This window comes from Hyperolius riggenbachi, chromosome 12, assembly GCF_040937935.1.
Source record: "Hyperolius riggenbachi isolate aHypRig1 chromosome 12, aHypRig1.pri, whole genome shotgun sequence".
NCBI lineage: Eukaryota > Metazoa > Chordata > Amphibia > Anura > Hyperoliidae > Hyperolius > Hyperolius riggenbachi.
Genome location: NC_090657.1, coordinates 35,612,084 through 35,756,262, shown reverse-complemented (window position 1 = coordinate 35,756,262; position 144,179 = coordinate 35,612,084). Strand labels below are relative to the sequence as shown.

The window sequence follows — 144,179 nt, the reverse complement described above, 5'->3', positions numbered from 1 at the left end:
CCCCCTCCCCACACCCACCCCTTCCCCACCGACTGTCTTTACAGTTGAGCAACCCTCCGCATCCCTCCTCCTCTCCCCCCCCCCCTCCCCCCCCTCCTTCCCTAACCCACTCAACCTACGGATTTATATGATACCTCTGCCGAACTTTTCTGAGGTGTGTTATTGACAGGCAACTATATAAGGCACTTAATTTTCAATTTATCACCTGTCATGATCCAATGTTTTTTGTCAGTTGTTATACGCTACTAAGCTAATGTTTGCAGCTAATTAACAATGTTAACATTAATGCCTGCAGCGAGTTTTCCTGTACCCCCTTCCCTTGTTTTCCTCACCCTCCCCCCCCCCCCTCCCAGTTCCCTGGGTGTCCACCTGATTGCTTCAGAGGATCACCCCCCCGTCACCTTTCTCCCAAGCCCCCCTACCTACCTCCCCCCCCCTATTCCATCCTACCCCTCCACCCCCCCCCCCCCCTTGCCTTCCCTACTACTTAAGAACTGTTGCTCATGGGATTTGATTTGTAGTTTACCTGTGATTGTCTTGTATCAAACCAGGTCTGACCATTACCAAACGACCCCCTCCATAGACACTAATCGTCATATTTATTCTTTAGCCCCTAACACACTGCGTATTAAACGACCCTCCCCACCATGAGAAACTATGGAATGCCCAGGTTCTGCCTCCCCAGCCCTGGCAAATACCCCCCACCAGAGAGCGTTATCCCCTTACGCAACATCTACCATCTTTGCCCACTAGACCCAGCCGAATGTACCTGGTACCTTGCACACCAAATTAGACCTGCTCCTAACAATAACAATAACTCCTGACGCACCGCATTGTGGGTACAACCCCCGCTTACTATCTCAACCTGACGCAATAGATCATCCCCCCTCCTTCACCCTACCACCCTCCCCCCCCCTTGCACAGAGCCTAACATTACTTGGTGTCAATGGTCAGATGACGGCTATCATTCTGATTTCTTCCCCATAAAAGTTACACTATGTCCCACACTCCTATTTCTAACGTAATATGAGCCTACGCTTTATCTTTAATAATACCCCCCCCCCCCTTCTCATGACAAATTTGCTTCTTCATTGCTGGGGCCTTATCCTAAGATGGTCCAATACCCTTAAGCCAGCAGAGCAGTCGGCCAACACATACCCCCTAATGACCCGGCCGGAGTCACTACCTAGGTGGGACTCCTCCTTTCCCGAGGTCCTCTTGCTCTTGACCCCTGCGCGGTCAAGCTTTTCTTTCAGCCCAGTTCCCGGATTACCACGGAACTGTGTGCGTGTTTCTCTTCTACTCTCTTTCACCCTCACTCCTTCTTCTTCTTTCTCTTTGCTGCTCCTCCTCTCTCTCCAGGGTCTCCACCTTGCAGCTCTTTACACCGCATCAAGCTTTGAAATCAACCCTCCATGACTTCTCCCTTTTTTAAAATCTTTTCTCATAACGTCCAGGGATTCGGTTCCCCACATAAACGTTCTAAAGCGTTTACCTATTATAAAGCTTGCCAAGCAGATATTGTTTGTTTACAAGAGACTAGACTAGACCAACCCACCTGCCCTAAATACCTGAATCGTCACTATCCCACAGCCTTTTTCGCCTGTGCCCGCACGAAAGTACGTGGAGTCTTAATCGCCTTTAAGAAGAACTTCCCATTCAATTACACAAAACATATAGCTGACCCCACTGGCAGATACCTTATCTTACTCGGTACAATATATGACAGAGAGGTCACTTTTGCTACATATTACGCTCCCAATGCACATCAATCCAACTTCTACTCCCACTTTCTACAAGTCCTTTCTCAGCACGGCTTAGGTCAAATCATAATCACAGGCGATACCAACGCCACACTTAACCCTAAGATAGACAGGCAAAGACCTCATAGTTCTAACTCCACTGCAGAACTTAAAGATCCACACGGAGCCAAAATTAAAGAACTCCTAGACCACTATGGCTATGTAGACATCTGGCGGGAACTCAACCCCTCTACCAAAGACTTCACCTTTTACTCCAATGCCCACGACAGCTTCAGCAGGATCGACCACATCTTCGTGCAGCAGACTTGCCTCCACCTAGTGCCAGCAGCCAAAATACATACAACTCCTTGGTCAGATCACTCCCCGGTTTCCATTTGTTGTTCCGCTACGTTTCCGATCAATCGATCATTTAAATGGCGTTTAAATGACTCTCTGCTCTCCAGAGCAGATATTACCGACCAATTGAAGGAGAAGGTCGAGGAATACTTTGCCGATAATGCGGGCTCTGTATCCTCACCTTTCACCCTATGGGAGGCTCACAAAGCTACTATACGTGGAATATTAATAGGAATCGCTAGCGGCCTTAAAAAACGCCGCAACCAAAAAATAGAGGAACTTACTGCAAAGCTGGGCCGAGCGGAACAGGAATGGAAACAAACACCCACACGTATCAATAAGATCATCAAAGACCGCATTGGCACAGAATTAGACTTACTACTAACGGATAAGGTGGAACAACAACTTAGATGGCGAAGACAATTTTATTATTACAACGCCAATAAGCCATTGTCTCTCCTAGCCAAATGTCTTAAAAATAGGCCCCCTCATCTCACTATGCTTAAAATCCGCAACTCCTCAGGACAGATCACTGCTAACCCTCGTAAGATTGTTGACTGCTTTGAGAAATTCTTGTCGGACCTATACGCTAACACCCCCAATGTTTCTGATACAGCCATCCGGGACTTTTTAGACCAAATTACACTCCCAAAACTAAGCCAAGACTCCATTACCAGTTTGAGTGCCCCTATATCGGCAGCTGAAGTTCAATCAGCTATCAAAACGTTGAAGCCCAATAAGACTCCTAGCCCGGACGGGTTCTCAGCTCTTTATTATAAAAAACTATCAGACTCACTGGCCCCAGAACTAGCGAAGTGCTACAACGAAATCCGGGAAGGCGGATCCCCCCCTAGATCCATGCTAATGGCTTACATTTCCATGGTTCCTAAGATAGAACAGGAACACCATGCAGTCCATCAATTTCGCCCTATCTCCCTTATTAACATAGATTTCAAAATATTAGGCAAAATCCTAGCGCTAAGACTGAATAAAATCCTCCCATCCCTAATCCACAGAGACCAGATTGGCTTCGTCCCAGGCAGGCAGGCCGAAGACGGCACTAGAAGGGCTATCCTCCTAACCCACTACCTTCAAACAAATAAAATCCCTGGGGTGGCCTTATCCTTAGACATATTTAAGGCCTTTGACACTCTCTCGTGGTCCTATTTGAAACTCGCCCTCCAGAAATGGGGCTTAGATGCTACATTTTTGAACTGGATCCAAGGAATGTACGCTGGCCCTACAGCCTCGGTAAGATTTTTTGGCCACTCCTCTCAAACTTTTGATATCAATCGGGGGACCAGACAAGGCTGCCCGTTGTCCCCCTTGCTTTTTATCCTTGCCCTGGAGCCTTTTGCTTGCTATCTACGCGACAAAACGGCTATCCAAGGAATAGAATACGCAGGCCTATCCCATAAACTTCTCATGTTCGCAGATGATACTCTGCTTATGTTAACACAACCCCACACATCCATCCCAGAAGCCCTCCAAGCCTTTACTTACTTTGCCCAGGTCTCAGGCCTGCAAATAAACATAGAGAAATCTAAAGCCATGGGAATATCCCTATCCCCCACAGACCTTGACCAGCTGAGGAGCTCTTGCCCCCTTCAATGGGTTCAGTCCCTGCCCTACCTGGGTGTCACCCTTACCGCCCACTATGCCTCACTTTTCTCTGCCAACTACCCCCCGCTATTAAAAACACTTTCTGCCCTGACCGATAGGTGGTCTCATTCCCCCCTATCATGGCTAGGTAGGATCAATGCGATCAAAATGTCCTACCTGCCAAAGCTTCTCTATTTCTTCCGCACTCTCCCGGTCCAAGTGCCAAGCCACTATTTAGGTATCTTTCAAAAGAAAATCATGGACTTTGTGTGGGGTCGCAAAGGTCCCAGAGTCTGCAGGGCGACTCTGTTTGCCCATAAATTAGATGGGGGCTTGGGGGTTCCTAAGCTTTCCTCTTACTACCAGGCAGCAACCATAGCCCAACTCACCCGCCTATTCCAGACACAAGATACTCCTCTCTGGGTATTCATAGAGATACCCTGGTGTGCCCCCCCACTACCCAGCACTTTACTATGGCTCCCTCCAAAAATGAGACCACCCTCATTAAGCCCCCCTCTGGCTCACGGCCTTAGAGTGTGGGACTCAGTCCGTTATTCGGCTAACCTTCAGTCTCCTTTCCTCCCTTTGCTGCCACTGATCAACAACCCTTTATTCCCTCCGGGCCAAAACGACCCAAAGGCATTTTCCTGGTGGAGCACGAACGGTCTCACCAATGTCACACACCTCCTCACGCCTAGAGGTTTTCTTTCCTGGCCTGGTTTACAGGAAAGATTTTGTGCTCCCCCCGGGGAATTCTTTCGATATTTACAATTGAGACATTGGATCACACCTCTCATTCGAGATAAAGACCCCCCTTACACTGCTACACCTTACGAAAACATTTGTATGCACAGTCCTAATACTAAAGGCCTGATCTCCAGATTATATGGCTTTTTGACACGCCCGTCCTCCCCGACAACACACCCCTACGCCTCTAGATGGGAAACAGATCTCGCTAGCCCTAAAGATAGAGAAGACTGGCTGGACATCTGGAGCAGAGTCTCCAGCTGCTCCAGCAATCTACATATAGTCGAGTCTGCCTATAAGGTAATGACACGATGGTATCTCGTCCCGACCCGTATAGCCAAAGTATTCCCCTCCGCCAATCCCTTTTGCTTTCGGGGCTGCAGGCTGCCCGGCGACATGCTTCACATTTGGTGGACTTGTCCACGGCTCAACCGCTTCTGGTGCCAAATATATAAACTACTTTCTTCTCTCTTTCATCAGCCAATCCATAGAGATCCTTGGCAAGCTTTATTACACGCAAAGATTAGCTCCTTAACCTCCACACAGAATAAATTAGCCTCTGTCGTACTCTCAGCAGCTACTATGACAATAGCCCGGAACTGGAGGAAACCTTCAGTCACCATTAACGAAGTGAAATCGAGAATAAACTCAATAATGGTAAATGAGCGCCTCATTAGCATCCTTAGGGACACCCAAACGAAATTTGAAAAAATCTGGGACCCCTGGATCCGTTTAGAGCATCCAAGTCTGGAGACAACTTCCATTACAAGACTGTAAGGTGGACCCCTGTCTCTGTCCCCTCCTCTTTTTCTCTTTCCTCCTCCTTAGCTTCTCTCTTTGCTACTTCTCTCTCCCTTTTCTTTCGGTTTCCTTTTTCTCCATCTCTTACCCACGGACGCTTATGACCACAATCCTTCCTGTCCTGCCTGTCCATTGCTGAATGGGGGGCGGCCGGGAAGGTATCCATACAATTTTGCCCTGATGGGGCTCCCTCCTCCCCTAAACCCCTGATTCCTCATCAGCAAGCCCCAGATAGCTGGACTTAGTCCTCTGTGGGCTCACAACAATTTTCAACCTGACAGTAGTATATACACTTCAAACTACTCTAATGTTTGCTATATCAACCTGCTGGTTATCCTGCCTGTCCCTTCCTATTAGATCCAGCTATAAGATAAAGATATTTGTACAAGCTCTCCCTACTTCCTTGCCTTGTTATATATATCTTGATGTACAATTTGAGTTGTTAAAAATTTAAAAATTTCAATAAAAACTTTGAAAACAAAAAAGATACGCTTATCGCTATTTATCGTTAGTACTGCATAATAATGGCGCACAGGGAAAAAAAAGAAGAAAAACGGCACACAGTAACGTTATTTATGAATAGTGGCACACACTAACGTTATTTATCAATAGCGCCCTACATAAGCCAAACTGCAGAAGTTATTTAACTGCAAAACGATGAATGGAGTTAATGTAACACTGTCAAGGTTAGGGTTAGGCACCACCAGGGGGGTGGTTAGGGTTAGGCACCACCAGGGGGGTGGTTAGGGTTAGGCACCACCAGGGGGGTGGTTAGGGTTAGGCACCACTGGAGGTGGGTCTTAGGGTTAGGCACCACCAGGGGGGTGGTTAGGGTTAGGCACCACCGGGGGGTTTAGGGGTTAGGGATAGGTACAGAGAGGGTTCTGTGTGTTAACGCTAAATAACAATAAGGCTTCAACGCTAAATAACAATAAGGCTTTAACGTTAAATAGCGATAAGCGGCAAACGGATTAGTGGCAACACTGTGCGCCATTATTCACAGGCGCCATTTTCAGATGGAAGCTCATTTGAGCAGGCAGGGAAAGACTGTGTGACTCATCTGTCTGAGTCATCAGTGGAGAGCCAGAGAGCTGTCTGTGTGATTCATTTCTGCAGGTCAAAGAGAGAATCGAGACACTGCTCTACTCTACCGCTCAATGGGCTGCGGTAATTTACCGACCTCCAAGGGCAGCTGGGGAAATCTTTATGAATTAGCACACAGACCGGGAAAATACCGAGTGCGGTATTTTCCCGACAAGATTTTTTTATCGCACTGCTGTTTATGAATCGAGGCCAAAAAGTGTAAATTCCAAAGTTAAAAAGTACCAGGATTACACTTACTATGGCCTGGTGCACGCCAGAGGAGTTTTTCTGAGCGTTTTGAGTTTTTAAATCTGCTGCTAATGTTATCCTATGTGTCTGTGCACACTGGAGCAATGAGGTTTTGTAAAAAAAAAACCTATAGCATTACATTGGGAAGAGCTTTTGAAACCTCTAAAAGCTCTTCCCAATGTAACACATTTTTTAGTAGAGAAATATATATATTTACATAGAAAGAGGGACAAAGTCCTGAAAGAGGGACAAATGAGGAGGAAAGAGGGACAGGAGGACAGGGCTCCCAAACAGGGACTGTCCCTCCAAAAGAGGGACAGTTGGGAGCTATGATTAGTGTGTGTAGTGTGTATGTACTGTATACTGTGTGTGTGTGTGTGTGTGTGTGTGTGTGTGTGTGTGTGTGTGTGTGTGTGTGTGTGTGTATGAGTGCGTGCATGCGTGCGTGTGTGTATATATAGTGTGTGCGCACGCATATGCTTGTTTGTTTGGATTGATGGGCCGAAAGTGCAGAGTTCATTCAGGCCTTTGTTGGGTGGAGTTCATGGTGTTTTGTGATTTGCATATAAATATGCCCTCTTCCCCCCTCTTATTGTCATTGTCCTCAATCTGTTCTCCCCCTTGGACTGTTCCCAGGATATTCAGCATAACAACATAAAGACCCTGCACCACCCCCTTCCTTCCTATAGCATTGGCAGATACATATGTAAATATCCAGATACTTGTTACTCCAGAGGCACTTAACCACTTGATGACCACAGTGCTAAAGACCAGGCCATTTTTACTGAAATGGGCCACTGCAGCTTTAAGGCCAAGCTGCAGGGCCGCCACAACACAGCACACAAATGATCCCCCCCCCCTTTTTTTTGATTGCCCCCCAGATGTTTAATTTTTTTTTGCCAGATATGTGTTCTTTTTAACCACATGAGGACCACAGTCTTTTCACCCCTTAAGGACCAGAGCCTTTTTCTCCATTCAGACCACTGCAGCTTTCACGGTTTATTGCTCAGTCATACAACCTACCACCTAAATGAATTTTACCTCCTTTTCTTGTCACTAATACAGCTTTCTTTTGGTGCTATTTGATTGCTGCTGCGAGTTTTAGTTTTTATTATATTCATCAAAAAAGACATGAATTTTGTCAAAAAAATGATTTATTTTTTTTTTACTTTCTGTGCTGACATTTTTCAAATATAGTAAAATTTCTGTATACATTTTTGTCCAAATTTATTGTGCTACATGTTGTTGATAAAAAAAATCCATTCAGTGTATATTTATTGGTTTGGGTAAAAGTTATAGCGTTTACAAACTATGGTGCCAAAAGTGAATTTTCCCATTTTGAAGCATCTCTGACCACCTGACATGTTTCATGAGGTGCTAAAATTCCAGGATAGTATAAATCCCCCCCAAATGACCCCATTTTGGAAAGAAGACATCCCAAAAGTATTCACTGAGAGGCATGGTGAGTTCAAAGAAGATTTTATTTTTTGTCACAAGTTAGCGGAAAATGACACTTTGTGACACAAAAAAAAAAAGTTTCCATTTCTTCTAACTTGCGACAAAAAAAAATGAAATCGGCCATGGACTCACTATGCTCCTCTCTGAATACCTTGAAGTGTCTACTTTACAAAATGGGGTCATTTGTGGGGTGTGTTTACTGTCCTGGCATTTTGGGGGGTGCCTAATTGTAAGCCTAAAGGTGCTCATTGGACTTTGGGCCCCTTAGCGCAGTTAGGGTGCAAAAAAGTGCCACACATGTGGTATTGCCGTACTCAGGAGAAGTAGTATAATGTGTTTTGGGGTGTATTTTTACACATACCCATGCTGGGTGGGAGAAATATCTCTGTAAATGGACAATTGTGTGTAAAAAAAAATCAAAAAATTGTCATTTACAGAGATATTTCTCCCACCCAGCATGGGTATGTGTAAAAATACACCCTAAAACACATTATACTACTTCTCTTGAGTATGGCAATACCACATGTGTGGCACTTTTTTGCAGCCTAACTGCGCTAAGGGGCCCAAGTCCAATGAGCACCTTTAGGCTTACAATTAGGCAAAGTCCAATGAGTAGCTTTCAGATTTCACAGGTCATTTTGCAACATTTGGTTTCAAGACTACTTCTCACGGTTTAGGGCCCCTAAAATGCCAGGGCAGTATAGGAACCCCACAATAGACCCCATTTTAGAAAGAAGACACCCCAAGGTATTCTGTTAGGAGTATGGTGAGTTCATAGAAGATTTTATTTTTTGTCACAAGTTAGCGGAAATTGATTTTAATTGTTTTTATTCACAAAGTGTCATTTTTCGCTAACTTGTGACAAAAAATAAAATCTTCTATGAACTCACCATACTCCTAACAGAATACCTTGGGGTGTCTTCTTTCTAAAATGGGGTCATTTGTGGGGTTCCTATACTGCCCTGGCAAAGGGGCCCTAAACCGTGAGGATTAGTCTTGAAACCAAATGTCGCAAAATGACCTGTGAAATCCGGAGTACGGAGATACCACATGTGTGACACTTTTTTGCAGCCTAGGTGCGCTAAGGGGCCCAACGTCCTATTCACAGGTCATTTTGAGGCATTTGTTTTCTAGACTACTCACGGTTTAGGGCCCCTTAAATGCCAGGGCAGTATAGGAACCCCACAAGTGACCCCATTTTAGAAAGAAGACACCCCAAGGTATTCCGTTAGGTGTATGGTGAGTTCATAGAAGATTTTATTTTTTGTCACAAGTTAGTTAAAAATGACACTTTGTGAAAAAAACAATAAAAATCCATTTCCGCTAACTTTTGACAAAAAAATAAAATCTTCTATGAACTCGTCATACACCTAACAGAATACCTTGGGGTGTCTTTTTTTCTAAAATGGGGTCACTTGTGGGGTTCCTATACTGCCCTGGCATTTTTACACGCCCAAAACCGTGAGTAGTCTGGAAACCAAATGTCTCAAAATGACTGTTCAGGGGTATAAGCATCTGCAAATTTTGATAACAGCTGGTCTATGAGGGGGCGTATTTTGTGGAACCGGTCATAAGCAGGGTGGCCTCTTAGATGACAGGTTGTATTGGGCCTGATCTGATGGATAGGAGTGCTAGGGGGGGATGACAGGAGGTGATTGATGGGTGTCTCAGAGGGTGGTTAGAGGGGAAAATAGATGCAATCAATGCACTGAGGAGGTGATCGGAAGGGGGTCTGAGGGGGATCTGAGGGTTTGGCCGAGTGATCAGGAGCCCACACGCGGCAAATTAGGGCCTGATCTGATGGCTAGGGGGTGACAGGAGGTGATTGATGGGTGTCTCAAGGTGTGATTAGAGGGGGGAATAGATGCAAGCAATGCACTGGCGAGGTGATCAGGGCTGGGGTCTGAGGGTGTGGGCGGGTGATTGGGGGCCCTAGGGGCAGATAGGGGTCTAATCTGATGGGTAGCAGTGACAGCGGGTGATTGATGGGTGATCAGTGGGTAATTAGATGGCAGAACAGATGTAAACAATGCACTTTGGAGGTGATCTGATGGTGTGGGAGGGTGATCAGATGCCTGTAAGAGGCAGGTTAGGGTCTGATCTGATAAGTGGCAGTGACAGGTGGTGATTGACGGGTGATTGACGGCTGAATGACGGGTGAATGACAGGTGATTACAGGGGAGAATAGATGTATACAGTACACGGGGGGGGGGGTCTGAGGTCGTTCTGAGGATGTAGGTGGGTGATTGGGTGCCCTAGGGGCAGATAGGGGTCTAATCTGATGGGTAGCAGTGACAGGTGGTGACAGGGGGTGATTGATGGGTAATTAGTGGGTGTTTAGAGGAGAGAAGAGATGTATACACTGCACTTGGGAGGTGATCTGACGGCGGGTCTGCAGGCGATCTGATGGTGTAGGTGAGTGATCAGATTGCCCGCAAGGGGCGGGTCAGGGGCTGATTGATGGGTGGCAGTGACAGGGGGTAATTGATGGGTGGCAGTGACGGGGAGTGATTGACAGGTGATCAGTGGGTTATTACAGGGAAGAACAGATGTAAATAATGCACTGGCGAATTGATAAGGGGGGGTCTGAGGGCAATCTGAGCGTGTGAGCATGTGGGCGGGTGATTGGGTGCCCGCAAGGGGCAGATTAGGGTCTAATCTGATGGGTAACAGTGACAGGTGGTGATAGGGTGTGATTGATGGGTAATTAGTGGGTGTTTAGAGGAGAGAACAGATGTAAACAATGCACTTGGGAGGTGATCTGACGTCGGATCTGCAGGCGATCTGATGGTGTGGGTGGGTGATCAGATTGCCCGCAAGGGGCAGGTTAGGGGCTGATTGATGGGTGGCAGTGACAGGGGGTGATTGATGGGTGATTGACAGGTGATCAGTGGGTTATTACAGGGGGGATAGAGGCATACAGTACACAGGGGGGATGGTCTGGGGGGGGGGGTCTGGGGAGAATCTGAGGGGGGGGGGGTGATCAGGAGGGAGCAGGGGGCAGTTTAGGGCATAGAAAAAAAGTAGTGTTGACAGATAGTGACAGGGAGTGATTGATGGGTGATTAGGGGGGGTGATTGGGTGCAAACAGTGGTCTGGGGAGTGGGCAGGGGGGGGGGGGGGTCTGAGGGGTGCTGTGGGCGATCAGAGGGAGGGGGGGGGGAGATCAGTGTGCTTGTATGCAGACTAGGGTGGGTGCAAACTGCCCTGGTGGTCCCTCGGACACTGGGACCACCAGGGCAGCAGGCAGCCTGTATAATAGGCTTTGTATACATTACAAAGCCTATTATACGATTAGTTTCCGGCGATCGAGCAGCTAGTAACCCGCCGGCGCTTCCGAATGGCCGGCGGGTTACAGCACGAGGGGGGCGGAGCCTGTCGCCGGCGGCTGATCGCGTCACGAAAGACGCGATCGCCGCATAACCACGCCCGCCGCCACCGCCGATGGGCGTATTGCGGTCGTTTGGGCCCAGCCCTTGCCGCCGCCCATTGGCTGTGGGCGGTTGCCAAGTGGTTAAAAAAATAAATAAATGTATTTTTCCTTTAATTATAACAACCCACCTCCCGCCCTCCCCCGGCCAGCCTATCATGGCGATCAGCTGTCATAGGCTTCACCCACACGGCTGTCCCCCATACAGCGCTGCTGCAGATCGCAGCGCTGTACTAAGTGAAAAGACAGCGGTTTTGCCGACTAACAGTCTCCCAAGTGGAGCTCCGACTACCAAGCCGGAGATGCAGGAGATTTCCTGCAGCAGCCGTCCCTAGGACTTGACGCCAATTGGCGTTAGGCGGTCCTGGGCCTGCCGCCTCGGTAACACCCATTGGCGTGACACGGTCTTGAGGTTGATATGAAGGTTCAAAGCAATAATAAACTCTTGATTGTACAATATTACCACTATGTAGTAGGAGGGTAAACTGAGTAAATAGACTTTCAATGGATACTGTAGTGAGTTTTAGTTATCTTTTGGCCAAATCGATCCGCCTGGACGGATTTCTGGCTGAGCTGAGCAGTCGAGCGGCTTCGGTGGCTGCCGTACATGCGCAAGATTTTCGGCAGAGATTGATATAGCTTTAAGGTAGCCATACATCTAGCGATGGGCAGATTCGACCAAAAGACTAATCTCTCTCTAATCAAATCTGATTAGAGAGAGCTGTGTTGGCTGCCCATACGCCGCAGGCCGATAGTCGATCGATTTCATGCTTAAATCGATTCAGAATCAGCCTTACGATGCGCATCCACCATCTCACCGGGATGCCGCTGCCCCCCCCCCCCCCCCCAATGTCCAATGTATACAGTATGCAGTATACTTTATATGTCCGTCCTCCGTCCATACACGTGCCCCTTGTGGTTGCCAGCGTGCACTTGGGCACGTGTTTGACGTCACACAAATGCCCACATTTCTCTGACAACCATGTGGGGCGCATATATGGACAGAGCCCGAGCCAGCGGCGGACATGGACAGATAAGTATACTGCACCAGGCATTAGGGGGACAGCGTCGGGGCTTTCATTGCTCATTCCCATATCACTAGCCATTACCTCTGCGCACCTGATTGACCACGACGTCTTGCAGTATGCCCAATCGACATGCTCGACCTGAAATTGGTCGCATCATCGATCGGGCATGGACTTAGTGGCACCGATTTTCATCCGGTTCGATAATAATTATCGAATCAGATGGCTGATCGGCCGCCAAGTGGATAGATGTATGATAGATGTATGGTCAAATTTAGAATTTCGACGCTCCAAACAATTGTTTATAATCATTGTGGGCAACAGAGTGATCTCTGTCCAGAAATCTCCAATCCTTTCTGCTTTATGTCCCATGTCACTTTGCTGTCACTTATCCAGTGTGACATCACTCCTAAATAGCCATATAATGGCCACAATCTGCAGCAAAGAAGGTGAATTTCGGCGCCCGGAGGCAGAGCAGGGACAAGGTCCTCCAGCACCCAAGGCTGAGACACCAAAGTGTGCCCCTCCATCCGTGCCACCCCAGCCATCACACACTGATTGCTATTAGACTAAGAGGGCCACAGGGCCCACAACCTCCCCAACACCTTAATATCTAGTTATCTGGCTTGCAGTCACTGCCATGTATCCCCTTTTCTTATTTCTTTCTGCTTCATACACAATGAGGAATGACAGCTGAATGAATTGTGCGCCCCCTCCTACACTGCGCCCTGAGGCTGGAGCCTCTCCAGCCTAAGCCTCGGCCCGGCCCTGCCCGGAGGTGCCCGATAGAATCGCGGGTCGCCAAGGCATGCGGATATGCAAATTGCGGCACTGCATAGCAGACCCTCCGCATAGTGGGCACTCGGCATAGCCGCATGCCTCGGCGCCCACGATTCTATCAGGGGAAACTCACTGTCTATGCCTGAGGTGCCAAACGAGAATACCAATGAATCATGCCTCCCCATCATGATAATAATAATAATAATAATCATCATCATCACCCAATCCCTCCCCCCCCCCCCCCCACACACACACGGTCCCCCCTTGTCTTGGTTACCTCCAAAGCAAGGCTGCCTTCTGTCAGGGGTCATTTAAAGTGGATCCAAATTAAAAATATAAGATTTCAGAAATAAAATCTATTTTCTAAATTATAATAATAAAATGCAGCCTTTTTTCAGCTGCATGATGACAAATCTAAAATATTTTACATTTATTGGGGGAACCCCTCCCTTCCTTTCATATTGCCGGGACAGAATCCGGCAGACTGGTGGAGGAGAAAAAAAACACAGGCTGCTACTGATGATGTCACAGGGGAGGTGATCTCAGCTTGTGTGAGATTTCACATAGATGACGCCCCTGTGAGGGAGGGTAGCTGATGACAAACATGCCCATGATCTAAAACCTCCTACTAAGCTCAGAAGTAATGGCTCCCACCTGTATAACACTAGTTATGAAAAGAGAAGGGTGAAAAGCATGCACTGAAATGCTCATAGGCTTGTAGGAGTGTTTATTTATCTTTGTATGTGTCAGAGTAGTGCATTTAAATATTTTTAAATAAAAAAAATGTTTGGTTTGGGAGTGGTGAAACTAAATATTTTGAATTAAAAAAAATTTAAGTTTGGGTCCGCTTTAACACGTGTGGCCATCATGATCCTCCCATCCATAACAAGTGTGGCAATAACACGTGACCTGATCTTGGATCAGGGATACTGTATTGGAGGGAGGGAGGGGTGGGTAAGGAGCACAGCTCTTGGCCCATCTGATGGCATATGCAAAGCTTGGAGGAAGTACCTTAGCTGCATACTATAGCATTAGGCAATAAATCAGACAGCCATATCATAGGCAAATATCTGCAATAATAAATGGATTAGGTCGGGTGCGATGCCAGCACAAGATCTGCAGAAGTGAATTAAAGCGCACCTGAACTCAGGTGCTAAACTCTCTAAGTACACACAGGGTGTATTTCTCTATGTTCTCCTTCTGTCCTGTGCAAGAGCTGAGGTCCACTTTAAAGGATACTCAAAGTGACGTGTGACATGATGAGATAGACATGTGTATGTACAGTGCCTTGCACACAAATAACTATGCTGTGTTCCTTTTTTTCTTTCTCTGTCTGAAGGAGTTAAATATCAGGTATGTAAGTGGCTGACTCAGTCCTGACTCAGACAGGAAGTGACTACAGTGTGACCCTCACTGATGAGAAATTCCAACTATAAAACACTTTCCTAGCGTAAAATGGCTTCTGAGAGCAGGAAAGAGATAAGAAGGGGAATTTCTCATCAGCAAGGGTCACACTGTAGTCACTTCCTGTCTGAGGCAGGACTGAGTCAGCCACTTACATACCTGATATTTAACTCTTTCAGGCAGAGAAAGAAAAAAAAGGAACACAGCATAGTTATTTGTGTGCTAGGCACTGTACATACTCATGTCTATCTCATCATGTCACATGTCACTTCCGGTATCCTTTAAAGTGGACCTCAGCTCTTGCACAGGACAGAAGGAGAACATAGAGAAATACACCCTGTGTGTACTCAGAGAGTTTAGCCACCTAATGCCCCCTCATCTGTGACTAAGCGCAAATTGTAATTTGATCCCTCAGCTGTGTCAGCTGACTGCCACGGCACAGAGCTATTAGGCAAACACAGGATGTTACCCTTATGTCTGCTTCCATGAAAGCAGGAAGTAGACCCACTGCAGATGTATTGCAGGTTTTATATCCGCTGTAACAAAGAAATGTTTTTCTTTAAAGGTTAGTATGTTGTTGCTTATCTTTTGGAGCAGAGAGGAAGTTCTGAGTTCAGGCGCGCTTTAATTCATTTCTGCAGATCTTGTGCTGGCATCTCACCCGACCTAACCCATTTATTATTGCAGATATTTGCCTATGATATGGCTGTCTGATTTATTGCCTAATGCTATAGTATGCAGCTAAGGTACTTCCTCCGAAAATGTGATGGAACTGCAAATTCCAACAGGCTAGGCAGGTGATAACTTGACCAGAGATGCATCAGGCGGTAGATAGACAGAGGTAAGCCTCGCTGATCTATGCTGTACAGTGATGACATCCTAACATCGCTGCCAGGAAACGCCGGGTGACTTTGGGCCCAGTTCTTGCATATTCATCATTTATGCTTTTTAACCACTTCACCCCAATGCGGTTTTTACTCTAACGGACAAGAGCGATTTTCACCTTTCAGTGCTCATCCCTTTCATTTGCCAATAGCTTATTCACTACTAATCACAATGAAATGATCTATATCTTGTTTTTTTCACCACCAGTTGGGCTTTTTGGGGTTGATATTTGTTTTCAGTAATTACTTTATTTTCAAAGCATTTTAAACTTTTAATTTTTGCACTATTTCTCCAATTTCATCCCCTATAGTTTTAATATAAACACTGCTATTGTGCATAAAACCCTCACATTTGATCTGCATATTCGTCCTGGTTATCATAAGATTTTAATTATGTCCCTAATACAAAGTATGGTGACAATATAGTATTTGGAAATACAGGTGTATTTTTTCTATGGTGCCCCCCCCCTATTTTCACCTGCACAGCGGCAGCAGCACTGTCTGACTTCTAAAAACGTCCTGGAGCCATTAAAGTGAACCTCCAGACTAAAAATCTACACAGCAGCACTGAAAAGGCTTGGTGTTTCTTTAATAGGTTCACAGCATCAGAACTTTGTTTTTCTTACCAAAGCCTCATTTTTAGCTGCTTAGAAGCTAAGCTCCGCCCCATCAAAGAAAACTGCCGGGGCATTTTTCCCCTGATGCTGTGCATGTGCAAAGCATGATGGGATTTCTGATGTTGTTGTTCTTGTTGCCTAGCAGCTGGGAGGGGTGATCAGGACACAGGACAGTTGGAACTGTGTCTCATGCTCCCTGTCACCTCCTTTCAACCAAAAAGATGGCTGCCCCCATGCAATCACAAACCTTAGTCTGTTCTTTTAAAACAGGGTGGGTAAGAGATTATATTACCTATCTATTTTAATTAATATAACTAATGTAACTTAATGACAGTATGTTTGTTTGGCTCTAGCAGGACGTTTTTATAAGTCATCTTGTCATTAAAGGGACTCCGAGCAGTGCGGAAACTATGGAAAGATGCATATCATTTTAAAGCTCTCTTTCTCCTCTTTCCAATGATATAGAAACCGCCGCCCTACGCCTTTTAGTTTTCACGATTTTCGCAATTGAAATTGCCGCGGCCGCGATTTCAATCGCGAAAATAGAGAAAACTAAAAGGCGTAGGGCGACGATTTAGGGGTCGTCAGAAAGAGGAGAAAGAGAGCTTTAAAATGATATCCATCTTTCCATAGTTACATTGTATTACACAGGGCGACTTTTTCTGCTGAATGGAGCTGCTGACTTTGAGAAAAAGTTGCCCTGTGTAATACAATATAACTATGGAAAGATGGATATCATTTGAAAGCTCTCTTTCTCCTCTTTGTGACGACCCCTAAATCGTCGCCCTACGCCTTTTAGTTTTCTCTATTTTTGTGATTGAAATCGCGGCCGCCGCAATTTCAATTGCGAAAATCGTGAAAACTAAAAGGCGTAGGGCGGCGGTTTCTATATCATTGGAAAGAGGAGAAAGAGCTTTAAAATGATATGCATCTTTCCATAGTTTCCGCACTGCTCAGAGTCCCTTTAAGTGGTTAAATTCCAACTGAAAATTGCAAACATGCTTATTCCATAATCTTAGTCATTACAGTAGTACATTTTTGAACATGTACAGTATATGATTGTGACACTGTTATTACTTTACATAGTCAGGGGTATAACTATAGGGGAGCAGGCCCCGCAACCAAAGGGGGGGCCACTACTACCCTTTCCTTCTGTGCAGCTAATAATGAGGCTTGGGTAAGAAAAACAAAGTTCTGATTAGTGATGCTCGGATACCCCTTTTTATTATTCGAGTTTGGTCGAATTCGAATAGTAAATTATTCGAATTCAGTCGAATATTCGAGTCGAATATCTTTTACTATTCGATTCGACCTCGGACTTCGAGCTCACTATTCGAGTCGGTATTCGAGCTCATTATTCGAGCTGACTATTCGAATTGGCCTTAAATAGCTTCCAACACTTGTTTTGAGGGTGAATGATGCAAGAAACATCTTTTTTTCCAAGTAACAACAGCAAGTGATTATGTGGGGATGTTCCTTTAAAAAAAAAAAGGTGGAAAGAGAAGTTGTGTCCAGAATTTTGTTCAGTACTGTATATACTTCTTCTTCTTCTTCTTCTTCTTCTTCTTTTTTATCTTCTATATCTTCTTCTTCTTCTTCTTCTATATCTTCTTCTTCTATATCTTCCTCTTCTATATCTTCTTCTTCTATATCTTCTTCTATATCTTCTTCTTCTTCTTCTTCTATATTGTCTTCTTCTTCTTCATCTTCTTCATCATCATCTTCTTCTTCATCTTCTTCATCTTCTTCATCTTCTTCTTTTTCATCTTCTTCATCTTCTTCTTCTTCTTCTTCTTCTTCTTCTTCTTCTTCTTCTTCTTCTTCTTCTTCTTCTTCTTCTTCTTCTTCTTCTTCTTCTTCTTCTTCTTCTTCTTCTTCTTCTTCTTCTTTATCTTCTTCTTCTTCTTTATCTTCTTCTTCTTCATCATCTTCTTCTTCTTCTTCTTCATCTTCTTCTTCTACATCTTCTTCATCTTCTTCTTCTACATCTTCTTCATCTTCTTCTTCTTCATCTTCTTCATTTTCTTCTTCTTCTTCTTCTTCATCTTCTTCTTCTTCTTCATCTTCTTCTTCTTCTTCTCCTTCATCTTCTTCTTCTTCTTCTCCTTCTTCTCCTTCTTCTTCTTCTTCTTCTTCTTCTTCTCCTTCTTCTTCTTCTTCTTCTCCTTTTTTTTCTATATGCAGCTATTTTTGAGCGTAATAAATAGCTGGTGGCGCACGCATGTTGGAAGCGCCATTGTATTTGCTACCTGGCAGTGGAAACACACAGACAGCAGGAGGTAAATTCAGCAGCAGCAGCAGGAGGAGGCGGATGATTGTGTGGCAGCAGGCAGTCAATGAGGCAGGCAGCGAGACATAATAGGCTGTGTGGTACCTAGCGGTGGTACCAGGCCGTAAATACACAGCATGAGGTTCCAGACAGCGGTTGTGAAGCCCACATCATGTCCAATACACAACTGGGACAACACAGTTTTCAACCCGGACACCTCTAAAAATAATATCACACAGTATTAATAAAAAGTATATATAATTTTTTTGTTTTTTTAAAGAAATGCAGCTAATTTTGAGCGTAACAAATAGCTGGTGGCGCACGCATGTTGGAAGCGCCATTGTATGTGCTCCCTGGCAGTGGAAACACACAGACAGCAGGAGGTAAATTCAGCAGCAGGAGGAGGAGGATGAGTGTGTGGCAGCAGGCAGTCAATGAGGCAGGCAGCGTGACATAATAGCCCTGGTACCTAGCGGTGATACCAGGACGTAAATAAACACAACAGGAGGTCCCAGACAGCGGTCGTGCAGCCCACATTGTGTCCAATACACAACTGGGACAACACAGTTTTCAACCCGGGCACCTCTGAAAAATTAAACCTTTTTTTTTTTTTTTTTTGGTTTTGTTTGTAAAACAAATTACACAGATATATAGCTATTGTTTGACGTAATAGCTGGTGGCATAGTGGCAGCAGAAGGTAAATCTGTGTACCCTGGCGTTGGGAAACACAGACAGACAGCAGCAGCAGCAGCAGGAGGAATGGAGGAGTAATTATGTGAGCAGCTATTGTTTGACGTAATAGCTGGTGGCAGAGTGGCAGCAGAAGGTAATTCTGTGTACCCTGGCAGTGGGAAACACAGACAGACAGCAGCAGCAGCAGGAGGAATGGAGGAGTATTGTGAGTGTGGCAGCAGGCAGGCAGCGTGACATAATAGCCCTGGTACCTAGCGGTGATACCAGGACGTAAATAAACACAACAGGAGGTCCCAGACAGCGGTCGTGCAGCCCACATTGTGTCCAATACACAAGTGGGACAACACAGTTTTCAACCCGGGCACCTCAGAAAAATTAAACCTTTTTTTTTTTTATGGTTTTTTGGTTTTGTTTGTAAAACAAATTACACAGATATATAGCTATTGTTTGACGTGATAGCTGGTGGCATAGTGGCAGCAGAAGGTAAATCTGTGTACCCTAGCGTTGGGAAACACAGACAGACAGCAGCAGCAGGAGGAATGGAAGAGTAATTATGTGAGCAGCTATTGTTTGACGTAATAGCTGGTGGCAGAGTGGCAGCAGAAGGTAAATCTGTGTACCCTGACAGTGGGAAACACAGACAGACAGCAGAAGGGCAGTACACAGCAGCCCACTGTAGGTGTAAAATGTGTGGCTGCAGGCGACGTAATAGTCAAAGTGAACCAGGCTGGCTTAGTGAGCAGGAGCCAGGAGGTGGTAAAGGGTGGTAAGGCACATTAACGATGGTTCTTCAGTTCATGTCCCCCTCTCGCCGACAACAGGGGCCAGGAACTCGCCTTCCACCCACGCCTGGTTCATCTTGAGAAACGTCAGTCTGTCCACAGACTTGTGAGACAGACGTGAGCGTTTCTCGGTGACCACGCCACCAGCTGCACTGAAGCAGCGCTCGGACAGCACGCTGGAAGGGGGACAGGACAGCACTTCCAGGGCGTACTGCGCCAGCTCGCTCCAGATCTCCAGGCGCTTGACCCAATACTCCATGGGATCAACAGGGGCATCGCTGTCAAGCCCGCTGTAGAACCCCATGTAGTCAGCCACCATTCGGGTCAGGCGCTGGCTGTGACCGGAGGAGGATGCTGCTGCATGCACCTCCTCTCTAGTCACTGCTGCCGGAGCCTCTACAGTCCTGTAGAGCTCGTTGCTGAGAGACAGCAGGTCTGTGGGGCGCTTGCTGCTGGATGCAGGCACCTGCTGCTGCCTCTGTGCTGGCTGGACAGTGGGGGTGGAAGGCTGGGGGAAGGCTTCCTCCAAGCGCTCAATAAGGGCCTGCTACAAGCTCCTTATTTGTTGCGCTGGGTCTCCTCCTGCAGGCGGCAGGAACTGGCTCAACTTCCCCTTGAGGCGTGGGTCCAACATCATGCTGATCCAGATGTCCTCCCTCTGCTTCATCTGGATCACCCTGGGGTCCTTGCGCAGGCACGTCAGCATGTGCGCTGCCATTGGGAAGAGGCGGGCCACGCGTGCTGGCACATCGGCGGCAGTGCTGTCCTCATCCTCCTCCTCTCCCTCCTCAGCCTCATCCTCTCTTCACCCCCGCACCAACTCAGCTGCACTGTGCTGATCCCCCTCATCAGCAGCAAGGTCAGGGACCTCCACCAAGTCCTCCTCCTCCTCCCCCTCAGAGGTGGACTGTGCAGCTGCTTGCCGCTCCTGCTGGTCCAAGGCTGCCGCTCCCTGTTCCAGCAAAGCATCGAGGGCCCTGTTCAGCAGACAAACCAGGGGCACCCACTCACAGACCATAGCATGGTCCCTGCTCACCATGTTAGTGGCCTGCAGAAAGGGAGCCAGCACTAAGCACACCTGCTGCATGTGCCTCCAGTCATCATCGGGGACGATGGACGGGATGTTGCTGGTCTTGTCCCTTCTCTGAGCGGCGGAAACAGTGGCCAGGGCAAGGTACTGGTTGACAGCGTGCTTCTGTTCAACCAGACGCTCCAACATCGCCAGGGTGGAGTTCCAGCGAGTCGTAACGTCAAGGATCAGCCGATGGCGTGGCAGCTCCAGCTCCTTTTGCACGTCTTCCAGGCTCGCACAGGCTGCAGCCGAGCGCCGGAAGTGACGCACAACGTTCCTTGCCGTTTCCAGCAGTTCGCCCATCCCCTGGTAGGTGCGCAAGAATTTCTGCACCACCAGGTTCAGCACGTGGGCAAGACAGGGGATGTGGGTCAGGTTTCCCCTGTCTATTGCGGCCACCAGATTGGCCCCATTGTCGGCAACCACCTCTCCGACTCTGAGGCCTCTGGGGGTCAGCCAAATCCTCTCCTGCTCCTGGAGTTTGGCCAACACATGGGTTGCCGTCAGCTTGGTCTTCCCAAGGCTGACCAAGTGCAGCAGCGCTTGGCAGTGGCGGGCCTTCACGCTGCTGCTGAGGTGGGGGGTTTGGCCAGGTGTGCCGGAGGATGGCAGAGGATCGGAGGAACCTGCTGCAGTTCCCCTGACCCTGCGGGGTGGCACCACCCACTGTGTTGCTGCTGCTGCTGTGCCCGCTGCTGCTCTCCCATCCTCACCCCCTTCCACCAAGCTGACCCAGTGGACAGTGAAGGACAGGTAGCGGCCTGTCCCGAAGCGGCTGCTCCAGGAGTCCATGGTGACGTGGACCCTTTCACCAACCGCGTGCTCCAGCCCTCGCTCCACATTGGCCATCACAAAGCGGTGCAGTGCAGGAATGGCCTTGCGGGCGAAGAAGTGTCTGCTGGGGAGCTGCCAGTCTGGGGCTGCACAAGCAAGCAGCGCACGCATGTCACTCCCCTCCTGCACGAGCGTGTATGGCAGGAGTTGGGAGCACATGGCCCGTGCCAGCAAGCCGTTCAGCTGTCGCACGCGACGGCTGCTGGGAGGCAGAGCCCTAACCACCCCCTGGAAGGACTCGCTCAAAAGGCTCTGGCGTGGCCTTTTGCTGGCACGGGAATCAGCAGACACAGCAGAGGAGGCCACTGAGGACTGGCTGCCAGAACAGGCCTCAGTGTCGGCGGCAGGAGTTGCAGAGGGGGGAGGAGCAGTGCGTTTCCGCACTCCTGCTGGTGCTGCTGGAGGAGCAGGAGGGCGGGTGGCTGCTGTTGCTGCTGCTGCTGCTGCTGAAGGCTGTGCAGTGATGGGTGTGGTGCCACTGCCAGCACCAGATGCCTTCAGCCTCTGGAACTCCTCATGCTGGTGGAAATGTTTCGCAGCAAGGTGGTTGATGAGCGAGCTGGTGCTGAACTTTAAGGGGTCTGCACCTCTGCTCAACTTCCGCTGACAGTGGTTGCAAGTGGCGTACTTGCTGTCCACAGTGGGCATGGTGAAAAAGCGCCAGATTGGTGACAAAAACAACCCCCTACGGCATGGAACCGCTGCTGCCCGTCTCCCTGTGGTGGTTGGGGGGGGGGGGCTTGGGTGCGGCTGGTGGTGGTACTGGCAGATGCTGCTGCTGCTGCTGCTGAGCCTGAGACACCAGCAGGCTGTGGGACCTGCCTACTGCTGCCAATGCTTGCAATGATGCGCCTCCTTGCAAGGCCCACAAGCACATCCTCCTCCTCCTCCTCCTCAGAGCTGCTGATGACGACATCCCCTGGAGCTGGTGGCACCCAGTCTCTGTCTGTCACTGTGTCATCATCATCCTCCCCCTCCTGAAACATGTCCTGCTGGGATGATGACCCCCCAAACTCCTCTCCTGATGCATGGATGGGCTGCTTGACTGTCGCCACAGTCTTGCTGTCCAATCCCTCATCCCCCAAAGTGCCCATCAGCATCTCCTTCTCAAGATCGCCAACAACAGCAGACAATTTACTCATGATGCCTGGGGTCAAAAGACTGCTGAATGACAGGTCGGCGAGTGACGGTGAACTGGCCTCCTCCCCAGGCCCTGCTGGGCGGCTGCTGCGAACAGGAGTGGTGGTGGTGGTGAGGGTGGAGGCCTCGGATGCAGAGCTGATGGCGGGCTGCTCATCCTCCGTCATCAGTTGCACCACAGTGTCTGCATCCTTTTCCTCAATGGGACATTTCCGACCCGGCTGGAGGAAAATCGGAGCAGGTGCTACACGCTGCTGCTGCTGTGTCTCTGCAGCGTGAGTTGCAGATGCTCCTGCTGGGCGGCGCCCAAGGCGTCCACGGCCAGTGGCTATAGGAGGAATGTTAGCCACTGATGCTGCTGCTGCTGCTGCGGAACTGTGCATGGTGGCGTGGCCGCGGCTTGCCACAATGCTGCTCCCTCTCCTCCTGATTCCCTTGCTGCCCTTCCCCTTGCCCAAACCGTGCTGGCTGCCACTTCCAGACATCTTAGATGTTTTGGGCGTAAACACAAAAGTTTTTTAAAAGGGCGGGTGAAAAGTGGGGTACTTTAATGGAGTGGGTTGGTGGGTGAGGTGACACTAATCACTAAGTGATTAGATCGCTAACTGATTAGTACAGTACAAATACAAAATACAATAATCGGTAATCAGTAAGTGTGAACAGTGAACAGTGAGTGTGTCCCCTAGTACACTAACTAGAAATTACAATAATCAGTAGTAATCACAAGGAAATAGAGTGTGTGTACACTACAGACAGTGAGTGCACGCACGCGCACACACGTGCAGGAGCTAGCCTATGAACAGTGACTGAGTGAGTGTCCCTAGTACAGTAAGTAAGTAGTAACAGTCAGGAAGTACAACTAGAAATTACAACTTAATCAGATTCAGTAATCAGTAGTAATCACAAGGAAATAGAGTGTGTGTACACTACAGACAGTGCACGCGCACACACACGCAGGAGCTAGCCTATGAACAGTGACTGAGTGAGTGTCCCTAGTACAGTAAGTAAGTAGTAACAGTCAGGAAGTACAACTAGAAATTACAATAATCAATAGTAATCACAAGGAAATAGAGTGTGTGTACACTACAGACAGTGAGTGCACGCACGCGCACACACGCGCAGGAGCTAGCCTATGAACAGTGACTGAGTGAGTGTCCCTAGTACAGTAAGTAAGTAGTAACAGTCAGGAAGTACAACTAGAAATTACAACTTAATCAGATTCAGTAATCAGTAGTAATCACAAGGAAATAGAGTGTGTGTACACTACAGACAGTGCACGCGCACACACACGCAGGAGCTAGCCTATGAACAGTGACTGAGTGAGTGTCCCTAGTACAGTAAGTAAGTAGTAACAGTCAGGAAGTACAACTAGAAATTACAATAATCAATAGTAATCACAAGGAAATAGAGTGTGTGTACACTACAGACAGTGAGTGCACGCACGCGCACACACGCGCAGGAGCTAGCCTATGAACAGTGACTGAGTGAGTGTCCCTAGTACAGTAAGTAAGTAGTAACAGTCAGGAAGTACAACTAGAAATTACAACTTAATCAGATTCAGTAATCAGTAGTAATCACAAGGAAATAGAGTGTGTGTACACTACAGACAGTGCACGCGCACACACACGCAGGAGCTAGCCTATGAACAGTGACTGAGTGAGTGTCCCTAGTACAGTAAGTAAGTAGTAACAGTCAGGAAGTACAACTAGAAATTACAATAATCAATAGTAATCACAAGGAAATAGAGTGTGTGTACACTACAGACAGTGAGTGCACGCACGCGCACACACGCGCAGGAGCTAGCCTATGAACAGTGACTGAGTGAGTGTCCCTAGTACAGTAAGTAAGTAGTAACAGTCAGGAAGTACAACTAGAAATTACAACTTAATCAGATTCAGTAATCAGTAGTAATCACAAGGAAATAGAGTGTGTGTACACTACAGACAGTGCACGCGCACACACACGCAGGAGCTAGCCTATGAACAGTGACTGAGTGAGTGTCCCTAGTACAGTAAGTAAGTAGTAACAGTCAGGAAGTACAACTAGAAATTACAATAATCAATAGTAATCACAAGGAAATAGAATGTGTGTACACTACAGACAGTGAGTGCACGCACGCGCGCGCACACACGCGCAGGAGCTAGCCTATGAACAGTGACTGAGTGAGTGTCCCTAGTACAGTAAGTAAGTAGTAACAGTCAGGAAGTACAACTAGAAATTACAATAATTAATCAGTAATCAGAAGGAAATAGAGTGTGTGTACACTACAGACAGTGCACGCACACACACACGGTCACACGCAGGAGCTATGAACAAACAGTGACAGTGAGTGTCCTAGTTAGTCCTAGTACAGTTATATAACTACAGTACAAAATACAATCACTCAGTAGTACTAGTAAAGGACAGCAGAAATACTGGTATAGATGAGAAGAAATAAACTAACAGAGGACAGGAGAGAACAGCTGAGCTGCCCACACAGGCAGGCCCTGAGGCCTAAAGTTGTGTAAGCTTGCCTGCAGCAGCTGGCTCTCTAGTAACACACAAGCTACTAACTAAAATACAATGTCTATCTAACTAACAACAATATAGGTGTATATAGGAGGTGTATGTGAGCAAAAACGCTAGGTGAATGACCACAATAAAGCTCTTGCTAAGCCAAAGCACAAAGGAGCAGATCTCTCTCTGTACAAAGTCAGGCAAGGGCGGAAAAACCGAACATGGCGGCCGCTATTTATAGGGTAGGGGCTGGCCAGGGTCCCCCTCAGTGATTGGCTGCCGTCAGAGGGCCTGAGAGCCCTCTGATTGGCTCTAAGGACATCAATCTGGGCTATGACGCTATTCGAGCTTGGTATTCGAGCTCGAATAGCGCTGTTAGCTCGAATAGCGCGAATAGTGAATGTGCTATTCGAGTTCACTCGAATAGCCCATTCGAATATCTCCAGCTATTCGGAGCTCGAATACCGAGCTCGAATAGCTGAAAAAGAGCTCGAATATTCGAGCTCTGTTGAGCACCACTGGTTCTGATGCTGAGAAACTGAACACTTTAATGAAAATGAAGTTTCCAGGTCCTAACTTTTAAAGTTTTTCTAAAAGCCAAGGCAAAATATTTATTTAAGTGGCTATATTTGCTTTTAAAATATTTTATAGTTCTAGAGACAGAATGGGCATTAAAGTGTTTAATACTATCGCTAAATAAATCATCCTGTAACTTCAGTAGTACTGGGAACAGTGACTCATCAGGAAATGAAGTTCCGGGGAACGAGGTCCTTATTTTGGAGAGGTCAATAGCAGGACATCGATAAGGACCTCCCCTATTGGTAAATGTCCAATAAGGCAGCTTTATCATCCTAAACTGCCCAACGTAACAGGCATGCAGCGTTCGCTTTGTAGATACTGCCCATCAGATAATGCTGCCTGGGGCTGTGTTCCCACTAGACCGGAGAACAGACGTATTATGTCAATTTTCCGCTTCTTATTAGGCCTTGTTCCCACTATACGCGCTGCAGTGTGCATTTCGGCAGCGCGTTTAGTATGCGACGTGCAAGAACGGTAGAAGTACATAGACAGCTCTTCTACCGTTCCCAACATATGCGCTGCGCAGCAGTGTGATGCGCTATCTCGCTGCTACATGCATTTTTTTCAAGAATCACAGCGCTGACCCATTCACTGTAATAAATGGGATCTGCAGCGCAGCGCATAGCTTCGCAGATGGCGTGCGATTGTAAGCATTGCGCTCCGATCGCACAGCCATCTGCGCTAATTGATGTGAATCCTGCTGATCCTGCGTCTCTAATACTTTTAGCCACAGCCCCTGAACAAGCATGCAGATCAGGTGCTCTGACTGAAGTCAGACTGAATTAGCTGCATGCTTGTTTCAGGTGCGTGATTCAATTACTAAGGTAGCCAAAGAGATCAGCAGGACTGCCAGGCAACTGGTATTGTTCAAAAGGAAACATCCATATCCCTCCCAGTTAAAGAGAAACTCTGACCAAGAATTGAACTTTATCCCAATCAGTAGCTAAGACCCCCTTTTACATGAAAAATCTATTCCTTTTCTCAAACAGACCATCAGAGGGCGCTGTATGGCTGATATTGTGGTGAAACCCCTCCCACAAAGAAATTCTGAGTAGGTACTCTTGGCAGTTTCCTGTCTGTGAACCCTGTTGCATTGTGGGAAATAGCTGTTTACAGCTGTTTCCAACTGCCAAAAAAAAAAACATGCAGCGGCTACATCACCTGCCAACAGTAAAAATGTCACCATGTAATAAATGTCAGAATGTAAATCAGGGATTTGAAATATTTTACAATGGGCAAACACTGACCAAATCATTTATACATAATTATTGTAAAAATGAAGCACTTTTTAATTACATTATTTTCTTTGAAGTTCCTCTATAAGGTTCCCTTTAAAGAGGAGCTGTTAGGTATAAGGTCTCAGAGAAAAAAAACCACATATATCAGTAGCTAAATTTTGGCTGTACTTACATTACATATGCATTTCACTGTCCACGTTTGGATTTCACAGAATTTTTATATAGTATTTGCAGAGAATGATGCTCCTGACAGCTCATGGCAGGTTCCATGTTTGTCTGTCTTGTATGAAGCCAATTGTGATGTAATATCCTCCCTTTCCTTGCTTCCTGATGATTCAACTCACAAAAAAGATCGGGATCAAAGATCCTAATGGTTCATGATCCGGACAACACTACTGTGCAGTGAATATTAATTAGCCATGTGGCTAGGAACAATAGCGGACTCCTGCACTATACTCTAAGGAACATGTGCCCTGTGAACAGCACATTGATTTTTGAGTGCTGTGAGTTTAGGCTGCTGTTACAAGCTGCTGTAACATGAGCCTGTAACATCCCACTGTGAAAGCAGCCTTAGGGCGGGATAGGAAAATGAAGGGGAGGACCAAGGGAGTGCACTGGGGAGAAGAAGCAGCCCCAGAATGCTTTGCAGTATCTGTTATGCGTCCTGCTGGCCTCCTTACAGAGCTTGGGAATACAGAGCCTTGCTGTTCAGCAAACATCAAAGTAAGAGAGATTTTTAACTTCAGTATTGCCTTTTTGGCTTCCTTCTAAACTGTTTAACACAGGAGAATAGAGGTTTAAAATAGCTTTTGCAGCCTGACAGTTACTCTTTAAGCAGAGAGTGGCTCTATGTTGTACATAGGAGCCTTTCACACTTGTCATGTTGCTATGGATTCCGTTGGATCCGATGCAGTGAGTGGACCGCACTTCTTTGTAGTTGGCGATAATCCCGGGCCAGGCGGATGCATCTGCATCTGCCCCCGGGCTACGCAAATTGCCACCGCCGCTCGGTCCCCATTGGGTTGCAAGAGACCAATGGACATCCTCCGCAACAGTGAGAATTCTAATTGGTTCATGGTGTACCAATGAAAATTCTCCCTGTTGCTAGGTGAGCACGCTCCCATCGCCAGGTGCGAGACGGGGAGAGCGCATGTCTGAACCGCGTCTGCGCTGACTGGCCCCTACCGGACAACTTACCAGGGTCAATGTGGGGGTGCTCACAAGTCCTTGAAAGCTCTCAGAAAGTTGCCATTTTTGGGAATGCATAAAGTTGCTTGTTTTAGCGGAACTTTGAACTTGGTGCAACCCCTAATGTGTTGATTAGTAACTTGGGCTGAGCTTACTTATGGCTAGAGTTGGTAGTCTACCCTAATTTTGTATAGATGAGTTTCAAACATTTCCTACTGTTTTAAATTAACTAAAATACTTATTTAGTTTTATTCATAAACAATTTATTATTATCTACATCAGGGTTAGGGAGCCTATGGCTCGGGAGTCAGATGTGGCTCTTTTGATATCTACATCTGGCTCACATACAAATCAGTAGGTGTTGGTTCACTAAGCTACACTGCTCAATCAGCACAGCTTAGTGTGGCAGCGCAAGTAAAATTTTTAAAGAAGGCACGCTACTGCTGTAGCATGCACTACTAACTTACTCGCGCTCCCCCAAATGAATGACTGCTCCAATTGTCCCACTCTGGACCCTGTCAGGTCCAGTGACTTTGTAGGACGAGATCCCCCCCTTTGATTGGCCCAATAGGCTGACTGTCGCTTCGAAAGCAGCCTATTGGGCCAAAGTGTGGGGATCTTGTCCTACAAAGTGAATCAACCCCCAAGTCAGCTAGCTAATTGTACAAGCTGTTAGTTGGTATTTTTCCTGTCTGGCTCTCAGGGAAATTGCTGATGTTGCTGAAACCCAAGAGAAGCTGAAGACATGTCTGACACTTCCGCTGCCCTGTGGATCAACTGTGTACACATCACCATGGCAACAGGGACGTGAGCCCTCTGCTGCGTATGCGCACTGTCCCAGTTTGAAATATACCGTGTTTCCCCGAAAAAAAGACACTGTCTTATATTAATTTGTCTTTCAAAATTTGTGCTAGGTCTTATTTTCGGGGGTGGGGGTCTTAAATTTAATGATGGTAGCCAGATAGATTCCCCCTACCCGCCCACTACCTTTACATCCCCTGCTCTCGCTGCTGTCCTCCTGTTAAACCCTGGAAGCCTCTCCTGATTGATTATGCCTGTCAGTCTGCCCGCCCGCTTGCTTGCCCACCCGCGCCCTTTACCTCCCCTGCTCTCGCCGCTGTCCCCTTGTTGAAGTCCGGAATCCTCTGTTCATTATGCCTGTCATTAATCACAGATTAGCGGTGACTCGCGTGAAAGCAGCTACAGGAATGTATCAGGTAACAGCGCCGACAGGAAGTAAACAGAGATCACTTCCTGTAGGGCGGCGCTGTTACCTGATACATTCCTGTAGCTGCTTTCACCGCGAGTCACCGCTAATCTGCGGTGTGATTAATGACAGGCATAATCAGCAGAGGATTCCGGACTTCAACGAGGGGACAGCGGCGAGAACGGGAGGTAAAGGGAGCTGGCGGGCAAGCGAGCAGGAGCCGGTCTGCCACTAGGGTTTATATTAGGGGGATGTCTTATGTTTTGAGCACTCTCGAAATATATGGGGTGTCTTACTTTAGGGGGAGGTCTTAAATTCGGGGAAAGACGGTATTATATGCCTTTCAGAATTACATTTTAAAATATGTGGCGTTTATGGCTCTCTCAGCCCAAAAGTTTCCCGACCCCTGGTCTAGATCTTTAAATGTGTTCTAATTAAATCACTGCATTGAGGGAAGCAGGAAATGTGGGCGTCCAGCAGGTAATGGAACATTTGGGTGCCCCATAGGCGCCAATGCAAATATTGGCTATTAGGTGCCCAAAGCAGAAATTTGAGCAGGCGATAATTATCGTTTTAAGAATAACGTTCTAGATTTTGACATTTTTTTATTGTTTTGAAAATTAGAACTTTATAGTTTTTGACATTAAGTTTGACATTAAGTGTTTAGGCTTTACAAATTATCAATTTTTGAAAATTATTGTTTTTGAAATGTATCGTTTTAAACACTATAAGGTTAGGTAGGGGGCAGGAAGGGCGGGGGGGGGGGATTAGGGTTAGGTGTCAGGAAGTAAGGGTTTTAGGGCTAGGCATCATGGATGGGGGGTTTAGGGTTAGACATCAGGAGGAAGGGTTTTAGGTGCTAGGAAGGGGGGGTTTAGTTTTAGGCATCAGGAGGTGGTGGTGGTGGGGGGGGGGTGGTGGACTGGGTAGAGTTAGGCATCAGAGAGGGGAGAAGCTTCTGTGTAGGGTTAGGTTAAGTTGTAGTAAAATATTGTTTATACTGATATTTTATTACCATAATTTACACCTTAAAAACAAAGAACATCGGTAGATATTAAGGATAATTTTATTAACAAAAATGGGTGCCCATTTTTCCTCGCGCCCCTATTTCATACATGGGTATTAAGTACCCTCTGAATTTATCATAGGTACCCCTGAGGGTAGGGATGTACCAAACACAGAGACCCCAGGATCTAGATGCAGGGGTCTGATGTACTATAACTGTGCCCAAATAGACAAAACCGCACCCCTGGGGAAGGCAGCATCAGTGTTCAGCCTTCTCAAAGTGTTTTTGTTGAAGCATGTAACATGCACACATTTTTCATGTTTACAGAGATTTGTATATAGGTCTCTTTTAGCGCCTTGTTGTATGCTTACGCTTACGTGATGCACACATTACTTTCATTGTGTTGTTCTTTTAAAGTTCCTGTGTTTATGACCGAGATAAGAGCAGGTGCAGGATTGTCACAGCTTGGGATATACCACTTTCTTTCTGACTAAGGGTGGAGTGAATGTTATTTTTGTCTTGCACATGCCATGCAGAAGACCACCCAAAGCAGTCGCAGAGCAGATAAGAGGAGGGGGGCTTGTTTTGCTTCTCACCATCTGAAAAGGGGGGCTGCATTTTAATGCAGAGGCGGCTGTGGTTTTTGTTTTGGTGATTGTCCCCTCCCCGTGTCAGTGGAGGAAGCCCATCCCAGCCAGGTGTATACACACAGCCACAAGGCTATAAGACACAGCACAGCAAGCTGAGACAGGAGTCAATCAGGACAGGGGACTTTACATGGTGCCAGTCAGTGCCTCTTCGCTGCCCTCCATTATCTGCCCTCTGATGCCAGCAGACTGGGGGCAGCAGGATATGAACAGGCACTGCCTGTTCCTGCATTTTCCCAGCAGTCTCTCCGTTGAGGTCCATGTCCCCCATTGATTGAGCCAGGGGGTGCCAAAGTATTCCATAGTCACCTTACGCTGCCATGGAACTCTGGGCAAACCCTTGCCACCTGGCCAATCAGGATGAATGTAATGGGAACCTCATCTTCCAAACTGAAGATATGGACACCATGGTGGATGACCTGGAAGAAGGTAACTATTTTACTACTGCATTCAAAACATGTTCAGCATGTTTGTCCTAGGCAGAGAACATGTTACATTTCGGACGCACATGTTACATTTTTTTCCGTTCAATTTTACCCCAATTCGATTTGAACGAAAAAAAATCTAGAGATTTTTTTTTTTCTCCGATTGATAAATTTGATCGAAATTGTCGTTTTTCTTGATTAAAATTGTTTGGAAAGATTGTAAAAATCTGATCAATTTTGGGAGAAATTGAATGGTGTGTGGTGGGTTGCATGAAAGTCATTTGACCTAATAAATATTAAGTTTACATTCAAGAATAAAGACATTTTATTTGTCAAAGTGACACCAGATAGAACATAGTTCTTCGCTGTAATAAATGTAGTGTTGTTGATTAAAATAAATGAGGAATACATTTGTTAATGTAAGTTTTCTAAGGTTGTTTGTGTTGTGTTTATACCTGGCAGTGATAGCACTGAGCATCCAATACACATTTACTGGTATCAATTAAAATGTATGTACAAGAGTCTAATTTTGTATTTGAGTGAAAAGCAAATGATCGTTGGGCAGATTCATCAGGAGAGGCGAATGGAATGTACACAGTCTAGCCAATCAGAATCTTTGATTCATTCAGAAGCCTGATTGGTTGCTGTGAGCAACTGCTCCACTTTTGCTCCAAGTTTCCTTGCGCTTGTCTTCATAAATCGTCTGCACTTAGCTGTAAGATCGTTAGCATAGATTTTCCAGCATGCTGGGCATGATTTTCCAGCAGCAGGTCTCCAAGGTGAACAGCCTCTGGCATGTTAGAACAATGTAGGTGAGGTGCCTGGCTCTTCTACTGACCACATATGCTATTGCTCCGTTGTTATTGCCTGATGAAGCGGGATCAAACCTGCGAAACGTGTTGCATATTTGGAGTTCATAAATAAAATATATTGACTGTCTTTACTACAGTCGTTGTGTGTCTACTTGGAGGAGGTAAGTCCACCACTACCTCCTCTATTTACCAAGAATTTGGGTTTTAAGCTCATTTAGCTTCCTTTTAGCCTTTTGGCTCCTCTGTTCTCTTGCATAATGTAGGTGAACAGTCGGATTCCCCTGGTCCGCACTAGTTCTAAAATCCTCTAATTGATGATTCGGTTATTCCGTTCTACCTGAGAAATATTCAATCACTGGTCGTTTTTTTATCTGCTGCTGCAATTAAGAGGAAAAAAATGATGCAGCTGTTTTTGTAAGCTAAACTCACACTTTGCAATCTAGTTGTCTGATTTTGGTGCACTTTTATAGCGGCTATATGGTGTAGTGCATACATTGGGATAAGATTGTGAGCCCCTCTTAAGGACAATTAAAGGGGAACTGAAGAGAGAGGTATATGGACGCTGCAATGTTTATTTCCTTTTAATCAATACCAGTTGTCTGGCAGCCCTGCTGGTCTATTTCTCTGCAGTAGTATCTGAATAACACCAGAAACAAGCATGCAGCTAGTCTTGTCAGCTCTGACTTTAAAGTCAGAAACACCTGATCTGCTGCATGCTTGTTCAGGGGCTATGGCTAATAGTATTAGAGGCAGAGGATCAGCAGGGCTGCCAGGCAACTGGAATTGCTTAAAAGGAAATAAACATGGCAGCCTATATATACCTCTCTCTTCAGTTCCCCTTTAAGTGACAAGACCATATACTATGTACAGTGCTGCGGAAGATGTCAGCACTATATAAATACCAAACAATAATAATAATATGCAGGGACAGCTTCCAACCTCAGGCTCCATTCACATTTGCAATCTCAAAACGCTAGCGATTAGCACTAGTGTTTTATGGTGGCGATTTTTACACAATAAATGTATTTTTCATTGTGTTTTTTGAGCGATCGCAATTTAAAATACATTGCAATCACGATCGCTCAAAAATCGCAAAGTATTGCTGCATGTAGTGCATTTGCGTTTTGCGCTAATCGGCGGCGATCGTGGCAGTGACATCACTGCCATATAGATTACATTGCACAAGCGCTTTAAAAAGAGCTGGCGATCGCTGGTGATTTGGCGATTAGCCGTAAACGCCCAAGTGTGAATGGGTTCTCAGAAATGCCCTCTGTGAGAGTGTTATGCCGTGCATACAAGGCTCGTTTTATGCGCCGGATCGAGCCAGCGGCTCGATGCCGGCGCATCCCCGCTCGTCCGCGCATGCGGAATCGAGCGGGCGCGGGTCGAGCAGCATGATCGGGCCAGGTGAATATTATCAGCTGGCCGGATCAGCTGGTCGATACACGGTACAGAAACATACCATGTATCCCCAGCATTACTAATTGTAGATGGGCTGTTGTCCTAATGGGCTGATATTGAGGTTAGGCTGCATAGTGAGACAGCTGCAGGACACTTTGTTGCCTGGTGGTCTAAACACCTCTGATAGCCCTATCTGCAGCAGGAGGGGCTGTTTGGGTGGCCTGGGATAGATGATTGATAGATGACTGATACTGATATTTGGGTGGCCGCGGGTAGATGAGATTATTGGACCTTTGGCTATCTAGTCTGGTGCAAAGTGCAGAAAACTCGTCTGTGTATCTCTACTGGACTCAGAACTTGAGGGTCTATAGATACAGCAAACAAACACGCTATGGCCCACAAGCTATTGGGGAACTACAAGTCTCAGCATGGCTTGAACTGCAGAGTTCACAGTTTGCCTGAAAAGGGGTCCATTTATTGTTTGCTTCTGTAAGCATCTTATAATGAGACTGTAATGAGTAACCTTTGATCAAAGACCTTTCCTCAACTCACAGCCAGAGCAGGTCGGTAGAGCACAGTAATATACAGTAAGTGTGAAAGCACAGCATGCATTGCTAGTAGTAAGCCTGCTTTGTTTTAGTCCTGACCAGTGCTGGATTCATGGAGTGTTGTAAGGACAGGTTTTAAATGGCCTCAAGCTGTGCTTTACATACACACACACGCTTTTACGTACGTGGTGTGTGTGTATAATAATACAAAAAAAGTGTGTGTGTGTGTGTGTATATATATATATATATATATATATATATATATATATAATTTTATTTTATTGTATTTATAAAGCGCCAACATATTACATAGCGCTGGGCATTAGTTTAGGTTACAGACAATATTTAGGGGTGACATACAGCAAAATGACAATACAGTAATACATGCAGACCAGATCAGGCAGCACAGTAGGAGTACAAGGTAATGCACAGTCAGTCACTGGATGGAGCATGGAGATTAGGCCAGTCGAGCTCGCTCAGATCCATAGGATGGGTGCACAGTAATGGAGGTGCGTGATCAGGTAGGACACAAAAGGAGGATATATAATGTGTGCAGGAGCGTAACTATAGGGGAGCAGCCCGCCCAGAACTGTGAGTGGGCCCCAACTAATATCCTTCCCTCCCTCCAATGAAGGGGTCCATCCTTCAGATCAGGTGTTTTTGTGGCTACACTTGTTATGGATGGGAAGCTCATAATGGCCACACTTGTTGTATGGGCCTTGTAAGATGGGCCCCCGGGCTGTGAGGGTCACCAAGGGGAGGCAAGGGTACAGATATGAACTTTGGGGGGCCATCAAAATGTAGCAGGGAGGACCTATGATTTGTATATATGCCCCTGTATGCGAGTGTGTGTACACAAGGAGTGTGTCTCCCCCAGGTCTGCAGCTGGGACAGATCACTGCTAGCATGGAGTTTGTATGGTCTTCTCCATGGTTTTCCTCTCAGTTCTACACTCCAGTTTCCTTCTTTAATTTCAATGAGTTCTTGTACTCTGTACCAGGGGCAAACCCAGGATTTTCAAGAGGGGGATTCCTAAAAGGTCTCCCTCAGCCACACACAATACAGTATAATAATAATATGGTAGGATATAATGCTAGGTACACATAATGCAATGTCCTGTCCGACTGACAGGATCTGACAATTATTTCTTAAATGTCCGATCTGCTCTCAATCGACAACGGGATTGATCAGGAGCAGTTTGGATACATATAATAATAGGGACAGCCAACATTGTGAAGCATTTACACAGCAGGGCACAGGGATGTGCTCATACCTGACTCTGTTAAATTCCCCACAGCAGCTCCGTGCTCTGTACACATGCTGCTGCTCCATGCTCTGTACACATGCTGCTGCTCCATGCTCTGTACACACGATGCTGCTCCATGCTCTGTATACACACTGCACTGCTCCATGCTCTGTACATACACTGCACTGCTCCATGCTCTATACATACACTGCACTGCTCCATGCTCTGTACATACACTGCACTGCTCCATGCTCTATACATACACTGCACTGCTCCATGCTCTGTACACACGCTGCTGCTCCATGCTCTGTACACACGCTGCACTGCTCCATGCTCTGTACATACACTGCACTGCTCCATGCTCTATACATACACTGCACTGCTCCATGCTCTGTACACACGCTGCTGCTCCATGCTCTGTACACACGCTGCTGCTCCATGCTCTGTACATACACTGCTGCTCCATGCTCTGTACACACGCTGCTACTGCATGCTCTGTACACACACTGCTGATCCATGCTCTATACACACGCTGCTGCTCCATGCTCTGTACACACACTGCTGCTCCATGCTCTGTACACACGCTGCTGCTCCATGCTCTGTACACACGCTGCTGCTCCATGCTCTGTACACATGCTGCTGCTTCATGCTCTGTACATACACTGCTGCTCCATGCTCTGTACACACGCTGCTGCTCCATGCTCTGTACATACACTGCTGCTCCATGCTCTGTACACACGCTGCAACTGCATGCTCTGTACACACACTGCTGCTCCATGCTCTGTACACACGCTGCTGCTCCATACTCTGTACACATGCTGCTGCTTCATGCTCTGTACATACGCTGCTGCTCCATGCTCTGTACACACGCTGCTGCTCCATGCTCTGTACACACGTTGCTGCTCCATGCTCTGTACACACACTGCTGCTCCATGCTCTGTACACACGCCGCTGCTCCATACTCTGTACACATGCTGCTGCTTCATGCTCTGTACATACACTGCTGCTCCATGCTCTGTACACACGCTGCTGCTCCATGCTCTGTACACACGTTGCTGCTCCATGCTCTGTACACACACTGCTGCTCCATGCTCTGTACACACACTGCTGCTCCATGCTCCGTACACACGCTGCTGCTCCATGCTCTGTACACACGCTGCTGCCCCACACTCTGTACACACACTGCTGCTCCACGCTCCGTACACACGCTGCTGCTCCACGCTCCGTACACACGCTGCTGCTCCACGCTCTGTACACACGCTGCTGCTCCACGCTCCGCACACGCTGCTGCTCCACACTCTGTACACACGCTGCTGCTCCACGCTCTGTACACACGCTGCTGCTCCACGCTCTGTACACACGCTGCTGCTCCACGCTCTGTACACACGCTGCAGCTCTACGCTCTGTACACACACTGCTGCTCCATGCTCTGTACACACGCTGCTGCTCCATACTCTGTACACATGCTGCTGCTTCATGCTCTGTACATACACTGCTGCTCCATGCTCTGTACACACGCTGCTGCTCCATGCTCTGTACACACGTTGCTGCTCCATGCTCTGTACACACACTGCTGCTCCATGCTCTGTACACACGCTGCTGCTCCATGCTCTGTACACATACTGCTGCTTCATGCTCTGTACACACACTGCTGCTCCATGCTTTGTACATACGTTGCTGCTCCATGCTCTGTACACACGTTGCTGCTCCATGCTCTGTACACACGTTGCTGCTCCATGCTCTGTACACACGTTGCTGCTCCATGCTCTGTACACACGCTGCTGCTCCATGCTCTGTACACATACTTCTGCTTCATGCTCTGTACATACACTGCTGCTCCATGCTCTGTACACACGCTGCTGCTCCATGCTCTGTACACATGTTGCTGCTCCATGCTCTGTACACACATTGCTGCTCCATGCTCTGTACACACACTGCTGCTCCACACTCTGTACACATGCTGCTGCTCCACGCTCTGTACACACGCTGCTGCCCCACACTCTGTACACACACTGCTGCTCCACGCTCCGTACACACGCTGCTGCTCCACGCTCCGTACACACGCTGCTGCTCCACGCTCTGTACACACGCTGCTGCTCCACGCTCCGCACACGCTGCTGCTCCACACTCTGTACACACGCTGCTGCTCCATGCTCTGTACACACGCTGCTGCTCTACGCTCTGTACACACGCTGCTGCTCCATGCTCTGTACACACGCTGCTGCTCCATGCTCTGTACACACGCTGCTGCTCCATGCTCTGTACACACGCTGCTGCTCCATGCTCTGTACACACGCTGCTGCTCCATGCTCTGTACACACGCTGCTGCTCCATGCTCTGTACACACGCTGCTGCTCCATGCTCTGTACACACGCTGCTGCTCCATGCTCTGTACACACGCTGCTGCTCCACGCTCTGTACACACGCTGCTGCTCTATCCAAAGTCAACTGTAGCAGGGAAAGGAAGGGGGCAGTGCTGTGAGCTGCAGGATGCCTGCAGATATTCTGGTGTCTCAACATGTGCCTGTCCCCAGACACTGCACCGGTTCTGGTCTGAGGGGGATTCTGGGCAGCTGTAATCCCCCCTGCATTTGCCTATGTGTGCAGCGCTGCAGAAGATGTCGGCGCTATAGAAATACATAATAATACTGCATTCTTGCTGTCCTACAATAACAAGATATGCTTTGTCACTTATCCGTTTCCTTTTTGGTAAGGGTTAAATATGGTATTGGCGGTACCCCTCCTATTCAGAGTGCATAGCTTCTCCACTGCAAAGACTAAGCAGTCAGTTCACAGTTTGGTATCCGAAAACCCAATTACGTTTAATTAATGTCTCTCTCAACTGTGACAGCTTTTTCCACCTCATGTGGAGATTGTGGTAGTGTGTGGGGAGAAGGGCTGTTATGGAGTATTCCAGGGGGAGAGTTTGTCAGTTGTACATAGAATATGTATGTATATTACTATGTAAAATCTGTGGCATTTGTTTTCTGTTTCACTCAATAATTTGACATTCGTACAACAGTACGACTTTCACCCACTGGAGACTGGTTTCCTTTTGAACAATGCACATTGCCTGGCTGTCCTGCTGATCCTCTGCCTCTAATACTACTTGTAGACCCTGAACAAGCATGCAGATCAGATATTTATATAAAAAATCTGACAACATTAGCTGCTTGCTTGTTTAGGGGTGTGATGTAGACACTGCTGGCCAGATACATCAGCAGGCTTGCCAGGCAACTGGTATTGTTTAAAAGGAAATGCATATGGCAGCCTCCTTGTGTCTCTCACCTCAGGTTCCTTTTAAGGCATTCTGTTTTTTGAATTAATTGTTAAACTGTATCTCTGCTTTCATTTATATAAAAAAAATAATTCCCTACAGGATACCATATGCCTCAGCAGACACTACTAAAGCAGCTTAGCTCTTTTTGTAATGCTAATTGCCTCAGTTCCTCAGGGCAGTCACCTGTGTTAGCAGCTGAGTTTAAGTGGTATCCGAGGACACCTGAAGTGAAAGGGATGTGAAGGCTGATGTATTTAATTCCAATTAAATAATGCAGATTACATGGCAGTCCTGCTGGGCCTTTCCCTCTAAAACTCTGGCGTACACACCTGTGATGTGTGTGTCGCTTGTCGGGATTAGTACCCGATCCTCTTAGGCGACATCACCAGTACCGATGCATGTCAGCTGATGCACACTGTTACTATGCGGGAGAGGGGGGGGGGGGTGGTGGTGGTGATGGAACGGCACTTGCGTGACGTCTCGCAGGGGAGCGGCGTCCTTAAAGAGAAACTCCGACCAAGAATTGAACTTTATCCCAATCAGTAGCTGATACCCCCTTTTACATGAGAAATCTATTCCTTTTCACAAACAGACCATCAGGGGGCGCTGTATGAATGATATTGTGGTGGAACCCCTCCCACAAGAAACTCTGAGGACCGTGGTACTCCTGGCAGCTTCCTGTATGTGAACCTTGTTGCATTGTGGGAAATAGCTGTTTACAGCTGTTTCCAACTGCCAAAAAAGCATGCAGCTTCTACATCACCTGCCAACAGTAAAAATGTCACCGTGTAATACATGTCAGAATGTAAATCAGGGATTTAAAAGATTTTACAATTTGCAAACACTGACTAAATCATTTATACATAATTATTGTAAAAATGAAGCACTTTTTCTATTACATTATTCTCACTGGAGTTCCTCTTTAAAGTGCACCATAGCTGAGGGATCCTAATGTTTTTATACTCAGCTGGAGCTTCCTCCAGCTCCTTAAGCATGTCTGAGTGCCTCGCCATCCTTCTGCGGTCTGCTGTTCAGCCGGGTCTGGGTCTTCTATGCATGCCCAGCAGCCCCGACTGAGCCAATTACCGGGGCTGATCGCGGCTGAACGGCAGACCGCAGGAGGACGGCGAGGGACTCAGACGTGCTTGTGGAGCTGGAGGAGGCTCCAGGTGAGTATAAAATCATTAGGCTCCATCAGCTCTGGTGCACTTTAAATATGTTGGCCGCCCATCGGGTAACAGTCCACCGGCCAGATCAGTAGCGGGTTGGGGGCTGCCGTACACACGCTTGATTATTTGCTGAGGCTGTCGTTATTGACCTTGTGGAGGAGCCATTAGCCATAGACCCAGAACAAGCACGCAGATCAGGTGACTAAAGTCTGACTGGATTAGCTGCATGCTTGTTTCAGATGTGTGATTCAGACGCTACTGCAGACAAAAAGATCAGCTGGACTATAGTTTAAAAGGAAATAAATATGGCAGCCTCCATATCCCTCTCACTTCAAGTGTGCTTTAGGATTTGAACAGACATATGGAATTCTCATATTCCTCTAGATGTGAATACTTCCTACCCTTATAGCTACTTCTTTTGCGATTAAGCAATGGTTTCGACAATCGTAATTTGGGGGTTGGTTCATCCATTAAAGGAAATTATTATACGGCTCTTTTGTTTTTAATTATACGTTTAGAAATATTCATGTTATTAAAAACCATATGCTTTGTGTCTTGCAGTCCTGTGTTCTGAGCGGATTGGGCGAATCACAAAGACCTATAGGGATATTGATGCTGTGACCAGCCTGCTGGAGGAGGTAAGTACCAAGGCATACTCATACATTTTTTGCTCTAAAACATTTCCCATAGCAAAAAAAAAAAGTAAAGCCAGCAGAAAAAGACTGATATTATGTCACTTAAAGACATATTTACACTTCACTGAAACTAGCTGATAACATTGCTAGTTGCAGAACAATTATCAGTTTGTTTTGTAATTTAGCAATTGATGTGCATAAAAAGTAGATAGAGTTCTCTGCTTCTCCCCTGGATACAGCAGAAGCTATTCTGCATTGTTTTCACACCTTAGCATAGCTTAAAGTGGATCCAAGATAATTTTTCACTCATTGCATAATTGTGTTCCTTTCATATAGTTTATAGGGCTTCCTCAAGCCAAATACTTTTTTGTTTTTGTTTTAATACTCTAGTTCCCTATAAACTAAACAAGCCTCGCCCACAGCTTGGCATTGGCATTTTCAGACAGTAGCAAGGGCTTATGGGAGCTCAGTCTGGGCAGGAGGAGGGCGAGGTGTTAGTAGCCAGAGATTTCAGAGGCAGAGGGAGGAGGAGGGGGATTAGGTTTTCAAAGGCTGAGGGCTGAAGATGCAGATAAGCTTGCCTGTGTGTAATGTTTGCAAACATGGCTGCTGTCATTGTATCACAGGAAGAAATAATCATAAACTGTTGAAGCTGTTTGCAGCTAGATTTGCTGTGTAAACTATCCAAACTTTAGATAAGCTATATAGACAAGTTACTTGTTATAGTTAGTTTTTCATCTCGGATCCCCTTTAAGTCAATCTGATGATTTTGGTACAGCAGTGTTATCAGTTAGCTTCTGAGTGAAGTAGAAGTTTTAGTATTAAACCTTCCAGAAACTTGGAAACCATTCACATCTTTTTTGCTATGCGTTTTTATGCTGAGTTTAATGCTTTAGACCATAGATAATATTTTACAAAGCAGCGACCACAGTTATGCCTACTCTACAGATCGCCTGATAATACTTTCCACTTAGGCCATAATGGAGAACAGTGATTTATCTTAATTTAAAGAGGAACTGTAACCAAGGATTGAATGTCTTCCCAATCAGTAGCTGATACCCCCTTTCCCATGGGAAATCTTTCCCTTTTCTCGAATAGATCATTAGTGGGGTCTGCATGGGTGATATTGTGGTGAAACCCCACCCACTGTGTGATGTCAGGGCCTAGGTCCTGGCAGTTTGCTGTCTGTGAACCTTGTTGCATTATGGGAAATAACAGCTATTTCCAACTGCCAAACAACCAGTATCTCCCTCTGTGCATATGTATATTTATAAAAAAAAAAACACAATCTTCTAGCCTATCACATTGCTTGGGGGTGTGGTTACACATAATGGCAGTTGGTGCTGTTTTTTTCATGTCTTCCAGTAGTAAAGATGATGACATGCAGGCTGATTGTGGATCAAACAACAACGAACAAATTACCGTACATAACAAATATGTCTCTTCTCACTTTGCAGTGTGTTGAATCCCTCCCCCCACCCCACCCTTTTCGCTACCATTCCTCTTTAACTCAAACACCATTTTTGCCATTTTACCACAGATCATTGCTTTAAAGCGGGATTGTCACCGTAAAAATCAAATTTCAGCAGCAACTGGTCTGAGTGTATTAAGTGGTAAAGATGCTAATCCTGCATTCAAAACTTTCAGAACTTTTTCTGCTGTTATGGTTTGGAGTTATCACATACCTAAGGAGCACTGGCCCTTTAATAGTCATTGCCAAACCGTTACATCCTGGGGGTTCTTTTTATCTACAATATATTCCTCCTCTTCCATTTATTTCCCTGCCTAGCTGCTTATCATAAACATGATCCTCTGCTTACTTGTGTTTACAAGCAAGGCTGAGGTGACTCAGCAATTGGAGGAGAAAAGAAAAAAAGTAAAAGGCAGAAATGACATTAGGATTTATCCTCAAACTGTGGGCAAAAGACATGGTTTCCAACAGGAACAGAATTCTCTTCATTTACTATATAAGATTCACTGAAATCAAAACATGGACAGTACAATACATGTGTTATGTACGCAGATCAAGTATTTATCTACTTATATATGTGTTTTTTTCCCTGGCATAGTATGGATAATCCTCCTGCTTTAAAGGAGTTATCAGGCAAAAAAAAAAAGTTTCACTTACCTGGGGCTTCTACCAGCCCCATGCAGCCATCCTGTGCCCTCGTAGTTACTCACTGCTGCTCCAGTCCCCCGCCGCCAGCTAGTTAAGTTTTTGCCGACCTCGGGGTCGGCAGGCCGCATTGCGTACATTTTTACATATTCCCACAACACATACATTTTTACGCGTTGGTGGTTCAATGCACTAACGCGTAAAAATGTATGTGTTGATGTTCCTGCATCAGCGGGAATGCATAAAAATGTACGCAATGCGGCCCACCGACCCCGAGGTCGGCAAAAACAAAACCAGCTGTCGGCGGGGGACTGGAGCAGCAGTGAGAGACTACGAGGGCACAGAATGGCTGCATGGGGCTGGTAGAAGCCCCAGGTAAGTGAAACTCATTTTTTTTGCCTGATAACTCCTTTAAAAAGTAATCAGTAAGTGGCTGGAGTGAAAGTCTATGGTCACGTACAGGTACTTTTCCAGCCAGAAAGAATAGTGACAGCTGGAATTAGTCCAAGTGACATAAATCTCTACCCAGCACATGCCATCTATGCCAAAACAAGATTACAGGCAATGCCGATGCCCGCTCTCAGCCAGGTACACCGAACCTGATACAGAACGAAGTCTGCTTCAAATGAAGAAGAAGGAGGCCCAAAATGGGCATCATTCGCAAAACCTTTTCTCCTGTTTTCCTCTGTCACCTTATCTATGTTACAGTTTTAAGCTTCCAAAGAGCAAAAATATATTATAATTAAGGTAAGAAAAGTTAAAGGGGCACTATGCCGAAAAATTTTAAAATTTAAAATATTTGCAAACATAGACTAATAAGAAGTACGTTTTTTTCCCCAGAGTAAAATGAGCCATGAATTACATTTCTCCTATGTTGCTGTCACTTACAGTAGGTAGTAGAAATCAGGTTTTGGACTACTCCATCTATTCATGGGGGATTCTTAAGGATGTATTTATTTTCAAAAGCACTTAGTGAATGTCAGTTGCTCTGTCCAACTGCCAAAAAACTGTGTAGCGAGCAGGGAAGCCGGCCAGCATCATTGTTTAAATCCTTTTTTAGGGAATATCTTTATAAAGAATAAAAGGCTTGCTGAGAATCCCCTATGAAGAGATGGACTAGTCCAAAACCTGTCATTTCTGTCAGATTTCTACTACCTACTGTAAGTGACAGCAACATAGGAGAAAAGTAATTCATGGCTCATTTTACTCTGGAAAAAATTTTACTTCTTACTTGGCTAGGTTTGCACATATTTAAAATTTTACAATGTTTCGCCATAGTGCCCCTTTAATCAGGAACAACTTACTTTGAGTGATTATTTTGCTTGTAAATGTGCTGAAAGGTTATTTTTATGGATTAGGTGATAAGTCATTTATGAGAAGTTTTGTGAATGGAGCCCAAAGAGGTCACAGTTTTACCAAAGTACTTTATATAAGGTGTAGTGAGCCCCAATTTGTTAAAACTGCATTCCACTTGCATTCGGGCTTCCTCTTCATTTTCAGTGCTGTCTGTTACTCCAGTCAGGTGAATGGAGCTGGGGATCACCACTTTAGAGGAATTGGGGTACTGCCAGTCAAGCACTGATTGCTGCTGACCAAGTTCCGATCGCCCGTTTATGAGTGGGATGCCATAAAAAAAAACAGTGATGATAAATTTTGAAATTGTAGAACAATCGTGGATCTGAAACCATATAGAGCCCAAGAGCGTAACCAAAGCCTCTTGAAACCCCGTCATTGTGGCGGAGCTAGAAGGACCTGCTCCTGTACTTAAAGGGGTCTGAAAGCCAGCATTTCTACTTTGCTCTAAAAGATTCCTCACAGCTTGAAAGCTACTATCCCAGAATTTTTTTTTTTGCATAACATCACTGAAATGGTTAAAGGGACTCCGAGCAGTGCAGAAACTATGGAAAGATGCATATCATTTTAAGGCTCTCTTTCTCCTCTTTCCAATGATATATAAACCGCCGCCTTACACCTTTTAGTTTTTGCTATTTTCGCGATTGAAATTGCCACGGCCGCGATTTCAATCGCGAAAATAGAGAAAACTAAAAGGTGTAGGGCGACGATTTAGGTGTCGCCAGAAAGAGGAGAAAGAGAGCTTTAAAATGATATTCATCTTTCCATAGTTACTTGTATTACACAGGACGACACTTTCCCCAGTGTCAGCAGCTCTATTCTGCTGAACGGAGCTGCTGACTTTAGGAAAAAGTCGCCCTGTGTAATACAATGTAACTATGGAAAGATGGATATCATTTTAAAGCTCTCTTTCTCCTCTTTCTGGCGACACCTAAATCGTCGCCCTGCGCCTTTTAGTCTTCTCTATTTTCGTGATTGAAATCTCGGCCGCGGCAATTACAATCACGAAAATAGTGAAAACTAAAAGGCGTAGGGCAGCGGTTTATATATAATTGGAAAGAGGAGAAAGAGAGCTTTAAAATGATATGCATCTTTCCATAGTTTCTGCACTGCTCGGAGTCCCTTTAAACAAAAGCACTTTGTCCTGCTATTCAGCTTCAATCTGCATCCAAACTGTAGATAACAGTATCTTTGTTTACATTCCAGTGTTGTTACAATGTGTGTAAACACAGTCTAACGAGTGAAAAGGAGCTCTCTGTGCTTCAGACACACACACAGTTCAGAAAAGTTCATTAGAAGATGTTAATATATAATAAAAAGCAGTTTAAATAAAATCCAATGGCAGGTTTCAGGGTACGATAAACTACACTTTGGAAACTTGTAATTTGTAAACAGACAATATAACTTATGCACAAAGCAAATATGATAACTGTATGAGTAATAAAAAGTAGGAAAACACATTTTCATTGAATGTTATGTCGGAGTTTCAGACCACGTTAAAGATGTGTAACAAAAAACAAAATGTCCCCTGGGGGGTACGTACCTCGGATCCTAATGAGGCTTCCCCCGTCCTCTTCACCCTTCCAGGATCCAGCGCTGACAGCACCCAAAAAATCAGCAGACATGATTGTCGGCTGTGGCACCGGCGCAGTAGCGACTGAAATAATTACCTCCCTCGCTCCTGTGCAGGCGCAGTAGTGGCTTTCTGATATGCTACGGTGGAAATAGCTGAGCCCGATCTTGTCCACTCCACTCGCGCCTGTGCAGTAGAGCGGATCCGATCGGCTATTTTTGCCGGAGCCCGTTAGAAATCCACTACTATGCTGGAGAGCAGAAGGTAATATATTGTCATTGCCGCTGTTTGGGGGCCGCACGTGCTGGATCCTGGAGGGGTAAAGAGGACAGGGGAAGCCTCATTAGGATCCAGAGGCTTCCCCCCCCCCCCCCCCGAGAGGTACCGCCCAGGGGCAGTTGGTAATTGGTTGGTAAAGCAACTGGTATTGCTTTAAAGTAACAGGGTCAGCCATACTATGACTGGAAAAACAAACACATATATAAGTAGATAACTACTTGTTCTACTTACATAATATGTACTGTACTGTTCACGTTTTGATTTCAGTGAATTTTATATAGTAAATAACTCCAATCCTGATGTCATTTCCTCCCTTACTTTTTTTCTCCTATAATCTGCACTAGCTAGCTTGCTGAGCACAGCAAGATCAGATTTCAGCCTTGTGTCACACTAATCTGCCCTCAGCCAATCAGTGAGGAGCAGGAATGTGGAAGGGTTGATGACGAGCTTTCCTCTCCCTGGCAATGTACCAAATAGAGCCCTGTGACCAATGAGATTACAGCAGAAATATTCCTGAATAGATAAGAGTGCTTTCAATGCAGGGTGAGGTTCCAGGCCGCATAATGAACACGGAGCAGTGGGGGAAATGGAATTTGATTTTGTGGCTAACAATCCCTCTTTAAATGAAATATAATGGCAGCCTCCATATACATCTCACTTCACTTGTTCTTTAACTACAGGCTAGCACCCCCCCCCTCCCCCATGATGGAGGTTAGCTAAAAGGCAGGGGCCCAGGCGACAGGTCTCTAGCCGACAGATCTCTGCGGAGGGCCGACATACTGCAGTCATAGCCCTGATAGGCCCTGTATGTGTTTGTACTATAAGCTGAATTGTAGCATGTGTCGAGGGTTATGTTTATGGAGCTCACACACAAGTTTATGATTTCCATCCTCAGAAAGAGCGAGACCTGGAGTTGGCTGCTCGGATTGGTCAGTCGCTTTTGAAGCAGAATCAAGAACTGACTGTAAAGAACCAATATCTGGAGGAACAGCTGGAGGCTGCCAAGGAAGAGGTGAGCATGACAGTTGCAGACACTGTCCTAACCATCATCTAACATGACCCAGGAAACGGTGACCAGCACTCTGTGTACCCTGTAGCAGTACAGCTGCTATTAGCCTGTGCAACAACTCCCTCCCATCTTACTGCTGGAGGAAATAGCTGCGCAGAGCAAGAGTGCTTGCTACTCGTTTTCAACACCTGGACTATGCTGCAGACTTCTGACATCTCTAACTGCCAGTTTCTGTTAGAAACAAAGTAGAATGGCTGTTTTATGTAATTACAAATAAATAACCCTGAAAATGAATATTTGTAATATACAAAGCCAAACTGAAAAGTTAACAAAAATGAGATCCAACCCCACCTCCCCAACCCTTTTTCTTTTAAGAGGAACCCTTGCCTCTTAAAAAGAACAAAAGCTCCACTACCCACTTTTAAGCTTATCTCTGAGTAGTTTGTTTAACCACTTTATCCACCACTACAGTATATATAGTCCTCTGTGACTTCATCTAAGCCACGAGTCAGTAGATATACGTCTTGTAGCAGAAGCAGTGCTGTGCAGGATTGGGCTTGCTCCTGTGCACATTTCTGGCACGATCTGATCCAGCACTAATTGGTGAAGGGGAATATATGCTTCCTGAGCTAATTAGATTGATTTTTACCATTAAAAATACTTTTATTTTCTCAGTTCATAGTGAAAAATACACACTGTAGCATTATTTGAGAATCAAATATCTTCACCATAAATTGTGACAGTAATATAAGTTTTGTGATAAGCAATAAGAATGGCCAAACAAAATTTGTGCTTTTTATCTACAGTAGCACTTTTTATTTTTAAACTGGAATTGGTAAAACTGAGAAATGTGTTTTTTCAATTTTTTTCCTTGTTTTCCCATTACAATTCATAAAAAAACTAAATTGTTTGAGGAAAAAAATGGCATACAATGAAAGCCTAGTCTGTCTTGAAAAAAAATATATATTTTATTTATGTGTCATAAGTAGGGATAAAGTTATAGCTAAACTGTCAAAACTGCTCCAGTCCATAAGTTGGAAACAAGGTCTGGATTCGAAGTGGTTAAAACATCAGAAAAATAAAATAATTAAAGCTTGCAGATAATTTTGAGTGTCCTGATGACCATTGTAGCCTCATTGCACTCTTCTTTTGGGAGCGGTTCATGCTGCCTCTGCTACCAACTACACTTCCCATGATCCCTAACGATTACTGTTTTCTGCTAATACCACACAATTGGGGAGGGATGTCAGCCACCAGCAACAGAGATGTAATGGGGCCCTAGGTAAGGTAGTAGATTTGGGGCCCGCTTGTGGTCTTTTTGGTAAGCTGAAGGGGAGAGAGGTCAGAGAAGGTAGCAGGTGGGCCCCTTGACACCCACTAGGCCCCAGGCACCCGGGAGGGGGGAGGGAGAGGCATAAATTATATGCTGCTTGGGGCAACAAAAACTTAAAGAGAATCTGTGCTGTCCGATTTGTACAATAAAAAACATACCAATCGAGTCACTGTGATCTCCTGGATCCCTCTTTGCCGTTTCCGCTGCTCCCCGCCATGATCCTGGTTTTTGATTGCCAGTTTTGCGCAGTGTTTACAAACAAAAAACATGGCTGCTAACCAGGAAGTAATGTGTGTGTGTGTGTGTGTGTGTGTGTGTATATATATATATATATATATATATATATATATATATATATATATATATATATATATATATATATATATATATATATATATATTATATGTCCTGCTACAGTATACTACAAGTTTTTATTACATAGTGAATTTTCTGCATTCCAGTCAGGGATTCTCACAGTTTCTCAGCATGGGCAGCTCCTTTCCCCTCAGACAAGCTGAAATTGAGAGCAGAGAGCTGTCTGTGACTAGTAAGCAAATTACACACACAGAGCCTGCAGGGGGCATGCATAACTTCTCCCTATCACAGCAGAGGCAGCCACTTCCTCCCTGGGTCCACAAAGCTTGACAAAGAAAGAATTGATCTATTACAGAGACAGTGCAACTAGAAAAGGCTGCAGTAATCCAGAGCACATTAAAACAGGTGTAGGAACTTATAGGATAGAAGAAATAAAGCTGAAAATTTTGTTACAGAGTCTCTTTAATAGAGCCAGACCAGAAATGTACATTCCCATACGAACTGTTATTGTTGCCTTTTTCTCTTCCTTCCGGCCTGAGAGACTCGGCAAATTCAGATATCACCCTTCTGTTTATATTACTCCAGCTTCACAACATGCAGGCCACAAAGCACAGTTCTGTATTAAATAAAGTAGGTCAGCAACCCTATAGCTGCGCTTCGCTGTATGATTATTATTATTATTATTTAGTTTTTATATAACGCCGACATATTACGCAGCGCTGTACAATGTATATATATATCTTGTCACTAACTGTCCCTCAAAGGAGCTCACAATCTAATCCCTACCATTGCCATATGTCTATATTATGTAGTGTAAGTATTGTAGTCTAGGGCCAATTTTTTAGGGGGAGCCAATTAACTTATCTGTATGTTTTTGGAATGTGGGAGGAAACCGGAGTGCCCGGAGGAAACCCACGCAGACACGGAGAGAACATACAAACTCTTTGCAGATAGTGCCCTGGCTGGGATTCGAACCAGGGACCCAGCGCTGCAAGGCGAGAGAGCTAACCACTACGCCACCGTGATTATCTTTAAGCTTGCTTACATGTGGCTGGTCACTGTCATATGGCCTTTTTTTTATAGCTTAACCACTTAAGGACCGCAGCATTTTTTGAATTTCTGTGCTGCGTGGGCTCTCCAGCCCCCAGCACAGATCAGCTGGCAGGCAGGGCGATCAGACTTCCCCCCCCCCCCCCCTTTTTTTTCCCACTAGGGGGATGTCCTGTTGGGGGTGTCTGTTCGTCGCTGGCTATATTTCCCTAGCGGGAGGGGGGGCTGCTCAAAGCCCCCCTCTGCAGCGCTATTTCCCGTCCCTCTCCTTCCCTCCCGCCCCTTCTTATCATAGGCGGTACAGGACAGCGATCGGTCCTGTACCCAGTGGCGTAGCTAAGGAGCTGTGGGCCCCGATGCAAGTTTTACAGTGGGGTCCCCCAAACACTCTATACATAACAATTGATATGGCGCACCAAAACCTGCCAATGGCAACTACAGTGTCAGAGGTGCAAGAAGGGGATGGGAAACAGTTTGTTAATGATTACCACTATGCAAAGTATCTATAGAAGTGATTATTATGAGTACAGGACCAATAGAGAGCTAATACTGTAGTTGAGGAAGGGCCCTACGGGACCCCTCTGGCCCAAGAGCCCCGATGCGGTCGCTACCTCTGCACCCCCTATTGCTACGCCCCTGCCTGTACCGCCTCAGATAGGCTTCAGCCTATCAGATGCCGGCGATCCCCGGCCAATCAGAGGCTGGGGATCGCCGATCTCCTTTATGGCGCTGCTGCAACAGCAGCGACGTAAACACCGGGTATTTCTTCTCCACGTGTTTACATTTAGCCTGCGAGCCGCCATCAGAGGCTCGCAGGCTGTTTACGGAGCCTCCCACCGTGAACTGACATGGAACGGGTTTCCATGGAAATACATATCGGCCTATCGGCGGCTGGTCGTTAAGTGGTTAAGCCCTAGTTCAGCGTAAATTTCTGATAGTACGTTGTATAGCTATTTAAATAACAATGCACCAAGATTGTGCCTTGCACATCTGTAGTTTTTGCTGTAAAAATATTGACATTTCCTACCTAGCTGGTTGGCTCATGTATCTTCTCTTCCTTCTCTTCCTCTCAATCCTATCATCATTCAGATGAAGCAGAGACAGTCAGAGAGGAGCATGGAGGAGGCAGCAGTCGGAACTCTCCCTTAAAGTGGTCTGAAAGCCAGCATTTCTACTTTGCTCTAAAAGATTCCTCACAGCTTAAAAGCTACTATCCCAGAATTTTTTATTTAGCAGAACATCGCTGAAATGGTTGAACAAAAGCACTTTGTCCTGCTATTCAGCTTCAATCCGTATCCAAACTGTAGATAACCGTATCTTTGTTTACATTTCAATGTTGTTACAATGGGCTCGATTCACAAAGCGGTGATAACCCAGTTAAAGACTTTAGGCGTGATAACCATTTTTATCATGCCTAAACTCAGTTTAGGCATGATAAGTTTAGGCATGATAAGTTTAGATAAGTTTAGATCGCATGCAAAGTCCCGCACGCAAAGCAGCGCCATTAAACTCTATGCAAAGTGCACCAGACTTTGCTAGCGCAAAACTTTTGATCAGCTGTGCACTGCGGTGCTAACCCAGTTGGTGCTTAAACTTATTACGCCTAAAAACTTATCACACCTAAACTTATCATGCCTAAACTTATCACACCTAAACTTATCACGCCTAAACTTATCACGCCTAAACTTATCACGCCTAAACTTATCACGCCTAAACTTATCACACCTAAAGTTATCATGCCTAAACTTATCATGCCTAAACAGAGTTTAGGCGTGATAAAGGGCTTTTCACCAGCGTGCTAACTGTTAGCACCGCTTTGTGAATCAGGCCCAATGTGTGTAAACACAGTGTAACAAGTGAAAAGGAACTCTCTGTGCTTCACACACACACACAGTTCAGAATAGCTCATTAGAAGATGTTAATATATAATAAAAAAGCAGTTTGAATAAAATGCAATGACAGCTTTGGAAACTTGTAATTTGTAAACAGACAATGGCCTCAATTCACTAAGATCATGCTGGAGATAATAAGGCAAGAGAAAACTTACCTCCACACAGTGAGAGAGTTATCTTATCTCTTAATTCCTTAAGTTACCTCCTCTGTAGTTAATTTACCTCCTCGGTAGTTAATTTACCTCCTCTGTAGTTAATTTACCTCCTCTGTAGTTAAGTTACCTCCTCTGTAGTTATTTTCACACACAGTTAATTAACAGCCTGTCTTTAACTCTGGAGTTATTTTAAGGATTGAAGAGTTAACTTAAAGACAGAAGAGTTAACTTTAGGTTTGACTGAGGTAAAATGTTTCCTGAATACTACATGCCTTATCACCGTGGTAACAACTCTAGAAGAGTTATTAAAGACAGGAGATAAGCTTAGTGAATTGAGGCCAATATTACTTATGCACAAAAGCAAATATGATAACTGTATGAGTAATAAAACGCAGGAAAACACATTTTTATTGAATGTTATGTCGGAGTTTCAGACCTCTTTAAGACACGAAACACTTGCTTGCCCTTATCCACTGTCTCCCACTGCTGAAGAGTGAAAGTCACTGATAGCTACATTAGTCTCATAATGAAAATAGTTTGCTGCTGTGCTGGCCACAAAGAGTTAATCTCTCAGTAGCACAGAGATGAACTGCATAGTGAGAATGGCTCCCGGCTGCCAGATCCTTGCTCCGTAGAGAGATCTCTGGGTCACATGACTGACTTTACCAAAGAGAGTTTCTCAGGAGTGTAAAGGAGTGGTTGTCTTCTCGGAGGAGGAGGCTGGCGTTTGTCACATAGAACTAGGAACAGGATGGGGAATTGAGGTTCTTTTTCGTGTTTGTTTTGTTTGTGAATGTTGTACTGAGAAACTGCTTCATATTATCTCTAGTTTTAAGTGGTTTCCATGAATTAACTCCAATTGTTTTGATCTTTAAATGTCTTTGTATCCCCAGGTATTTCAGCTTCGCCATGAGGTCTCCATGCGAGAAGATCTTCTCCATCTTTACACCAGCAATTTGGAGAGTGAGGGGGCTTCTGCCACCGCGACCCCGTTAGTATAGATTTTATATTTCATTCGCAGTTTGTGGTGATTTGGGATGTTTTGAGATCCATCACATTGCTGGCCTTTCTACAGTATACAGTGTTGATTTGGAAACCTCTGCTCTGACCCCAAATGATCACCAATGATTGCTCGGGTGACTGTTATGTAGCCTCTGTCCAAGGCTTTAGAAATAAACGGTCTCCAGACAAAGTACTGGCTTTGATCTTTACCAAAACATCAACCAGGAACAGTAACCACTATCCTAAAAGTCAACACCTAATTACGGTAGTCATACTTGCCATGACTGTGCCTTGTACGGAAAGCCCAGCATAGACTTTACTTCCTCCGTCAGCTGAGGAAGTTCGGCATGACTCAAGTAATTCTAACCAGCTTCTACTCCGCCACCATCGAGTCGATCCTCTGCTCTTCCATCCTGGTCTGGTATGCCGGCGCCACCACCAGCGACAAGGACATACTACAGCGGGTCATCAGGTCGGCGGAGAGGATCATTGGGTGCCCCCTCCCCTCACTTGCCTTATTACACAACAAAAGGCTGAAATCCAGGGCGCTGAGGATTGCCAACGATCCCTCACACCCAGGCCACTGCTACTTCAGCCGGCTGCCACTGGGCCATCTACACAAAAACCGCGAGACACAGGAATTCTTCCCCTCAGCGGTCAACCTCCTAAATTCTCTCCAAACACTACCGTCAATTCAGGCCCCAACGGACTGCGGGGCCGGCCACGCGACGGCTGATCAGCTGACCGGACCAACTGGCCCATAAGACTAACTGCCAGACACCTCAGGTCACACTGGGGACTGTGATGCATATTTTTGTTATATTGGACTGTTGTAATGTAATGTATGCTTGATGCCTTTGCTGTCGCTGCTATCTATTTATGTCTCCTTCCATCTATGTCTCTCCCTGGGCTATATGTATTGTGCCAAAAATAATTCCGGGCATGACCCAGTCATGCTTGGCGAAATAAACGATTCTGATTCTGATTGTACTATCAGTAATAGCTGTGCTAATATCCTGCTCCCAAGTCAGCAGTGCCAAAGTTGACAGCTTTACTAAAAACCTGTTATTTTCTCACTCCACTAGGCTGCGTAGGACCCAGTCTTCATTCTGTCTTGACCAAAATGTCCAGCTGGATTCCCTCCAACAGAGGCTTAAGAACCTGGAGGAGGAGAACCAGAAGATGCGCAGTGAGGTGGGTACAGCATAACCCTTTAGCAGCCAATTTATTTAGAGGCTTGCATGTGCCCCAGGCCAATATATTTTAGCACATTTTTTTTATTTCTTTATTTGTTACATTTTCTTGCTTCTAATTAGCACTGCTGTAATGTGTATTTATGGCCAGTTGTCACTAGGGGGCAGTGTGAGACAATAACAGAGGACCTCTGCTTTGAGTTTCTATATTTTCTGCAAGGGAGAGAGATCAAAGCATTCAAAGAATTAAAGAAAACCTGTAACTAAAAAAAGTTCCCCTGGGGGGTACTCACCTCGGGTGGGGGAAGTCTCCGGATCCGATCAAGGCTTCCCCCGTCCTGTGTCCCACGGCGGTCTCGCTGTGCCCCTCCGAACAGCGGGGATGTTAATATTTACCTTCCTGGCTCCAGTGCAGTATCTGCTCTCCACTCGGAGATGGGCGGAAATAGCCGATTGCTGTCGGTCCGCTCTACTGCACTAGTGCAAGCCTCCTGCGCCTGCGTAGTAGAGCGGACCCGACGGAGATCGGCTATTTCCGCCTATCTCCGTGCTGAGAGCCGCAACAGCTCCCCCCACTGGAGCCAGGGAACGTAACTAAATCAGTGCTTGTCGTGGGAGGATTCTGGGAGGCTACAGGGGAGCCAGCGCTGGACTGCCTGCAGCTACATGGATGGGGGAAGCCTCATTGGGTCCCTAAGGCTTCCCTCTCCCGAGGTGAGTGCCCCTCAGGGGATTTTTTTTTGTTACAGAGTTTCTTTAACAGCACAGTAAGCTCTGCCGACTGAGGTCAAAAGCGGTGCACTTATCTCAAATGAGATAACTCCATTGAAGCTGCTAACGAGTTAAAATTTGAAAACAGAAGTATGGGAAATGCCATTGCAGAATTCCTTTTTAAAGACGCAAGCATCCTGATAGGCTTCACTAGCTAGTGGTCACTGATTTGGAGCAAACATTCAGCCAGTGAAGCATGGACAAGCTTTTTACACACCTTGCTTTCTGGTTTTAGGCTCGTAGTAGCCGTAGAGTATTGTACCGTGTTAGTCATCAGTAAAAGCAAGAAGATTTGAATCAGGATACCATTTATTGGGTAGCTTAGAAGAAAAAGAGTAAGCTTTCGGCTAATAAGCCTTCTTCAGGCAGAAGGCTTTTTAGCCGAAAGCTTACTCTTTTTCTTCTAAGGTAGCCAATAAATGGTATCATCCAGAGTCAACCTTACTGTTTCAGGCTAACAATTCAGCAGATAACAGAGAGCTGAGTGACAGCCCTATAACAGGTTGACCTAGAAAATTCAGCTGTTCAGTCTTCCATATTTGTTTTTAATACTCAGCTATCCTATAATTGAACAAGGGAAATCTAATTGTAGTCATGATGATAAATAAATATGCGGTAAACCAGGTGTGGAAGCTTTGTGGTCGACAGAGTACCTATTTCATGAACTAAATGTGTTTTTCAACTGCAGTACAGCTTGTTTTCTGTCCTCTCTGTTTTCAGCTGCTGGGTGTGTCAGTCAGGTGACACATAAAGTAGGAAAAACAATATATGCCTGACTACATTTTCCCTAATCCCATCATTACAAAAGAAACAATGTATTTGCATGATGAAGTGAAACTTTTTAGTTTACAGGAAGTAGGTGTGAGCAATTGTAAGACCTCACCTCTGCTAACAGGAAATAACAGACTAGAGGTCTTTATCCTGCATGGCTAGGGGCACTGCTGCATCAAGCACAGCTACGCAAATTATTTTTTCAATTAAAAAAAACTCCACATTTAATACTCTTTACTTTACTTTTATCACCATGTTTAGTGTTCGAATTGGTCTTATTTGGTTGTAATATTTAGCTGGGCTTTAAATCTAATTAACTTAATTAATCTAATTAAAGAGAATCTGTATTGTTAAAATCGCACAAAAGTAAACATACCAGTGTGTTAGGGGACATCTCCTATTACCCTCTGTCACAATTTCGCCGCTCCCCGCCGCATTAAAAGTAGTCAAAAACAGTTTTAAAAAGTTTGTTTATAAACAAACAAAATGGCCACCAAAACAGGAAGTAGATTGATGTACAATATGTCCACACATAGAAAATACATCCATACACAAGCAGGCTGTATACAGCTTTCCTTTTGAATCTCAAAAGATCATTTGTGTGTTTACCTTCTGTCCCCTTCTTCTCTCATGCACTGAACATTACAGGCTTCCTGCAGACAGCTCTGCCTGTGCCTGTGTTTGTAATTCCTCAGTATGTGTCAGCCAGCTACTTTCACAGCCTTAGGGCCGGTTCACACGGACGGCAGGCGGCGTTGGGGCGGCCAGGAAGTCGCGTCGTCCTGTGACGTCCCGTTCGGTGGCGGCGGTACAGAGATCGTCGCGATCGGCGTTTCTCGTCCCCGCAGGGGGACATGAAGACGCGCCGGCTAGCCGTCCCTAGACGTTGCATGCGGCTTCTAGGGACGGCCGAAACGATGCGTTAAATCGGGATCAGAACGCCGCGTTTATGCAATCGACGGTAATCGACGGTAACCGCGCAATGCTAAACGCTCCTATTCACTTGAATGGGAGAGTTTAGCCGATGGGTCCCGAACGCTTGACGGTAGACGCCGCCAAGCGTCCGTGTGAACCGGCCCTTACAGAGGAGGATTTTTATCCAGCTCTCTTCTATCACTGATAAGATAGCAGAGAAGCTGCTGGCTTATGTAAATAAAACACACACTGGAGTGTGCATAGAGGAACAGACCAGCATGGAAGAGTTGGCAGCCTTCCAGACACAGGCTGACAAGTCTGACAGGGGAAAGATACATTGATTTATTACAGAGACCGTGCTAGTACAAAGTGCTGCAGTGAGCCAGAACAGATTAGAATAGGTTTAGGAACTTGTAGGACGGTAGAAAAAACGTTGTAATTTTTGTTACAGAGTCACTTTAAAGTCTTTCTTTGTATATGAAGAGGTTAAGCTGTAGATCACTCATTTTTCTGCTCTTCTTGACAGGTCAGCAACATCATGGAGGCAACCAACAACTATGAAGACCAGGAGAGTTCCCTGATGTTGGACTGTGTAGAACAATATTGTAAGTTCCCGAGAAAACACTTCCTGTAAGGCATTCTGTAAAGAAGTAAAGTGTACCAGGTGTACATTATGCATAGAAATATGTGTGTATATAAGAGGAACCAATCAGGAAGATAATATGGTAGGTCATCAGTACTCCCTTACGGATAGTCTGCCCAAGTGGAGGCGTAACAATAGACCCTGCAAGGAATGCAGGAGGGCCCAGAAGCCACAGGGAGCCCTGTCCTGACAGACTGAGAATTAAGGGCAAGGAGAGAAAACACTTTCTGCTCTTTGCTCAGTTGTTCTAATGACTGCATCTGCTCAGCCACAGATAAGGAATCATACAAAGATTTGTAGACAGTCCCTATTCAGTGTGCAACAGGGTCTTCTGTACAGCCTTTTCTACCTCCAGCCTTTCTACCCCTTCCCAAGTGCTGTGTCCTGTAGTCATGCTTGAGGAGTCGGCACGGAGAGAAGGTGGGAGGAGGCCCCATTCAAAGTTTCGCAGGGGGGGCCTGTGATTTCTAGTTACGCTTCTGTGCCCAAGTATTTGCATAGTTCTGAGTTAGCCTAGAGGGCCCAAGAAAGCCTAACTGGTTTTCTTCTAAGTCGCAACTCCTGAGTACATAACTCTGTATCCCTCTAAATGATTACAGAACAGTAATGGAGAGGTGGAGCTGAGGACTTACTACTTAGTAGGGAAGGCGTCACATGGGAGCAATAGCTTCTGGTAGGAGAGTGTCAGTATTGTCGACAGTCCTTATCAGAGCCTATCAATCTTAAAGCATCTAAAGGTTTACCCCAAGATTGTCAGCAGTATCCCCTTAATCTCTATCATCCCTATCTCCATGTGCTGCAATAGTCAGGACATACTTACGAGTGAGCTAGAATGCTAGGACATTTAGACACAATATTTAGATACTGAAGAGCAGGGACATACTCTTACTGAAAAGTTAAGGCACATAATTGTCAGGCAGTAAAAGCAGTGGCGCATTACTGAGACATGTGCCTTCACCAACTTTTCATTATACCCCCTCTTCCCAAGAGCCATTTTTCCTTTCAATGATTTGCCCCTCAATGATTCCAGCCTTCTCCTGGATGCTTTATTTATCCCTAAGCTTCTCCATAATGTTAGGCTCTAGGTGCGTACATATGCAAAATTACTGTCGCCTGTAGGGATTGGGACTTGATCCCTCAGATGTTGGTGTGGGGCCGAGTCCTTTACAGACAATGGGTATCTTAAAGGCTACTAATGCATTATTTTGCAACTGAGGAGGGAAGGTGATGTATGACGAAGCACGTGGGGTGAGTAGGAGAACCTTTTTGACTGCACTCAGCAGACCTGATTCACCTGTCCAGAACTCTCGCCAATACATTAGTGGGAATTGGGGGGGGGAGGGGTAATTTACACATGCTAAGTCCATCTAGCACATGTACAGGGCTTGAAGAACACCCTCCTTTCCTATCTACGAAGGTTCCTGTACAGCAACTAACTCAAAACAATAACCTTGTCCAATACTCAAGTTCTCTCATCTTCACTCCTATCACAGATTCTAATGATCTGGAGCTATATGTGTAGTTACATAGTTATTTGGGTTGAAAAAAGACATACGTCCATCGAGTTCAACCAGAGAACAAAGTACCAACACCAACAGAGCTAAACAGGGGCAATATTATGCTAGCATCTCGAGTTTTTATTTCCCTTTTAATGCATCCCAAAATGTTGTTAGCGTTAGCTGCAGCGGCTTGGCATTGAGTACGATTATTTAACTTGTTGTCGATGAGTACTCCTAAGTCCTTCTCCAAGTTTGATGTCCCCAACTGTATTCCATTTAGTGTAGGCAAATACAAAAGCTCAAATGAAACACCGTTGGGGTGAATAATGTGCTAAGCCAGCACTTTGACTCTGTATAGCTGTACGTTGGCTCCCAAGTTAATTGGCCAAAGCGAATTAATCATTTTAGTGAAACAGTTTGAAGTCTTTTACATAGATAGAAGTAAGGCCTGTTTGGGTTCTTCTTTGATATTTTCCATTAAGAGGCAGAATGTAATGTTTTTGCTTTGTTTAGCGGAGGCCAGCAAGCAGATGGCGCTGTTGGCAGATGAGCTGTCCCGCAGGGGAGAAGATGCAACCCGTCAACAGGAGGAGATAAGTCAGCTTTTGGCTCAAATTGTTCACCTCCAGCAGAAGTGTCGCACTGTGAGTGTCCACTCTGTTCACCAAATGTCTGCCATTATCACCACAGCGATTTATTCAACAGGAATGTGATGATTGACTCCTAATAATATATTTCTTCTTTAGACCTCCACAGAGAATGAGGAACTTCAGCAACACCTAGCTGCTTTCAAGGAACGTGAGCAGATGTTAAATACTGAGGTAGGTGATCACGTTTAAAAAGCAATTCTGTATAGCTGCATGAAACGTCAATATATATCTGGCTTTTTTTAACAGGTTTTACACTTTCAGCAATGCTAAAAAACAAATAAGATTAGAATACATCAGTGCAGGAGATTTGTGGAGATAGGTGGCCTGAGCTAAAAACCATCAACATTAAGGCGCGTACACACGCCATACTTTAGCAAACGACGGGTCCGTCAGACCCTCCCGCTGGGCGGACGTTCTGCCGACAGTAGGATGTGTGTACAGTCTGTCGGCACTGATGAGACTGTTTTTGACAGAACGTCCGCCCAGCGGGAGGGTCTGAAGGACCCGTCGTTGGCTAAAGTATGGTGTGTGTACACGCCTTTAGAGATGGTCAGTGAGATACAGATATTTCCTGCTAGCATGCAAATTTTATGCTGCTTGGCATTGGGCCAATAAAAATTGACAGGAAGTGCTTTTGGGAGGACATCGGCCATCATGATATTGTACGCTGTTACAGCAGAGACCCTGACTGACCACAGGAGACCAAGATTTTCCAGCATGCTCCATCGATACATTCGTCCGATTTCAGCCCATAGTCAATGGACTCCTCAATTGGGCATGTGTATTGTGGCACCAGTTTTCATCCTATTCAATATAATTATCGAATTGGATGGCCGATTGCACGACAACATCGCTAGATGTATGGCCAGCTTAAGTATCTTAATTAGAATAAGTTAATAGATAGGTCAAGTTGCTTATCCACCGATCTCTTTAGTTTCAGGACCTTCAGGAGAAATTCAAGGAATGTCAGGACATGCTGCATGAAACACAGGAAGAGATGAAGAATTTGAGGAACAAAAGTCTTCCCAACAGCACCATCAGCAGATACAGCACACTTAACATCGTGCCCTTGGTAAGTGGTGGAATGTGAAGAAAGGCTAAAGAAAGTGTATTGAATGATTGTACCGTGTAGGTGTGGTGTCTGTTTTGGTGTCCAAAAATTCTAAATGGTCCATTGTTTCTACAGGATTCCCTAGCAGCAGAGATTGAAGGAACAATGCGGAAAGGCATTGATGCCTCCTCAGAACTAAAGTACGTTTTGGTTCTTATCCCAAACGTCATCTTCTTTCCATTGTTTTAATTCTAATGTTTTATTAAAAAGACATGTTTAATACCCCAATTTCAACAGGAGCTATAAGCGAGTCTTTGAGACAGTGAAAGCCGCTAACCAAGTTGTGAGAGCCAGATCTCGCTGCCAGTCCCCACAGAATTCTCGGGCGCCATCGCAGAGGCCTTCAGCTGCCCCAAGTCGTGTGGGAACACCACCAATGTCCTTCTGTGAGCTGGAAGGTTCCAGCATGGTGCTCCTAGAAGAGGAAACGTTGCTGTCTGGAGGAGAGAATGGATCATCTGAGTAAGTGACCGTTGCAATGCCAGGAATATTGGACTTTCCATTAGCTCATTTAATTTGTTTGTATGTCAGATAAATCTGGTAATGGCACACAAGGCCTTATTTATATTTTTTGTGCCCCTAGGCTGAGTATGTTGTGGCTCTGCTTTCATATGCAGTAGCATGCCTCCCATTCCATGCCCTCTTCCACGCATTTCATCCATGTACTGTAGCCCAACTTTTTCATTAACCCACTAGCATCTTAGAGTTATCTCGTTTGAGATAAGTGCACTACATTTGACCTCAATCGGCAGAACTTGATCTCTCCCTCTACTAGCAGGAAATATAGAAACTGAAATCATAAATCCTGTGTTATTGTCTCACACTGACTGACACGTGTTTCAGATTGCGGCCCTACAGATTTTCTGGTCCACAGTTGCTGAGATGACTTGTATTATATGTTTTTATTGGCCTTTTGACCCCTACATGTGCATAGATCTTCTATGGTATGTATGTGACTTATTTGTTGCATATTGTATGTTTTTTATAGATGTGTGTAACAATGTGCCTCTGAGGAAGCGGCTTTTGGCTGTGTAACACGTGTCAGGCAGTCTTATGAGGTGAATTGGAACTCTGAAATTATAGTTGTGCATCCTGTCCACAATTTTGAAGATGTGCCTTAAGAATAAATAGAGAAACAGTTCACATTAAACCCTGCTTTTCTTGTGTGTTGGATGTTGTAAGACTTTAGGGTGGAACAGAACTAATTATTTTATTGTGCTTTTGGAGTACTAATTAGAAGCAAAGGAAATGTAACAAATAAGAAAATAAAAAACATGCTAAAATAAATTGGCCTGGAGCACTTGCAAGCCTCTAAATAAATTGGCTCCTTAAGGGTTATCTGCTCCCTTGGAGATCCATTTCCCTCCCCATTTTCAGCTTCCTCTTTCATATGTAGCAACCCCTCTTTCATTTTCAGGTGCCCCCCTCGGGATCCAGCTGCCCAAGGCGCTCAGACTGTTGTGGCCTTCCCAGAAATCCGGCCCTGATGGCACATAATTTTCTTCCATTTTTTAGTATTCTTTTTATTTTATACAGGGCTGGTGAGAAGAAGCTGGGAACTCCTGGTACACCTGGAGGACAAGACTTGGCAGCTGCTCTTCAGAGACTCAGTGCTCAGCAGGAATACGAGTCTCCCGAGTGTCTGTATGAAGAGCGGGAGCACAAGTTGCTGCGAGATGGAGAAGCCTCCAGTGGAATCCTCACACCCAATGAGAGTGTCCTGTCCACTGGTACCAATTACTCCGGCATCTCTGAAGTCAGCGGCAGCTCTAGTTTCTCCATAGGTTCAAGATCCTACCTACCTGAGAAGCTGCAGATCGTCAAACCACTAGAAGGTAAAGATCTTCTTATTTCGTGTGTCTTCTTTAGCTCATGTCTTTGATTTTGTCCTCTGTTATTGCAGCCATGGTTTATCCCTTTGTTCTGTGGGCATCCATTATACTTGCTTATAATGAATCCAGATTTAAATGTTTTGTTTTTATTTTTTTTATTTTTTTACATGTTCTCTCCATATTAGACCACAATAGAATATTAGTTGACCGACAAAAATGTAAACACTATTCGCTTAAAGAGAACATGTACTGAGTAAAATTATTTAAAATAAACACATGAGGTAACTTCAAATGAACATTACATAGATACCTTGCCCTCAGTTCCTCTCAGAAGCTCATCATTTTCTTCTGACAATGACCCCTTCCAGTTCTGACAACATTTTGTCAGAACTGAAATATATCAGTTGCTGTCAGTTATTTATCAGTTGCTGTCAGTTATAGCTGAGAGGACGACTGATGTACCAGGTAATGTCCATGTTTCCCTATGGCTCAAGTGGGCAATGTTACAGTTTAACAGTGTGCTGACCAGAAAGCTGTTATTATTATTATTATTATTATTTATTTATTTATAAAGCGCCAACATATTCCGTGGCGCTGTACAATGTAAGAAAACAAACAAGGGATACATAATGATACAGACAATGATATACATCAAATATGAACACTGATACAAAATACAGCACTGCTGATTACAATTTGATTTAACATGATGACTAAAATGTATAAATTTCTAACAGTGTGCAAGCAATTGAATTAATAACATTCCATGACATAAAAGGGTGAGAGCCCTGCCCTTGCGAGCTTACAATCTAAAGGAATGGGGTGGAAACAAGAGGTGGGGGAAGTATACAGTATATGTACAGGCAGTGCGTAATTAGGTTATTTAGTGGGTGCATGGCCTAAGCTAGAGAATATGCTTGTCGGAAAAGGTGGGTTTTGAGGGAGCGTTTAAAGATTTTGAAGGTGGAAGAGTGGCAGATGTGTTGTGGAAGGGCATTCCAGAGGAGGGGTGAGGCACGTGAGAAGTCTTGTACACGTGAATGTGAGGAGGTAATTGTAGAAGAGGATAGAAGAAGCTCGTGTGCAGATCTGAGATTGCGGTTGGGTTGGTATCTGGAGACTAGTGAGGAGATGTACAGGGGAGAGAGATTGTGGAGAGCTTTGTAGGTTATGGTTAAGAGTTTGAACTGAATCCTCTCATTAATTGGTAGCCAGTGAAGAGCTTGACAGAGAGGGTCAGCAGAGGAAGAGCGAGAGGAGAGATGAATGAGTCGAGCAGCAGAGTTCAGTACAGAATTGAGCGGTGTTAGTCGGTTAGTTGGAATGGCCATTTTCAAAAAGGACAGAGAATTCCCTTGATCACAGTGGACAAACAGGACGTGGGAAAGGAGAGAGAGATTGAGGAGTAGACTACACAGGAGGTAAGTATGACTTGTGTGTGTTTATTTTGACTTTTAATTTTCAGTTCAGGTTTTCTTTAAATGATTACTTTAAAGATTGCACCCTAGCAAGCTGGTCTTTGAAACATAAGGCATTTCAGGCCATCTGGCTCTTGGCCGAGAATCTTGAGAAACTCCAGCGCCTGTACAACGGCTGCCCTTTGTTACTCCGCACTACCTTGTACGGTAGCTTAAAGGGGCACTATGGTGAAAAAATTGTAAAAATTTAAAATATGTGCAAACATAAACAAATAAGTACATTTTTTCCCAGAGTAAAATGAGCCATAAATTACTTTTCTCCTATGTTGCTGCCACCTACAGTACAAATCTGACACCAGCGACAGGTTTTGGACTAGTCCATCTCTTCATGGGGGGATTCTCAGGGATTTTTTTTCTTTTCAAAAGCACTTAGTGAATGGCAGTTGCTCAGTCCAACTGCCAAAAAAGTGTGTAGCGAGCAGGGAAGCTGGCCAGCATCATTGTTTAAATCCTTTTTAGGGAATATCTTTATAAAGAATAAAAGCCTTGCTGAGAATCCCCTATGAAGAGATGGACTAGTCCAAAATCTGTCGCTTCTGTCAGGTTTCTACTACTTACTGTAAGTGACAGCAACTTAGGAGAAAAGTCATTTGTGGCTCATTTTACTCTGGAAAAAAAGTACTTATTTGTCTATATTTGCACATATTTTACATTTTACAATTTTTCGCCATAGCGCCCCTTTAAAGGGAACAAAATGCAAGAGCCCCTTGCTTGTGAGTAAGCTTATTAAAGAAAACAAAAGCTTAATGGGTTTTCCCTTAGCTTTCAGAAAATTGAAAAAACACAAAGGGAAAAATAGCAGCAGCCAATAGTGCAAACTGCATTTGACACCTTTTAGGATAAGCGTTTTTTTTTTTTTTTTAAAGTAGGTTTTATTCCCATTTTTCTGGTGGCTGAGAAATTCAACCCCTGGTGGTCGCTCTCCAGGAATTGAGGTTCCTGAGTAAAGGGATGAGGCGCCAAGGTCATAAAATACATTAAAAACAGTAAAAATGAGGGGAAGAGGTTGGCCTGCCTCTCCTGAGGAATCCTCTTTATAGAGGAGCTTGTTCATTATTCACAGAAGGCACTAAGCACAATCTTTCACTGACCTGAGGAAGCAGAACCCACCTGCAAACTGCGTTGTCTTATCTTTGTGCAATAAAAATCCTTAGTCGATTTACGACAACAGGCTTATTCTTCAGGAGGGGTATGCCAACCTCTTCCTCTCATTTTTAGTGTTTTTTAATATATTTTATTTCCTTTGGATGCCTCCTCCCACCAGCTTTCAAATAAAAAGGCCTCTCTGCTACCAACTAAACTTACAAGATGACAGACGTGTATACAGCTAATCCCGGGTTTCCATATCCTCTGTATCAAAGTAAGGTTGTGCCGATCTAAATTGCCATACATCACTTAATGGGTTCCTGAGTAAAATAGTAAAAACTTGCTGCAACGCACTTAAACTTAAAGGGACTCCGAGCACCTTTCATGGGCATGCCTTTAAGACAGACGACCTCCAACAAAGTCATGCTATGACCCCTCTGGAGGAGCCTCTTGTAATGGCCATGCGTGTCACTTCCTCTTCCTGCTTCATTCAGTGATGCACTTCTCTAACAGAGAAGACAGGGGTGACCTGGAAGTTATAACATAGCCAAGATGGCAGCAGCGGTTTTTAAATAGAGATTGAACGAAAACTATTTGGTGTAGAATGGCGATTCAGGAATGAAATGAAAGAAGAGAGCACAAGCTACAGAAAGGTATGCATCTTTAACCACTTTCAGTAGATATCCATCCTCTGTGACTTCATCTAAGCCACGAGTCAGTAGATATACGTCTTGTAGCAGAAGCAGTGCTGTGCAGGATTGGGCTTGCTCCTGTGCACATTTCTGGCACTCTCTGATGCAGCACTAATTGGTGAACGGGAATATATGTTTCCTGAGCTAATGAGATTGATTTTTACTATTAAAATACTTTTATTTTCTAACTTCATAGTGAAAAATACACTCTGTAGCATTATTTCAAAATCAAATTTCTTCACCATAAATTGTGACCGGAACATAATCTAAGTTTTGTGATAAGCGGTAAGAATAGCCAAACAAAATTTGTGTTTTTTATCTACAGTAGCACTTTTTATTTTTAAACTGGAATTGGTAAAACTGGGAAATGTTTTTTCTATTTTTTTTCTTTGTTTTCCCATTAAAATTCATAGAAAACAAAATTGTTCGATGGAAAAAAATGGCACACAATGAAAGCCTAGTTTGTCTTGAAAAAAACAATATACATTTCATTTCTGTGTCGTAAGTAGGGATAAAGTTATTTCTGATTAAATAAGGACATAGCTAAACTGTCAAAACTGCTGTGGTCCATAAGTGGGAAAAAAGGTCTGGATGCGAAGTGGTTAAGTACTTTGCAGTACTGGTCGAACTCTTAATGGCATGCCCATGAGAGGTGCTCAGAGTCCCCTTAAAATTATAACTTAATGCAAGCACCAATATGTTTCAAACCTTGCAGGTTCTTCATGGTTTATATTACTCTATGGGAACCAGTGAGTTAGTAAATATTTTGGTGCCTAAGGGGTGTTTCTATTTTTGTTACAAGCTGTAATATAGAATGGGGCACGGTAGCAAGCAGGTAAATGATCCAAATCAGGGAGGTAACAGTCACTTGCCTTAATTGCCCAATACTTGGCTTAAGTCATTGATTGTCTCCATTGCAATTTACAGGTTCCGCAACACTCCTGCACTGGCAGCAGCTGGCAAAGCCAAACTTAGGAGGTATATTGGATCCCAGACCTGGGGTTCTCACCAAAGACTTCCAGAAACTGGACATAGATGTGGAGGATGTCTATAACCTTAATGACTTTGAGGAAGATGACTTGGATCCTATTTCCTTCCAAATACTGGCAACATCCACTCCTACTAAAACCAAGGAAAACAATAGCAGTGAGTACCTCTTTTTTCTACTTGTTAGAACAGGGTTAGGGAACCTATGGCTTGGGAGCCACATGTGGCTCTTTTGATGGCTGCATCTGGCTCACAGACAAATCAGTAGGGGTTGATTCACTAAGCTACAGTGCTCAAGCAGCGCCACTTAGTGTGACAGCGCAAGTAACATTTTCAAAGTAGGCACGGTACTGCTGTAGCATGCACTACTAACTTACTCACGCTACCCCACAACCAACGGCCGCTCCAATTGTCCCACTCTGCACCCTGTCAGGTCCAGTGACTTTGTAGAATGAGATCCCTGCACTTTGATTGGCCCAATAGGCTTCATGTCACTTGACAGGCGGCCTATTGGACCAAAGTGCGGGGATCTGGTCCTACAAAGTGAATCAACTCCCAAGTCACCTAGCTAATTGTACAAGCTGTTAGTCTGTATTTCTCCTGTCTGGCTCTCGGGGAAATTGCTGATGTTGCTGAAACCCAAGAGAAGCTGAAGTCGTGTCTGACATTTCCGCCTCCCGAAAGGATCAACTGTGTACACATCACCATGGCAACAGGGACGAGAGCCCTACTGTCCCAGTTTGAAACATATTGTATGGCTCTCACGGAATTACATTTTAAAATATATGGCGTTTATGGCTCTCTCAGCCAAAAAGGTTCTTGACCCCTGTGTTAGATGTATCTTGGATGCACTGACTTCTCTTGACCAAACTAAGCCCTAATTTAGCAAGATGGAAATCCAAACGCTTGAATAACTGCAAGTGGTGGGTTCACAGGAGTTTGCAAGTCTCGAATCAATGGTTATGAGGCAGCTGAACCAGATGCTTGGCTGCTTTCAAAACCTGGATCTCCTCAGTGCATTCCTTAGTTCTCTGAAGATGTTCTACATGGTTGTGGGTGGTTGTTGCAGCGCAGATGCTAGAAGCAGTGTTATTGTAACTGCGTTAACCAGTAAATTATGAAAGAGCCTCAGGACTCCACAAAGGAATGGATACAAAAGGAGGCACTTGCCACTCCAGGTGCAGGATGGTTGCTGTCAGTGGATTGGATGTTGCGCAGCGGTGGATCAGCGCATCACCAGGCCGTCTCCGAATGGCCACCAATCAGAGGTGCGCTGAGCCCCTCCAAGAAACTACAAATGCACCTTGAAACCAAACGGAAACCAACATCCTCCAATGGTAGACAGGTGCATTTTATTTAAATGCTGTGTGTGTATTTTATCCCACTAATGGGGCTTGCACTCTCAAGCAGGTAGTCATAAGGATGCAATCTGTTTTTAAGTAGCGCTGTTCCTTTCCTCGCCATGTACAGTGGGCTGGATGTGGTCATGGCAACTTTGCAGGAAGTAGTGCATAGGAAGGAACCAGGAGAGAGACGCATGCATTGTCCAGAAGATCACTTTTATTGAAGCAGCAAACTACAGCTTAAAGGGGATCCGAGCACCTCTCATGGGCATGCCTTTAAGACAGACGACTTCCAATAAAGTCGTGCTATGACCCCTCTGGAGGAGCCTCTTGCAATGGCCATGCGTGTCACTTCCTCTTCCTGCTTCATTCAGTGATGCACTTCTCTAACAGAGAAGACAGGGGTGACCCGGAAGTTAAATTTTAAATTGAAATCGAATGAAAACTATTTGGTGTAGAACGGTGATTCTTGCATCAAATGAAAGCGGAGAGCACAAGCTACAGAAAGGTATGGATCTTTAAGTACTTTGCAGTACTGGTTGGTTGGCATACCCAAGAGAGGTGTTCGGAGTCCCTTTAATTCCATGTATTGTGTTCATGCATATAGTGATGCGGAGTGTAAATTTCTCAAGAAATGGGAAGCAAAGCAAAAGCCAGACAGGCACTACGGCAGTTTCATGTCCAAACTTACGCTCGCTCACATGTTGGTCTGGGCATGGTTGGAGGACACCGGATAAATGACTAACAAGCCCCGCCCACAGATCCACAATCTGAGTTCTGCAGGCGTGGTGAGGTGTTTGGAGGGCGGAGCTTATAACACATTTACCCGTTGTCCCCGAGCACTCATCACACCCGCCAAGACCAACATGTGAGGAAGAGTCTGCTTGGACACGAAACTGCAGTAGTGCAGGTCTGACTTTCAGTATTAAAGAGACTCTGAAGTCTCCCGAAAATGAGGTTTTTACTTTACAAACCTCATTAACATTATTGCCCCTCTTAAAACGCCACAGAACCGCGGCTGAAAACCAGGCAAAATCCACGACTTTCTTGGTCATGGATTTTGCTGCCGCCTCTATGCACGTCAATCAGCGCACATCTCCGCCTTTCCCCCGCCCCTCTCAGTGAAGGAAGACTAAGAGGGGCGGGGGAGAGACGGTGATCCGGGCTCATTGACGCGCATAGAGGCGGAGCTGCACTGCCTCTATACGGAAGGAGCCCGCGATGTACCCCTGTGAGCTTGGGGTGATTGAGAGGGTTTTCATGGGGTGATTGAGAGGGTTTTCAGCTGCGGTTCTGTGGCGTTTTAAGAGGGGCAATAATGTCAATGAGGTTTTTAAAGTAAAATGCTTATTACCTCTGACTAATTTAGGCACATGCAACTTTTTTTTTTAATAACCGTATGCTAAAATCTTGATTGCTACCAATATCTTTTTAAGGTGAGCTTTTACGAATCTAGATCTTGCTGCTTTTTATGTAATTGTTTTCCATTTACCCTCGTTCATCTGTCGATTGTCACAGTCCGACGTCTCATGTGTTGTTCCTTGTCTGTGATACCATCTATGTAATACGTAGCTTCCTTGTGTGTTTCAGTGTTCACCTCTGTTAACAACCTCCCCCAGACACCATCTACGTACACCATAACTACATGTCGCACCCCACGCCCTCTGCAGGACATTACCGTTGTCACATCCAGGTGGGTTTATTACATTAGTCCTATGCATGTCAGCGGGTTTCATTTGTGCCACATCATACTACACATGTTCTCCATGTACTCTGCACTGGCTTCTGCTGTGTTACCGTAGAAATCACCCTTTAGTTGTACAATGCTTATATCTGTATGTTGGGCGTTCGTAGGCAAGGCTCAGCAGATCTGAAGCTCCACCCTCTTCATGAGGGTACTATGTAAACCTGCTCAGTCAGGGCTCAGGTAAAGTCTAAGGAACTTTCCTCTGGCCTGCTACATTTATGCACGCATCTGGGTCAGACAGCACAAGACAGGAGACTTGTACAGTGTTTCGTGGACAACAATTGCATGGTTTTGATTAAAACACCATGTAATATTGGGCTACTGGATTTGATTCAGTCTAGCCACACTGTTTGTGACAAGTTGTGCCTTTAATACGCTGGCAGGAAAATGAAATGTAAATGTGTAAGTTTACATTAAAAGCATTATGGTGCTTAAAATAGCTTAAAGTGATCAGTAATGCAATGTTGTGCCTTAATTAAAGTATCGATTACATCTCCTAACGCTGAATATGAAGAGGGAATGCCATTGAGTCATTTCTGCAACATAAACAATAGTTGGAGATACCGATTTATTTTAGAAGAGAAGCAAAATCTGTAATAAAGGATGCTGCATTATTTCATCAGTCTCTTATTTAAGTTATTTTAGGCATCTTAAAGTGAACCGGATGTGAAAGTAAGCGGATGAGATAAACAATTGGATCTGTCCTCCTATTCCCCCCTCCCCCAAAGAAATATTTAAATATATATGTGTATGTATATATATATATATATATATATATATATATATATATATACTTTTTTTTAATTATTATTTTTTTTATTTATTTTTTTAGCTATCTCGTGGTTTTATTTTATGTAGAAACATTTACAAAGGAGATTTACTGTTTTGTTGTTTCTGATTAATGGCAGTGTCTCAAGAATGCCAGTGTAAAAATAAATGAACTATTGACCTTTTTTATCTATCCCCTGCCCTCAGAACTTGTTCTGTGCCGGAAAGATTTTGGGCTGGTTCAGACAGATGACAGGGGGCATTCAGGCGGCTGGGAAGCCGCGGCGTCATGTGACATCTAGTTCGGGGGCGGCGGTACGGCGATTGTCGGCTTCGCGTAGCGATCAGAGTTTCTCGTCCCCGCAGGGGGACATGAAGCCGCGGCGGCTAGCCGGCCCTGGACACCGCATGCTGCTTCTAGGGCCAGCCGAAACGTTGCGTTAAATCGGGATCGGAACGCCGCGTTTGCACAATCGACTGCAATCGCCGGTAACCGCGCGATGCTAATTGCTCCCATTCACTTGAATGGGAGCGTTTAGCCAACGAGTCCAGAACGCTTGGCGGTAAACGCTGCCAAGCGTCCGTGTGAACCAGCCCTTTATGGCTGTAAATCCTTATCAGTGAGGGTTACAGACAGGGTACCAACAAGAGAGAACCTGTCACTTGCATGCCTGAAGATTAACTCTTCCAGGCAGGAAAATAATAAAATAAACACAGCCTAGTTATTAACTTGTTTGGCATAGTATATACCCATGTTTATCTCATCATGTGACATGTCACCTCGAATATAATTAAAAGGGTACCTGAAGTCACGTGACATGATGAGATAAACATGTCTATGTTCAGTTCCAAGCCTACATCATTCAAAAGTCCTCTCTCTGCTTCTTTGTGAAGTATCCAGAGTTGGAGTCTGTCTTCCTGGAAATCCTATCGGCCTTGGCCGCCTTCCGTTGCCATTACAAACTGGCTAAGTAAGTCCACTCAGGAGACCAAGTGTCTGGGGACAAGTTAAGCCTTGGACATCTCACAGAGAAGCAGAGTGGGAACAGCTCACAGCTATAATGGAGCAGTTAAAAAATGAGCACACATTTTCCTTGTTAAACCTGAGAATGTTCTTAAAGTGGATCTGGGATAAACTTTTACTCATTGCATAATTGTGTTCCTTTCATATACTTTGTATGGCATTCCTCAAGCCAAATACTTTTTTTGTTTTAATATTCTATTCAGAATGCCTTGGCATTTTCAGACAGTAGCAAGGGCTTATGGGAAGTCTGGGCAGGAGGAGGGGAAGGTGTTACTAGCCAGAGATTTCAGAGGCAGAGAGGAGGAGAGAGGAGGAGAGGGGACTGAATTTACACACAGGCAAGCTGATAGCATCTCCAGCCCTCAGCCTGTGATAAACAGAACATGGCTGCCCTCATTGTATCACAGGAATAAATAAGCATAAACTTTTGAAGCTGTTTGCAGCTAGATATGCTGTGTAAACTTTCTAAACTTTGGATAAGCTATATAGACATGTTACTTGTTATAGTTAGTTTTTAATCTCGGATCCGCTTTAAAGGGAATCTAAACTGAGAAGGATAAGAATTTTTCCTTTTAAAGTAATACCAGTTCCCTGACTCTCTTGCTGATCCTGTGTCTCTAATACTTTTAGCCACAGCCCCTCAACAAGCATGCAGATCAGGTGCTCTGATTGAAGTCAGACTGGATTAGCTGCATGCTTGTTTCAGGTGTGTGATTCAGCCACTTGCTGCAGTCAAAGAGATCAGGAGGACTGCCAGGCAACTGGTATTGTTTAAAATGAAACATCCATATCACTCTCAGTTAAGGTTCCCTTTAAAGTATGTGCAAGGCAACCAGCCACACAATTGTCAGAATTTCCAGATCTGTGTATACTGCGTCATGGCAGGGTCAGTCTTTCCCGTACCCTAGCGAGGTAACAGTAGCGCCAGAAAGTGGATGAAAATGTACGTAAAGCCAGAGTTGTGTGATGGACTTGCTGTAATATGTATTTGTCTGATTACCTGCTTTCTTTGCAGCTTGTGGTGTACGGGTAGCACTCACTGGCCTCAATTCTGATAGGGTTATCAAACAAATTACCTCATGTGAGGTAATTTACCTCATGAGGTAAGGACATTTAGCAATTCTGGTAGATTTTAGTCATGTTTTACCTCATGAGGTAATTTATGAGGTTATTTACCAAAAATAGCTATTCTTATGGAAATTAGGGGGTATGTTAGCACATCATTTACTGATCAGTTTAAGACCTGCCTGTACCTGGAGGCAAAGTCCATTTGTATGCATTTTGCAGTTTTTAGTGGCGTTCCTATTGCTGTTTTAGTGTCGTTCCTATTCAGGCTGTATAATAGAAAAGAATAGTAGAAGTAAAACTCCAAATATTTACTGGATTTTTTTTAAATAAGTTATGCCGATAAATATACTTTTCATAGGTTGCTACATAAACAAATACACCTCCCCCCCCCCCCCCCCAAAAAAAAAAATGTTTCAAAGACTTTCCTAACTTATGGAAGACAATTAAAGACTATTATCTATTTACTGCATGCTTACCACTGAAATACTTCATGTTTTACCTCACTTTATGCATTTACCTCATGTCTTACATCATGTTTGGAAATGGAGAAAAATCTTCCAGAATTGCTAATAAAAGAAGAAATTACCTCATGAGTTATTTTACCTACGAAAAACTATCTACCTCACATAGTTACCAGAATTGAGGCCAGTGTAATATATTATATGTGTCTGATTACCTGCTTTCTTTTCAGCTTGTGGTGTACGGGTAGCACTCGCTCACCTCTCCTCTCTGCCTCATGCACTTTGCTTGCATCCCTCACTCACGTTTACATTTTCCATCCTCACGGTTCTAGGCACATCAAGTCCTGGTGGAAGCGCCTTTTCCAATGCTTGACTTACTGAGAGGCGTCTGAGCGCAGGGCCCGCCTCCACAGCAAGGCTACAGGTAGCTCAGCCAGCAGTGACCTACGCATTTCTTATGGGACTCTCAGTGACCACTGAGTTCAATATGAAGATGACTCCCAATCTTATAGCATTCTGCCCCCTGGTGTATGGTTTCATAGGTTAATGGTGGCTCTCTAACCTCGTACTCAATGAGTTGTGTCCATTGCTCATTTATACCTTTATTTTCAGATAGAATATCTTGAAACAATACTTTTTTTTAATGGAGAGCCAGCTGTATCTCCTATAAATTATTACTGATCATTTGCATTGCTAACAATTCCCGCTCGTTTTTACTGTTCTTCAAAGACTTTACTAGATTCCCAAGGCCAGTGTCTTCCACTTGGAGACCTTACAGAAGTGTAATTTGATTGGCTGGGCCAGATCACATGGGGTGTCTTAGTTCTCCGGCTGACTGGTTCCTCCTATTTACACATTTATAACGTACATTTGAAGAGATGGTACAGAATTGCAATGCCTTCATTGGCGTTGAGCACCTGATGGAGTAACGGACGAGGTCTTTGGTCACTGAGGTGTTCTCAGGTTACTGCAGATTAGTGGTAGGAATTATCAGGGTTCAGTTACTGCACAACACTGACCAGATACGACCTTTTAAGCCTACAAATCCTGGTCCAGTCTCTTTATTTGTAATGAGTTCTTCAACCAGCTGAACTTACATGCTGTTGCCATATGTGTAGTCTCTTCATACTAGCTCCTTTTTAAAAAAAAAAATCTATCCACCAACTTTGGATGTATGATTTGTGTCCATTATGTATAGTAAGGGGTTGATTAATAGAAGGTTTCTTGTGGATTTTCTCCTTACCTGTTTCTCACTTTATTTTAGCTCTTTCCAAGTAAAAAAAAACCCTCACTATGGCCTCAATTCACTAAGATCATGCTGGAGATAAGGCAAGAGAAAACTTACCTCCACACATCGAACTTGCCTTATTAAGGTGGAGAGATAAGTTTTCACAGTAAGGCCCATATGCAATTCACTTTTTCACCTGACTTTTCTCCTAGGAGATAATTTTTCATCTTCAAATTAAAATAAATTTCTAGCACTTTTCAACTAAAAAAGTACCAAAAAGTAAATGAAAAAGTACTATCAAAATTATTTTGAGCATTTTCTTGCTTTCTGATGGCTTAAAATGCATTTTATTGACAAATGTAAAAATATCACCCAGGAGAAAACTCAGGTGAAAAAATTAGTTGCATATGGACCTGAGAGCGTTAACTTATCACTTCAGTCCTTAAGTTACCTCCTCTGTAGTTATGTTCACATGGAGTTAATTAACAGCCTGTCTTTAACTTTATAATTCTGAAGTTATTTTAAGGATTGAAGAGTTAACTTTAGAGATCTCTCCTTCCTTAACCCTCCTGGCGGTTTGTCAAAATCCGCCAGGGGGCAGCAAATAGGTTTTTTAAAAAAAAAAATTTTTTTCATGTAGCGAGACGAGGTCTCGCTACATGATAGCCGCTGCTGAGCGGCATCCCCCCAGCCCCTCCGATCGCCGCCGGCGATCGGAGATCAGGAGATCCCGTTCAAAGAACGGGATCTCCTGGAGTGCTTCCCCCGTCATGGCGACGGGGCGGGATGACGTCATCGACGTCGTGACGTCAAAGGGGACTCCGATCCACCCCACGGCGCTGCCTGGCACTGATTGGCCAGGCAGCGCACGGGGTCTAGGGGGGGGGGGGGGCGGCTGCGGCGACGCGTATAGCGGCGGATCGGCGGGTAGCGGCGGCGATCGGGCACTGCACGCAGCTAGCAAAGTGCTAGCTGCGTGCAGCAAAAAAAAATTATGCAAATCGGCCCAGCGGGGCCTGAGCGGTGCCTCCCGGCGGCATAGCCCGTGCTCAGCACGGGCTTACCGCCAGGGAGGTTAAAGACAGAAGAGTTAACTTTAGGGTTGCCTGAGGTAAAATGTTTCCTGAATACTACATGCCTTATCGCCATGGTAACAACTCTAGTAAGGTTAAGAGATAACCTTAGTGAATTGAGTCCAATATGTTGTCCCTGATCACCTTAAAGGACGATTGAAGTGAGAGGTATACGGATGCTGTCATGCCATATTTATTACCTTTTAAACAATATTAGTTGCCTGGCAGTCCTGTTGATCTCTTTGGCTGCAGTAGTATCTGGATCACACACCTGAAACAAGCATGCAGCTAATCCAGTCAGACTTCAGTCAGAAACAACTGATCTGCATGCTTGTTCAGCGTTTGTGGCTAAGAGTGTTTGAAACAAAGGATCAGCAGGACAGCCAGGCAATCTGCATTGTTTAAACTCCATATCCCTTTCATTTCAGGTGTCCATAAAGTGATATGGAAACGGCCATATTTATTTCCTTCTAGCCCAAGCTGATACCATGGCTACCTGTCAAATTCTGAACATTTCTAGTCTAGAACAATAAATACCTTGACAGCAAGTGCAGCAATAAAGACACAAGGTAGATAATAAATATACATAACATAACATAAGTTGATGACCTACAGTAATTCACCCTCAGTATTCACTTGGCTTGAAGTGGGATTGGCAACTTGGATGCTTACAGTGTTATCACTGTAAGATCTCATTATCAAAGTCATTCAGGCCTAAAGGCAACCCTTTTTATTTACGCGTTACAGCATAAAGATATTGTGACCAGGCTCAAAGGTTATGATGCGGTAAATGAATCACCAATCTGTGCATTGTAACTGAATCCTGACCAGTAGTGACAGAGAACTCTATATCTGATTAACTCCTAACTGCTTCCATGGACTCTTGCATGTGCTAACCCAACAACCCTTAACTTCATCGCTGCAAGGACATCGTGGCTCTATTCACTGGTCTAACAGGGGTTACAGGCTAGGTTCACATTGCACGCATCCGCTCCTGCGCTGCCTTCCGCTCCGTAAAGTGGAGCGGAAGGATCGTGCAGGTCGGGAACGTCCGCTCCGACGAGCGGAACGCAGGGAGCGGAACTGAGCGGAACGTAGCAATATGAACTTGCTTCCGCTGCTGCGTTCTGCTCATCGAAGCGGAATGTAAGCTATTTTAGGCTCAATGTGAACTGAGCCTCGGGATAAGGGCCTGTACACAGGGGCGTAACAATAGACCCTGCCAGGGATGCAGCCGCAGGGGGACCCAAAAGCTGCAGGGGGCCCCGTGGGGGGGGGGGGGGGGGGGAGTTTCTCTTCTCTATCCTGAGAGACTGACAACTAAGGGAACAGTGAGACAGTGATCTCTGCACAATTGTTCTTATGACTGCATCTGCTCAGCCACTGATAAGGAATCATACAAAGTTTTGTAGACAGTACCTATTCAGTGTGCAGCAGGCTTTTGTGTACAGCATCCTGTCCCCAGCCTCTCCTCCTCCTCCCCAAGTGCTCCGTACTGTAGCGATGCTGAAGAAGTCTGCAGACCCAGTTCTGTTCCATCAGAGATGGACAGAGTGAGTGTAATAAGCTGAGGCTGGGAGCACACTCATCTGTTGGTTTTTTTGCGTATGTTTTCTGCACACCATGTGTGTCTGTATGTGTGAAAACATGCATGTTTTATCACAGAAACGAATGTAATTGATAGAGAAAATGCCTGCAGTGCTTCACTGCTGTTGTTTTTTATCTGCATGGGGAAAACACATTCAAGTGTGCACTAGCCAATGGAATAACATTGGTTCTCAGTTTACATCTGCAGAAAGTGGAGGGAGGGGCCCCATCTAAAGTTTCTGCAGGAGGGCCCAGTGATTTCTAGTTACGCCCCTGCCTGTACACAGGGCTGGATTTGTACTCTTTACCGCCCAGGCCACTGTCACCAGCCCCCTCCCCCCCCCCTTCGGTATAGGTAGCCAGATGACCCCTCCCTCTTCCCTCCAGTATAGGTCACCAGATGACTCCCATAATCCCTCTTTTTCCCACCCCCCTTCAGTATAGGTAGCCAGCTCACCATCACACCGCAGCAGCCATCAGTGTCACTCATTTCTCCGCTTGTCTCCAGTGCAGAAGCTTCCTCTTCCTTTCCGTCTGCAATGCTGCCCAAGTCCATAGCCGCCGGGCACAAGGCAAATGTGCACAGAGAGCAAGGTGACCTGCTGCTTAGGCGGCTGGCAGCAGAGTACCGTGATCAGGGCTGCCTGATCCCCCTGCATTGCAGCATTTACAAGCTTGCACCAGTTTAGCCTGCTGTTTTGGTGCCCTTGCTCCTGTGGGGCCCTAGGCCATGCCCTAGGCGGCCTTGCCCTAAATCCGGCCCTGCCTGTACACACTGGCTGTGCTACGACTTTAGAATCACATGTGTTGCGATGCAATTTGTCAATCGCCTCAGTAAAATGGCAATCGCATTGCAAACACACAAAAATCAAACACAAAAAACACACAAAAGTAGAATTTTGATTAGAAAACGTGATTGCATTGCGTTTGCAATTGTCCATTTTCAATGTGTACAGGCCCCAGGTGCCCTACGGGAAATGGACACATATAACATCAAGGCTGCACAAAGAAAGTGAAAGGATATGACTGATCCCTATCAAAAGTTTGGAACTCCACTCCCTGCCTGCCTGTTGTTCCCCCCCCCCCCCTCCTTATCAGCAGCCTATACAGCTGCAAACTGGCATTCCTGCTCCTGCAGTGCACTGCTCTGGCAGTACCCCATACTTATCCCGTCTCCCTGCACCCCTCTATCTCCTGCTCTACCTTTCACAGTGTGTCAATAAAGCTGGTCGTAAACCAGTTAGACACAAAATCTATAAACTTTTAGAATAAAGCAAAAAGCTAATTAAAGAGACTCTGAAGCAAAAAAAAATGTATGATAGAATTGGTTGTGTAGTACGGATAATTACTAGAACATTAGTAGCAAAGAAAATAATCTCAAATTTTTATTTTCAGTTACCGTATATAGTGTTTTTTATAACATTGCATCATTCTCTAATATTTGCAGTTTACACACTACTCCGCATTCTAAATGATTTTACAGAGCAGGCCCGTGAACAATTGATCTGTCCTCTGCAGAGAACATAAAATACAGTGTCTGACAGTTGAGATAACAAGCTTCAGAAGACAGACCTCTCTGCGACTTTGAAAATCGTGGAGCTCAATGGCACTTTTGCATAGATAACTGGAGTTTCTTAACGCTTCCTGTACTGTAAACAATATTAGACTTATGTCTCTGCTCCTAATGTTCTATTTCTTAGCTGTACTATACCTACAAATCATTCTATCATAATTTATTTTTTCGCTTCAGTGTCTCTTTAAAAACCAGCTCCTCTATTTATTTTTACAGAAATACCCCTCAACACTTCAATGAGAACGCTGATAATATTTTTGATAGCAGGCAGGGGATCAACAGCAGTTGGACATCGGGCGCCTTTGTACACACACCTAAATATCTACTGAGGTGGTTATCAGCCACTTCCGCTCACTTGAGTTAGGCTTGTGCAATGCCTTTAAAGGATACCCAAAGTGACATGTGACATGATGAGATAGACATGTGTATGTACAGTGCCAAGCACACAAATAACTATGATGTGTTCCTTTTTTTCTCTCTCTGTCTGAAAGAGTTAATAATCAGGTATGTAAGTGGCTGACTCAGTCCTGACTCAGACAGGAAGTGACTACAGTGTGACCCTCACTGATAAGAAATTCCAACTATAAAACACTTTCTTAGCAGAAAATGGCTTTTGAGAGTAAGACAGATAAAAAGGGGAATTTCTCATCAGTGAGGGTCACACTGTAGTCACTTCCAGTCTGAGTCAGGACTGAGTCAGCCACTTACATACCTGATATTTCACTCTTTCAGACATAGAAAGGAAAAAAGGAACACAGCATAGTTATTTGTGTGCTAGGCACTGTACATACACACGTCTATCTCATCATGTCACATGTCACTTCGGGTATCCTTTAATGTTGTCAGGAAGCAGACTGCAAGTGCTGATACTTTATACAGATCATTAGTACATAAGTAGCTGACACACATAAGATGGGATAACGGGAGGATGCAGTGAGCAAGGAGAGGCATATGTAAAAAATAAGCAAGGAATCGCATATTATTTATTATTTATAAAGCGTCGGCATCATTAGCATCTACAGAGTATACCTATTCATGTCACTAACTGTCCCTAGCAGGATTTCACAATCTAATACCTGCCATGGGTATATGTCCATTGTAGCCTAGGGTCAGTTTTAGGAAGGGGGGGGGGGGGGGTCAGCCAATTAACTTTTCTGTATGTTTTTTGGAATGTGGGGGAGGGGGGACTGGAGTGCCCGGAGGAAACCCGCACAGACACCGGGAGAACATACAAGCTACATGCAGATAGTGCCCTGTCTGGGATTCAAACCTGGAGTAGCCACTATGCCACCATGGTGCCCGCCATATGTACATAATAAGCAGCTGGAGCTTCTCCAATTTCTTCCAACAAGAAACAGATTAAGTAATGCACCATTATTGCATTATTGGTGTGGCATTTCAGGGCTGATTTTGTATATTTGGTCATTTTAATATCCTGTAAACAATGGCTAATGTTGTTTTTATAGACCTACTTACTTACTTACTGTACATGAATTCACAGAGACCAGTGAGTGAATGCCAAATGCTCCTAGCTGTGTCACTGATGCATACACCCTCTTATCATGCTTACGCAGCTCAGCTTATTTTCTTTTTCTTTTCTTTTCCTTTCATGAAACAATGTACTATGTCATCTACATTTAAAGTTACATTATATCATCTGGCATACAGGGCAAGGGAAGTAGATGTAGAAAAGCGATAGGGGGGGAGATAAAGTGGTGTTTCCCAAAGCAACCAACCAGGTCCCAGCAAACAAACAAGCATCCTATTGGTTGCTGTGGTAGGCACCTCCCTAAGGGCCCTTTTCCACTAGCAATCGCTAGCGTTCACGCTGAACGCTAGCGATTGCTGAATCGCAAAAGGTAAAAAATTCCCTGCGATTTCCTGACGTTTGCGATCGCGATTTTGCTATGCTATGCGCTGCATAGCAAAATCGTGGCAATAATCGCTCCGCCGTGCGATCGCGATCAGGTAAAAAACGAAACGCGGTAGTGGAAATGACCTACCGCGATTCCTATGTTAAAAGCAAACTGTAGCGATTTGAAAAATCACCAGCGGTTTGCGGTTTTGCGATTCAGCCATCGCAAACGCTGTAGTGGAAAAGGGCCCTAAGGTTGTATACACACATCCAATCAATGGCGAAGTCTACCACCACCATGTAGCATGAGGGCCAACAGATAAAATTCTCTGTACAGATTGTATAGGCACGCTTTCATACTACATGGAAGTGGTGAAATTGGCCAATTAAAATTGGATGTGTGGACCAGGCTTAATGCCCTGTATATCTAAAGGCAGAAACGTTATTTATGACTGATGACGAGAATCAACTGGCATAATAGAAATAACAGTCTAATATTTAAAAAGAATGTTGTTGACTATATGAGTGTTTTACAATCTCTAATTTCTTGGTATGACATGAATATCTTTACTTTTGTTTCCCTGTTCAGTCTTCGTAATCCAGCCCTTTCCTCGTGTGGAAGCTTTGAGAGCTTAAGCTCGCTCTGTCTAGAACCTTATCAGGGCCAACCAGTAAGCTCTGCCACACCAAGCCATGACCAGCCCAGCTCTGGACGCAACACTCCCTTGGGACTCGTTACGCTTCTAAAAGAGCATGGCATATCCGCCTCCACTGATGCAAAGAAGGTGACCTCGACAGAAGGTGAACCTACGCCCCCTGCTCCTAGTGCACACCCTTCTATTTTCCAGTTGGGTTGGAGTAGGACTGTGATGAGTCTTGGTTTTGGAAGATCAGTTATGGACAGTGGTTCAGCGACTAAGACATCAGACTCTGCTCCAGCCCAGAAAAGCATCTTCAGCCTGAACTTGGTGGGACAGCTAAGGAGGCTTGGTTTGAATAGGGTGGTGGAAAGGAGCATTGCTTCTTTCCAAGGGACAACAGAAGCCAAAAACCCTCCAAGCTGAATTCAGAGCATTCAACTAGGAAGGAAGCAAAACTTTGCACTGAGTTGACCTATCTTGCAAGACTTCCGAGGCTGATACGATCTTGCGTATAAGGACTATACGGACTCATACCTTCACATACATGCTCTTTTGAAGGAACTGATGATACAAGGAAAGACTTTCTCCTCAGGCAGCGGAATGTACAGCAGCTTAGAACTGCACGCCATTCCATGATTGTTACAAGAGAAATCTTGTATGGTCATTGACCACTGTGTATTAGGCAGGAAAAGTGGTGGTTATGTTGAAGTAACCACAGGTGCACACAACCACTCCACCAGATAAAATCTAACCAACAGGCCATCTCCTGGACAATGTTCTGCTTCTTATGGAGATAAGCCACTTTCTTGTGCGTTGTCTTGTGTCCAGTGGATGAGCGTGTCAGATGGAACAATGATCTTAAAGGATACCCGAAGTGACATGTGACATGATGAGATAGACATGGGTATGTACAGTGCCAAGCACACAAATACCTATGCTGTGTTCCTTTTTTCTTTCTCTGCCTGAAATAGTTAAATATCATGTATGTAAGTGGCTGACTCAGTCCTGACTCAGGCAGGAAGTGACTACAGTGTGACCCTCACTGATAAGAAATTCAAACTATAAACACTTTCCTAGCAGAAAATGGCCTCTGAGAGCAAGAAAGAGATAAAAAGGGGAATTTCTTATCAGTGAGGGTCACACTGCAGTCACTTCCTGTCAGAACTGAGTCAGCCACTTACATACCTGATATTTAACTCTTTCAGGCAGAGAATGAAAAAAAGGAACACAGCATAGTTATTTGTGTGCTAGGCACTGTACATACCCATGTCTATCTCATTATGTCACTTCGGGTATCCTTTAAAAGATGCTCAGTGAGATGCTAATGATTTTGGGTTGATGCATATGTTATGTCGATTTTATGCAAATATATGGACCACAGGGGCGTAACTAAAAATCACGGGGCGCCCCAGCAAAACGTTGATGTTCACAACCCTTCCCTTGTCTGAGCCCATCTTACATGTGGCCATCAGGATCTTCACACTCATAACATGTAGCCACAAAAACACCTGATCTGGAGTATTCAAGGAAGGGAAGGTTAGTAGTTGGGGCCCCCAACACCTCCGGGCCTCCTGCAGTCGCAGTGGCTGCTTCCCCCTAGTTACGCCCCTGACATGGATAAATTAAAATGATCAGGTGCTGCATTGGATCCTGTTTTAAGCTGCAGAGAAGGAACATACATCTTCCTGAAATTATTAGACTCATTGAGCACCTCTACAGGAATACTTTTAGGACTTGACTGTCCCTCAGGTAGAATGAGATGCCCTTTTTTTTAGTGGTTATCTTAAAGTCCTGCTATGGGCACAAATGTTCATTAGTCCTGTGTGGTTGCACTCATTGGCAGAACTTGTGTTATCAGTATAAACTACTTGAGTTGTCCGTAAAAGAACCTGGACAGGAAGCTTAGTGCCAGCCAGTTTCTGTCCTACAGACTTCCATAGCTCAAGCGTCTCACAAGAGCTTGGTCTGTGCCCCGCCCCCTTTGCAGAATTGACAGCATGATAGTACCACGTCGGTCAGCAATGATTCTCATAAAACCGGAGTTATTTCATAGAAATAACAGAAAACGACAAAATTCTGATGCTGAAGCCTCTTTCGAGGAAAAAAGTCGCATCGGGACACGCTGCTTACTAAATAATCATACGGGTGTTTAGACAGGTGGCCTGGAGGTAGGCCTTTATTAGCCTGGATATTGCATTGAGATGCATAGATTCTAAAATATTTTTTTAGCTTTCGGTTGCTGTTTTATTAATTGCAAAGAAAACACATTAAGTCCAAAATTCTCAGGTTCTGTGTTCCTGTATTCAAAACATGTTTTTTTTCACCAGATCTAATGTGCTAGTTCCTCATATAGACACAAGTGTCTATCACATACTTGCCTTTCATTAGAACAGTGCTGTCCAACTTCGTGGACATGGAGGGCGAAGTCTTGGTCTGGAGGGGACTGAGCAGCATTCTCCTAGTTTTGGGGGCAGAGCAGAGAGAAACAGGTGGAGTGGCAGAAGTAGTGAGAGAAGGGGGAGTGACACGGCAAACGAGCCACGACAGGAGCTCTCGAGGGATGGAAGCGCACCATTTGGACAGCCCTGCATTACAATAAATGACTTGTGGGTGGCTGGATCCCCCCTATCCCTGGCTAGGAGCTCGTCCTGTTCCTCTATGAATGGGTAGCCTAACCTGGTGCATGCCAGAGACTATTTACCGTAAGGGGGAATTTCGCTTGGGTTCAGAAAAAGGCTATCGATTCAGCTCAGCTCCAGATATAACAAAGGTCACCGGCAAACATTATTTCTGCTTACCTTTCTGTGCATATAAAACACATCTATTTCACAGTATTCAGGAAATCGGTGGATTAGGGTAGGTGTTGAAAAATGAGTTGCAAAGCCTTCTGCACTTTTCTGAAAATTATTTACAAAGCAAGGTGGCAGTTTCTGGTCACCCTGTACCCTGTTTGGCCTGGTGCACACCAAAAACCGCTAGCAGATCCGCAAAATGGTAGCAGATTTTGAAACGCTTTTTCTTCTTTTTCTGTAGCGTTTCAGCTAGCATTTTGCGGTTTTGTGAAGCGTTTTTGGTGTAGTAGATTTCATGTATTGTTACAGTAAAGCTGTTACTGAACAGCTACTGTAACAAAAAACGCCTGGCAAACCGCTCTGAAGTGCCGTTTTTCAGAGCGGTTTGCGTTTTTCCTATACTTAACATTGAGGCAGAAATGCATCTGCATTCCAAAATCTGCAGCAGCCCGGGAGTATGGGTTTCTGCAAAACGCCTCCTGCTCTGGTGTGCACCAGCCCATTGAAATACATTACCCAAGCGGATCCGCACCCGCAAGCGGATCGCAAACCGCAGCAGAACCGCTCTGGTGTGCACTAGGCCTTTAAAAGGAACAGAGGCCTAGACTGTACCTGTTTTAATATTCAAGCCATGAAGTTCCATGGGCAGCAAGTGAGAGAGAATCTCTCCAATGGAGACACTGACGGTAATAAAAACCTACCTACGTTTGTAACCACTTTCCATATTACCTAAAACTAAAATGTAAACAAAATAAACGGAATTCCATTTTTAATGATACAGTATTTGCTAGTTTGGGGAAGCTAGTTGTTTACGTTGCACTAGACACAAATTTAGTCTCACATTCTAGTACATCAGTAGCATGAATTGCTTGGCAGTCAGTACTCTAAACCTGGTACCGTTGCCATGGCTTCAAAGAAGAGCTTGCTGTCAGTTTTGGAATTCGTTAGCTGGCTGCAGACTGAAATGGAACGATCATTTTCAATAGCCTTAAAATTGTGCATCACTGATGAACATTTTATAGCAGTTTTACAATGAAAGTAGTATTTCTCCGGTCTCCTAAGCAGTTTCTTTCAAACCCAGAATATTTTATTGATTGAAATCTGCCTAGTATGATTCGTACTGCAGAGGTCATTGTACATTTTGCTCATGTCACTCTCCTCTGAATTTTAACGTTTTAATTATCCCCAATTATTTAATCTGATAAATGAGTAAAAATTACCATGCCTAAATTCTATTATGTAAAGAAGAGCTATCTGTCATTGGAGCGAACCCATGTCCTAGGGTTTATGGAGTGACACTACAGCATGAGCCGTCAGTTGTGCCCGCCCCCTCCTGACTCACTAAGCTGCTTCCATTGAACACTCTATCTAGTTGCAATATTGATGACCGGATTGGTGGGCGCTGGTTTAGTTGGCCAGTGGGAGCTGCTTAGTGAGAGAAGAAGGGCGGGTACAAATGTAAAAGTCAGATGTCTGTACATTGTTATATCTGTGTGCTAACCTTTAATCTCCCATGTGCAGGTGCTTTCTGTGCCCGCGGCCCTTGTTCCCTGGTGGGTTGCTCTTTGAATGTGTGGACTATCTACCTGTGACGTTATATTGCACAGACCCACCAGAGTTGCAGGGCTGCTGCTACAGTATCTTATGTATTTTCAGTGGGGCCTGTGGTTAGGGGCTTCAGTAAAATGGTGCGGCTTGTATTGATCTATGCATATTTTTGCTTGTATGAACTGTACATGGTCAGTGCAAACACACTTGCCAGACTCGTCAATGATTTGCCCGAAGAATCTTATGTTTTCATCTTGAACGTTATAACTGAAGTGATGTGTCTGGGGAACTATATTTGTTCATGTCAGTCATTCTTGGTGCTTCCTGGTTCTACCGGATAAGTGTGGTTTTCATGTAAAGTAATAGATAATCGTTCAGTACTGAAGTGAACATATACTTAAAGGGAACCTTAACTCCCCCAAAAAATGACTTTTACTTACCTGGGGCATCTACCAGCCCCCTGCAGCCATCCTGTGCCCTCTTAGTCACTCACTGCTGCTCCAGTCCCCCGCCACCAGCTAGTCTTGCTTCTACCAGCCCCCTGCAGCCATCCTGTGCCCTCGTAGTCACTCACTGCTGCTCCAGTCCCCCGCCACCAGCTAGTTCTGCTTCTACCAGCCCCCTGCAGCCATCCTGTGCCCTCGCAGCCACTCACTAATCCTCCGGTCCCCCGCTGCCAGCTAGTTTTGTTTTTTGCCGACTGGGAGTCAGCCGGCCGCCATGCGTACGTTTTTCCGCATTCTCGCTGGTGCAGGAAGCTATTGCAGACATTAACAAGTACATTTTTACGCATTATGGTTGTAATGCGTAAAATTTTACGTATTACACCCGTAACGCGTAAAAATGTACTTGTTGTCTGCAATAGCTTCCTGCACCAGCGGGAATGCGAAAAAACGTACGCATGACGGCCGGCCGACTCCCAGTCGGCAAAAAGTGAAACTAGCTGGCAGCGAGGGACCAGAGGAGCCATGAGCGACTGCGAGGGCACAGGATGGCTGCAGGGGGCTGGTAGATGCCCCAGGTAAGTGAAACTAATTTTTTTTTTAGAGTTAAAGTTCCCTTTAAATAAGTCAGATACTCACCTCTGGAGATGGACCGCTCTTGATCTCATAGACCCTTCCTGGTCCTCTCTATCCTTTGGCGAGTATCTGACTATCACAAGTTATGTGACATAGTGCAAACGAACCTACTGAAAAAATGCTTCATCCTTGTTTAATACTGCCATCTATAGGTGGAAAAGGTGTACCACAAACACAAACCCTGTTCTTTACGATTATCTAAAGCAGTGGTCCTCAAAGTACGGCCCGCGGGCCGAATGTGCCCAAAAGCCCCCCTGGGGCTTTTTCACTGGCCCACAAACACAAAAATGTATAACTTCGATATGGCCCACCGCACCTTTAAATATCAGCTGTCCGCATATAGAATAGCAGTTTTGGCACCGCCCATCCACGTACTGTAGAGACCAGCGAGCAGTCATTCACTGGCTTGTGATCCAATTCTGCTTCAGGTGACACTGCTGTCCAACTAGACAGCAGGTTGTCACCTGGGTATGCTTCACTGTCTGGTGCACAAAGACTTTCTTCGGGCTCCGCATGACTGAATGGCTGCTGCTGGGAGGTCTCCTCCGGGCATCCTTGGGGGTAATCAATACCTAGATTTTAACATAATTTTATATATGTTCCGGCCCCCCAACAGTCTGAAGTATGCTGCTGTGAAGCAGCCTCTGGGAGCAGGAAAACATTGCACACGCTCCTGCATATGGTTTTCATGAGTGAATGGGGAGGTGTCTTTGCTAATTGGCTGCACTTGCAGTTGAGTAAAGGGAGGGGCCCCTAAAGCCTCTGGACCCCCCTGCAATGGCAGAGGTCGCAGGGGTGATTGCTACGCCCATGCAGATAGCAGATAGTATGTTAGTTGTTAGAAATAACACATTGTAGACAAAAAGGGCTACTCACAAAGGTAGGTTGCAAGGGGCAATCAACCACTTGAGGCAGGTGGAGACAACCCAACTCCACCTGAGGTGTCTAGACTGGATATGGTCGCTCTCCTCGGTAGAAAAAAACTGGCTTTCACGTTGGTTTACACCATGTGAGGCCAGAACTGACTCCTCCAACAGCAGTATGTTGGGGGTACGTGTGCACAAAAAGGGTAAAGAGGTGCCCAGGCATGAATAAAATGGAGTAAGGGCTGGTTCACACGGGCGTCTGCTGAGCTTTTGCTTGGCATTGCATTCAAACGCCAGCGTTTAAACGCCAGCGTTTAAAAGCTAGCTTTTGAAAGCTTTTGAAAAGCGTTGAAGGCTAGCAGTTCTGGTCTCTGCTATTGTTTCCTCGCGTTTACTGCCTCTGAAAGCAGCATGTTGCTTTTGAGACTAGACGCAACGCTGGGATCTACTGCCAGGCTTTCATGAAAGCCTGCAAAAGCCAGCTCTAAACGCTCCCATTCGCTTGCATGGGATGGCAGTAGATCCCAAAAAACGCTGCGTCTGAAACGCTGCGTTAAACGCCACAAAAACGCCTGTCTGAACCAGCCCTTAAACTCTAAAATAAAAATGAAAAAGGGTGAGGTGCATTATCTCAATGACGACAGTTTCATAAGACAAAAAGAGTTACGGCTATAGCGGCGCACAGTGAGTAACTTTGGCCCCATCAGAAGTTACTTTTAAAACACTGTAATTCGGCCGTCGGCAATAGCTGGTAGTCAGATGACCTCATTACCCAGCATCCATGTTGACCTGGAGAGGGAATAGTAATTGGCGCCACCCTGACTAGTGCAGGAGCAGGATAAGCCGTATATCAGCTGTATCCTACGCCCACGTCTCCCGCTGGCGATTTCATCCGTTCGCTGTCCTAGCACCTTAGACTCCGCCCTCCAGGAACCTACAAACCCCCACCAAACTGCACTGCAAGTGTGCTGGCTGTCTCTTCTCCCTTACTTCCCTTGCCCATTATTATACATAGCTACAGGTGTCCTTTAGTATTGGGTAGCTAGAACTACTCTCAGTATTAAGTAGCTAGAGAAGTCCCTGACTGAAGGGAGATCCCGTCAGTGAAATACTGAGTGAGTAACCCATCATTTACACTCTCATTAGGACTCTGCATAGGGAAGGAGGGAGCGAGGCGCTTGGGGAGAGGAGTGAGCCGCCTTTCCATCCCTAGGCGCCTGTAGGCACGTGCCTACAGTGCCTTATGGTAAATCTGGCCCTGGAGTTTGGGCTACGCACTTTGGGGGTAGGGTTGTGTTTCAGGTTTGAAGTGCAGCTTTATTCAGCTGTGGCATTTCTCCTCCTCCTCCCTTATTTTCACCAAGCTGTACCCATAACCTCATCATAAACTCTAACATCGACCACCCATAAAGTGGACCTCCACTGTAAATTCCAAAGTAAAAAAAAGGCCAGAGTGACACTCCACCCCCGCCCCCTTTTTTTTTTTTTACCCAATACAGCAACGGCTTATTATGTCGGGGAAGAAGAGAACGGTTGGCTCAGTGGCACAGGTAGAAGCAGATTACCAATCAGGCCACACTATGAGGCTCCTCCCACCCACATATGACACAATCTCTTAGCACACTTTCCAAAAGCAGGAAACTGCTGTGGTAGTTTCTCAGGAAGAGGGAGTGGCTAACCAACAATTCCTGTATTTTATTACATGAAAGGGCAGTTTTTAGAATTTTTTATTTTAGTTATAACTTCTGTTGCCTGCGCTGATAGTGTGAGTTTTGTTTTTACGCCGGAGGTCTGCTTTAACAAAACTCCATTTCCTCCAAATGCCTCTTTCTAATGCCTAACCATTACCTGCCAACCCTAATTAATAAATCTACCCTTCCTTCCCTACCCTAACTTATACTTGCCTCTCACCATCTTCATCCAGGTCTTGTGCTTCAGTACAGGTGCCCACTGACCATCCTCTGCTGTAAGTTTCTCAGGCAAAGCCAAACTACACAAAGTACCGGTAGCAGCACCAAGTTCCCAATTGGCACTGCCTAGCCCTCCGCATAGCCAAAGCAGGTCATTTAGCTCAGCAGCAATACCAAAACCAGCGCCAAAACCATCTGCTTCATATATCGGACCATAGTGAAGCTGCGTAGAGTTCAGTAAATTAGTAGTTATTCATTTGCTGCCATTTGCACACACCAATTTTATTCAGATTGTTCTTAAATTATATATCTATAAAATGTTTCACTTTAGGAATTTGCATGCAATCATCACTATGGTCTGAAGTTAGAAACCACTGCTGCTTCATACCAGACAATTCAAAATACAGCCAGGTCTGGCTTGCTGAATCCGTTCTGTCCTTTGTCCTGAAGATGCCTTAGTGAGCTGAGCCCATACACTTGTATTGTGGGTGGCTCTGATTGTGTGGGGTACCCCCAGATTGCTTACGATAGAGATTTGTATGACCTGGGCCTTATACACCTGTAATGGTGACCCTGCGAGACATTGGTAATGTTCTGTACATACTGAGATGTAAATTTCATGATAATGGAAATATTCTGCACTGATTTGACCTGTTCAATAAACAGATGATATGTTGTCATGGTGATTGTGTGATGTCATAATGACGGGACAAGTGGAGATTGTGGCTATGAAATAAAGCTATTAGGAGTCCAAGCAAACATGGAGTTCTGCAACAGTAAAAAAGCAACACCATTAATGGCCTCAATTCACTAAGCAGTTTAGACTAGTCTAATGATGGTTTTTAGTCTACTGATGGTTTGGTCAGTTGCATCAAAGGGGAATTCACTATTACCAAATGTTTTAGACCTGTTTTTAGACCTGGTTTAAGCCATTTGGTAATTAGGTGGGTAAAGCAGGGGAAACGATCAAAAGATGCAATTCACAAACCAGTAGCTATGACTGACATCCTTTTTTTCTGAGCTCTCCTCTGCATACAATTAAACTCCTGCATAATTCATTCAAAAGGTTCCATCCTCATATCTAAAATACCTCATAGAATTACTTTACCGACAGAAATCCGCTGGTCTAATCTCTGTCAGAAAAAGTGGGCGTGGTTACTGTGACGCTCACATGGTTCCCAAGAAAACTGTGCTTGCGCCATTTAGTTTCAAAGTATTTTATTAGAGAATTCCAACAAAAAACTTACAGCTTTTAGATAATCCCTTAACAAAGGGTGTTATTCATTCAGTCAACATAACATACAAGAAAATAAATAAACAGAAACCAAACATGCAGGTCAATTTAGCATTCAAAAATGGGGGACAACCATATGGGTGGGCATAGCCCTTAGGAGAGAGCGCAGGACCGCAATCCCAAAGACGTAGAGGCTGAGAGCCAGGGTTGCCAAGTACGAGTGAAAGGCAAAGTTGCATCATTAACTATTGCTAGCAGTCTTTCAGAGATAAGTATATCCATAATGATGGCGTACACTAGATCAAATGAAAGGGTAGGTTTTAACCACTGGCGTGCGATATGGAGACGGGCCGCCTTGGCCACATGTTGGGCTAGTCTATGTTGTGGATATTTCCACCTCTGGGGCTTGTGTCCTAGTAGTAGTTGAAGGGGATCAGGTGAGAGGGGTACCTCAAGGGCTGTGCTTATGGCCGAAGCCACTTGGGCCCAATATTTTTTTGCTATTGGGCAGAACCACCATATGTGGGCAAGATCACCCAACTGCACACAACCTCTAAAGCACAGGGGAGATTTATCGTTAGATATGATATGCAATTTCTGTGGGGTAATATATGTACAATGCAATATTTTATAGTTAGTCTCAATATGTGAGAAGTAATTACTTCCTTTTGATAATGTGAGGCAGCATTTGGACCATTGTTTAATAGTAAGATTCTGACCTAAATCTTCCTCCCAGGCTTTCATCGATGGAAGTTGGTTAATTTCTATAGGCTGAGATATAGTGGAATATAGATAAGATATAAGGCCGCCCTCCAATGGTCTCCGGGCACAGCAATGTTCATAGGTAGTGCGAGTTGTGGAGATAGGACCCGATTGCGTGAGAGCTTTTAAATAATGATAAATCTGCACAGCTCTGAAGTACTCTGTAGATGGGAAGGCAGTATGGGAGCAAAATGTAGTCCAATTCGGGAATCTGTCATTGACTAAGAAATTAGCCAATGTGAGAAAGTTATGAGATATCCACCACTGGAAGGGACGGAACTCCCATCCTGGTGGAAAGTCAGGATTTCCAAATATTGGAAGCTGAGAAGGTATTGGAGATTGTAGTTTTTTTATTAAATCTCAATCTTTGCCAAAGAGAAAGTGAGTGGGCCGTTAAGGGTGACTGTTTTTTATATTTTGCCGGGGGTAAGTGTGGAGGTGCTTGCGCCATTTGAGTCACAAACGCAAATTCCATTGCAAATAGTAAAAAAAAGTCATTTTTCCAAATCAACTTTTTTTTCTCTTCTCCCTGGCTCTTTGATAGCTTCTAATTACAGAACTTTTCACCTAAGTGTGAAAAGCAGTGTCCTGGAAAGACATAGTCCCCATGTTGTGTGACAATGCCATCAATCTAGTTTTTGCTTGACAGGCCTCAATTCACTAAGCTTTATCGAACACTTTATCGAACGTTTGATAATTTACCTCATGGGTAAAATCTAATTTTGAATTCACTAAAGTGTTATATATTTATTGAATGTTTTATCGATAAAACATTTAATAATTATCTATAACACCTTAGGGAATGCAAAATTAGGTTTTACCCATGAGGTAAATTATCAAACGTTCGATAAAGTGTTTGATAAAGCTTAGTGAATTGAGGCCACAGAATCTAATAAAACTAAGAGAGACAAGCGGGCTCCAGCTTTCACAGCTCCACCCAGAGCAGCAAACGCACAGATCTTATCAGGGACTCTCTGGAAGTAGCTGACCTACTGTGACCCAGAAATGTCTATAATAATCCATAGACTTCTGTGTTTGTAATATTTCCGGTGTTACAAAGATACCAGGTCCTTCAAATTCGCAGAGTGTGTTGGACTTCACGTGACACTGGTCCTGAGAGATTTTCAACCATCTGGATCTTTCCACTGCTAGAAAGGGTGAAAGTAAGAACGGTGCTATAAGTCACCCAGATGACTCCTGTTTAGTATCAGCAGATTTGTACAATTATGCTGATTATGAATATGCATTCTGGTTCTTGATGTGACCTATGGGCACGGAGAAAGGGGGAAAAACAGGAATTAGGCCAAAATCTCTCCCTGTCTAACGAGGCACTGCATTATTCAAATTGCACAAGGCTGGACTTTTACATGTCATGACCACTCCCATCTACAGTGAGGATTAAATCTCCAATGACACAAGGGTCCAGGGTCTATCATCTGAAATCTTTGTCTAAATCAGGGATCCCCAACCTGTGGTCCGCGGCCCACTGGTGGTCCGCAGGACGTTTTCAGTTGGGCCGCGGGACTGTCCTCTTGTCTGCCCCCACCGCCCCGCCCCCTCCGCGGCCGCCGCTGCTGTTACCTTTGGCGGCTGCGTGGTCTCTTATATTCCCCTTTTCTCTCTTCCCAGCGTGTGAGTCACAACAGCGCGCCCTGCGGCTGCTGTGATAGAGAGGGAGGAAGCAGGAGAGAAAGAGCGGCCTCCTGTAACGGCGCGCCGTTACTATGGGAACCGCTCTCTCCTTCCTGCTTCCTCCCTCTCTATCACAGCAGCCGCAGGGCGCGCTGTTGATATTTTTCGTTTACCGATTGTACATACAATTGGGATTGTACATGCATGGGCACCTCCAACCAATCTTAACCGTTTACTATGCACACAGTGAATCTGCCTCCAGAAGTCTTTAGTGCATGAGGATTGGTGAGTGATTGTCACATTACATATTGTCGGCAGTTGTGTGACCAATCGTTATTGTCAGTCTGCTCACCGTACGTCCTGCGTACGCTAACAGGAGCAGATTAGACGAGATCGCGGGGCTGGATTGTCACAGTTACTCCTTGCTTGCCTTTGTGAATTGTGTAATTACTGAATGTTAGACCAGGTCTAAAAACTCGATTCAGCTCTCGAGTCTTATCTTCCTCTCGTTTTTCTTATCTTTTTCCATTCACTTCTATCAGAAAACGAGCGGCCAAAGAATCGAAAGCGAGATCGGGCATGTCGGAAATTATCTATCGAAGCATTTTATCAGCTTAAAAAGGAACCGTGTATTCCCAGCATTAAACATTACACCAAACCATCAGTAGACTAAAAACCATCTGTACACTAGTCTAGACTGCTTAGTGAATTGAGGCCATTTAATATAGGGCAAAATGTACATTGGGATACATAAATCGTGAACTTCCTCCCATTATGGCTTAACTACTTGCTGACTGCTCCACGCCAATTGGGGTGAGCAGTGCAGCAGCCCCAGGACCGCTCCACGCCGCTTGCCGTGAACGGTCTTCCATGGGGCTAGGGGGGTCCGCCCCGCCTTCAGTCTCCGAGCAGCGATCGCCGCTCAGGAGACTTAGACGGCGAAACCGCCGTCTAATAGGGTAGTACTGTGCTGCGATCAGCAGCAGTGCTGTACTAGGGACAGCCGTGTGACACAGAAGCGATCAGCGGTGATAGGCTGAAGCCTATCACAGTGATTGGCTGATTAAGGGAGGGAGGGAAAACATTTAAAGAAATGTTTTTTTTATTTAAAAAATAGTAATACAAATATTTATATAAAAAAATATAAACATAGGGGGGCCGATCAGACCCCACCAACAGAGAGCTCTGTTGGTGGGGAGAAAAGGTAGGAGGAATCACTTGTGTTCTGTGTTGTGCGGCCCTGCAGCTTGGCCTTAAAGCTGCAGTGGCCCAATTAGGTAAAAATGGCCTGGTCACTAGGGGGGTTTAACGGAAGCGGGAAAAAAGGGCGCAGGCAGCTAGTGGACAAAAAGGGCGCCGCCATTCACTCTCATAATAAATAACGTTTAATGGGCGCCGAGCAGGAAAAAAGGGCACCAGAGATAAATAACGTTTACAAACGGCGCCCAGAGATTTTTAATGATTTATAACTGTGCTTGTGGTGATTTACGTTTATAAAATGCACCCGTGCCGAATAACGTTTATAAAAATACTAAACATATTTATAAACTTATTTAACTAATTAAAACATTATTTAAAGTTTTATCCCTTACTGTTTGTAAAACATTATTATTCACAAAATAAAGCGATCAGTACGTAACGTAAATTGTAATATATTTTATCCCTTACTGTTTCTAAAACATTATCCTACACACAATACAGTGATCACTAAGGAGGGTCTTAGGGTTAGGCACCACCAGGGGGGTCTTAGGTTTAGGCACCACCAGGGGGGTCTTAGGTTTAGGCACCACCAGGGGGGTCTTAGGTTTAGGCACCACCAGGGGGGGTCTTAGGTTTAGGCACCACCAGGGGGGTCTTAGGTTTAGGCACCACCAGGGGGGGTCTTAGGTTTAGGCACCACCAGGGGGGGTCTTAGGTTTAGGCACCACCAGGGGGGTCTTAGGTTTAGGCACCACCAGGGGGGGTCTTAGGTTTAGGCACCACCAGGGGGGGTCTTAGGTTTAGGCACCACCAGGGGGGTCTTAGGGCTAGGCACCACCAGGGGGTTCTAGGGGTTAGGGATAGGTACAGGGAGGGTTCTGTGTGAGAGTAGGGTTAAGTATAGTTACAGTACAATATAAACCACCAGGGGGGTGGTTAGGGTTAGGCACCACCAGGGGGGTGGTTAGGGTTAGGCACCACCAGGGGGGTCTTAGGTTTAGGCACCACCAGGGGGGTCTAGGGGTTAGGGATGGGTACAGGGAGGGTTCTGTGTGAGAGTAGGCTTAGGTATAGTTTTAGTAGAATTTTAGTCATACTTACTAATGTTTTACAACACTTATTACGAACGTAGTTATATTTATATCATCGTTATAAAGAATATTTTCAGATTTTATTATAAGAACAAACCATAAATGAAGGTTATTCACAATAATATACAATTATAACAATTAAACATATATTATCGTTTTTTTAAGAAACGTAATTCTAAGTTTCACTTTTGAAACAGGGAAGATTAACGTTTTCACAATTGCCAATTTCATAAACATTATTTAATGATTTATAATTTTTTAAAACATTATTTGTAAACGAAATATAGCACACTATTTTTATAAACGCTATTAATGATTAATTATTCATTAGCGTTTACACCCCGCGCCCTTTTTGTATGTACGCGGGTTTAACACAGCGGTCCTTAAGTGGTTAAACGGCCTTCACTTTGCAGAGCAGGCTTTCCATTACATTTTGGAATTTGGCCATAGGGATTAGCCCCAATTTAAGCACAAGAACTACACGAGGCTGGATTTACACTTTTTGTGCCCCTGAGTACGTTGTGGCTTACCATTCTTGTGCAACAGCGCCCCTCGCCCCCTCCCATTCCTCGTGTCGCGGCTGTCGCCCCCCTCTTCTATGTGTATCATCCATGTACAGCAGCCCCTCCCATGTGCAGCCCCCTCTTCCATGTGTATCATCCATGTACAGCAGCCCCTCCCATGTGCAGCCCCCTCTTCCATGTGTATCATCCATGTACAGCAGCCCCTCCCATGTGCAGCCCCCTCTTCCATGTGTATCATCCATGTACAGCAGCCCCTCCCATTCCATGTGCAGCCCCCTCTTCCATGTGTATCATCCATGTACAGCGCCCCTCCCATTCCATGTGCAGCCCCCTCTTCCATGTGTATCATCCATGTACAGCAGCTCCTCCCATTCCATGTGCAGCCCCCTCTTCCATGTGTAACATCCTTGTACAGCAGCGTTCCTCCCATTCCATGTGCAGCCCCCTCTTCCATGTGTAACATCCATGTACAGCAGCCCCTCCCATTCCATGTGCAGCCCCCTCTTCCATGTGTATCATCCATGTACAGCAGCTCCTCCCATTCCATGTGCAGCCCCCTCTTCCATGTGTAACATCCATGTACAGCAGAGTTCCTCCCATTCCATGTGCAGCCCCCTCTTCCATGTGTATCATCCATGTACAGCAGCACCTCCCATTCCATGTGCAGCCCCCTCTTCCATGTGTTTCATCCATGTACAGCAGCCCCCTCCCATTCCATGTGCAGCCCCCTCTTCCATGTGTAACATCCATGTACAACAGCCCCTCCCATTCCATGTGCACCCCCCTCTTCCATGTGTAACATCCATGTACAGCAGCCCCTCCCACTCCATGTGCAGCCCGCTCTTCCATGTGTATCATCCATGTACAACAGCCCCCTCCCATTCCCTGTACAGCACCCTCGCCTATGTGTATCATCCATGTACAGCACCCCTCCCATTCCATGTGCAGCCCCCTCTTCTATGTGTATCATCCATGCATAGCTCCCAACTGTCCCTCTTTCGGAGGGACAGTCCCTCTTTGGGAGCCCTGTCCCTCTTTCCTCCTCATTTGTCCCTCTTTCAGGACGTTGTCCCTCTTTCTATGTAAATATATGTATTTCTCTGCTAAAAAATGTTTGACTCTAAACTTTATCCCCATCCTTTAAATTGATATATTACTAATTTTAAAATGTTACTATGAAGAAAAATGAACCAGGATAGAAAAGACCAGTGTGGTTTGAATTATACAACAACATATTTTTCTTATGAAACCTTTATAGTATGTGTGACTAGGGTTGTGATGGGGGCGTGATCAGGGGTGTGGCAGGGGCGTGGCTTAAGTCACCCTCTTTCTCATCTCAAAAAGTTGGGAGGTATGTCCATGTACAGTAGCCCCTCCCATTCATGTGCAGCCCCCTCACCTATGTGTATCATCCATGTACTGTACAGTAGCCCCTCCCATTCCATGTGCAGCCCCCTCGCTTATGTGTATCATCCATGTATAGTAGCCTCTCCCATTCCATGTGCAGCCCCCTCGCCTATGTGTATCATCCATGTACAGCAGCCCCTCCCATTCCATGAGCAGCTCCCTCGCCTATGTATATCATCCATGTACAAAAGCCCTTTTGTTTCAGGAAACAAAGCATCAGTGTCCCTTTTTTTTAATGGGTTGCTCCCAAATTTCAGCCTCATCTTTCACATGTAAAAATCCCTCCTTCATGTTCAGGTGCCCCTTTGTGTTGCAACCGCCCAAGGCCCTGGCCTTGCTGGCACCTGGCTTGTATTGTAGTCAGCTGGCCCAATCCAATTCACTTTTTCTCTTAAGTGATATGTTCATGTCTTATCAATAAAATGCCTTTTTAAAGTGGTCTGAAAGCCAGAATTTCTACTGTACTCTAAAAGATTCCTCACAGCTACTGTGATTCCTGAAAGCTACTATCCCAGTTTTTTTTTTTTTTAACAGAACATCACTGAAATGGTTAAACACTTTGTCCTGCTATTCAGCTGCAAATCGGCATCCAAACTGGAGATAACAGCTTCCTTGTTTACATTCCAATGTTGTTACAATGTGTGTAAACACAGTCTAACAAGTGGAAAGGAGCTTTCTGTGCTTCAGGTGCACACACACAGTTCAGAAAAGCTCATTAGATGTTAATATATAATAAAAAGCAGTTTGAATAAAATGCAATGCCAGCTTTCAGGGCAAGATAAACTACAAATAAAGTGAATTGGATCAGGGCCAGTGTCTTTATCTCAGAAGTGTCTGATTGGGTTCAGATTAGGACAATTTAATTCTAACACTCTAGGCCAAGATATTTATGGATATCGCTGCGCTGTGAAAAGGAACCTTGTTAAACTTAAATGGTAAAAGTTCCACCCTAAACTCTTGTCTCAAAGTTGAAAGCATACAATGTACATCTCTGACATTAAGGGACTTGGGCAAATATATGAAAACACTACACCAGTATTCTTCCACCAACAAACTTTACAGTTGGCACAGTGTGTACAGGCAAGTTGTGCTTCTCCAGGTAGCCGCCAAAACCAGATTCATCCATCATTTAGTGTTAGTAGTATCTTGGGGGGCAGTTAGTGTTAGGCGTAGGTAGGGAGAGGGTTAGAGTGAAAAGCAGGTTTGAAAAAGCTTTAGTAAAATATCGGCAGTATTGATGATATTTTACTAGTGACTTCACCCAGTGAAAAAAATTCCCAAAACTCATTTCACACGTATGCCCAGCTGGTGCCCTGTGAAATGAAAGAGTGCAGTATTGATCAGGGTATTAAATTATAACGGGTCTAAAAAGAATGGACACTGAATACTCAGACCAATAATTTAATAGCATCATTGTCCCCTTGCTGGGGCATTCACAGCAGTAAAAGAAAAACATGGGGGTAAGTAAAAGAATTAAGCATCTGTGTCTTCTGAACTCCGGCGGCCAAAGTCCATCCATCCAGCGTAGTCTCGGTCATGCATGGGATGAAGATGGCCTTCACCATTGGAAATTTCTGTAGTGTACAGGAAAATGGTTAGGAAGAGTCGTTATACAAGAAAATAGTTTATTACAAACTACAAACACTAAGCAATGCACAGTATGAGTTACTCTGTAACAAAATGTTCAGCCTTATTTCTTCTATCCTATAAGTTCCTACACCTGTTCTAATGTGGTCTGGATTACTGCAGCCTTTTCTAGTTGCACTATCTCTGTAATATAGCTAATCTTTTCTTTGTCAAGCTTTGTCAACCCAGAGAGGAATGCACTGCCTCTGCTGTGATAGGGAAAAGTTATGCACACCCCCTCCAGGCTCTGTGAGTGTGCTTTGTTTATCCCTCACAGACAGGCCTCTGCTCTCATTTTCAGCTTGTCTGAGGAGGGAGGGAGCTGCCCATGCTAAGAAACTGTGAGATTTCCTGACTGTAGTGCAGATAATTCACTATGTAATAAAAACTTGTAGTATACTGTAACATGAGATACACACACACACACACACATATATATATATATATATATATATATATATATAGAACGGTAAAAAAGGGCGCAGGCAACTAGTGGACAAAAAGGGCGCCACCATTCACTCCCATAATAAATAACGTTTAATGGGCGCCGAGCAGGAAAAAAGGGGGCCACCAGGGGGGTCTTAGGTTTAGGCACCATTCAGGGGGTCTTAGGTTTAGGCACCATTAGGGGGGTCTTAGGTTTAGGCACCACCAGGGGGGTCTTAGGTTTAGGCACCACCAGGGGAGTCTTAGGTTTAGGCACCACCAGGGGAGTCTTAGGTTTAGGCACCACCAGGGGGGTCTTAGGTTTAGGCACTACCAGGGGAGTCTTAGGTGTAGGCCCCACCAGGGGAGTCTTAGGTGTAGGCACCACCAGGGGGGTCTAGGGGTTAGGGATAGGTACAGGGAGGGTTCTGTGTGAGAGTAGGGTTAGGTATAGTTTTAGTAACATTTTAGTAATACTTACTAATGTTTTACAGCACTTATTACGAACGTAGTTATATTTATATCATCGTTATAAACAATATTTTCAGATTTTATTATACGAAGAAACCATAAATGAAGGTTAATCACAATAATATACAATTATAACGATTAAACATATATTATCGTTTTTTTTTAATAAACGTTATTTTAAGTTTCACTTTTGAAATAGAGAAGATTAACGTTTTCACTATTGCCAATTTCATACACATATTTATAGAATTGTAAAACATTATTTGTACACTAAATACAAAAAAACACACACACTACACACACACACACACACACTACACACACTACACACACACACACACACACACACACCTACACACACACACACACACTACACACACTACACACACACACACACACACACACACACACACACACACACTACACACACCTACACACACTACACACACACACACACACACACACTACACACACCTACACACACACACACACACACACACACACACACACACACACACACACACACTACACACACCTACACACACACACACACACACACACACACACACACACACACACACACACACACCACACACACACACACACACACACACACACACACACACTTTTCTTGGTTAGCAGCTATGTTTTTGGTTTGTAAACACTGCCTAAAACTGGCGGGGGAAACGGCAAAGAGGGATCCAGGAGATCACAGTGACTCGATTGGTATGTTTTTTATTGTACAAATCGGACAGTACAGATTCTCTTTAAAGCAAAACGCCACTATTGTTGAGAAAAAAAAAATCAGCAGCTCCTTCAGTTCAGCTCTATAGATTGTAAGGATTAGTAAACGTTTCATCTTACTTGCATCGTCTGTTGTTCATACATAATACAGCTAGAGGCGAAATTACAATTCAAGCCAAACCTTGATGAGGTCCCTTCATTGTTCCCACCACTTCCATTTCCTCTCCTTGGTGCCCTTCAGGACCTTGGGGCCCATCTCACAAGGGTCATAAAACAAGTGTGGCCTTCATGATCGTCACACCCATAACAGTAATTCTCACCAACAAGTGTAACCACAAAAACACCTGATCTGGAGGATGGTCCTCTGTATCAGAGAAAGGGGAGGTTGGTAGTTGGGGCCCTCCACAGCTCTGCCCCTCCCCCCCACCCTCCCAGAGGCTGCTTCCCTGAATACAGCCATCCCACAGTGTTTCTAACAGAATATGCTAAAAAAGAGGACCTGAGGCTCTTCCTAATCACTGGATATGGAGGTCTTATAAATGACTAAGAGCTCCTGCTTTGTGCAACTAATTGGTCATGCAGAAAGCTGCGTATTTCTAAACAATCAATACCCCAAGTCAAATCTGTTTGGAGGGTTCTGACGTTGGAACGGTATGGTGTACAAAGATATGGGAAGCCTCTGGGCTATTCAGAGGCAAAGATCCATACTCACATAAGTAGGGGAACGCCTCCGGATGGTCCATAGGCTTTCCCAATCATCTGCGACTCCTCTTGGGCCCTCTTCATCTTTGTGGTCACGGTCCCCTCCGTGTATGAGTATGGCTGCACTGCCAGTGGGTTTGCGCCTGCGCAGTAGCGCAGAGCCGCTCATGCACAAAAAAACAAAAACATGCACAAGTAGCTTTATGTTACTGCGCGGGGGCCGTACATTGCACCTGCACAGTGCGGCTGCACTTGTACACTGAGGTAACAGTGACCACGAGTGGGGACTCCGAGCACCTCTCATGGGTATGCCTTTAAGACAGACGACTTCCAACAAAGTCGTGCTGGGACCCCTCTGGAGGAGCCTCATGCAATGGCCATGCATGTCACTTCCTCTTCCTGCTTCATTCAGTGATGCACTTCTCTAACAGAGAAGACAGGGGTGACCCAGAAGTTATAACATAGCCAAGATGGCAGCCGTGATTTTTAAATTGAAATCTAACGAAAACGATTTGGTGTAGAGTGGCGATTTATTCATCAAATGAAAGAGGAGAGCACAAGCTACAGAAAGGTATGCATCTTTAAAAAGAGTCTGAAGCGAGAATAAATCTCGCTTCAGACCTCATAGATAGCAGGGGCACGTGTGCCCCTGCTAAACCGCCGCTATCGCGCCGCTAAACGGGGGTCCCTTCACCCCCAAATCACCCCCAAATCCCCTCGCTTCAGCGGGGGAGCGCTTCCTGGTTGGGGCAGGGCTAACCGCCGCAGCCCTGCCCCACGCGTGTCTGTCAGCGCGTATCTCCGCCTCTCCCCCGCCCCTCTCAGTCTTCCTTCACTGCGCCGCTGATAGACGCGACTGGAGGCAGTGCTGCAGCCGTTAGCCCTGCCTCCAGGAGCGACCAAGTCTGCGACCAAGTGTCGCAGTGGGGGGTTTGGGGGTGAAGGGACCCCCGTTTAGCGGCGCTATAGCGGCGGTTTAGCAGGGGCACACGTGCCCCTGCTAACTATGAGCTCTGAAGCAAGATTTATTTTCGCTTCAGAGTCTCTTTAAGTACTTTGCACTACTGGTCGGAGTCTTAAAGGCATGCCCATGAGAGGTGCTCAGAGTCTCTTTAATGTTGAGGGTACCTGCACAGTGCAGGAGGAGTGTAGGAAGATCGGGGAAGCTCTGGATCATCCAGAGACTTCTCCCTACTGAGGTAAGTATCTCACCTTCGTTTTTTTGTGGTTATGGACAGGGCCGGCCTTAGGTTTCATAGCGCCCTGAGCAAAACCTGATTTTTGTTCGCCCCCCTTCATCCTCTTCCCACGTACATATACACACACGCATGCACGCACGCACGCACGTATACACACACACACAGGACCATATGCAATTCCTCTTTTCTCCTGAGATATCTCCTAGAACAGTGGTTCCCAACCTTTTTGACGTCGTGACACATCACGCCAAATGCTCAGATCTCTGTGTCACGTATGTATAATAGAAAAAATACTATTAATAACCACGAATGGATGGAAAGAGTGCATTATCCTGAATACGCTTAAAAATGAAGGCTAGAAGCTTTCAGGAATATTAATAAAAACAGTGGGACAGTTAGCCGCCTTCCCCCCATTTAGAATGATAGCACAGCACTGTCAATTTGCACCACGCGCTACAGCCGCAGTGCGCCCCCCCCCCCCCCCCCCCAAAAAAAAATGTCCTCAGACTCAGTATAGGTAGGTAGCCAGGAATAGGTGCCCCAGTATAGGATCTCATGTGTAGGTGCCCTCAATATAGGTTGCCAAGCATAGGTGCCCCCAGTATAGGAAGTCAGTTGAAGGTCTCCATGCCCCCCATAGGTAGCCAGGCGTAGGTGCCTCCAGTATAGGTAGCCAGGTGTTGGAGCCCTCAATAAAGCTATAGGTGCCCTCAGCATAGGAAATCAGCTATAGGCGCCCCCTTGGAAGCTGGCGCCCTGAGCGACCGCTCCGGTCGCTCATATCAAAGGCCGGCTATGGTTATGGAAACCCTTTGAAGCAGGATTCTCTCACCTGTTCCTAAGCTTCAAGCTATCTAGATACTTTAATTAGCTGTGTTCCCAAGAGATAACCCACAAAAAACACCCTGTCACCCTGTTGATGTGGCCTAAGGACCGTTTTGAGAACGTTTATTGGCCGGTTCGGGCCACTTCTGAAAATAAATTAGTTTGTATGGCAGCCCCCAAACCTCTCCAGAGCGTCAGCGAGAAACCCAAACTGCATGATCCTCTTAACCGAGGTCAATGTTCTTGTTCTACCACATTCCCCCTCCCACTCCATCGTGCCCCATTGGGCCTCCTACCCCCTTCATTGCGACAGAATGTGCTGCTAGCCTCTAGGCTAGCCACACATCTGCATAGAACCCTGTCCAGAACTTCCTGTCTGTTTCCATGTTGCTGAATTTACCTGCAAGCAGATGGGGGAGTAGCTGTGACATGAGAAGCTGCTTCTGTTCGTGGGACAGGGAAGCTAGGAGGTCCCGCCTGCTGACTTCAGAAGGGATGGAACTCTTCCTCTGCAGTTCATGCCTTGAGGACTCCAGCTCTGTCATTGGTTTGCAGAGGGCTGCTGTGGCAAGTATGGCTAGCAAGATACTAACACAAACCTTCATGTCCATACCTGCAGAAGAGGAGAGTATATAGAGAAAAAAGTGTTAGAGGGAAAAACGGCCTATGTTCCACAGAAATCCCTCAGGTAAAGATTTGCATATTTTGTATATTGTTTTATATATATTTTAAAAAAGTCAATGGGAACTAAACAAAAAAAAAATCCACCAGATACTTACCTGAGGAGAGGGAGGGCTCTTGGTCCTAAAGAGCACAGTTCCCCAGCCCTGTCCTCAAGGTCCACCAACAGGACATGGTTTGCGGAAATCAACAAGGAAGAAAGCTGGCACATCCAAACTTAATCTTGGTTCCATGTAAAAAATATTGCCAACATTTCAGAGCCACATAGGACCCCTTTATCAAGGCAAAGATCTGTCTGCTTCTGTGCAAACGTTCCTGCATACAGGGCCGGTTTAAGCAACAATAGGGCCCCAGGGCAAAATAAACCTGGGGGCCCCCCCAACATATACCCCGGAACAAAAATCGTCATTAAGGGACCTGTTTTGCAGCTGGTATAGTCAGGGTGTGAAGTCCCAATCGGTCAGAGCTCCACATTCTGGCTATCCCAGCCTGCATGGGGGACAAGGGGTTAAAAAGTTTCAGGAGGGTGGACCCCACATAATAATAATAAAAAAAAAAATTCCCACACTCCAACATAATTTTTTTGGGGGAAAATAGGAAAAAATGCCAGGGCTCTTCATACAGCCATATTGCGGCTGTATAGCGATCCCTGGCCAAAGCGCTGCGGCTGCGTATAAACCCCCTGGAAACCTCGTCAGGAAATGTATTGCTCTTTCTATTGATGCATGTAAAATTACACTACCGTTAGGTTTGCTACTAAAAGTGACATTTACCGCATTTAAAACTATACTTTTTTCCTTCGAGACTTTAAAATTGATTTTCTCAAAAACTATAAGGTCTTTTTGAAAAATAGTTTTTTCCTATTATTCCCAATGATCTTCTTAACCTGCAAATTTAGGGTTTTTAGCATTTAAGGTGGATTTGCTATTAACCGTTAAAGTCGGTGGGTTTTTAAATGTGTATTTTTTTTCCTTTGAAACTTTAAAATCGATTTTCTCAAAACTATAAGGTCTTTTTGAAAAAAAATGTTTTCCTCTTGTAGCCACTGGGGGCCCCTACAGGCTCTGGGGCCCTGGGGCAGTTGCCTCCTTTGCCTCTATGGTAGCGCCGGCCCTGCCTGCATAGGAAGTTGGGAGTCTGGCTCCTCTAACACTCGCTGACAGCGATGTGTATTATCTGGGATGTGGTTGCTACTGATCCCAGACAATACACATCACTGTCAGCGAGTGTTAGCGAGGAGCCAAACTCCTTGTTGAATACTGCATAGAAGGTGTCAACCCTCTTTTCAGCTGACGCATAATAATACACTTACCTGGGGCATCTTCCAGCTCACCGTAGGTAGCGAGGTCCCGCGGCGTCCTCCTGGCTCCTCTCCTTCAGCCTCTGCCGGACCCGCGTTATCGGCGGAAAACCCGCGCAAGCGCAGACCTGTCACGCCAGCCGGCGTGATGACGTGAAGCAGCCGGCGTGATGACGTCATGCGTCATTAACCGGCGGAGGCTGAAAGAGTGGAGCCAGGAGGACCTCTTCTTTTAAATTCGGGCACTCCTCGAAGTCCCTTTTAAAGACTATGCGTTTGATCCTTTAGTGAGTGCGAGACAATACTAGCAATGTGATGTTTTGCAGAAAACCACAAACAGACACAAGTGAGGTAATTAGAGTCTCAGCAGAGCTGATTAACTACCTCTGTGGATTTCCACAAAACATGCACTGTTGGTGGGCCTTGAGGACAGGGTTGGAGAACACTGCATAGAACCTTCCCTCTCCTCTTCCGGTCCACACGTTCCGGTGCTGGCTCCCGTTAGTATTTGACCAATTTGGTCAAATACTGCTCTATCTGCTGCCGAAGGAGGCTTTGGAAGTCTTCTGGAGCCTGGGTGCTCCCGAAGACGGGCAGATCCGTACTGCTCTCTCGCTCGCTCACGCAGGCTCAGTAGTACAGAGCTGCCTGTCTTCGAGCATTCGGCTTCCTTAAGGTAGCCATACACTGGTTGATTTGCCATCAGATTCGACCAACAGATAGATCCCTCTCTGATCGAATCTGATCAGAGAGGGATCGTATGGCTACCTTTACTGCAAACAGATTGTGAACCGATTTCAGCCTGAAACCGTTCACAATCTGTGGTGGTGGTGGTGCTGCCGCCGCTTCCCCCCCCCCGCATACATTACCTGCTCCGCTGGTGCGACTGCCCCCGGTCACCGCTCTTCTTCTCCGTCTCCGCTCTGGTCTCCAGGTCCAGCATGCTTTACTTCTTCCTGTCTGGGGGAAGTTTAAACAGTAGAGCGCCCTCTACTGTTTAAACTTCCTGCCGGGACAGGAAGAAGGGAAGCACGCCGGGGACCAGACCAGAGCGGAGACGGAGAAGAAGAGCGGAGACCCGGGAGTCGTGCCGGCGGAGCAGGTAATGTATTGCAGTTCTATTGCGTCGGTCGTCGGGCACTCGAACGCCGCTAGCGATGCGCTCTTTACCCGCGGGCGATCGACGGTTATTTTCCGCATGGCGCGATCGACGGGATCGGACGGAATGGATCGAAATTCGGCGTGTAGCGTGAACGATTGGCAGCAGATTCGATCCCAGTGATCGAATCTGCTGTCGAAACGGGCGCAAATCGGGCCAGTGTATGGCCAGCTTTAGTCCCCTGTGGCGGGGGATTCAAACGGAAGAGCTGCTGCTTAAAAGAGGGGACTGGGAGAGGAAAGGGGAAGGTTCTATAGGACCCAGAGCCTTTCCTCTCTTTAGGTAAGTATCTGGCTGAATTTTTTTTCCAGTGACTCTAAGCCAAAATTGAACAAGGTGAATTCTAATGGCAAACAAGGCAATAACTTGAAAAGAAAAAAGATCGAAAGCCCAAATAGTGCAGCATGTCTGAATGATATGTACAGAATTATATAGGTGGAAATGTACTCACAAAGGTAGGTTACCACTAAGGCAACCACTTGCAGGTAAGGAGATTAGACCCGACCCTACTCGGTTTTAAGAATCTCACTCTCCGTAGATGTAGAAAACGGGGTGACACCCACCACCAAGGGTGGCCTCAAGATATCAGCAATATTAGAACAGAGGCGCCAGGTGAGCATAAAATAATTAAACAGCAAAGTATTTTCAACTCATTTCTCAGTCTAAAACTGGCTTCATCAGGCAAAAAAACGTATAAAATAAAAATGTATTACCCGATGAAGCTGTAGCCCATGAAACGTGTTGCAAATACTTTGTAGAGTTATTTGATTAAATAACTTTTTTTAGAGGACCCTGTCGAGTCTACTTTGGAGAGAAAAGTCCACCACTACCTCTCCTCTTAAACTGTTTTTAATGATTTTATGCTCATCTGGTGCCTTAATATCAAACAGTGTACAGAAGCAAAGTACTAGACACAATAACTGTTTTATGGGTCAAGTTTGGTTGGAACTTGGCAAAGCTATTTTTAGGATTGCAGGTGATCCAAAAATAAAGCAAAAATCGATCCCAGCCCTAAAACACAATTTACTAAATATTTGGAGAATCATACATTTTTATACCATTATATATCTTCTTGGATCAGCCTTTTTTTTCAATTGCCACAAAATACACAAGACTAAAGCTGCCTTAGCTGCTTCAAGATCAGTGACCAACTTGTCTTGTTCTAGCAATAGGTGGCGAGTACGTATTGCAGGGATGTAGCATGGGTTGGGCGTCAGGTGGTGGCGCTAGTAGTAAAACAATTCGGTAATTTAGATTACCGATATTATACTATGCAGTATTCAGCACCAATTTTCACTGGAACCCTCCACCTAATGCCTAAAGGTATGTACACACGTGCAACTTAATGCATGACCAGACACCCAAGATGACGAACTGCACAACTTATTTGCACAACCATTGCGTACACAAGCGCTGACAAACTAAATAACCTACTCATTTAAAGGGACTCCGAGCTCATCTAAAAAATAAAAGTTGTACTCACCAGGGGCTTTCTCCAGCCCAGTGCTGGTCGGGAGGTCCCACGCCGGCGTCCTGGCTCCTCTCCTTCTCCCCGCTCCGGAATGGCTGACAGGCCGCAGCCCGGGCGACACTCTCCCGAGTGTCGGGCTGCTTCTTCCGCATATGACGCGGATTACGTCACACGCCGGCCGCCTCGCGTCATCACGGCGGCCGGCGTGAAAGTACTGCGCATGCACGCTTTAATCGCGCATGTGCAGTACTTTCACGCCGGCCGGCGTGTGACGTAATCCGCGTCATATGCGGAAGAAGCAGCCCGACACTCGGGAGAGTGTCGCCCGGGCTGCGGCCTGTCAGCCATTCTGGAGCGGGGAGAAGGAGAGGAGCCAGGACGCCGGCGTGGGACCTCCCGACCAGCACTGGGCTGGAGAAAGCCCCTGGTGAGTACAACTTTTATTTTTTAGATGAGCTCAGAGTCACTTTAAAATACTGCCTGCACACCATATCCGCATTCAAAAAAACAAGTTGTTCAAACGACTTGTACACATGTGGCCAACCTGCACGATAGTCGGTCAGTTGGATCTGGAACATTCATCTGCAGATCAGATCCACCAGGATGTATTTTTAGATCTGCAGATGATTGTCAGATCTGCAGATGAATGTCTGTTAAACGAGGTGTGTATGATGATCTGCAGATATCATAGACTATGAATGCATTTTGCAGGAACTGATCTTTGATCAGCTCATAGAATATGATATTCAGTATACTTTGTCACATGTTAACATCTGACGTCCTGATTTGTTCTCAGGTCTGCTGATGGGGACACAACCCCCCCCCCCCCATTCACTACTGGAGGGAAGAAACTTTAGCTGCCAAGAAGCATGGAATACATACAAACTCCATGCTGACTAAGACCCAGTGCACACCAAAAACTTCTAGCACATCCGCAAAACGCTAGAGGTTTTTGAAGCAGATTTTCAGAGCGATTCTAGGCATGTTAGAAGAGGTTTTCTAAACATGCCTAGCGGTTTTTGGAGCGATTTTGTGTAGCAGATTTCATATATTGTTACAGTAAAGCTGTTACTGAACAGCTTCTGTACCAAAAACGCCTGGAAAACCGCTCTGATCTAGCGTTTTTCAGAGCGGTTTTCCACTTTCCTATATTTAGCATTGAGGCAGAAATGCCTCGGAAATGTAAAAAATGCTGCAGCCCCCGAGTTTGCGTTTGTGGGAAAAATGACCCGCTCTGGTGAGCACCATCCCATTCACTTTCATTAGCCAAGCGGTTTCTCCCCTGCAGGCGTTTAAAACAAACGCTCCAGAACCGCTCTGGTGTGCTCTAGCCCTAAGTCCTTATGAGAAGCAGACGTGGTGTGAGAGCTTACTTTATAGCTGCCATGCTGGTTTAGCATACCCTTATGACATAAATTTCAATTTTGGCTTTACAGAAAAAAACAATCTTCCTATCTTGATAATCAAAAACAAAACATAAAGTTAAAAATGGTACAACTCCATGCAAGGAAGGGTATAGGGCTGCACCCTATGACCCTACTCCTAGCACCTACAGTATGAGCAATGCCTTACCTGCAGCAGTCTTCTCTCAGAGCTTGGATGGAGCAGAGTTAGATGCTTCTGGCTGTCTGCAGCACCTGGTCACCCTTTTATTATGGGCACTGCAGGCTGGATCCACCCTCTGGCATTCTCCTCTGCCTCCCCCCCCCCCTCCCCATTGCCCCCTCTGCTGGTGATGTCAGTACACCTCCTGCCCTTCAGAGAGATGGAGATTAACTATTTGTCAAGAGGATCACTCAGTACTATAGGAGTGGGTGCTCTATAACTGCACAGATTGATTTCATTCTATTACCTGCCACTCGGATACCGGGCCGATGCGTGTTCATGGAAAAACTTCAGAACTGATTTATGTCAAGTCAAATTAGGTTTTCAGAAAGGGGGGGGAAAGAATATAGTCATTTTTTAACTCTTTTTGCTCTGGTTGTTCCATCTTAATACACCTTCAGATGGAATTAGTCATATTTCCCCAGATACAAACTTTAAAAAAAAAGATTTACTGGTCTATTTAGGTGATTTACGTTGCGTACACACATGCAATTTTGATTGGCCAATCGCTGACCAATTTTAGCACCTCTACATAGTATGAAGGTTGGCATATTCTGAATACGATTAACATATGTAGGTATTATACAACATATTGTATAGGTAAGCTCTTATACTACATGAAAATGGTGAAATTGGCCAATCAAAATAGGATATGTGGTGCATACACATATGTGTAGGTACAGTGCCAAGCACACTAATAACTATGCTGTGTTCCTTTTTTTTTCTTTCTCTGTCTGAAAGAGTTAAATATCAGGTATGTAATTGGCTGACTCAGTCCTGACTCAGACAGGAAGTGACTACAGTGTGACCCTCACTGATAAGAAATTCCCCTTTTTTCTCTTTCTTGCTCTCAGAAGCCATTTTCTGCTAGGAAAGAGTTTTATAGATGGAATTTCTTATCAGTGAGGGTCACACTGTAGTCACTTCCTGTCTGCGTCAGGATTGAGTCAACCACTTACATACCTGATATTTAACTCTTTCAGACAGAGAAAGAAAAAAAAGGAACACAGCATAGTTATTAGTGTGCTAGGCACTGTACATACCCATGTCTATCTCATCATGTCACCTGTCACTTCGGGTATCCTTTAAGCCAGGTACACACTGTCAATTATGATTGGACAATTACTGACCAATTTAACCACTCTCCATGTAGTATAAGGGTCAACAGATATGGAATACTATGAGCAGATTGTGTAGGTAAACCCTTATATTACACAGAGGTGTTCAAATTGGTAATAAACTGTCTAATAATTGAAAGTGTATACCAGGCTTCAGATTCCATTCTTGTAAAGATTGACGTTAGGAGGATTTTTTTCCCCATCCCTAATTAGAACCAATATTAGATTTTTCAGGGTGCGTACACATAACAAATTTTGATTAGCCAATCTGGCTAATTTTACCCCCTTACTGTATGTAATATGAGAGCCAACAGATTTTGAATACTATGAACAATTATGTAGGTCAGCTTGCATACTACTTGGAAGTAGTAAAATTGGCCGATAATTGGCCAATCCAAATTGGATGTGTGTATATGCACCTTTACTGTTGTCATTGTACCAACCACAGAGACTCACAATCCCTTCCTGCACACGTGTCCCTTCCACAAGTACAAGAAGTAAATTGAATCCTCTTATTGGTGTAAAGGCAATAAAAACTTAATAGATATTGTAACTGTAATATATGGGTCAGCACGGAACAGATTTCTGATATGTGGTGATCTGCAGTATCACCAATAATACAGATGCTATACCTGATTATATGGTGATCTGCAGAATCACCAATAATGCAAATATAGCAACACTGAAAAATATCGAGACCTTAGTCACACTTTATTGTACTGAGTGTAGTGATTGGTGTGAACAGTAAGTACTGAGAGATTTGACTATACCTCACCAGAGGAGCTGGTGGGCACTGTCAGCACTAGAGATGGGCCGAACGGTTCGCCGGCAAACGGTTCCACGCGAACTTCGGTGGTTCGCGTTCGTGTCCCGCTGGCGAACCTTTGCGGAAGTTCGGTTTGCCCCATAATGCACCTTGAGGGTCAACTTTGACCCTCTACATCACAGTCAGCAGGCCCAGTGTAGCCAATTAGGCTACACTAGCCCCTGGAGCCCCACCCCCCCTTATATAAGGCAGGCAGCGGCGGCCATTACGGTCACTCGTGTGCTGCCTGCGTTAGTGAGAGTAGGGCGAGCTGCTGCAGACTGTCTCTCAGGGAAAGATTAGTTAGGCTTAACTTGTTCCTGGCTGGCTGCATACCTGTTCTGTGAAACCACCACTGCATACCTGTACTGTGAACCCACCACTGCATACCTGTTCAGTGAACCTGCCACTGCATACCTGTTTTGTGAACCCATCACTGCATACCTGTTCAGTGAACCTGCCACTGCATACCTGTGCTGTGAACCCACCACTGCATACCTGTTCTGTGAACCCACCACTGCATACCTGTGCTGTGAACCCATCACTGCATACCTGTTCAGTGAACCTGCTACTGCATACCTGTGCTGTGAACCCATCACTGCATACCTGTTCAGTGAACCTGCCACTGCATACCTGTGCTGTGAACCCACCACTGCATACCTGTTCTGTGAACCCACCACTGCATACCTGTTCAGTGAACCCACCACTGCATACCTGTTCTGTTCAGTGGACCCGCCACTGTATACCTGTTTAGTGAACCCGCCACTGCATACCTGTTGTGTTCAGTGAACCTGCCACTGCATACCTGTTCTTTGAACCCGCCACTGTATACCTGTTCTGTTCAGTGAACCCGCCACTGTATACCTGTTCAGTGAACCCGCCACTGCATACCTGTTGTGTTCAGTGAACCCGCCACTGTATACCTGTACTGTTCAGTGAACCCGCCACTGCATACCTGTTCAGTGAACCCGCCACTGCATACCTGTTGTGTTCAGTGAACCCGCCACTGCATACCTGTTGTGTTCAGTGAACCTGCCACTGTATACCTGTACTGTTCAGTGAACCCGCCACTGCATACCTGTTCTGTTCAGTGAACCTGCCACTGTATACCTGTACTGTTCAGTGAACCCGCCACTGCATACCTGTTGTGTTCAGTGAACCCGCCACTGCATACCTGTTCTGTTCAGTGGACCCGCCACTGTATACCTGTTCAGTGAACCCACCACTGCATACCTGTTGTGTTCAGTGAACCCGCCACTGTATACCTGTACTGTTCAGTGAACCCGCCACTGCATACCTGTTCAGTGAACCCGCCACTGCATACCTGTTGTGTTCAGTGAACCCGCCACTGCATACCTGTTCTGTTCAGTGGACCCACCACTGTATACCTGTTCAGTGAACCCACCACTGCATACCTGTTGTGTTCAGTGAACCTGCCACTGCATACCTGTTCTGTGAACCCGCCACTGTATACCTGTTCTGTTCAGTGAACCCGCCACTGTATACCTGTACTGTTCAGTGAACCCGCCACTGCATACCTGTTGTGTTCAGTGAACCCGCCACTGTATACCTGTACTGTTCAGTGAACCCGCCACTGCATACCTGTTCAGTGAACCCGCCACTGCATACCTGTTGTGTTCAGTGAACCCGCCACTGCATACCTGTTGTGTTCAGTGAACCCGCCACTGTATACCTGTACTGTTCAGTGAATCCGCCACTGCATACCTGTTCAGTGAACCCGCCACTGCATACCTGTTGTGTTCAGTGAACCCGCCACTGCATACCTGTTGTGTTCAGTGAACCTGCCACTCTATACCTGTACTGTTCAGTGAACCCGCCACTGCATACCTGTTGTGTTCAGTGAACCCGCCACTGCATACCTGTTGTGTTCAGTGAACCCGCCACTGCATACCTGTTGTGTTCAGTGAACCCGTCACTGCATACCTGTTGTGTTCAGTGAACCCGCCACTGCATACCTGTTGTGTTCAGTGAACCCGCCACTGCATACCTGTTGTGTTCAGTGAACCCACCGCATCAGTGCGCATACCTGTGCAGTTAAGTGAACCCACCTACCTACGTGAGTGCACGCAGTGTGATATACCACTCCGTGCATACCCGATATGGACAAAACAGGTAGAGGAAGAGGTAGTGCCAGAGCCAGAGGAAGGCCACCCGGCAGGTCTGCGCGAGGTCGTGTAAATGTAATTTCGTGTGGACCTGGCCCACAGTACAGTGCTCGGAAGAAGGCACGTCCCATCACCTCCCAAGATTGTCAGGACGTGGTTGAGTATTTAGCGACACAGAACACCTCATCTTGCTCAGCCACCAGCACTACTACTAGCACCACTTCCGCTGCATTTGACACTTCGCAAGAATTATTTAGTGGTGAAATCACTGATGCACAGCCATTGTTGTTACAGCCAGATGATTTTTCACCAGCTCATATGTCTGCGTTACGCGGCAACACTATGGATGTAACGTGTAAGGAGGATGAAGGACCTACTGATGGTGCATATTTGGATTTTTCTGAGGCAAGCGAAGCTGGGCAGGATGATTACGATGCTGACGATGACAGGGATCCTCTGTATGTTCCCAATAGAGGAGATGAAGAGGGGGACAGTTCAGAGGGGGAGTCAGAGAGTAGTAGGAGGAGAGAAGTTGCTGAAAGAAGCTGGGGCAGCTCTTCGTCAGAAACAGCTGGTGGCAGAGTCCGGCACCATGTATCGCCACCTATGTACAGCCAGCCAACTTGCCCTTCAGCATAAGCTACTGAGGTCCCCATAGTGCCCACATCCCAGGGTGGCTCAGCGGTGTGGAAATTTTTTAATGTGTGTGCCTCAGATCGGACCAAAGCCATCTGTTCGCTCTGCCAACAAAAATTGAGCCGTGGAAAGGCCAACACTCACGTAGGGACAAGTGCCTTACGAAGGCACCTGGAGAAAAGGCACAAACAGCAATGGGATGGCCACCTGAGCAAAAGCTGCAGCAGCACACAAAAGAAAAGTCACCCTCTTTCTCCTCTTCCTCCTTCAGTTGCATCATCTGCTTCTGCCGCTTTCTCCCTTGCACCTTCACAGGCACCCTCCTCCACTGCTCCTCTGCCCACAGCAGCAGTCAGGTGTCCGTGAAGGAAATGTTTGAGTGGAAGAAGCCAATTTCGGCCAGTCACCCCCTTGCCCGGCGTCTGACAGCTGGCGTGGCGGAACTGTTAGCTCGGCAGCTGTTACCATACCAGCTGGTGGACTCTGAGGCCTTCCGTAAATTTGTGGCCATCGGAACACCGCAGTGGAAGATGCCAGGCCGCACTTATTTTTCGAGAAAGGCCATACCCCAACTGCACCATGAAGTTGAGAGGCAAGTGGTGTCATCTCTTGCGAAGAGTGTTGGGTCAAGGGTACACCTGACCACGGATGCCTGGTCTGCCAAGCACGGGCAGGGCCGCTACATTACGTACACAGCCCATTGGGTGAACCTGGTGGTGAACGATGGCAAGCAGGGCGCAGCGGACCAAATTGTGACACCTCCACGGCTTGCAGGCAGGCCTCCTGCCACCTCCTCTCCTCCTGCTACATGCTCTTCGCTGTCCTCCTCCTCCTTGGCTGAGTGGCAGTTCTCCTCTCCAGCTACACAGCCCCAGCTCCGCAGGGCCTATGCTGCATGCCAGGTACGACGCTGTCACGCCATCTTAGACATGTCTTGTCTCAAAGCGGAGAGTCACACTGGAGCAGCTCTCCTGGCTGCTCTTAAGAAACAGGTGGATGAGTGGCTGACCCCGCACCACCTGGAGATAGGCAACGTGGTGTGCGACAACGGCAGCAATCTGCTTGCCGCTTTGCATATGGGGAAGCTGACACACATACCCTGCATGGCACATGTCATGAATCTAGTTGTTCAAAGATTTGTGGCAAAGTACCCTGGCTTAGCGGATGTCCTGAAGCAGGCCAGGAAGTTCTGTGGGCATTTGAGGCGGTCTTACACAGCCATGGCACGATTTGCAGAAATTCAGCGGAAAAACAACATGCCGGTGAGACGCCTCATTTGCGATAGCCCGACTCGCTGGAATTCGACCCTGCTCATGTTCTCCCGCCTGCTAGAACAGAAGAAAGCCGTCACCCACTACCTCTACAACTACAGTAGAATGAAACAGTCTGGGAAGATGGGGATGTTCTGGCCCGACAACTGGACACTGATGAAAAATGCATGCAGGCTCATGCGGCCATTTGAGGAGGTGACCAACCTGGTGAGCCGCAGTGAGGGCACCATCAGCGACTTAATTCCCTACGCTTACTTCTTGGAGCGTGCTGTGCGTAGAGTGGCGGATGAAGCTGTGAATGAGCGTGACCAGGAACCGTTACGGCAGGAACAGGCATGGGACCAATTTTCATCAGACCCAGCTGTTTCCTCAACACCTGCGGCAGCACAGAGGGGGGAGGAGGAGGAAGAAGAGAAGTCGTGTGCAGAAGACGAGTCAGACTCAGAGGATGATGAGCAAGGTGTTTCTTTGGGGGAGGAGGAGGAGGAGGGGACGGCGGCAGGAGAACACCCGCAGCAGGCGTCGCAGGGGGCTTGTGCTGCTCAACCTTCCCGTGGTATTGTTCGCGGCTGGGGGGAGGAGGTTGACTTACGTGACGTCACTGAGGAAGAGCAAGAGGAGATGGAGGGTACTGGATCCGACTTTGTGCAGATGTCGTCTTTTATGCTGTCCTGCCTGTTGAGGGACCCCCGTATAAAAATCCTCAAGGGGAATGAGCGGTACTGGGTGGCCACACTACTAGACCCTCGGTACAGGCACAAAGTGGCGGACCTGTTACCAACTCACCGGAAGGTGGAAAGGATGCAGCACATGCAGAACCAGCCGTCAACTATGCTTTACAATGCCTTTAAGGGTGATGTGACAGCACAACGCCAGCAAGGTACCACTGCCACTAATCCTCCTCCCGTGTCCACGCAGTCAAAGACAGGACGCTCCAGCGATCTCATGGTGATGTCGGACATGCGGACGTTCTTTAGTCCAATGCCTCGCCGTAGCCCTTCCGGATCCACCCTCCACCAACGCCTGGAACGGCAGGTAGCCGACTACCTGGCCTTAAGTGTGGATGTAGACACTGCTGTGAACAGCGATGAGGAACCCTTGAACTACTGGGTGCGCAGGCTTGACCTGTGGCCAGAGCTGTCCCAATTTGCCATCCAACTTCTCTCCTGCCCTGCCGCAAGCGTCCTGTCAGAAAGGACCTTCAGCGCAGCTGGAGGCATTGTCACAGAGAAGAGAAGTCGCCTAAATCACAAAAGTGTTAAGAACCTCACCTTTATCAAAATGAATGAGGCATGGATCCCGGAGGGCTGCTGCCCGCCCCAAGACTAAGTCAGTCCCCGCACACACAGCATCTCTGCCTGCACGCCGTGTGACTGGCTGCCTGGGCTGCCCCAAGAAGACTAAGTCGCTCCCAGTCCCTCCACACAGCATGTCTGCCTGCAGGCCGCTTGACTACCTTCTCCGCCACCACCAACAGGGCCCGGGACTCCAGGCGGATTGCTGAATTTTTTAGGCCGCTGCTAGCAGCAGCCGCTGTAATAATTTTTCTGGTGCGTGTACATGACTGCCTAATTTTTCTGGCTGCACTGCGGGCAGCTGCAACAACAAAAGAAAAGGCATGTACATGCGCCCATTCCCCTTCGTGATCATTACCTTGCCGTGGTGAAGGGGCTTGCGTATCACAATGAAGCAATGACAGGCGCCTAGATGAGTGTCTCGGGGGGCACACAAAAGATAATAAGGTCGTTGCTTCATTGTGGTCAGACCAAATTTGATCAGCTGGACAGTCACTGTTCTGTCATTCAGCTACATCAGCCAGGCGACCATATGGGCTGTAAAGCCACCAAAACCTGCACTCTCGCCATGGTGCGCACCAGTCCAGCACGGCCATCACTACACAAACAGCTGTTTGCGGTGCGTTACACGGTGAGTTTGGTGTGTCAGTGTGAAGCAGTACCTTAATTACACTACCTGATTGATGTATACACATGCAAGATGTTTTAAAGCACTTTAGGCCTGTCATTTAGCATTCAATGTGATTTCTGCCCTTAAAACGCTGCTTTGCGTCAAATCCAGATTTTTACCCGGGACTTTTGGCATGTATCCCACTCCGCCATGCCCCCCTCCAGGTGTTAGACCCCTTGAAACATCTTTTCCATCAGTTTTGTGGCCAGCATAATTATTTTTTTTTTCAAAGTTCGCATCCCCATTGAAGTCTATTGCGGTTCGCGAACTTTAACGCGAACCGAACGTTACGCGAAAGTTCGCGAACCCGGTTCGCGAACCTAAAATCGGAGGTTCGGCCCATCTCTAGTCAGCACAGCGAACACCTCACCAGTGACAAGGGCTCACTGGTGAGTAGAAAGGTCAGACTAATCGGGTTTGGTAACAGACAGGCAGATACAGTACAGAATCGGGAGGCAGAGAAGAACGGTTAACAGGCAGAGTCGGCAGCAATATCAGATAGGCTAAAGTACAGAATCACTGAGCAGAAAGAGGTAACGATATTCAGGCAGAGTCGGCAACAATATCAGATAGGCTAAAGTACAGAATCACTGAGCAGAAAGAGGTAACGATATTCAGGCAGAGTCGGCAACAAGGTCAGATGGGCAAAGGTACAGAATCACTAGAGAGTAAGAATAGTCAGAAACAAGCCAGAGTCATAAACAGATAATAACCATATAATGCACAATCCTATCACTGTGTGAAATCCCCGGTTTCCTCCCGGATCAAAGCACACCGGATCTAACTAAGGTCTGAGCGCTAACACGAAGTGATCGCAACAGCAGACAAGCTGCCAGTGACTCCTCAGCTCTTTTGAAGCTGAGGAGTCCCTGAGGCACGCCCCCGCTGCCCAGCCAATCAGGAGCGGCCGGCGCCTCCAGTGACGTCAGCCGACCCTTCGGTCAGCTGACGCCTCTCTTTGAGGAATAAAGGTTGCGGCGATGCGCACGCGCACGCCCTATTGCGACCATGTGAGCAGGAGACAAGCCCATCCTCGGCGTGCTAGATGCCCGAGGCACGGGGAACCGAGCAGGCAGGGGAAGAGAGGCAGCCGCGGTGGTAGAGCTCTCCCCCGCGGCTGCAGAATCACAGATTGTTACGGTACTCCCCCCCCCCCCTTGAGGCGTGGACTCCGGACACGTCCGACATGGTTTTTCAGGGTGCGAATCATGAAACTCCCGCTTCAACACCTCAGCATGCATGCGACGATCCGGTACCCATGATTTCTCCTTAGGCCCATACCCCTTCTAATGAACCAAATATTGAAGCGAATTGCGCACCCAACGGGAATCCAAAATTCGCTCAATTTCGTACTCAGGTTCACCATCAATCACCACGGGGGGGGAAGGGGGTGGAGAGGAATTCACATGCACAGCCGGTTTCACCAAAGACACATGAAAAGATTTTACACCTCTCATACTGGATGGCAATGCAATCATATAGGTCACATCATTGATCTTTTTGGAAACGGGGTATGGGCCAATAAATCTGGGACCCAATTTAACTGAAGGTTGCTTTAGGGCCAAATGCCGGGTAGAAACCCACACCATGTCCCCTGGCACAAAATCCCATTCCACAGAGTGTCTCTTGTCTGCCTGCTTTTTCTGAATCTGAAAGGCTTTCTCCAAATTATTTTTTACCATTAACCAAATCTCCTTTAAAGATCCCTGCCGGTTCTCCAGTGCAGGGAAAGGAGATGAGACCACTGGTAACGGGGAAAACTTAGGAGACCTCCCCGTGACCACTTGGAAAGGCGAAAAGCCCGAAGAGGTATTCAAATTGTTGTGTGCAAACTCTGCGAATGGCAAGAACTTTGCCCATTCTAATTGAGTGTCTGCCACGTAACATCTTAAGAATTGCTCCAACGACTGATTGACCCTCTCAGTCTGGCCGTTGGTCTGTGGGTGGTAGCCGGACGAGAAAGACAGATTCATACCCATATGATGGCAAAAAGCTCTCCAGAACCTAGACACGAACTGGACTCCCCTATCCAGTGGCGTAGCTACAAACCTCTGGGCCCCGATGCGGAATCTGGATGTAGGCCCCCCCCCCCCACGGCAACAACAGCCCCCCTCCCCCGGCAACACCCGACGCACACACATATCCGAATCCCTATAGCCAGCTATAGGTCCCCCCAGTATAGGTAGCCAGGCATAGGTACGCCAGTAGAGTTGCCCCCGGTATAGGTTAGCCAGGTAGGTGCCTCCAGCATAGGTAGCCAGTATAGTTGCCCCCAGTATAGGTTAGATAGGCAGGCGCCGCCAGTACAGGTTAGCTAGGTGGGTGCCTCTAATATAGGTAGCCAGAATAGTTGCCCCCAGCATAGGTTAGATAGGTAGGTGCCCCCAGTATAGGTTAGTTAGGTAGGTGCCTCCAATATAGGTAGCCAGTATAGTTGCCACCTGTATAGGCTAGCTAGGTGCCCCGAATACAAGTTAGACAATTAAGTGCCCCCAGGTTAGATAGGTAGGTGCCCCCCAGTATAGGTTAGATTAGGTAGCTGCCCCCCAGTATAGGTTAGATGAGGTAGGTGCCCTCCAGGATAGGTTAGGTAGCTGCCCCCCAGGATAGATTAGGTAGCTTTCCCCCAGGATAGGTTAGAGTAGGTAGCTGCCCCCCCGGATAGGTTAGAGTAGGTAGCTGCCCCCCAGGATAGGTTAGGTAGGTAGCTGGCCCCCCAGGATAGGTTAGGTAGGTAGCTGGCCCCCCAGGATAGGTTAGGTAGGTAGCTGCCCCCCAGGATAGGTTAGGTAGGTAGCTGCCCCCCAGGATAGGTTAGGTAGGTAGCTGGCCCCCCAGGATAGGTTAGGTAGGTAGCTGGCCCCCCAGGATAGGTTAGGTAGGTAGCTGGCCCCCCAGGATAGGTTAGGTAGGTAGCTGGCCCCCCAGGATAGGTTAGGTAGGTAGCTGGCCCCCCAGGATAGGTTAGGTAGGTAGCTGGCCCCCCAGGATAGGTTAGGTAGGTAGCTGCCCCCCAGGATAGGTTAGGTAGGTAGCTGCCCCCCAGGATAGGTTAGGTAGGTAGCTGGCCCCCCAGGATAGGTTAGGTAGGTAGCTGGCCCCCCAGGATAGGTTAGGTAGGTAGCTGGCCCCCCAGGATAGGTTAGGTAGGTAGCTGGCCCCCCAGGATAGGTTAGGTAGGTAGCTGGCCCCCCAGGATAGGTTAGGTAGGTAGCTGGCCCCCCAGGATAGGTTAGGTAGGTAGCTGGCCCCCCCAGGATAGGTTAGGTAGGTAGCTGGCCCCCCAGGGTAGGTTAGGTAGGTAGCTGCCCCCCAGGATAGGTTAGGTAGGTAGCTGGCCCCCCAGGGTAGGTTAGGTAGGTAGGTAGGTCGCTAGCTGCCCTCTCCCTCCCTTCCTCTCCCCCTCAGATGCAGAGTGCGCAGCGCACGGAAGCGCTGTAGGCGGAACTCACCTCCGTCCCTGCGCCACTGGTCTCCTCCCGCTCTGTATAGATGTTGTTACACACTGCTTCCTGTTTAGCCGGAAGCAGTGTGTAACAGCAGATCTATGCAGAGCGGGAGGAGACCAGCGGCGCTTGGAACGCAGGCAGGTGAGTTCTGCCTACAGCGCTTCCGTGCGCTGCGCACTCTGCATCTGAGGGGGAGGGGAGGGGGCCCGGGGAGAGGTCGGACTGCCCTCCCCACGGCTGCAGCTCCCCCCTCCCAATAACGCACGCAGGGATCTCCGAGTCCAAACGGACATGGGCCCCCCGGGCCCCTCCCCCGCCTCTTCAGGAGCCGGGCCCGGTCGCCGAGGCGACCGTTGCGACCACAGGCCCTACGCCCCTGCCCCTATCTGACACCACATTTTCCGGAATGCCATGTAATCGGAAAATGTGTTGAATGAAGAGTTCTGCCAGTTCCTGGGCAGAGGGGAGTCCATCTAGGGGAATGAAATGAGCCATCTTGCTAAATCTGTCGACTACCACCCAAATGACCGTCTTCCCCTCCAAACGGGGAAGTTCACCCACAAAATCCGTGGATAAATGGGTCCACGGTTCTCTAGACGCCCGAGGCACGGGGAACCGAGCAGGCAGGGGAAGAGAGGCAGCCGCGGTGGTAGAGCTCTCCACCGCGGCTGCAGAATCACAAATTGTTACAGTAACCTTTTCCTGTACTACTATGAATGTTTGTAAGGTTTTTTGCAGTCTATGCACCTTATTCAAATCTTTTTTTGAGGGGGGTCCGGGTGGAATACCTTCTTGTAAAATATATGAAAACACATAGATAAAAAGAACATTTCTCCCAGAGTAAAATTAGCTATGAATTACTTTTCTCCTATGTTGCAGTGACTTGTAGTAGATAGTAGAAATCTGACAGAATTGACAGGTTTTGGAGTAGCCCATCTCCTCATGGGGGATTCAGGTTTTTTTTCTTTTCAATATGTATTATGTCATGAGGGTATATTACAGTTATTCTTGCAAATAAGAGCTTGTAATTAGTGATATAGTCTCAATGAATGCAAATCTAAAAAGTACACCTTTATTTCCAAATTAAATTATGTTCCTAGTACAATATATGATCAGACAGACAAGTGACAGTGCTCAAGGATACACCTGAAATGTAATCCAACAGAGACAATGCAGAGCCCCTCCGGAACTAAATACATGCCTTGAATGCAAGTCAGATGCAAATTATTTGCTAATTCTAATCTAAAAAATTGGAAGTGAATGTGAAGCAGTGAATGCAGCTGGCCATTAGTATACTTACGTTCAATATGCACAGTGGGAGACATGGCAGCGCTTTCAAACAGAAGTTATACCTGAATGTTCAATCTGCATGGATGTGCAGAGCTCCAGGAATTGGACAATATTATTACACACCTAGCAATCACTACAGGCAAAGGAGGGTGTTAGCTTCATTGATAATGTGTGCACAAATTATGACCTAATAGACTTCCCCACGGCAGTGACGTACCCCCTCGGGGAAGACCTAACACTAATCTAACAATAAAAACATAATATTCCTCGTGCTGCTAATCATAAATGGTATACACATTTCATAAAACAGACATACAAGTGACAGTGCTCAAAGATACACCTTAAAATGTAAGCCAACAGAGGCAATGCAGAGCCCCTCTACTATAATGGCCGAAAACTGAGAAATAATGTTTTTATTTTCCATTTTCTCTTATTATTCCCTTTATAATGCATTTAGAATAAAATTAATCTTAGCAAAAATGTACCACTTAAAGAAAGCCTAATTGGTGGCGAAAAAAACAAGATAATAGATCTTTTTTTCTTTTTTTTTTTGATAAGTAGTGATAAAGTTATTGGCAAATGAATGTGAAGAGCGCTGCCATAAGTGTAAAAACCCTCAGTGGTGAACTGGTTAATCAGCATTTGCTCACAAGGCCAGCATTACTTATTTCACACTATGAATACAAGATCTGTGTGTGACATACAAATATAGTTACTTCATTATGTTGACTCTTCCTGTGGATCATAAGCTGACAGCCGAACGTGCTTAGCTCAATAACCGAATTACACTGTCCTCTGTCTCTAATAGTGACCCAAAACCACTGTGTCAAGTTGTTTCTATCCAGTAAGTGCTCATCACTGCCTGATCATTTTATACCTCTGCATTATTACTACGCTGCAGTCAGTAATTGGTGTTTAAAGTGGTTTGCCAAGTTTACACAGTTACCTAGTTATATATATAGAGGGAAAAAGACAAGTGTCCATCAAGTGCAACTTCACGAGCCTCTCAGTGCCAAATCCAGACAAAAGGATAAAATTGTCTGCCTGACTGCATCAGAGCGTCACCATTCTACACCTGTAACTATAGAAATGAATGGCCTTCAATATGGGGAGCGCGTACAAGACAATTTAAAATGCTGATATAACATTTAGCAGAACTGCTTCCTGTGGTAAATTATTCTACAGCTTAAAGAAATACTGTAGGGGGGTCAGAGGAAAATGAGTTGAAATAACCCGGGGCTTCTAATGGTCCCCGCAGACGTCCTGTGCCCGCGCAGCCACTCACCGATGCTCCGGCCCCGTCTCCGGTTCACTTCTGGAATTTCAGACTTTAAAGTCTGAAAACCACTGCACCTGCATTGCCGTGTCCTCACTCCCGCTGATGTCACCAGGAGCGTACTGCACAGGTACAGACCATACTGGGCTTGTGCTATACACTCCTGGTGACATCAGCGGGAGCGAGGATACGGCAACGCAGACGCAGTGGTTTTCAGACTTTAAAGTCGGAAATTCCAGAAGTGAACCAGAGACGGGGCCGGAGCATCGGTGAGTGGCTGCGCGGGCACAGGATGTCTGCGGGGGACCATTAGAAGCCCTGGGTAACTTCAACTCATTTTCCCCTGACCCCCCTACAGTATTCCTTTAAAGGATACCCAAGGTGAAATGTGACATAATGAGATAGACATGTGTATGTACAGTGCCTAGCACACAAATAACTATGCTGTGTTCCTTTTTTTCTTTCTCTGCCTGAAAGAGTTAAAGGGATACTGTAGGGGGGTCGGGGGAAAATGAGTTGAACTTACACGGGGCTTCTAATGGTCCCCCGCAGGCATCCTCTGCCCGCGTAGCCGCTCACCGATGCTCGGGCCCTGCCTCCGGTTCACTTCTGTAATTTCTGACTTTAAAGTCAGAAAACCCCTGCGCCTGCGTTGCAGTGTCCTCGCTTCCCCTGATGTCACCAAGAGCGTACTGCGCAGGCACAGACCATACTGGGCTTGTGCTATACACTCCTGGTGACATCAGCGGGAAGGAGGACACGGCAACGCAGGCGCAGGGGTTTTCTGACTTTAAAGTCAGAAATTACAGAAGTGAACCAGAGGCGGGGCCGGAGCATCGGTGAGCGGCTACGCGGGTACAGGATGCCTGCGGGGGACCATTAGAAGCCCCGGGTAAGTTCAACTCATTTTCCCCCGACCCCCCTACAGTATCCCTTTAAATATCAGGTATGTAAGTGGCTGACTCAGTCCTGACTCCGACAAGAAGTGACTACAGTGTGACCCTCAGTGACAACAAATTCCCATTTTTACATCTTACTTGCTCTCAGAAGCCATTTTTTGCTAGGAAAGTGTTTTATAGTTAGAATTTCTTATCAGTGAGGGTCACACTGTAGTCACTTCCTGTCTGAGTCAGGACTGAGTCAGCCACTTACATACCTGATATTTAACTCTTTCAGGCAGAGAAAGAAAAAAAGGAACACAGCATAGTTATTGGTTTGCTAGGCACTGTACATACACATGTCTATCTCATCATGTCACATGTCACCTTGGGTATCCTTTAATCATTCTTATTCAATTTTATTTATAAAGTGCTAACATATTACACAGCACTGTACAATAGATAGGGGCGACATTACAGCATTAAATTATGTTACAGAGGGACATTATAGCGCTCAACAAAGGTACACAAAATAGTGATGTAACAAAGTAGGGATAAAAATAGTCAAAGTCACTAAGTTCATATGGTGGCAGAGAAAAGTGTACAAGGAGGAGGGGTGAACCAAATAGGCTTACAATCTAAGAGGTGGGGGAGAGGGATACATAGGGGGGGATGGGGTGCATGTCCAAGGGACGGGGTTGGAGCTATGATGATGACGGGTAAGTAATGGTTAATAGATGGGTCTGCTTAAAGCGGACCCAAACCAAACATTTTTTAATTCAGAATATTTAGTTGCACCACTCTGACACATACAGAGATAAATAAACACTCCTTCAAGCCTATGAGCATTTCAGTGCCTGCTTTTCACCCTCCTCTTTGCATAACTAGGGTTATACTGGGGGCAGCCATTAGCAATTCCTCCTTTGCTGGACACCATCTACTAAACCGGATTCTGTCCCGGCAATATGAAAGTAAGTGAGGGGTTCCTTCAATAAATGTAAGATATTTTATATTTGTCATCATGCAGCCGAAAAAAGGCTGCTATTTATTATTATAATTTAGAAAATAGATTTTATTTATGAAATCTTGTATTTTTAATTTAGGTCCACTTTAAAGGAGTTGAAAGTGGTGGTGAACATGATGGCAGGAGGGAGTTCCAGAGAGAAGGGGCTGGTAGAGAGAAGTCCTTGAGCCAAAACGCATTAAAACGCACCCAAACACAATTTCTCTTGTGCTTCCCAGATATTTCTCTTGTGCTTCCCAGATATCTCCTCCATGACCAGGGCCGGGTCTCTGGAAAGGCCACAAAGGCTTGTGCCTCGGGTGGCTGCAGCCCTTGGGGGGGAAGGAAGGTGGGAGGCTGGACATAGAAGAGAGGCATGTGGAACAGGAGGCTGCAAATGAGAGCAACACATAGAAATAGGGGCACTGCTGCCCAAGGGAACTGAATGTGACAGAGGCTGCTGTACATAGATAATGCACATGGAAAGGTGGGGTTGCACATGGAGTGAGGGGCACTGTTGCTCATGGAAAGGGAGCAACAAGAAGGCTGGCCGAGGGGGGGGGGGGGGGGGCAGATTGATGTGTGAACAGATAGACCATGAGACAGATCCCTTTGTGTTTGAGTCTGATTAGAGAGAGATGCGTTGACTGTCCATACACCACAGAACGATTCCCCCAAGTGTAAACTGAACCAACCCCCCCCCCCCCCACCCGGTGTGGGGTAAATTCTCAATTGCGCAAAGGTGGATCAGCGCATCACCAAGCCGCCTCCGAATGTCCACCAATCAGAGGTGCGCCGAGCCCCCCCCCCAAGAAACTACAAATGCACCTTGAAACCAAACAGAAGCTCTGCATAAACATCAATAAGCAATGCTATTACATGGGAGCAGCTGACCAAAGTCACTTACATTTGTACATGGAGAGGGAAGGAACAGCGCTACTTAAAAACAGATTGCATCCTTATGACTACCTGCTTGAGAGTGCAAGCCCCACTTGGAGGCGGCCTGGTGATGCGCTGATCCACCTTTGCGCAATTTTGAATTTTTAATTGGTAGCGCACCCAGGCTATGCATATGCATAATTTAGGATTAGTTAGTGTTAGGGCCCCTCCCATGGGGGATAACTTCTTCGCAGTGGGAGGGACAAGTACTTAATAAGTTGCATGCAAGCTATTACGGAAACCAACATCCTCCAATGGTAGACTGGTGCATTTTATTTGAATGCTGGGTGTGTATTTTATCCCACTAGTGGGGCTTGCACTCTCAAGCAGGTAGTCATAAGGATGCAATCTGTTTTTAAGTAGCGCTGTTCATTTCCTCGCCATGCGTAAATTCTCACTTGTCTCGCTGCCGCGATTCCTTTAAATTCCCATAAAAAGGCCCCTTTGGCTGTAAAAACGAAGCTCCGCCTCTGGCCGTGATAAGCTCCACCCCTTGCCAGGGAAGGTCCTCCCACACACGCAGGAAGCTCCTCCCCATCTGGGACACTTTAGAGTGGTGCCATACAGGAATCCTAGTGTAACTATCCCCTTAGCTGTGTGGGAGCAGGTATGATAGTGTCTCTCTGACAGCAGTGACCTGTCCCTCCTCCAGCATCTACAGTAACCTCTCCCTCCCCCAGCACCCACAGGGGCCTCTCCCTCCACCTAGGACCCATACTGACCTCTCCTTCCCCAGCATTAGCACTGCAGTGATCCTGCCTCCCCCAGCACCCACACTGACCCCTCCCTCCCCCAGCACCTACATTGACTTTTCCCTCCCCCAGCAGCACCCTTCCTGTCCCCAGCAGAACCCTTCCTGTCCCTAGCAGCACCCACAGTGACCTCCTCCAGCACCTAAACTGACCTCACTCTCCCCAGCACCCCAAATGACTTCCCCTTCCTGCAGCACCCACACTGACCTCTACTTCTCCCAACATCCACCCCTTCCCCCATAGCTGGCACCCAGTACTCGGCATTTGCATTCAGCACCCACATGACAACCAATACCCCCCTAGCCAGAAATGAGGACAGGGGCATGCAGGGCGAGGGGGGGGGGGGGGACGTTGGGGAGTTGCGAAGCCCCTTTTTTTAAATTTGAGCACCCCCCACTTAAGGACCCTGTCGAACACTATTACCAACGCACACTCGATTGACCACTTTAAACTGAGATTTTCACGTGTGCGTGATCAATGCATTGGACTGATTTCATCCCAAAATCGATCGAATGGTCAGTCGGGTGGACAAGTTGCGACACTGATTTTCATCCGATTTGATAGAATTATTGATTCGGATGGTTGATCGAGCCACACAATTACTAGATATATGGCCAACAGTAGCATAATTACAATCCGTGGGGCTCCCCTGCGAAACTTTGAGGGGGCCCCCCAAAGTTCAAACAATACAATACAATACAATAACATTTCTATAGCGCTTTTCTCCCATAGGACTCAAAGCGCTTAGGCTTTCTCAGATTCAGTAATTAGTAGGATGAAGTATTCACACAACAAAAGTTATATTTCTGCAATCGTTATCTTCCCGTTTAATTGGTATGCTTGCTGATTCCTTGCAAAAGTCTGCCTTACAATTTGGGACTGCAATCGTTATCTTCCCGTTTAATTGGTATGCTTGCTGCATACATTGCTACTAAGATTGTTTAATATAAATTTAAGTAGTTCAGCAGTGTTTGTAAATTCCCATATTACATCCTGTGAATCCTTGTGTTCCAGCCCAGTGACCACCAATTATTTATTACAGGCCTGTTTTTTGGTAGCCACTCCCATCCCCAGCTGAACTGTTTTCTCAATTTCTAATTGAGAATCACTTCCATTTCAGCCATGGCAGCTATCATACCTATTTAAACACTGCAAGAAGGTCACTTGTGGCCTAGGTCATTTGGTGCCATTTAATTCCCAAGTGCCATTTATTACAAAGTGCTTTGCAACAACTTACCAAGAATTTACCAAGAATTCACCCAGGAATTCAAACAGGAATCAACAGCCAAAGGACTCTGCTGGAAACTACTACTCTGCATCCACAACTGCCTCCAATGCTGTTGCTCAAAATGCCACTGCTGGACATATGTTGCACTACCAAGTAGACTCTTTATGTACACAGGTTTGCTTGCACTAACTGCATACTCACATAAACTGTTTAGGAGTTGGAAATTTCCTGCTGATAATCATTGACACTTACCATGTTTACTGCACTTTTTCTTATGTTCTGCCTGTCTGCAAACATCTACAAGTTGCATTGCAATATGCATCCTCCCAGTGTACCTCACTCCATATTCATTTCATCTGCTCTGCTCTGCTCACCTTACTCAGCTTCTCATGAACTGTTAGCTCTCCTGAAATCTCTCTCTCCCTCCAGCAGCTCAAAAACCTCACAAACATTTAAATCCCATTCACATTTGCTTACTCTCTCCCTCCTACTCTTACTTGCTGCTGGTGATATATCGCCTAACCCTGGGCCACAGCCTGCTGCCAGACAAGCATCCCCTGCTGACCCGCTTCACAGCTCTCTGTCCACAAATAACTTCAACACCCATCCTCGCCCCAACCTCATTTCCATCCATCCCACTCACAAGCACATGCTCCCCCTACCCTGCGGTCTCTGGAATGCCAGATCCGTCCGCAATAAACTTACAGAGGTCCACAACCTCTTCCTCTCCAAATCCCTCACCATCCTCGCACTCACTGAGACATGGCTCACCCCCTCTGACTCTGCCGCAGAGGCTGCCCTCTCATACGGGGGGCTTCACCTCAGTCACACCCCCAGACCAGACAACAGGACCGGGGGAGGGGTGGGTCTGCTCCTCTCCCCATCCTGCACATTCCGTGTCCTCACTCCACCTTCCTCCCTACAATTCACATCATTTGAGGCCCACACTATCCGCCTCTACAATCCCCTCCCAGCCATTGTTGCAGTCTTATACCGCCCTCCGGGCTCCACACGACAATTTCTCGACAACCTTGCCTCCTGGCTCCCACACATCCTCTCCTCTGACCTCCCCACCATCATCCTCGGGGATTTCAATATACCCATCAATGAACCCAAGAACTCTGTTGCGACCCGGCTACTCACCATAGCCAACTCACATGGCCTAGTACAACACACCAACGCCCCCACTCACACTGCACGTCACACTCTCGACCTTATATTCACTAAATCCACCACCATTGCAGACCTCGACATCGCACCATTTCCACCCTCAGACCATTACCTTCTCGCCTTCAACCTCCTCACGGAAGGCACCTCCAAACTACCCGCTCACCCACCTGGTCGATGGCAGCGAGACCTACGCAAGCTCAACCCTGGCGTCCTTGCTGACTCCCTCCATGGCCTATCCTCCACTCTCCCCACCCTAACCTGTCCTAATCTTGCTGCAGCTCAGTATCACCAAATTCTCTCATCAGCCCTAGAGAAAGCTGCTCCACCAATATTCCGCCGCAACCGACCCCCTAACCCCCAGCCCTGGCGCACTACCCATACTCGCAACCTCCAGAGGTAAACACGCGCCACTGAACGAAAATGGCGGAAAACTCGACTAAACCAGGATTTCCTACAGTACAAGACTAACCTGCAGCAGTTCCACACTGCCCTTGCTCATGCGAAGCAGGAATACTTTACCAAGCTCATCGGAGCACAAGCTTCCAATCCCCGGCGTCTTTTTAGCACCTTCAACTCCCTGCTTAAACCCACCCCCCCACCTTCTGTTTCTTCCCTCTCTGCCACAGATTTAGCCACCCACTTCACCAACAAAATAGTCTCCATCCGTCAGGAAATATCCAATCTTCAATCTTCACCTCCCACCTGCTCACAACCTACTCCTTCTCCACCCTATCCTCCCCTCACCTCCTTCACTCCTACTACCACTGAGGAGGTCAACCACCTACTGCAGACTTCCCATACCACTACCTCCCCCCTTGACCCTATCCCTTCTGATCTACTTCAGCCTCACTTCACGGATCTGGCCCCAGTCCTCACTACCATGTTTAACCTCTCCCTATCCACAGGCACCTTCCCCTCAGACTTCAAGCAGGCCACTGTACTGCCTCTGCTCAAGAAACCCTCCCTCGACCCCTCGCTACCCTCCAACTACCGCCCGATCTCCCTCCTCCCCTTCGCCTCAAAACTCCTTGAGCGTCTGGTTCACAAACGCCTGACCCAGTACCTCAATGCCAACTCACTACTAGACCCACTGCAATCTGGATTTCGGCCTGCCCACTCAACCGAAACGGCTCTCACCAAAGTGGTCAATGACCTTGCCTTAGCTAAAGCTGAAGGTAAATACACCATTCTCCTCCTCCTTGACCTTTCAGCAGCTTTTGATACAGTAGATCATCCCCTACTCCTCCAGTCCCTCCAATCCATGGGCATTCACGATCTCGCCCTGACCTGGCTTTCATCCTACCTTTCCAACCGCTCCTTCACGACCTCCTTCAATGAGTCCTCGTCCACCCCCAACCACCTCTCAGTGGGAGTCCCCCAAGGCTCGGTCCTTGGCCCCCTACTGTTCTCCCTATACACATCCTCCATTGGCAAGGTTATCTCCTCCATGGGTTTTAACTATCATCTGTATGCAGATGACACTCAAATCTATCTCCACACCCCTGACATATCCACCACTACCATGGACAAGGTCTCCTCCTGCCTATCTGCCATCTCCTCCTGGATGTCCGCTAGGTTCCTAAAACTAAATCTAGACAAAACGGAATTTATGATCTTCCCACCCCGGTCATCCCTGGACCTCCCAGATGTGCAGGTCACTGTTAACCACACTACTATTCACCCTACCTCTCAAGCCCGCTGTCTGGGTGTCACCCTGGACTCCGCACTCTCCTTCACTCCCCACATCCAAAACCTCACAAAGTCCTGCAACTTCCACCTTCGTAACATCTGTAAGATTCGCCCTTTCCTGACCCCTGCCACCACCAAACTCCTCATCCATGCCCTCATAATTTCCCGCCTCGACTACTGCAATGCCCTTCTGTCTGGACTCCCTAAGACCCGAATAGCCCCACTGCAGTCCATCATGAATGCGGCTGCCAGAATTATCCACTCCTCCCATCGCTCCACCAGGGCGGCTCCCCTCCGTGAATCCCTCCACTGGCTTCCTATCCAGTCCAGAATCAGATTCAAGATATTGTGTCTGACCTACAAATCCATCCACAAAACCTGTCCAACCTACATTTCTGATCTTACTCAGAGATACACACCAAGCCGCTCACTCCGCTCCTCCAATGAACTTCGCCTGACCGTCCCCCGCATCACCCAGTCCCATGCACGCCTCCAAGACTTCTCAAGAGCCGCTCCGACACTATGGAACTCCCTACCTCCACCCATTAGGGCAGCCCCCTCCTTCAACACCTTCAAGAAGGCCCTCAAAACTCACCTTTTCACTCTTGCCTACCACCCCTCACAATTGCTCTAAACCCACAGCCGAACTCTGGTCCCCTACCTCTCGTGTCCCTACCTCTCCCTCTAGATTGTAAGCCTTTGGGCAGGGTCCTCACTCCTTTTGTGTCCTACCTGATCATGCACCTCTATTACTGTGCACCCATGCTATGCATTTGAGTGAACCTAACTTGCCTAACTCCATGCTCCCATCCAGTGACTGACTAAGCATTACCTTGTACTCATACTGTGCTGTGTGATCTGGTTTTCTTGTATTCCTGTATTGTCATATTGCTGTTTGTCACCCCTAAATATTGTCTGTAACCTAAATTAATGTCCAGCGCTGCGTAATATGTTGGCGCTTTATAAATACAACAAATAAATAATAATAATAAATAAATAAATGCCAGACTGAACAGGTGGGTTTTCAGTCTGGATTTTAACACGTCCAGGGATGGGGCTGTCCTGATTAGTGTTGGGCGAACAGTGTTCGCCACTGTTCGGGTTCTGCAGAACATCACCCTGTTCGGGTGATGTTCGCGTTCGGCCGAACACCTGGTGGTGTTCGGCCAAACTGTTCGGGTTCGCCCGAACGGCTCATTGCCTGGCCGAACAGGGCCCCTGTTCGGCACGAACAGGGCCCTGTTCGCCCGAATACTGGCCCCCTATGGGGTCGCAGGCATAAGGGGGGAGCATGCCCCGATCGCGGGGGGGGGTCGGAAATTCCCCCCACCCCCTCCGCTAGCGCTCCCCCCTCTGCCCGCTTCCCCATTCAAAAGTTAGGAAGTGAAACTGTACCTGTGCGGCCGGTAGTGGGTGACTGGCAGTGGGCGGCACTATGGAGAGACTGAGGAGGAGGAGGAGTCCGGAGAGTGACGCGTTGAGGGAGGCCGGGCAGTGGGCGGATCAGCAGTAGTACCGTACTACTGCTGATCCGCCCACTGCCCGGCCTCCCTCAACGCGTCACTCTCCGGACTCCTCCTCCTCCTCAGTCTCTCCATAGTGCCGCCCACTGCCAGTCACCCACTACCGGCCGCACAGGTACAGTTTCACTTCCTAACTTTTGAATGGGGAAGCGGGCAGAGGGGGGAGCGCTAGCGGAGGGGGTGGGGGGAATTTCCGACCCCCCCCCGCGATCGGGGCATGCTCCCCCCTTATGCCTGCGACCCCATAGGGCCCCCAAAAGCGGGATGTTCGGGGAGTTCGGGGTTCGGCCCGAACATGCCGAACATTGCGGCCATGTTCGGCGAACTTTCCCGAACCCGAACATCCAGGTGTTCGCCCAACACTAGTCCTGATCTGTTGAGGTAAGGAGTTCCAAAACGTAGGGGCAGCATGACAGAAGGCTCTGGGACCAAAAGTTTCCAAGTGGACTCTGGGTATGACTAGATTATTAGAACCTGTGGATCTGAGAATGCGGGGATTGCTACGCAGCTGTAACATATCTTTCATGTATCCAGGGCCTAGATTATTTAGGGATTTAAATGTCAGTAGGCCGATCTTGAATAGGACCCTCCATTCTATAGGTAGCCAGTGAAGGGAATGCAGGACTGGCGTTATGTGGCAGTGACGGGGTTGGTTGGTTAGCAGTCTGGCAGCAGTATTCTGTATCAGCTGTAGGCGGTACAAGACCTTTTTTGGAAGGCCAGTGTAGAGAGCATTGCAGTAGTCCAGTCAGGATGTGATGAAGGCGTGGACTAAGGTTGGCAGATCTTCTGGGGGTATGAGGTGCTTGATTTTTGCAATTTTCTTCAGGTGAAAATAGGATGATTTCACCACAGCAGAGATTTGAGTTCTGAAGTTTAAATCCCCATCAATTAGAACTCCCAGGCTACGCACATGATCAGAGCTGCGTAGATCCGTGCCTCCTATTCCCAGTGGTAAAGACTGCAAGTTAAGTTGTTTTGTTATCATGCTCTGCCCTCCAATCAGAAGGACTTCAGTTTTGTCTGCATTTAGTTTCAGCCAGTTGTCATTCATCCATTGCTGTAGTTCACGTAAGCAGGCGTTTATAGTTAGAGTTGGGTCTGTCACACCAGGCTTGAAGGAAAGATATAGTTGGGTGTCGTCTGCATAGCAGTGGTATGTCAGGCCATGTTTTTGGATTAGTTTTCCCAACGGTAGCATGTAAATCGTGAAAAGCAGGGGAGAGAGGATTGAGCCCTGGGGCACCCCATACTTAAGTGTTACAGGGGTGGACAGGAAGGGCCCCATAGACAATTTGTGGGTTCTGCCACTCAAGAAGGATTGGAACCACTGAAGTACTATGCCATCAATGCCGCAGTATTCCTGTAGCCTGTTTATCAAGATGTCATGGTCAACTGTGTCAAAGGCTGCAGAAAGGCTGCAAACCCCTTCCCTTGGTGCCCTTCACAGCATTGGGGACAGGGCCAATCTCATAAGGGTCATGCAAGTGTGACCATCATGATTGATCGTCACACCCATAACAAGTGCAGCCACAAAACACCTGATGTGAAGTATAGTCCCCTGTATTGGACGAAAGGAAAGGTGAGTAGTTGGGGGCCCCCCACAGCTCTAGGCCCCCCTGCTTTCGCTGCTCCCCTCTAGTTACACCTCTAATGGCCCACTGTACAGTTCAGGCATAAAGATATGCATACCTTCCAACTTTTTGAGATGAGAAAGGGGGACACGTACGCCACGCCCCCGCCACACCCCTGATCATGCCCCCACCACACCCCCTAGTCACGCATACCATAAAGATTTAATTCAAAAAAATATGTTGTTTTATAATTCAGACCACACTGGTCCTCTCTATCCTGGTTCATTTTCATTCATATTAACATTTTAAAATTAGTAATATATAAATGTAAACAATGGGAATAAAGTTTAGAGTCAATCAAACACATTTTTAGTAGAGAATTATATATATTTACATAGAAAGAGGGACAAAGTCCTGAAAGAGGGACAAATGAGGAGGAAAGAGGGACAGGGTTCTCAAAGAGGGACAGTTGGGAACTATGGATATGTATAAAAAAGCATATTGTAACCAAGCGATACTGAAAGCCACCACAAATGGAATGCTTGTTAGCATAGAATGTCAGCAGGAATAATCCTAATGACTGTTGAAGTATGGGGCGCCGGCCTGCTCTCAGCCCTGTTACCGGGCGATGAACAAGCGCAGTGTTATCAGCCACTTGTCACCTCACATCGTTCCTCAAACAAAATGGCCCTTTGAAAAGGTCTCCTGCAGAAGTAAAACAGAATCTTTTCACGCCGTGCAGACCATTAGTCACCTCTGTGTTTGCCCGGAAGTGTTCATGCATCAGTTTACAAGCCCCAAGGAAGTGGTCTTATGTTCGGACCTATTAGGTGCGCAAAACACAAAATGTTTACATCATGATGTCGCCCAGATCTAGGCAAACTCTCGTGATGCCAAAATAGCAAGTCCTTTTACCAGCTGTGGCCATGGCAATAAGCAAGCAAGCAGCTGTATCTGGAAAGAAGCAGTTGAATGCATATGGTATGGAAGGAACACGTGTGACAGGACTAGGAGGAGGTCCAGTCTAATTTGTGGATGTCACCATCAGAATCTCGGATTTAAGTTGGTACCTGAAGTGAGAAACGTGTAGAGGCTGCCATATTTATTTCCTTTTAAACAATACTAACTGCCTGGCAGTCTTGCTGATCTTTGGCTGCAGTAGTGTCTAAATCACGCACCTGAAACAAGCATGCGGCTAACCTCATCAGATTTTTATCAGAAACATCTGATCTGCATGCTTCTTCAGGATATATGACTAAATTCGAGGCAGAGGGTCAGCAGGACAGCCAGGCTACTGGTATTGTTTAAAAGGAACTAAATATGTCAGCTTCCATACCCCTCCCGCTTCCCTTTTTAGAGAGGAGCTGTCAGCAATACTATCTCAGAAAAAAACACATATATAAGTAGATAAATACTTGCTCTACTTGCATAACATATGGATTGCGCTGTCCACGTTTTGATTTTAGTGATTTTTCTATAGTAAAAAAGAGAAAATCCTTCTTAGGATTCTCCATTTTAACTGTGTCTATCTTGAAGCCAATCCTGATGTCATTTCCTCCCTTACTCCCCTCTGCCTGATTGTGTATGCATTGCCCCGCCTCCTCCCAGTCTTCAGGCACTCCCACCCAGCTCTGCAATAGAAAGTGCATTGTCTCAGCATGAGAAATATTGGCCAATCAGAGAGGAACAGGGGTGTGGGAGGGGAAAACTAAAGGGAAAGAGGCTTCAGCCAATCAGGCTGCATTAGTTAAGTCTGAGGGGAAAGTAAGGCAACAAAAAAGACAACCCAGCATGCCCTGCAACTTCCTTTGTGCGGCAGACGTACCAAATAAGAGCCACGGAAACGGGGGAAGCTGTTTTATGGATAAGAAAACTAAGAGTGATTTTTAACCATTTCACAACTGAGGGGTTTTACCCCTTGAGCACCAAAGCAATTTTCACCTTTCAGCGCTCCTTTATTCATTCGTCTATAACTTTATCATTACTTATCACATATAATTGTATTTGACCATTTGTCCCGGTTATAAAACCATTTAAATGATGTCCCTATCACAATTTTTGGCGCCAATATTTTATTTGGAAATAAAGGTGCATTTTTTTCAGTTTTGTATCCATCCCTAATTACAAGCCCATAGTTTATAAAGTAATAGTGTTGTACCCTCTTGACATAAATATTTAAAAAGTTCAGTCCCTAAGGTACCTATTTATGTATTTTTTTTATTGTAAATTTTTTTTTTTTTAATTACAAAACAAAAAAAATTGGCGAGTGTGGGAGGTAATGAGTTAATTTTTTGTGTAAAAGTAGTGTATTTGTATGTGAAAAATGCTTTAGTTTTACTATTTGGCCACAAGATGGCCACAGTAACATTTTATTTATGCGACCTGCAAGCATCCGGAAGTACGCTTGCAGGAAGTACAAAGAGGCTGGGAAGTTTTTTTTTTCTTCACAATGATCGCTGCTTCTCGTAGAAGCAGCGGATCATTGCGGGGGCTTAGATCAACGAACGGGAATGGATTTTCCCGTTCATTGATCTCCGGGCGAGCGGGCGGCGGCGTGCATGCAAGCAAGAGTGCGTGCATAAGCGAGCGGGAGCGCGGGAAGTACGGATTTCTCCGTCCCTGGTGGTAAGAGGATGGAAAAAGGGACGAAGAAATCTGTACGGGTGGGGGTGGTTAACTGGTGGTTTGCCTGGTTAGCATCCTTATTATTACTTGTTTACCAGATAAAAATAAAGAATTGATTTTTTATTTTATGCCCGACTGTTACACTTTAAAGCGCACCTGAACTCAGAACTTCCTCTCTGCTCTAAAAGAAAACCAACAGTATATCAACCTTTAAAGAAAAACATTTCTTTGTTACAGCTGCTGATACAAGTCCTGCAATAAATCTGCAGTGTCTACTTCCTGCTTTCATGGAAGCAGACATAGAGTTAACATCTTGTATTTACAAATTAGCTGCTCTGCCGAGGCAGCCAGCTGATGGATCAAATTACAGTTGTGATTAGTTGCAGATGACGGGGGAATAAGACAGGCTAAGCTGTCTACATACATACAGGGTGCAGCTCTCTCTGTTTTTCTTCTGTCCCGTGCAAGAGTTCAGGTCCCCTTTAAGAAGGCAAGTGAGCTGTTTAGATTTTTCGGACCTTTACGCACTGAATGCACCGACTGCATCTGAAAGTTAAATGAGGACTTTGAGTTGGAGAAGCGAGGCAAGGCCACAGGTGATTGAAGGGATTGGTGTAGGAGCAGTAATGAGATTTTGGGGCTCTTTGTATTGCATGCGTAATGGAGAAGAAGCCAGAAGCCTGTTTACCGCTACGCTGGAAGAGTTCTATGAGCTGCTAATAGGAAAAGATGGGAATAAGTCTGATAATTATCCAGCTTTAAGATTAGATCCCGCTCTAGTGGTTATATTGGATGGAGTACTTGAGATAGGAGATGAGACAGAACTCGGCAGTACGCTACAGACTGGAAGACATTCATTTTTTAATTAACATCCCAAAATCCATAACCAATGCTTTATATTTTTTATTTGGAATAGCTCAGAGTCATGGGGGCTCAGAAGCGAATGGAACTAATATAGCGGAGTTGTCCTCATCAGCAATAGGCATTGCATAAAAGTTTGAATTCTGCCATTCAGAGCCAATTTAGTGCCTATGGGACCAGCAGACGACTGCAAAATGTCAGAAAGAAGAATCAATTAGGAAGATGGCAAAACTTGCTATTGTTGTTCTTATGTCTATTTCTGACCAATCCGGTGCCACAAGCCAGATACTTCAAGCCAATCCCCCAGTAATGATGTTTCCCCAAAACTAGCAAGTACGGCCATAACTACCCCCATAACAAGTATTGGTGTTATAATCCCACTTTCAGGGGCGTAGCTAGGGCTTCCAGCGCCCGGGGACAAAGACTATTAATGCGCCCTGTAAGGAGGTCAAAAAAGGGGCGTGGGCATGGTAATGGGTGGGGCCAAATATACATGACCTTAGCAGTGGTGTAAAAGGTCTGGCAGGGAAGTTTGAGCTCTGCCATAGTGTTTCCCCCCAAAATACATGTAATCTGACAGCATTTCACCAAAAATACATGTAATTTGGCAGAGGTTCCTCCAAAATACAGATATTTGGCAATGGTTCCCCCAAAATAGACACAATCTGGCAGCAGTGGTTCCCCCAACATACATATAATCTGGCAGCTGTTCCCCAAAAAACACTTAATCTGGCAGCAGCAGTTCCCCAAAAATACAGTTAATCTGGCAGCAGTTTCCCCAAAATAGGTGCCCCCAGTATAGGTAACCAGGTCTATGGGTGTCCCCAGTGGTAGTAACCAGGTAAATAAATAAAAAAAAAAAACACAGGTCACAGCTGGGCACCCCTAGGGACCCAGCGCCCGGAGGCACGTGTCCTACCCCGCCCACCCCAAGCTACGCCCCTGCCCACTTTTACAAGTGAACAGGTTATCTCCTTCAGTAACAAGAGCAGCCCTAATGTCCCCCATATAACAGGCCAGCACTGCCATAGTTACACCCTATAACAAGTACCTTTAGTAAGTCTCAACTATAACAAGTACTCCCATTATACTGCATGTTCCTATATAACAAGGTTCTCCATTATGTTCCTATATAGCAAGTGCCTTATGTATGGTCCTATATAACAAGTTATTCCATTATGTTCCTATATAACAAGGTTCTCCAATATGTTCCTATAACAAGTGCCTTCTTTATGTTCCTATAACAAGTGTCTCCATTATTGTTCCTATAACAAGTACTCCCATTATACTGCATACCCTCTACAACAAGTGCATGCATTAACCTGCACCCATCCCTAGTGAGTTCATTAAGTTATTCTATATAACAAGTACCTCCATTATGTTCCTATAACAAGTGCCTTCTTTATGTTCCTATATAACAAGGTTCTCCATTATGTTCCTATATATCAAGTGCCTTATGTATGGCCCTATATAACAAGTTATTCCATTATGTTCCTATATAACAAGGTTCTCCATTATGTTCCTATATAGCAAGTGCCTTATGTATGTTCCTATATAACAAGGTTCTCCAATATGTTCCTATAACAAGTGCCTTCTTTATGTTCCTATAACAAGTACCTCCATTATTATTCCTATAACAAGTACCTCCATTATTATTCCTATTACAAGTACCTCCATTATTGTTCCTATAACAAGTATCTCCATTATTATTCCTATAACAAGTACCTCCATTATTATTCCTATAACAAGTATCTCCATTATTATTCCTATAACAAGTACCTCCATTATTATTCCTATAACAAGTATCTCCATTATTATTCCTATAACAAGTACCTCCATAAACACCTACCCTGCTCTTTGTTTCATTTTACACTGCTCAGTCTGCCTGTTATCAGCTCTGATAAAATCCTCAACTGAGCATTCAGTCTAGCTTTTCTCAGAATGATTATAGCTGAATCAGTCTTCTGTGATGTCTTTTCAAGCCCAAGCCTGCCCCCTTCTGGCTCTGCTTTGCTGCTTGGAGGATAAATAGCAGCAAAGCAGAGCCAGAAGGGGGCAGGCTTGGGCTTGAAAAGACATCACAGAAGTCTGACTCAGCTATAATCATTCTGGGCAAAGCTAGACTGAATGCTCAGTCCGGGATTCTTATCAGGGCTGATAACAGGCAGATTTAGCAGAGAAGAATGAAACAGAGAGCAGGGTAGGTGTTTACTGTCATGTTCCCACTGATATATATATAGTAAAATACATGAGGGTGCTTCATCTCTGGTTGTCTTTAGGTGGTTGAAACACCACCGGCAGAACAGCTGGTAACAGACCATGTATGCCCCGGCCGCGGGACACAGGGCAGTGCGTCCAACCGAGTCTGCCTTCACTTCCGTAACGTCAGCTTGCAGCCTGGCGCCGCCCTATGCATCTTGTCACAACGACTCATTCACCCCTGAATGAGTCGTTGTGACGAAACGCATAGGGCCACCCCAAGGTGGTGGCACATCCCCCAGGAGGGCAGCACCAGGTGCAGGCCGTGATTTGTTTAGGACAATACTTGGCACTATGCGCATTTCATTTGTCGTTTTAGGGTAATCCTCCTGCTTCTAAGCAAGGGCGATATAGAAGCACAGCAGCTTTACTTGTGGATAGTGTTTGAAGGAGAGGTGACTCTGATTCTAGCTGCGATCCCCACTCTGTACGGAGGTTGGTTCTGTGGAGCGCAGTATATTTTCTTCTTTTTATGATCACCCCCTGGAATTGTCTGGAGATCAGGGCAGCCGTCAGGGGAGGACAACTGACACTGCAGTGAGGGGCCCAGAGCTTCCGGGGGCCCTGGCCCACCCCCAAAGCGCTGGAAGGGCCGTATGTGATGGCTGCGGGCCTGTGGCTCACTAACCAGCACACCGCGTTCCAGGCCAGCACTGAGAGTAGAGTGACATCAGCGCTTGAAAATAGGGAGCAGATGAGTGAGTCCGCTGCAGTGGACTTTCTTTACTGGGGCACCACCTATATCTGGTTATGCTTAGAATAAGAACATTTATGCGTGCTCAAACACCAAGTTTGGCTTTGCAAATCTGGCCTAATTGGATTATCATGAGGCATAGCTCATGCAAATATGCATTTGCTTTCACATGCCAAACTATGCAGGGTCAAAAACCAATACCGCAAAGCGGTTGTCCTGTGGGAATGAGTTCATGCTACATTAGCACTATCCAGGAGCGCCACGGGGAGGCTTCCCAATGCCCCCATACAACCGGGGGGACCACGGGGTACCAGGCTCTCCCACTGCCTGGGAACCACAGCAGCAACCCAGAGGGGGAGGCTGGGTAGCGCAGGCGACCCCCCCAAGCGTGGCCAGCGCTGGGGGGGGGGGGGGGGCATCCGCACCTGCCTCCCAATATTAAAAACAGGCACTTACCTTAACATCCATTGCATTCTGCTACATGTGCATTAACTTGGGGGCACCACATGGGAAAGGAGTGAAGCATGGGTCACCCCAAGCTTTGGAGCTCAGGGCTGGCTAACATAAAACACACCAGAGGGGGGGGGGGGGGGGGGGGAGGACAGGCACAGACAGCTCACCCCAGGGCTCACACCACCTATATCTGGCTGCAGGCTACCTATACTGGGCCACCACCTATATCTGGCTACCTATACTGGGGCTGGAACCACCTATACCTAGATACCTATACTAGGGCACCACCTGTACCTGGCTACCTATACTGGGGCATCACCTGTACCTGGCTACTTATACTGGGGTGCCTATAGCTTGCTACCTATACTAGGAGCACCTGTACCTGGGTAACCTATACTGGTGCACCACCTATTCCAGGCTACCTATACTGGGCACCACCTATACCTGGCTACCTATACTGGGGCACCACCTGTACCTGGCTACCTACATTGGGGCACTACCTTTACTTGGCTACTTATACTAGGTGCCTATAGCTTGCTATCTATACTGGGGGGCACCTGTACCTGGCTAACCTATGCTGGTGCACCACCCATACCAGGCTACCTATACTGGGGGTAACTATACTAGGCTACCTATACCGGGGCACCACCTATGGTTGAATACCTATACTGGGGCACCTGTATCTTGCTGGCCTATACTGGGGCACCAGCTATACCAGGCTACCAATACTGGGGGCATCTACACCAGGCTACCTATACTAGGGCACTACCTATAGCTGGCTACCTATACTGGGGGCACCTATGCCTGGATACCTATACTGGGGGCACCTATGCCTGGATACCTACACTGGGGGCACCTATGCCTGGATATCTACACTGGGGGCACCTATACCTGGCTAGGGCAGGGGGGCGAGCTGAGACAGAAGGAGACAAGAGGTAACACAGGGGGATAAAAGAGGCACAGGGAGAAGAGAGATAAGACGGGAACATGAGGTCACACAGAGGGATACAAAAGAGGCACAAACTGAGGTGAGACAGAGGGTGACAAAAGAGGCACAGGAAGAAAAGAGGGGGACAAAAGAGAATGGATAGTTACAGACCTACAAGTCCCTATCTCATTTTTTAACCAGGGACTGTCTGTATTTTGCTAGTATTTGGCTCCACCCACAACATGCCATGATCATGCCCACTTTTTGCCACATCACACTGTACATGCCGCTTTCTTCAGTGTCAGAGCCATGCACATTTTTCGCCGCAGTACACTTCTCGCACGGAGGTGGGGTGGCTACTGGGCGGGCACAGCAACCAGTGGGTGGACCCAGGGAGGGGGGAGGGGCAAGGCCTAATGATGTGTGAGGGTCCCCAAAATTTCTAATGGCGGCCCTGCTGGAGATATCTTAGAAAATCAGGATGTTTGTCTCCAGCCACCCACATGAGCCAGGACTGTCATAACCGGCTGTGCTGGCTCAGCTTCAGCAGCAGTCCAGGCCTACTAGCCGCACACACAGGGGAAGTACTCAGGGAGGGGGTCACTGAACTTGGCACTACATCCACAATTGATCTTCTGTCTGAATTAGCAGTACAAACACATTGTTAAAGAGACTGCAGAGAAGTAATGGGGCAGAAGTGAGTCTGCGGACGAGAGAGCAGGACATCAGTGCTGACATCACATATACCCCCACAAGGATATGAGAGGTTATTATTTCACATTCTGTGATGCATCTGACAGCAAATTGAAGAATAAGCCATTGGGATCTTCCTGTGGAGGCTGATGAAAGCCACTGGAACATTTGCTTTACCCCTCCTGAAATAAATCACATACAGATGTCGTAATGCTAGAAGGATGTGGAATATGCATCGCTAGAAATAGCATAGATAGTATATGCTGTGCAGGTCACTGAGGGCAAAATGGCAGAACCTGGATGGTATAATTAGTAGAACTTTTAAGGGGCCCATACACTGGTCGATTTCAGAAATAAATTCTATCAAATTTATTGATCGATTTGCAGACGATTTCGATCAATTTGATCTATCTGACAGGACAGAAAATCTAGGTCAGCAGATCAATGGCCCATAGAGTTGCATTGGATCTAATGGTCCAATAATGCATTTAGATTGATTTTCAATAGATTTCATTCTGAAATCTATTGGAAATCTGTTCCTAGTGGCACACAGCAGATAGATTCCTGACAGATTCGACTTGACAAGCATCTGACAGAAATCTATCTGATGGTCGAATCTGCTGCAAATCTATAAGTGTATGGCCACCTTTACATTGTAAAGCAGAGTTCCCCAACCTTTTTTCGCCCTGAGGACTGCTTTCCAGTCCACACGCTTTTCCAGGGAAATGCATGGGTTGGAGGATGTGGGGTTGGTCTTGAAGGTGGCAATTGGTCTAGGAGGCTAAGGTGCTTTCGTGAGGGAGCAGGGTGGAGGTAATGGTGTGTGTGTTGGGGGGGGGGGGGGGGAGGGTACTTAGAGAACCACAAGTGCATTTTAAGTGGTGCAGGATCTCCCCCAAAACTGCACTCCCCTTTATAGTGTGCCTAGTATTAGTTTCACCCCCCCCCCCCCCCCCGCATCAAACAGTGGCCTAACTCCCCTCAACCAGCCCCCACCCCACTCCCAGCGAAGCAAGCCAGTTAACCATAATAACCCTTCTGCCCCCACAGGCAGAACATATCACAACTCCCCCCCTCCCCCTCACGAACTTGCATATTGCATTGTCAGTAAAGGTACTCTTTATTTGAGCAGCAGTGAAAGGAACTGGACAAAGTTGGCTCTGTGACATTTTCAAAAGGAATTTCTCTGGACCAGCTGTATGAAATAACGTCTTGTCCACAGAACTTCTATTTGAAAAAGTCATTCACTTGGATCAGAGAGCACAAGGACCACCTGAATGTTGCTGAGCCAGTATGCAGTATCAGGTAAGTGGTTAAAGTGTAACTGTCTGGCTTAAAATCAATTCTTTATTTTTATCTGGTAAACAAGTAATAAGGATGCTAACCAGGTAATCTACAAGTTAAAAATCACTATTACTTTTCTTGTTGATAAATGATCATTCCCCAGTTTACCTGAATCTTATTTGGTACATTGCCACACAAAGGAAGTTGCAGGGCATGCTGGGTTGTCTTTCTTTGCTTATTTACTTTCTTCTCAGACTTAACTAATGCAGCCTGATTGGCTGAAGCCTCTTTCCCTCCTGTTTTCCCCTCCCACACCTCTGTTCCTCTCTGCTTGGCCAATATTTCTCATGCTGAGACAATGCACTTTCTATAGTGGAGGGCGAGCAATGCATACAAAATCAGGCAGAGGGGAGTAAGGGAAGAAATGACATCAGGATTGGCTTCAAGATAGACACAGTTAAAATGGAGAATCCTAGGAAGGATTTTCTATTTTTTTTTACTATAGAATAATCACTAA

General features: G+C 46.0%; 2 protein-coding genes across 5 annotated transcripts; one reads left to right on the top strand and one right to left on the bottom strand.

Moving 5' to 3' along the window:
- Nucleotides 1–31,417: 31,417 nt before the first annotated feature.
- Nucleotides 31,418–81,679, top strand: LOC137541232 (trafficking kinesin-binding protein 1-like). 2 transcript variants are annotated; one of them, XM_068262421.1, is made up of 16 exons: nucleotides 31,418–31,759; nucleotides 40,773–40,849; nucleotides 47,063–47,179; nucleotides 52,815–52,912; nucleotides 54,009–54,117; nucleotides 57,100–57,178; nucleotides 59,229–59,359; nucleotides 59,462–59,536; nucleotides 60,300–60,437; nucleotides 60,552–60,616; nucleotides 60,714–60,938; nucleotides 62,013–62,311; nucleotides 66,492–66,710; nucleotides 69,485–69,587; nucleotides 73,295–73,386; nucleotides 80,868–80,954. In XM_068262421.1, the coding sequence occupies exons 1-15, from the start codon at nucleotides 31,651–31,653 to the stop codon at nucleotides 73,341–73,343; spliced, it is 1,893 nt and encodes a 630-aa protein (XP_068118522.1). In that variant the 5' UTR covers nucleotides 31,418–31,650; the 3' UTR covers nucleotides 73,344–73,386; nucleotides 80,868–80,954. The 2 variants fall into 2 exon arrangements, with proteins under 2 accessions (XP_068118522.1, XP_068118521.1); XM_068262420.1 differs by lacking the exon at nucleotides 73,295–73,386 and having other exon boundaries at nucleotides 80,868–81,679.
- Nucleotides 81,680–98,362: 16,683 nt separating this feature from the next.
- Nucleotides 98,363–134,748, bottom strand: LOC137541628 (gastrin/cholecystokinin-like peptide). 3 transcript variants are annotated; one of them, XM_068263026.1, is made up of 3 exons: nucleotides 134,620–134,748; nucleotides 103,358–103,570; nucleotides 98,363–98,538 (listed from the first exon to the last, which is right to left on the bottom strand). In XM_068263026.1, the coding sequence occupies exons 2-3, from the start codon at nucleotides 103,566–103,568 to the stop codon at nucleotides 98,438–98,440; spliced, it is 312 nt and encodes a 103-aa protein (XP_068119127.1). In that variant the 5' UTR covers nucleotides 103,569–103,570; nucleotides 134,620–134,748; the 3' UTR covers nucleotides 98,363–98,437. The 3 variants fall into 3 exon arrangements, with proteins under 3 accessions (XP_068119127.1, XP_068119129.1, XP_068119128.1); XM_068263028.1 differs by lacking the exon at nucleotides 134,620–134,748 and adding an exon at nucleotides 122,780–122,835; XM_068263027.1 differs by lacking the exon at nucleotides 134,620–134,748 and adding an exon at nucleotides 109,141–109,220.
- Between the last annotated feature and the right edge of the window lie 9,431 nt (nucleotides 134,749–144,179).

Excerpts from the sequence above, each read along its gene's own strand:
- LOC137541232 (XM_068262420.1), top strand. The coding sequence starts at position 31,651 with ATGGAACTCTGGGCAAACCCTTGCCACCTGGCCAATCAGGATGAATGT. Across the intron at positions 60,438-60,551 it reads CACTTAACATCGTGCCCTTG|GATTCCCTAGCAGCAGAGAT; the intron begins GTAAGTGGTGGA and ends TTGTTTCTACAG. Across the intron at positions 60,939-62,012 it reads GGAGAGAATGGATCATCTGA|GGCTGGTGAGAAGAAGCTGG; the intron begins GTAAGTGACCGT and ends TATTTTATACAG.
- LOC137541628 (XM_068263026.1), bottom strand. The coding sequence starts at position 103,568 with ATGGACATGAAGGTTTGTGTTAGTATCTTGCTAGCCATACTTGCCACA. Across the intron at positions 98,539-103,357 it reads ACTCCCCCATCTGCTTGCAG|AAATTTCCAATGGTGAAGGC; the intron begins GTAAATTCAGCA and ends TGTACACTACAG.